Source organism: Sinohyriopsis cumingii, chromosome 2 (genome assembly GCF_028554795.1).
Source record: "Sinohyriopsis cumingii isolate HCF-2022 chromosome 2, ASM2855479v2, whole genome shotgun sequence".
NCBI lineage: Eukaryota > Metazoa > Mollusca > Bivalvia > Unionida > Unionidae > Sinohyriopsis > Sinohyriopsis cumingii.
This window is the reverse complement of record NC_142962.1, coordinates 140,933,089-141,077,267: the sequence shown is the minus strand read 5'-3', so window position 1 is coordinate 141,077,267 and position 144,179 is coordinate 140,933,089. Positions and strand designations below refer to the sequence as shown.

Here is a 144,179-nt window from a genome sequence, read left to right as displayed (position 1 = left end):
ATGATGAATTGGATACCTTACAGATTATATAACATATGGATGATGTGTTGGATGCCTTACAGATTATATAGCATATGAATGATGTGTTGGATACCTTACAGATTATATAACGTATGGATGATGAATTGGATACCTTACAGATTATATAGCATATGAATGATGTGTTGGATACCTTACAGATTATATAGCATATGAATGATGTGTTGGATACCTTACAGATTATATAGCATATGAATGATGTGTTGGATACCTTACAGATTATATAATGTATGGATGATGTGTTGGATGCCTTACAGATTATATAACATATGAATGATGTGTTGGATGCCTTACAGATTATATAATGTATGGATGATGTGTTGGATGCCTTACAGATTATATGACATGGATGATGTGTTGGATGCCTTACAGATTATATAACATATGGATGATGTGTTGGATGCCTTACAGATTATATAACATATGGATGATGTGTTGGATGCCTTACAGATTATATAACGTATGGATGATGAATTGGATACCTTACAGATTATATAACATATGGATGATGTGTTGGATGCCTTACAGATTATTTAACATTAATGATGTGTTGGATACCTTACAGATTATTTAACATGAATGATGTGTTGGATACCTTACAGATTATATAACATGGATGATGTGTTGGATACCTTACAGATTATTTAACATTAATGATGTGTTGGATACCTTACAGATTATATAACATGAATGATGTGTTGGATACCTTACAGATTATTTAACATTAATGATGTGTTGGATACCTTACAGATTATATAACATGAATGATGTGTTGGATGCCTTACAGATTATATAACATGGATGATGTGTTGGATACCTTACAGATTATATAACATGAATGATGTGTTGGATGCCTTACAGATTATATAACATGAATGATGTGTTGGATACCTTACAGATTATATAACATGGATGATGTGTTGGATGCCTTACAGATTATTTAACATTAATGATGTGTTGGATGCCTTACAGATTATTTAACATTAATGATGTGTTGGATACCTTACAGATTATATAACATGAATGATGTGTTGGATACCTTACAGATTATATAACATGAATGATGTGTTGGATACCTTACAGATTGTATAACATGAATGATGTGTTGGATACCTTACAGATTATATGACATGGATGATGTGTTGGATACCTTTGATACAAGCTCAGTCACAAGACCGAATTCACAGCATGTAATTCTTTGACTTATTTTCTAATTGCGAGTTGTTTTATAATCTTTGAACCACTTAAGATATTTCAATGAAGCTTCAGGCAATTATATATCATGTATAGTTTTTGGCTTGCATATTATAGCATCACCGCAGCTTCAAGGTTAAGGTAATGGGAAGAGAAAATTAATTCAGAATCTTTGATTTATATCATTGTCCAGAGTATACCTTATGAACCACTGAAGATAAGTTCACAGAAGTTTAATTTTAATGAAATTTTTATTATGTATTGACTGTGTGTTATATACTGTAGATGTGTCTCCACTCTCAAGGTGAAGGTTCAGCAAAGGAGAAATTAACTGAGTTGTATCCTTATTTAGAGTAAAATTTGAACCAGTGAGGATATTTTATATATAACACTTTTCTATTTTGTAGAAATTTACTTTTCAGTGTTCTGTGTATTCATATTTGTACCCCTATGTCAAGGTCAAGGTCACAAGAAGTAATGAATGTCAGATGCCTGTTTCCTTATCAAGGCTGCCACTTTTAATCTTGAGGTATTTTAATGACACTTATCCAGATCCACACCTTATCATTTTGTAGCCAAGTATCTAGCTCAAAGGTTAAGGTTATTAGTAGTGGGATAGTTATAAGACAGACGGTAGACTGAAATAGTCCTAAAAACAGACATATCATGTACCCGCTGAAATGTTCTGTTTTTTCCCTGTATTCTTGAAGCCATTGAATTAAAATATTGTGTTGTTTTGCCAAAAGCTAAAAAATATAGTAGTTTGATTGATTTTTTTTGTGCAATTGTCTAACCCCAGCAGTTTTTTGGACTTGAACACTGACAACCTTGATTTTTATCAGAGCGATATTTGGTATGTGGCACAAAAAATTTTGAATTTTTTTTCAAGCAAGCCAGATTCTCAGAAGTACTATTTGCCAAAAATGATAAAAGAAACCATGAAGCATTGGATACCGGTACTTCAAAAATGCCCCTGACATGTGGGAATGGCTTTATTAGCACACACTTGAATGAAGATTTACAAACTGTCCCAAACATGTGGAAATGACTCTATTAGCACACCTTTGATAACGCTAAAATATGAAGATTTGCAATGGCCATTAAGAGTCAGAAAAGAACAACAGCTTCATTACAAAGCATTTCCTAATATCATAAAGAGAGCATTGAGATTTGCTTATTTTCTGAAATGTGTTCTATCTTCAGCATTTGCAAGAGACTTCTGTATCAAATTAAAAGGGTGAGCAAACCTCTCCAGGCTTCTTATTCTGGAAAGAATTTACTGACCTGCTAACCCACCTATAAGGCCAGTTTTCTTTAAGAACAATCATCGATCACTATATCAGGTGAATATAATGTACATCCAACCAGTTGACACTTACCTCGAAAGCATCAAGTAATCATGTCCATGTTGCAATGTGTCCACTCATGTGGCCTAGTGGTTAGAGCATCTGCCTTGGATGTTGGAGGTCGCAGGTTTGAACTTATAAAAATGGTACTAGCAGCTGCCTCACTTGACGCTCAGAATTAAGAGGTTTGGGTCAGGACTGGTCAGCCTGGTGTCAGGATAATGTGAATGGGTGGGACATCTATGCAGCATGATGCCCCAGTGCTAGACCACAATAAACTGCCACACTGCAGACATTGTAGTGATATGACTTAATTTTTTTTAAAGCTATGTTAAAAATCCAAACACACACCATATTGCAATGTGGCTGGCTGATATTTTAAAAAATTGTTGAGGCAATGAAGCTACAGCCATTGTGCTAAGACCCAGTGGTTGTGCATGATGTTGAGTAACAATTCAGATGAAGATTTATGAAGTCATTGTGTAAGGTTTGATGATTGGGATGTTCCATACAATACTTGATAATTTACCACAGAATAATTGTATTTTTCCCCACAAAAATCTAAATGCCCAAGATTTCATTGCAGTGGAAGGATGCACAGCAGAGTATATTTAATAGGTATGAACATTCATACCAACCAAGTCTTAATCAAAGACAAGGAACAATTAGGGGAAAATTTATGCCAACTCAGACAAGGAACAGTTAGGGCTCAAGTTTTAAATGGGGAACTGCACAAGGTTTCTCAAATTTTTAATTTTTGTTTTGCTTTTGACATTTATTGTGGGGGTGGTGTAAGCCACATGCGAACAAAAGCGGACAAGGGGGGGGTAGGACAACAGGTATTATCTGCAGACGTCCTTTATGGACAATGCTAAGCAAGAAGTCATTAGTGTCAGATGTTCAAAGTTAAAGTTCACTGTCCAAAAGAAGAAAAGTGGCTTTATTTTGTCAAATTTTTTAAGTTGTCTGTAAATTAAGGCACTATTAAATACAGGGTGAGAGGATATGTTGTTGTTAAGTGTATTTATGTTTGAGTTTATTTATTTCTGAGTTTGATTTTATATTGGTAATCATTGTAATGTTATGGATGAAAAATAGAAAAGTTCTGAATTTGCAGAATTTAAATACTTTAATGTTATTGATAGTTTTAAACACCCAACATTATGCAGAGTGTATTATGATGATGTCCATCTGTCTGTCTGTTACCAGTTGGGTTTCTGCACAATAACTTTAGTTGTCTACCCTCTACAATTACCAAAATTTGTGGATGGTCTACATTTGTGGTAAGTGAGAACCTGATCGATTTCAGGCTCAAAGGCTGAAACAAGAAGACTGTTTCCACACAGCAATTCAAGTTCTTCACCATCTGCAGTCACTAAAGCTTTCTATATATCTTGCACTTGAGGTAATAAAAAAAATAATTAGGTGTTGAAAGGTCAAGGTCACTAAGAAACATGACTTTCACACAATAACTATTTGTATAAAACATAGCCTACTGACTCAAAAAATTGTTTTCTGCTCAGTTTTATCACTTTTACATCACAGACCTGGACCAAACTTCATGGATGTCTTGCATTGTGATAAGAGTTTGGTGGTCAAAAATCAAGGTACAAGTTAGCTTTGAAGAAAATATTTTCTGCAAAAAAATTGAGCAATCCGTATAGAGCTTTATTGAATACATGGTATGCGTTTAATGTGCTCTTGTTTGTATTCTTGTTTATTATGTTTATTTGCTTGATGAAAATAAATAGCTGAATTTATCTTGGCATTGTTTTTAATTTTATTGGTGAGAAATAGATCTTCTAATTTATACATTTGCAGAATTTGCAATATTGATCGTTTTTATAAGCCTGCCATAATACACAACATATTATGATGTCTTTATGTCCATTCATCCATCTATTATCAGTATTTGTCCCCAGAGCGATCTGAGGTGCTCTCCTTTACAGATTGATCACACACGTGTCACCTCTCACAGTTCACGTCTCTGCTCAAACAACATGGGTATGTGAGAAAGCTTGCCGGTAGCTTTCAGAGGGTCAATGGTTCTTCCTACCACCATATAGTGTCCGTCATGCATAGCCTATCATATGCTTAAAAATGGCATTAAACCCCACAAAACCAAACTTTTACCAGTTTGGTATCTGCACAATAATTTTAGTTGTCCACCATCTTCACTTACCAGACTTTATGGAATGGCTTGCACTTGGGGCAAGGAAGAACCATATTGATTTAATGATTAAAAAACCCTCTAAGGTTGAGGTCACTCTGATTGGAACAAGGAGAGCAGTTTCTACACAACTCAAGTTCTTCAGCATCTTCAGTTAGCATCCTTTGTTGATAGCTTACACTTGGGGTGAGAAAGAAGCCAATCAGTTTCAGGGTCAAAGAAGAACACTGATTTCTGCACAAGGGGTTGAATTGCTCATTGTCTGCAATTGCCAAACTTTTGCATGGGCTGTTTGTGAGGTAAGGAAAAACCCAACTAATTTCAGGATCAAAAGGTATTAATTCATGGTAACTGACTGAAAGAAATAAAATAGCAACAGCACATTAACTTCATTTGTCTGAGTTCTGTGGTTATGAAACTTTGTGGATGGTTTGCACTTAGTGTAAGAAATTGATTGTGGAGACAAAAAGTCAAGGTCACCATGACTGAAAAAATACAGAATGGTGTCTACACTGTAACATTAGCTTCATACTTCAACAAAACTTTGTGGATGGCTTGCACTTCGGGTGAATAGGAAGGCTAATGATTTTGGAGTGAAAAAGTCAAAGATCAAGGTCATGACTGAAAAAAGAATAATGGTTTCAACACAACATTAGTTCTACATCACAGTCCTGGCCAAAACATTGTAGATGGCATGCAGTTTGTTAAGAAAGATTGCTACTAATTTTGTGGTCAAAAGGACAATAGTCAAGGTTACTCGGGGGAAAAAAAATATGGTTTATACAGAAAGATTTCAGTTATCTATGCAGACTGTTAAATATGGGTCTGGCATATAATGTGTGATTCACACTCTTATTTTTTCCCCCACTGGCAGTCTGATTCAAATCAGATCTCCGTTGTCCTATGTGAAGATCTGATGACAACCGATTAAGGGTCATGTTTGGTGACCTTTGAATTAGCCAATGAAAATGCAGCTTTCAAAAATCTGAAAGTAAATAAGATCGTTTGGTACACATTCATGCTCTTCAGCCTCAGTTCTCTGTCTCCATGTGTGAAGTTATAAAACTTCATCTGATTCGTTGATAAAATTTGTGATTATGGTAATGACATGGGTACCAGAACATTACCCCTAAGCAGTTGCTGTCGGATCTGTATGTGAAACAAAAAAATCCTGCAGGCTCCCATGGTTGCCTCTGCACTTAATAACCTACTTTTTCTGCTGTGCCTTACTGCCCCAAACCAAACCACTGGTAGCCATGCATCAGCCTTGGGAACATTAAGGACATGCATTGTGAGTTCCTTTAGGGTGCATAGGAACAATTGGGTTACAGACTCTTCATGGATCAGATTGGTTGAAAAAATAAACTTGGAATAAAATCAGATGAACTTTATGTCAAAAACATCCATGTTTATCATTGGATAGTGTGTGTGTGTGTTTCTGCAATAATGGTATAAATCTTAGATATCAGAGAGAACATTTTTTTTTGTCAATGGCTGCATGACCCTTTGTCCTATCTGTTACATTTTTAAAGCTGATATCAAGAATTCAGTTGTGAGCAAATAACCTGTATGCTAAGACAAAGCCTTCATTTGCTAAATAAATTATGATAAATCAGATCATGTTTACTTATATATAAAGCCATAACTATGGGATTGAACCTTGGTCTGCAGATGTGCTAAGAAAGCATGTTGCAGCTGTACCTTATGGTATAGAAGTAATATTTCCTATCCTAAATCTAATATCTTTAACATTTAATAGGTAGAAAATATATAAGTTGCAACATAATAGTATGAATGAAACTTGACATTTATTTAGTTTATCATAAAAGAATTTCAACCGTTGTCCAATACCGAGATACCACACCATTGTTAGCCAACATTTTACCAATGTTGCTAAATGACCTATTTCAACATATTTCTCTCACTGACCCTCTGTTGGGCCAACATTAGCCCAGCTGTGCATTGTTGTTGAACCAGTGTTTCATCAGCATTTCAATTGTATGAGAATCTATTGGGCCATTGTTGGGCCATAGCCATTGTGCAAAATGAAGTCGAGCTAACATCATGTAGCCAAGCTGGGCTAATATAGGAGACAAGTTGTCATCCATTTGACCAACAATGGTCTAATTAAGGGCTAATGGGAAAATGACACAATGTTTGAAAATGTAAAAATATGATACTTTGGGTACAGCAAAAATTAACACATGGCAGCCATTTTGAAGTGTGACTTTTCTCTTTGTACCCATAGTTTTTGTTTGAAAAAAATGACACAAGGGGAAAGGTAACGGTAAAAACTTTTATTAAATTTTGCCATGTACAAATATTTTGATTAGACATGAAACACCAAGGGTACAAGTGGAATAGGTTTGAACATACACTACATGCTGACCAACTCACACCTACTGAACAACATACTGTTTGACTGACCAGCCCCAGTCATCTATTGACCAACACCCACCTACACCTACAAACACCTTTTGACTGAACAATAGTCATGAACTGACCTACACATTCTCGTGGGTTGGTGGTTCTTTCCGGGGTTTTCCCGGGTTCTTCCTCCACCATTAATACTGGCCGCCATGTATAGCCTATCGTGTGCTGAAAAATGGAGTTAAACCCCACAACAACAACAACAACAACACCTACACACACTATCCAGCACTCTGAGTGACCAAAATCATACACAAAGTGACTAGCACCCATGCCTACTAGCCAATACACTGTTTTGACTGAGCAAAATCAACTCTTCTGATCTATGCCTACTAAACAACACACTGCAAGACTGACCAGTACCTACACCTACCAACCAACATCCAAAACTACTGATCACCATGCTGTCGGATGTGAAAGAAGGGGAAATAAAATCACTGTATAAGCATAAAGATACTCATCACATGGAAGGATAGGTGTCATCACATAAAATTCACATAAACATACTTATACTATCACAAACAAGACAAGAGTGGAGCTTTGGTTTAAGTCTTTAGTTGTGAAAGACAAAAAACAAAACATCCAGCATATATGCATAAAAACTCGTGTTTGGCAATGATTGAGTAGCATCTTTGTTTCTGAGAGAACTGGGTAGGCCTGTAAAGCACTTGTGGTTTTAAACCAATAATTGTTAACACACTTTTTCACTTTTCTTCACTGCAAGTGGTTCAGAATCTAAAACTCTTTTGTGACAACCTTGAATCACCACATAAATTCTTTTGACAAAAACATTTGTCTCTGTCCTTTCCTTAATTGTCCACTTGGGTATAGATAGGGGTGCTTGGATGAGCAAAGATAACCACTATGTAAGATGGCAGGAAATCTGACCTGGTCCATATTCCAAGCAGTATTCAGTGGATCCAGACTTGCTAAGTTTTCTTGATTCACTCCAGGGGATATTCAGTATAGTAAGATCAAACCACACTAAAAGGTAATTGCTGACTTAATCAATATTAAAGAAAATTAAGACGGTGTAACAGTTCTTGTTGACAATGACATAACTCCTCAACAGACCACTAATCTAATGAGGATCAATTTTCAACAAATGCTCCAAACAACGTGGATAATATGTATATTAAACAGTTCTCATATTGAAAAGCAGATAACATGCTCAAGCTTTCCAATAACTAAGACAATTCTAATACAAGGAAATAAATATTTATCTTGGACCTATAATGGCTTCCTTGAATCATGTGACATGATAACCAACAACACCAGCATTGTATCAGCATGGTCATCTGCAACTAGACCCAAAACTTCTATGCTAGGATGAGCCAAGCAAACAATACTCCATTTTTTCACACCTTCACTTGCATTGATAGATTCAAGTCAAAGAATGCCTAAATTCTTTCTTACTTACACCTCAACCTGCCCAAGGCTGGGCAGAAGAATTAGACCTGGATAATTATGAGCACAGTGTAGAAGATGAAAATCCCAGTTATCATTTTCAAGAATTTATACTGATAAACATTAAATGACCGTTACTGACTCGCAGGAACACATAGAGGAACTGAAGCAACAATCTGGGGCTATTCAGGAAAGAGGGTCACCTCAACCTCTGATATTGCTACACAAACAGAGAGCCGAGTAATGGCAAGTGTATATATCCAGGCCACTCAAATGCCTGCCAACACGAAATTTTCAGTCAGTACACAGGCCAGTACACATGAAGATGATGGTGACAAAATGGTTCACAGGAGCTGTTTCATCATATCTGCACATCACATGATCCCACTGAAGAATGATTAGGACCCATCTCAACAAAGATAAGACCAAAATCAATGGACATATCAGTAAACCCAAACCAAGCACAGATCATCAAAGAACTTTAATTATTGGGGTTTCTATCGTTAAAGGAATCAGCACAAAATGGCAAAAGAAGACACCTAAGAGGGGCAAAAGTAGTAATGTAACAGATACAGTATTGAAAATTGACCTCGCACATTACAAAACAATAGCAGCTCAGATACGTGGAAATTATGCAGGTGATGGTCATAGCCTGTGTGAAATCAAAGACGATTGCGAAATTCCTCTTTACACACTGCGTTCTCAGTGTACAAGCAACATAATAGTGTCTAGGATACCTCCTCGTATCGATGTATAAGTGAACCAAATAAATTAAATATTTATTGACTATGTGAACAGTTTAATCTGCGCTATATAGACCAGTATCGTTCATTCTTTTTGGGCTTTTAATCCAGTGTGGAATATCTGATTACTTTTACTGTCAAATGATATTTCAAAGCAAATTAGATTAAGGCTTACACTGCATCTCCCTTCCTGAGAAGTTTACATTAAAATGAAACGTGATCTGATGATCACATTTCTAAACAAGCTACATCAGCTTCATTTGTACAAGTTTAGTCTCTCAGGTGGTTTTGACAATCTTCCTGAACGTGTGAAATATCCGTTTTGAATGGTTAGCACTGCTTTGCTTTCATCTGAGTCGGTCAGAGTATCAGTGTTTGAAACATTCACTCTGAGAGGCTCCGATAATGTAGTAGGTATGGGAATTAAATTTCTCCTATAACGCCGTATCTCTCCCTCGTCAGTTACTACCATGTAAGAACGAGGTGTAGATGCCTCAGATTTAATAATTCCTGAAGAAAAATGATCTTTAATCCATCCTTTATTCCTTACCTGAAGTGTTTTCATATTTCGGGCGCGATGTCGACGATCATAATTTCTATTTGAGTTTGCTGTTGATAGTTTTCCAATTTCTTCAGTTTCATTAAATCTGGTCATTTCGGCTCTTAGTTTGTTTGGTGCCGTTGGCAAAGTAGTTTGTAATTTTCTTGCCATAAATAATTCAGCAGGGCTGTATCCATTTGGTAATGGTGTTGCGCGATATGTCAAAAGAGCTATGTAAGGATAGTTTGCTTTTTTTAAGCATTCTTTTAATTGTTTGAACAGCTCTTTCGGCGAGACCATTGCACTGTGGATATTTTGGACTACTTGTAATATGCCTGAACCCATAATTTGTCGCAAATTCTTTAAGTATTTCGGATGTGTATTGCGGACCCATATCTTAAACTAGTACTTCTAGTATACCATGTCGCGCAAATATTGATTTGAGATGACTGACAATTGCTTTTGAACCTGTGCCTTGCAATTTTGCTATTTCGATCTAACCTGAGAAATAATCAGGCACCAAGAGATATGTTTGACCATTCAGTTCAAACAAGTCTGAAGCGACTCTTTGCCAAGGTCAGCTTGGAAATTCATTTGTTATCATTGGTTCAGCTTGATCTCTTGAGTTTTCGATGCAGTTTTGGCAAGACTTTACCAAGTGTTCTAGCTGAGTACTTAGTCCTTTCCACCAAACTGACGTGTTGGCGCGTTCTCTGCATTTAACTATGCCTTGGTGACCATCGATTCTGGTACGACCAGGTGTGTACCTTTCATTAAAAGACCATTTTGAATTGTAAATTCACTTCTAAATGCCAAGTACGATTGAAGTTTTGCCGTCAATAGCGGATTTCTCTGGCCGCCCCTTTTCACAGAATTGTACAAGTTGTTTGCAAATCGAATCATTTCGATATTCAGACTTTATTTGTTCAAGTCGAGTATTTGATGCAGGCAAATTACTAAGAAATCGACATAGGCGTTAGTTTTAGCCTGAAATTCTCTGTCACTCTCAGAGTGATAAGTTAAACGTGCTCTGGATAGAGCATCATCAGTTAATGGATTTTTGCCAGCAACATGAACTATGCAAAAGTTTAATCTCATCAAACGCATTCTAAAGCGTTGAATTCTAAAGGTTAAAATCTCCCAAGATTTTTGTGCTCATTAGTGGTACTTAATGGCTTATGGTCAGTTTCTTGTTTGAATTGTGACCCAGTTAAATAGCTACTGAAGCGTTCACAAGCCCAAGTGATTGCAAGGACATCTTTTTCTACTTGAGCATAGCGTTGCTCAGTTTCTGACATAGCTCGCGATGCGAACACCACCGGTCTCAGAATGCTACCGTGCTTCTGCCGTAGCACAGCACCTAGTCCAAATGAAGATGCATCTGCAGATACAACTATTCTCTATTTGGATCATAATGTGCTAAAGTTGGTGAAGATATCATTTCTTGCTTGATATCTCTAAAAGCTTGTTCTTGATATGGACCCCAAGTCCACGGGTTTTTACCTTTCAAAAGCCAACGTAATGGTTTTGATTTTTCTGCCAAATTTGGACTAAATTTGCCAAGCTCATTTGCCATAGCGAGAAATCGTCGTATCTCTGTTACGCATTTTGGTGTCTCCATTTCAGTTAAAGCTTTGACTTTTTCCTGGATCAGATCTGCAACCATTTTCGTCAACAACATGCCCAAGAAACCTAATGGATAGTCTCAAAAATTCACACTTTTCAGCGTTCAAAGTGACGCCGACATTTTGAATTGATTTCATGACCATTTCTAGTCTTTCTTCATGCTGTTTCTGAGTTTCCCCAAAAGCAAGAACATCGTCCATGTGACAGCGTGTTCCGCCATGTCGCTCCAGAGTTTCTGACATCCATTTCTGAAAAAATTCAGGCGTGGACCTGATTCCGAATGGAAGGCGATTAAAATGAAACCTACCAAAAGAGTAATGAAAGTTGTAAGGCGGCGTGAATCTTCTGACAGGTTTATCTGCCAAAAGCCTGAGTTTGCATCAAGTTTGGTGAAAAACTTTGCACCTGCTAGTTTTGCAAGGGATTCTTCAACTGATGATAATAGGTGGTTATCTCTTTTAACTGATTCATTCGGTTTAGTTAGATCCACTCAAATTCTTACCGTACCGTTTGGTTTCAGAACGACAACCATTGCCGCGCACCACTCAGTGGATTCATCTGCTTTGAAATAAAACCAATTTTTTCCATTCTATCCAACTTCTTGTCATTTTTGTCCAGAATTATGTTATAAAACTATTTGATTTTCCCTAGACCTTTAAACAAATTTGGAAATTTCTCGCGATGATCCCTACCTAAATTTGTGGATTTATTGTGAATTTTGCTTGCATTTTGTGAGTTTTTATCTGTGGCATTTACTGAGGATATATTTACCTGTTCAATAAGAGAGCCTGAATCGCGAGCCTGCCCAAGAGTGCCTGATTCAGTCCCTTTACAACAAATATGTCTTGTACACTGAACGCATTGTTGGATTCCAGTCCAGATGTAATTTTTCTCAGCTCATTAAGTTCAGAGTTTCCAGGTCCATGCAGTTTTCGATCAGACTTTTATAGTTTTTGGTCTCCGATTTTTTCGTAAATCCCTCTCAGGAATTACAGTCACATCAGCTCCAGTATCAATCCTGAATAAAAGTGAAGTGTTGTTCAATCTCACACGTGTTATCCACAGCTGACCCTTCTTTGTGCTATTAGTCCTTAGAAATCCAGGTTCCGCTCTCGATTCTATTGTGCAAACTGCTGATTTTGACAGACAGCATTGTGCATAGTGTCCTCTTTTCTTACACTTGTGGCATTCTGCTTCTTTTGCTGGACATTGGTCTCGAGAATGATTAACTTTCTTTCCACATCTCGTGCATCCATTTCTGCTGACATTATTCTGTTGAACCATTTGGATTTTATCTTTCTGTTTCCTATATTTCAGTGAAGACGATTTTACTTCATCCATTTCAGTCATTCGTTCTCGACGTGTTCCCTTAATTGATTGTTGCTTTTTCACAGCCTCATTTTGTCGAGCTTGACTAACGGCAGACTCTAGAGTTAGATTCGCACCTAACTGCAATTTTTCCGACAGTTTTGAATCTCGCAGTCCAACTACAAATCGATCTCTGATCATTTCATCCTGTAGTGGCCCGAAATTACAGTTATATGCTAACACATAGATAGCTGTAACAAAACTGTCCACTGTTTCTCCCTCTTCCTGTTTTCTTTGATTAAATTTTGCCTTTTCAAAAATTACATTCGCATGAATCTATCTGTCACGGGCTTCCACTTCGTTTGATCTTCCTCTGTCAGATTGAACAAAGACAAAACGTCATCTTCCTCACTTCCCATGGAATAAATCAAGGTGTTTCTTCCTCTTTTTCACTACGTCCAGACGCTTGACGAAAGCGTTCAAAGCGCTGAAACCACTTTTCCCAAGTTTCAGGTCTCGAAAAGTCAAATTTGGATTTGTAAATTGAAATGAAGCCATTTTCAACTCTGATAATTTCAATCATGCGTTTTTACCGCTGCCACCATGTAATGTTATTTGTTATTGAAGAATAACTGCAGAAGGCATTCTATTCTATTTATTAAATACAAGACATCAATACAACTAGGAAGGGGAGTAAAGACTGCCCTGAGAGTATATTTCCAATGGAACTTAAACCCTAGTGAATGTATAATATAAACTAGCTGTTGGTGTGTATCAGTTCTAATCCAGTGTGGAATATCTGATTACTTTTACTGTCAAGTGATATTTCAAAGCTAGTTAGATTAAGGCTTACACTACAATAAGATACCTAGATTTATGATATTATACATATTTGATATAGGCTGTTCATATATTGCAATGTAATTACTGTACACTTGATAGACTATCAGCTTGTTTATTATCTGGGCCTATCGCTATGTCCATGTACCTGTCTGTCTGTCTGCTCTTTCGCACTACTAAACTAATTGCTTTAACACCTGTAATTTCTACATTTGCTTTTAGATTTGTTTCACTATCTCGCTATATGAATAATTAATAAATATAAGAGGTATCAAATTATTCTAATTGAATGTACTGGCATTTTTTTACAAAATATGTACATACAAAAACAAGTAATGCGCTGATGGTGGTATTGTGATTCATATTTATATTAAATGTATTGTATTTGTATTTTAGGGTAAAAAGAAGACAAAGAAAAGAGATAAAATAAAATATGTTATAGTTTATTTTATAAGACTAGAAAATCACCTCCACATTAAATGAACACTGGACGTATCTTCTGTTCTGTTCTTTGAGCTGAGAAAAGTCCTTTAATACTTACTTTTGACCATTTTTGGTGTGGTTTTTTTGTAAGTTCTGTTACTTGGTGTAATTATATGAATATTTTATATATCCCTTGCGTGTTTTTGTTACCCGTATTTCTGGATTATATATAAATTCCAATGTAAGTTCTTTAATATTTCCTATCTCTTTGGGGTATTTCTAAAGTTTTACGTACTTTGTTATTAAATTTCTGGTTTCATCGTTAAACAATATCCAAACCAGTATATGTATACTTTAGCCCAAGTGGAGCCAGTATTTTGTTCTTTTTATTAGTTTGGAATTGTGAGTTTATTGGAGGGATCCTTTTCTTGTAAGGTCTGGACTATCGCCTTCACATTCCTTGATATATTCCTCTTCTGTAATCATTGTTTGGTCTCTTATTTGAATTCTCCTATGGTGCTTTCTACTTGGATTATTTTTTCCTTGCTCCGTTCTGTGTCTTTTAGTTATTGCTGTGTTATTATTACCCCCTTTCTTTCTCTCCCCTGTTTTACCAGCACTGTTCTCAGCGTCATTTTTGTTGTTGTCTTTTTCGGGAGTCTCCCCCCCCCCCTTTCTTATTTTCTTTATTACTCGTGGGCCAGTACTACGATTAGATATACAGCTGTGCGGAAGAGACGAATCTAGATCGAGAGGCAAATGTACATGAAGCATGTTCTTATCTACGATCTGAAAGTGAGGAGAAATTGTCGAGAAGAACCTTGAAACGGTGTGGTATATGTTTTCCTTTTTGGCTAACAGCCCAAAGGGCCCTTTTCAGGGTCACTCAGAACTCTAGAAAAAAGGGATACTTTAAAAAATTTGCTAGATTGTGTTTGCATGTTTGTGTAGGTATATCTGTCAATGTTCGCAACCCAGCTAAATCTTACAGTTCCCTTACCCCTCTTGTGTGAGATAGCATATTTATGGCTAATGTGTATCTATAAACACCACCTACGTTAGCCTTGCTTTTGTGTTTTAGTATGTGCGTTTTTGATCCAACTTCTTTTACATCATACTCGCCCCATCTTTTATGATAGTATATTTGTGGGCTTGTAAGTATAATGTGTATAAGCACTCCTAACGTTTTCGTTGGACATTATTCAGTACATGCGGCGTGTTGGATAGTAATGTGTGGGTATTGGATACTACTCAAAATGTGGATTTTTTTAAAATACTAATCAAAAAGTGGGTATTGGATAGCACTAAAAGTTTACGTTGGATAGTAATCGAAATGTGTGTGTTCGTAAGCAAATAAACATTAGTGTAGTGTGTAGCAAATAACTAATTTAAGAAGGTTAAATTCACTTTTTAAGCCATAAAGCCGATTGAGACCATACATTCTTAGGTCCATGATGTACATGCGTGGGCCACTATGGCACCACATTCTCTGCGTAATGTTAATTAGCGTAAGGCTCACCCCGATGTCAACAATTACTAATAAGGTATATAGTGCATGCAGTAGTAATTTTATAACATCACGCTAAGTTGAACCGCTCCGGTGGCCTAGTGGTTAGAGCGTCCGCCTCGGATGCGGGATGTCGTGGGTTCTATCCCGGCCGAGTCACACCAAAGACTTACAAAAATGGTAGTAACAGCTGCCTCGCTTGGCGCTCAGCATTAAGAGATTAGTGTTAGGACTGGTCGGTCTGGTGTCAGGATAATGTGACTGGGTGGGACATCATGCTACATATGTGCGGCATGATGCCTCGGTGCTAGACATCACTATAAACTGCCACACTGCAGACATCGTAGCGATATGACTGAAAAATTGTTAAAGCTACATTATTAATCCAAACCACACACACACACACACACACACACACACACACACACACACACACACACGCACGCACACACATACTAAGTTCTCATTCGTGTTATTATGGCTCCCTAATGTAAACCTACAGAAGCCTATATACTTCAATTATCATTTGAATGTATAGTGCCCCATTCTATCGCAGTTTGCTGTTGTCGACGTTGACCCACACTGTCGCCATTGTGTGGTGTTATTTCAAATTTGTTGGTCTGAAGGCTAATGTTACTGAGACGATAAAATTATCTGCGTGGTGTCTAAGATGGTAAGTGATCCAGCATGAACCAACTTATATTATGGTTTCCTAATTTCCGTCATAGGTTTCTAAGTGCATCCAAAAAGTCTAGGCCCTTCGTTATAGTTATTTACTTAACTAATTATTTAAAAGTCTTTTTGCTTTATTGAAATCTTTCACTTTAATTTTCATTAGGTAGCAACTTCAGTTTAAGGAAATGATTTATTAATGTTTTATTTTTTCATCTATCGGTCGTTCCACTTTGATACCTAATACTTTGTTTGCTACAAGAATTGTGGCTATTCGACAGTGAGTTTGACTGTCTCTCATCAGTGCATGAGGATGTTTTTTTTAAATACGGATCTGGGTATTGATTCAGTCTTCTAAAGACCTTCAAATAAGTCAACATTACAGGGGTGTCGGCGTATTGTATCTTAGATTTCTTGAAAATTATCCTAGAAGCACGTCACATCGGTGACCCCTTATTATCGGGCATTACTATTCAGACAGGTAACTGATCTTTGCTTTGTAAATGTCTATTTACCTTATGATCTTTCTAAGCATTTTTGCGTAAGGTGTGGATTTTCTGCGTAGCATTAATTCTACTGTAGACAATTCTGATTCACCTGTTGCTTGTGGAATGCTGATACGCTCAAATCCACTACTTTGGAGAGGAACTAAGCCAATTTTGTGATGAATAATGTTATGTATATCTATATTATGTATATTATTTTCATAATAATAATTTTAAAGGTTATTTTGTTTATGGCAATTTTAATGCTAAAAATCATAAGAACGTAGTTTGTACTATAAGATGAGCCATGAATGGCGCATACGATGTTTCAATCGTAAAATTCAAGGTTAAGTCGTAAACATTAGATTGATCCGAAAAGGACAATCATTCTTGAAATGGAGGTCACATATTTGATTAAAAAAGGGCAACTGACCTATTTCCCAATTAGCTAGAATAAACTATATGATCCTTGTTGGCTGCAAGGAGTATTTCGAAATACTATATAAGTCATTCAAAAGCCCTATGTTCCATTCAAGCTACTGCGTGTTAATTTTCGACATAAAAAGATTTTTAATGCGGAATCATTCGTTCTTAATAGAATTAATGGTCTTGTAAAAGTTATGAGGGGATTGATTCATTAATTTAATATAAGCATTCTTTGGAACTTACAGTCATGTAACATTCACTGTTTGACTAATTGGATATATAATACCCATAATAAATTATTGTGAAACATTTGGATTAATAGCCGTATTGTAATTACCGTAAATTCACTTAAATACATTTAGATTTATGACATAGTTATTCTTCTGTATTGTTGGTACATCAGTACAACACAGTCATCATTCAGAATACCCTTTGAACGTATCTGGATCATTTGAATCTATTGGAATTGAAATAACTTTCAGGATTTTAGGAATTCATTCACCATTCTTAAAGTTATTTTCAATTATTTCACTTTATATTTTCAGAAAATAAATAGATTTTAAAATTATAGTTAACTTGTTGGTTATCGCTCTTTATTGTTTAGTAGTTTAGGACTACAGATTCGTAACAACAACGTTATATCATTTTGGACTTAAAACATACAGGAGACGACATAACACATTTTTCTTTTCTCAGTGACTCACACAGAACTGCGTCTTGTTTGGATCATTGCCTCAGCACAATCTGGTCATTATGTTACTATCAGTGATAGGAGAATAATTCATACTTTAGTAGGGTACGGTCATCGTCTTGCCTTAATGATTATCGATGCTGATTTATTTTCAAGTTTTGATCATGCCCCATGAGCTCTTAAATTTGAAATACAATATCAATTGGATAGACATCACTACCGAAGAAAAACTGACTTATACTCAGACGTCTACATCCTTGTTAAACAAGGTAGAGATCATCCATTGTGTAGCGGTCTGTAATGATCATGGCTGAAGTACTCTAGTGCATACGGAACATATTAATGGATTTTACACAGATATAATAAACATTTGTTCTAACTGTTACACATTTTTGATTTAAGTTGTGTTTGATTTGATTTGATTGCTTGTGGGCTTTTGAAGTCTTTTTATTTTCTTTACATGTCAATATAATGTAATTTTGTTTACTAGGAATTTGATATTTTCCCGAAAATTCATTTAACCTGAGTTTTCTTTAGATGTCTAATAACAGAAACACTTGTTTCTATTTTTGACATAGTTCCTGGCCTTGATTGAGGGTCAAGTAAACAACTTCTTCTCGGAGTAAAATGATTGGTTCGTATCAAGGACATACAGGAGCTATGTGACTTTTACATGTAAACATGATCACGTCATCCTCTATTTCGCAATATGTATCGCAAATAGGCATTTCCGAAATACTTAGTATTAATAGTGATGTTGAGAGAGAGAGAGAGAGAGAGAGAGAGAGAGAGAGATCTGAGAGTCCAGGGTTTTTAAACACTTGATGTCAAGTTGTTTTCTTCTGTTGTGACCAGAAATGAACTTTTGAGTTTTATAGTTATTAGATATTTTTTCTCCAAAGTATTTGGACTCTCAAAGATTAATTTGTTTCTCTTGAAATATTATTGTATCCATGCAGAATTCTTGAACAGGGACATTGAATGAAAATTCTGTTTGGATTTCCAACACCGGAGGATAAATTAATGTGTTTGTACAAGAAACTGTAGACGTCATCACAGTACAGTCTACATGATACGTCATCGCCTTCAATCTTGGATTCTTCGTCGGGACTCAAGCTTGAAATTATTAGAACATTTCAATATTAGGATTGCAAAAACTTTATTCGTGGTTTATTCTTGTATTAACTTTGGATTTAATTTTGGAAACCGTGAGTTCTCATATTTTGTTCATTTTTACAGTATCTTTCCAAGGAAATAAATTATTTGTTATATTTTTAAAAGCTTGTTGTTTTCACTCTTTCTTGTGTTACTGTTTATTCGAGCCTTAACACGTAACACAACTGTGATAAATACTTAACAAGAAAATTAAATCATTGGACAGTTTCAAAATTTGCTCTACAATCAATTTTCCGTCTTCAAATTTCATATACTCTAGTAAACTGGTTCAGCAAACGGTTGTAGTGTGTACGTTAGAAAGTGCAGTATCCAATCATGTCTATTTAACCAATAGGCCAAGGCAGGGAGATATTCTTTCACCTTTGTTAATTAATAGATAAATGGACGATTTAAATCGTAAGCTGGGTCGGTGTCATGTGGGGTACATTTTACTCCAAATGCATTATTTCTGATCAAGTTTCATTTTGCTGATACATCAAGAATAAGTCCAACTATCGCAGTTTTAAAGAAATTATTAAAGTTTGGGTTTATTAATCATTTGAGAAAGATATCATATTGTAATAAATTTGGAGTATGCTCATTTGTTTATAGCTCTCCATTTTTAATGATTTCTTAGATGTTTGTGATAGCTTGTTTGATTATGGGAAGTCGGTCATGTGAAGTAGTCCTCAGACCGAAATAATTAGCCAATTACTAGGAGCAAACGTCTCGTAGTGGAGCGTTAGTGAATTTCCATGATGCCATGGTTTACTTTGGGTGAATTCAAGTCACAGCCGCATGAGTGCCCCTGTTGTTCAATAGTAACTATTAAAATCTAGCTGCATACATTGATTGTGTGACTCTAGGTGCAGTATTTATGACTGGAGACTGGTAAATTACACAGTGGAATAAACGAGAAGGGGCTGTTCCGTCGTCGGCAGGCGTCGTTTATTCTTGCCATGGTGGTAAATGTGATGCAAAGTTACAGGCGAAATGTGGCTTAAAACCATGCTTTGACTGGCCTAAGGTGGCGTAGTAAAAATAGTTCCCTGTATTAGGTAGTTGATGAGTATAGTTTTGCGGCGTGAAATGCTGATGGTACCTTACGGAAAGTAAATGAAGAGAAACCATGCAGTTGTGCGATTGATAGACAAATGGGAAGTTATATAAAGGTCTTTAGAATTAGGAGAAACTTATGACTTCGAGAGGGAATCGCGCCAGGGTTTGACATCGCTCGGTCAAGTAACCCTTTGGATTGTTACAATATATAATGCTACAATCGGAATGCGTGATCTTTCAGTCCACTTCTTTTAAATATTAATTTTAATTGTAACCTATGTATGATTCAAGTCCTACTTCTTCAACAGGATGCAACCTGTGTCGTAAATGGGAACCATTAAATATTACAGCCCAGTTGATCTATGTTTTGATGTTCCACGGGGCTCTGTTCTCGGCCCCGTTCTCTTCATTCCGTAAACTCAGTCTTTCTCAAGTGCTGTAGATCGACATTCGGTGTCTCGCCAGTTGTAAGTTGATGACACTCAAATATACAAATCTAGCAGCCCAAATGAAGTTGAGACTACCATTCAAGGCATAGAGAAGTGCATTTTCAATGTGAAGTATATCATTTAACAAGCTGAATATTATAAAACTGACGCTTCCCCGATACCAAGCAAAGACTTGCTTCGTCACATCTTTTACCGCAAACAATAAGTATCAGCAATACCAACATTAAAGTTAGGTGTCAATCCCGACAGTACGCGTTAGTAGTGAAAGGGGATACCGTAGCCTCAATGGGAATTAACATTACAGACCCCCCCTGGGACACTATATGGAAATTTAACATGGAGAAAAATCGTGGGACCATATAGTCTCAAGGGAATTTAACATGGAGAAAAATTGTGGGACCATATAGCCTCAAGGGAATTTAACATGGAGAAAAAGGGGACTGTATAGCGTCAAAAGGAATTTAAACAGGGTGGGACTGTATAGCGTCAAGGGAAATTGAACATTGGATTTTTTTAAAAAATTTTTTTAAAAAAGGGGTAGGCAATCGAAAGTCATTCTCTTTTCGAGAAATGTGGGTGGCCCTGAAAAGGGCCTTTGGTTTTCTTCTGCTTCTAATTTCTTCTTTTTCTCCACCAACTTCTTATTTTCTCTCCTACACTCTTTCTCTTCTTTTCTTTCTTTTTTTTCTCCTCCTCTTCTTTCTTCTTCTCCTCCTCTTCCTTCTTCCTCTTCTCATTTTCTTTTTCTTTTTCAATTTTTTCATTCCATTCTCTTATCCTTATCCTTTCCTCTTCATCCTCCTTCTCCTCCTTTATTTCTTTCATCACACCACTTATCATGTCCTTTGCTTTTCTCAAGTTATTAATCTCCATCTTTACTCGATGGGGACTATAGGAATAGTGGTCTTCATTTAGTCTCACTAGCATTTGTTCCATCATGCCCAAATTGTCTAGGACGTCTTGCAATGTTTGCATTTTATCCAGGTGGTTTGAAGCCATCTTCTCTGTAGAATGGTTTGAACGACGAATACTGTGGGTTCTTATACGAAAAGCGCGGACGTGATGGAAAACATCCCCCTAAGACATAAAATTGATCTTACCTAGATCATGACCAAACAACGCGCGGACGTGAAGGAAAATATCCCCTACTTTTCTCATTTCATATGATCTACTATCCACATACGTGAACCATCAATAAAGAAACCCCAAATCTACTATTTACACACGAAAATCATTATAACTAAATCCATAATCTACTATCCACACAATCGTACGTGAGCGTTTACAAAACCCTAACTATACTCTCCACATACGCTAAGAAACAATAAACAAACCCATAATCTACTATTCACACAAACGTACGTGAGCGCTTACAAACACAAACACACAAACACATACCCTCACACAAAAAAGAGTCAGTGTTTATATTCACACTACTCTACCTACACACATTGGCAAATTGATGGTTATTTCTTTTCTAGAGTATTGGGTAGCCCTTAAAAGGGCTGTTTGTTTTTGAACTCCAGATGCACCTATCTAATGGTGGCACCTTCCTGGCCTGGCACCACACACGCATCTTCTACTCCAATCTTTCCAGTTGACTCGTTTGACTGGGAGCGCAGAGGGAGGATGATTAGCTTCATCACCCCAATCCTCTGTCTCTGGTATCTTGTAAGCCATCCTCTCTCCTATTTTCTTTTCCTTCTCTTCCCTCTGTCTTCTCTCCTCCTCTTCCTTCTTTATTCTTTCCTCTTCTACTATAGCCTCCGCGGCCAGTTCATTTAACAAGCGCCTGACATATTCCAGATGTATCTGGAGTTCAAGAAGTTTGCTTATTCTGGTATTCATTCTGGTGTTGATCAATCAACAAGGGTAGCTGGACTGACGAGTGACTTTTAATTTATACTAAAAGCGCGGACGTGAAGGAAAACATCCCCAAAACATAAAATTGATCTTACCTAGATCATGACCAAACAACGCGCGGACCTAAAAGAAACACTCACTCACTTTTTTATACTGCCCATTCCTATTCTAAAAGATTTTTCATTAATCACTTCAATATACTATTCACATACGCAAAGCAATCCAATCAAACCCCCAAATCTACTCTCCCCACACCTCTAACAACAAAAAAGACATGATCTTAATCTACTATCCACACCAACGTACGTTAGCACTTACAAACACACAATCTTATACACAAACACATACACTCACACTATGAAAAAAAGAGTCAGTGTTTATATTCACACTACTCTATCTACACACATTGGCAAATTGATGGTTATTTCTTTTCTAGAGTATTGGGTAGCCCTGAAAAGGGCTGTTTTTTGTTTGCTATGGCAATCGTTTAGTTTCTAAGAATGCGTCGTCCTCTGAGGATAGACTTTCTGACGATAGGTCTGCTTCTTCGGAAAGAGAAGAAGAACTCTTTGGTGTCGATACGACAATCGACAAAGCCTCTGTCAGGTTCAGGTTCCTGCTGCTGCTGCTGTTGTTGTTGTTGCTGTTGCTGCTGTCTCTGAAGTCTGTACTTCTCTGTCCATTCTTCTTTCTCCCTGTTCACTTCTTCTCTGAAGAGCTCTTCTATCAGGTCTTCAGTGACTTTTAGCATTCTCACATTCTCTATCTCTTCAGCTTTCGGTATCAGACTGTGTCTGACCCTATGCAAATTCAAGTAGGCTTCGTTTAGCTTAGCTAGTTTGGAGCACATCTTCGCAGAAGGATGAGTCGACAATGGATGGTTAGACTGGAAAACTGCCCCGGTTCTTAAAGTCAAAGCGCGGACGTGAAGGAAAACATCCCTCCACGGTTTTCGAGCCGGAACGTTCAATGAGTGACATGAGAGAGATAGAGAGAAGTCAAAGAGCATGAATCAACATTCTTAAAGCCAAACAAAAGACAAAGACATTTTTTTCAAAACACAACATTTTTTTTATTCAAAATCACTTAACACTAACCAACAACAACTCTAACATTTTTAACAATAATGCAACATTATAACATCAAACATTTTTTTCAAATGACAAACATTTTTTCAATTTACAGTCTACTTTAAACAGGGCTGACAATGTTGTGAATGAAATTGTGATTTCCACTGTTGGAAGTCATTAGGCCATTGATGGACACTACGTTTCCTAGCTTGAGACAAAAGATAAGCATAATGGTCACAAAACCATCGATCTACTTTCACATCGTTTCTAGAAGACGAACGAGGATCAAAATGAGTCACTAAATGTTCTAAGGAATAGCCCAGGCTGCGATGATGCAGAAAATACACACAATATTGTCCACACACCAAGGAATCTGTGCCTTGTAATTTCACATTATTGAATCGGGTGGTCTGAGCATTTCTTCTCATAAAGTCAATGATATCGTCTTCCAAAGGGGGCAATCCATACGAATCAAAATATTCCACACATAATTCTTGAGGAAAGTAAACGGCTACCCAGTGGGTTCCTGGGAGATGACCTTCGTCCGTGTTGATCACATAAGCTAGATGGTTTTGAGGTTTGCGATGAGGGAGTTCATCTTTAGCACAGACGACAGGATTCCAAGAAGCCGTATACGAACTGTGGTTCAAAAGGTAATAAAGTTCCCAGGTATCCATGTTTTTTTCTTCTTCTTCACAGGTAATAATATGTCATCAATTCGATCCTGACTTTTTGCTTGAAAATGTCTGACAAATAACCGTTTCTTCGTTTCGTTTCCTCACTTTGATTCAGGAGAGCTTCGATACGATGGATCTCTTGAGTAGTTAATGGTGGACAAGAATGTTCTCGCAAGTCTTTATACCACTGGTGCAACACGTCTTCGTCCGAGATGAGACTCCAAGCTTCGTCCAGATACTCGTCCAATTTTTCTTCTTGACTCAACGTCAGGCATTTATCGTGTTGAATTTGACTGGGATGATCGTTTTGACATCATAGCAATTTTTCTTGATCAATTCCGTCATTTTTTCGACCATGTGTTTGGCAAAACAGGAGACTAAATGGGCTTCTTGTTCTGGCCATCTTGACTTCATCATGATCACTTCTTCCACAGTCTCCTCACATTTCATCTCTAAAGTTTCTCCTCTAGGTAAAGAGGGATAACAGTCTTCCATGGCTTCTAATAGTCTAGAATGACTTCTCTCAAACTGTTGATTTCTATCGTATTGTCAAATTCTGCATACAGGATGACGTTCACCGTCTCAGTTAGAGCTTCTGCAAACTGAAGTTCCACACGAATCTGACCAGATTTTATAGGGTGGAAATGTCCCTCGTCACTGCCTTGGTCTGGAGTGAAATCGAAAGCCCACAAAGCATAGCCTCCTGCATAATCCTCGTACGTAATACCGTGAGTGGTGTTGGTTCCTAACTGCCCCGTGGCTTCGTACAGGGACAAGTACGACCTCAAGTAATTCTTCTTCTCAAAGTCAGGTTCGAAAGGTCGGGTACACAAGGTTTTGCCATCGCGACTGACTTCAATCTTGGACACTTTGTAATGTTTAAACTCAAAAGGATTTTGATCGTGGACTCCGTTGAAGGCTCTATTCTCTACCATACCAAGGATTAAACGTTTGGGTAACTGCCCTTGGAACAGATGATCTTCGATCATGGATCGCTGTCCAGCAGGAATGGTGAAGGTTTTCACTTCCACGCGTCGTATGGGATACTTGGCAGTCGTTCTGCTCAACGTCTGACTAATGTCGTTTCCCACTTTAGGTAACACTTCCACACGACGTATGTAGAGTCTGGCTTCTTGGATGATGGTTTTGTAATTGTCACTATCAGCCACTAAATGGAAAGTGACGCTGCTACGATTCAGTCTCAGGCGAACATTCACCCCGTTCAGCAAATACTTTTCTTGCAACCACATGTCCAAATGCAAACGATCCATCAGTTCTAAACTCTGGCCATTTTTGATTTTGTCTCTTCGTTCTACAAATCCCTCATTGTAGTCTTTTTTTGTATCAATTTCCAATTTGTCAAACTCGCCTGCATCGTCAGCTTCCCATAACACACAAGCATTGAGATGAGTGTTTTTGGCGTCTATTCCGTACGTCAAGAGATTTTCCAGGTAGGCACGGGAAGGGTAAGTATCCATGCTGCTACTGACTGGTTTGTTATTCAAGTACAAGTCCACTCCGCTAAACAAGGAATGCATGAAATTGTTGACGGGAGCTACTGGCTCGTCATCTATTACACCGCCTGTTTTATCAAGAACTTTGACTTTCAGGTACAAGTAACTGCTGTTCAAATCGATGTAATCTTCGGGCTGACCTTTGATTTCAAACTCGATGGGAGCGGAATCCGTCAAAGAGGAGACAGGGTGAAATTCCACCCATTGGGATTCTTGCATGGTCATCATAGTGGGTGGCATGGCAAACAGATCCAGTTCCGACTTGGAACAGGCGCAAGAGTCTCGGTGCAACATTTTTTTGTGTCTCAATAATCGTAAACGTCTAAGTCTCGAACGGTTTTTCTTTTCTTTGCCTTTCTAGCTTTAGACGTGTGAAGTCTGGTGAAAGGGTGTTTTCTTCGTCGTCTCTTTCTGCCTTGTCCTTGCTGAATGCCTGATTCGGTAGCGTGCAGGGCATTTATAGGTGTTTCTCGTCGGCTCAGAAGTTCTTTGCCGCTTTGCAACAAGACATTTTTGCCTGCCCTCAAGAAGGCTTCTTTGGGGTTTTGTTTGTCTATGATGACATTTTGGAGAAATTCTTTGCCGTGTGTCAATGCCGCATCTTTCAAGCGTGCAATCCGCGTGTCACCATCGGTTTCAAGACTGGGGACACCGAACGAAAGGCTGATTTTAACATATCTCCTAAACCGTGTCCTCGCTGTCGAGCAACCCCTCGGTACACTGGATACATGACTTACGAGTCGTGAGAGAATCGTTTCCGAAAATGGAGTTTCACTGTGACTTTCCCTTTGGTGAATGGAATATTTTGTCCCAGATCTCCTTTTATAGCAATGTTGACCGTGTCCAAATAAGATTTGCTGACGGGCAAATAATGAGGATGTACAAATTCGCGGTGGACGTGATAAGTGTTTCCACCTTCCTCGTCAGCGAGCGTGGTAGAATCCACTTTGAAAGGAATGACACGCAGTAACGGCACGGAGGTGTGTCCCACCACGTTGTACTCCACCACATCGGAGTATACAAACATCAAATTCAGTCCTTGGTTCAGTTCTACTGGGGTACTCGTTGTCGGAAATGACTGGCAATTCGTTTTTCTTCATCATGGCCATCCTCATGTCCATGTCCCCGCCCAACATGTCAAACAATTCAGGACAAAATAAGAAAGACAACATTTTGTGCCCCTCAGGAAATTTCATCAGGAAGCGACGAGCTACTTTGTGGTACTCCAGGGTGACACTTTTTCTGACACTCTCCAAAGCTTTCAGAAACACGATATTAAACCTAGAGCTTATGGTGCTCACCAAATGTTGACCACTAAAATAATAGCCTGGGGGAATGATCAAGCGATAGGTCGTCTTTTGAGTTTCTGGGTTATATATTTTGTGATCATATTTGACATGAGTATTCAAGTACTGTTGCATTTGCTCGTCATGAACTTCCACTGAAAAAAAATTTTGATTGGGAAGGACATTGAGGACTTGAGTCGGGTGAGTGATTTCTACCAAAGCCACTTCCCAATGGGCTTCGTGATCTAATGGGATGGCCTGAGGTAATTTGGCCGTGTAACAGCACAACGTGTTATTGGGAAACACCTCCATGGAACTGTCACTGGGTAAGGTTAAGTAAAATTGGTTAGTGTGACTCATAATTCCAGAATTCTGTGGCTGTCCGAGGGGTTACTGGACGTCAGAGGCGTGTCTCCGCCCAAAATGGGGTTGTTGTTGTTGTTGTTGTTGGAGTGGTGACTGGCACTGGCACTGGACACAAGGTTCCCGTGGTTCCCGTTCGAGGAGAATTTCAGGGAGGGATTAGGAAGCAGGTAACCGATGCAACTGCTCAATAAAATGGTCCACAATTGTTTGTCTCCTTGTTGCAAACTCAAATTGGCAATGGCTGCCCCGATGACACAATACACCACGAAGATTTGGCAGAAAAAGACGATTTTCGTTTTAGGCACACGTTCTCCGCACCACACCCACAAGGGTTGTTTTTGTAAATCTTGCAGAGAAGAACTAGGTGAAGGAGTGGTCGACGTAGCTGCGTCTGTGTGAAAGGGCATGATGGTCACTTCTTTTTATAGTCGATGACTTGCGAAGCGTCGATCCAAGAATCAAAACTGGGTGGATATCCTTTCCAACGTACTTTGACTTCTTTGACAAGTCGTTTGCCCACTTTAAGGGTTCTGCGTTCGAGAATGCTTTCGATGTCGTACACGTCGTCTTCTTTTTTGGTGACACGTAGTAACTCGGGCAAATAAAACGTTCCTTTGAGTACTTCTCCGTTCATGTCTTCCAATTTATAGACGGCAGGATGACGGCCGTGCACTCGTCCAGTGACACGAAACAGTTCGGTCGTCCAGTTAGGTAAGTAACCTTTGTCGAAAGTGCGTTTGGTTTTGCCAATGCGCACCCAATCTCCTACGGCCAACTCTTCACTTTTCTTCGGGACAGCCCTCGTCGGGGACGTACCAAACAGGCGCTCAAACACCAGTACTTCGTTGTCGGGAGTCACTTCTTGCGGGGCACGTCCGATGCTTCGATGGTAAGATTGGTTGTACGCTTGCACCAGGTGCGGTAAGATGTCGATGTACTTCAGAGTGTGGTGATGCGTAAAATATTTCCACATACGTTCTTTCAAAGTGCGTTGAAAACGTTCCACGATGCTGGCTTTGGTTTCGGGATTCTCGGTGGTAAAAAAATGAATGTCACGTTTCTTTAATTCTTTTTGGAAAGCTTGGTTCAGAAATTCGGTGCCTTTGTCCGTTTGCCATCGAAGAGGGTGACGACCGCTTTGTTTCAACACTCGTTTCAGGGCTCGCACTAACTCGCTGCTGAATTTGGAAGTCAAGGGCACGACCCAGGCAAATTTGGAAAAGCCGTCGATGACACAAAACAAATATTTGTAGCCACGATTGTAGCTGGCCAAATGAGAGACATCGGCTAAATCGGCTTGCCATTGATGATCGATGCCTTCCACTCGGGTGCGACTTCTGGCAAACTTGCGTCGAATGGGTTTGTGTAAAGTGTAGGTAGCTTGTTCTTGTAACCATCGTTGCACTTGAGGTAAACGGAGACTTTTCAGTCGAGTTTTGGCAGCACGATACAATTTTTGAACTCCTGCGTAACCTGCAGGATGGGAGGGATCGTAGTAAATGCTGGCTAAGACTTTTTCCATTTTTTGTGTTTGTGTGTTAATAAGGCACCCACTCTTGGAAGATGCTACTCTTTTTCTCTTGGGGTATTTTTTTGGATTGTAATACTTTGCGTGTGCGACCGGCAATAGGTGTCGAGGAGGAGGAGGAGGAGAATGCCTGAACAGGGGATATTTTTTCTTGTTTCACTTCTGTCTTCACCTTCTTTTTCTCTTGTGATGAAGAAGGGGTGGTCATCATCTTTTTAATCCATCCAATTCTGGAGGTAGGTGGTGTTGTTAACTTCCGTACTTTTTCTGGTGGAGTTCGAAACCCTTCCTCTTCTTCTTCTCTTTTATCTGTCTTGGTCACTGGTAGTAGAAGTGGTGGTGGTGGTGGTGGTAGTAATGGTGATGGACTTTTCATCAAGGTCTTAAAATCTTTCAGAGTGGGAAGAGCTGTTTCGTCTAAAGCTTTCTGGTGAAAGAGTTGCAGTCGTTGCAAGAGTTGACCGTACTTTTGCGATTTTTCTGTTTCGGACAAATCTTGACGATCCATCAAGGTTTGCAATTCGTGTTGTAACTGGGACATTTCGCTCAAATGGGGATTGGGAGGTAAATGCGAGGTGCGTTGTTCTTGCCACCGATGGCATTCCATCCATCGTTTGTAAGGCACTAAAGCTAGTTTTCGTCCTTCCATGGATGTCAAGGGTCGATTCTGAGATCTTGGGACTCCAGAGGGCCTTTTTATCTTGCTCCCATCAGTCCTCCCAACATGGTTCCCAAGACTCCTTTCAGTAAGGGGCCTAGCTAGAGGGGTAAAATGCCTCCACGTTGGACCAACATCTTCTTCTTTTGTCGGAGGGGGATTTTCTTTTGAACCATTTGACGCAGAACGTGACGATGTTTGCCTAAGCATTGTTTCTGGTGTTTGGACAAAGGGATCGTGCCTTTCAAGACGTTCAAACAACATTCGCACACGGTATCGATGACCTCTTTGGAGGCTGATTGAATGAGTTTTTTTCGTAGGGGTGGAGAAGCTTTGGACAGGACAGATAACATGTCCCCATGTTTGACTAAACGAGGAGGCAGTCCTTTCCTTTTCTTTCCTTGGGGTTGTTTAGAAGAGGGATGTTTTCTGGAGGGTGACATCTTTGAGTCTTCAACACCAAAAACACTGATACCCGACTTGGTCACACACCTTTTTTATACTGGAACGCGTCGCCACTGATTGTCTTTACGTCGTATCAACTTGAGGACAGGCATGACACGTCGTGCAGGGGTACGTAACGGACTAAATCGAGTCAGTTCTTGCTTGGACAAATCCAGTAAACTTTGTAACATGCCCCATCTTTCTTGAACTTTGATTTTGCGAGAAGGTACTTTGTGAGCAGCAGCCACTGCCACTAAATTGGAGGGTCCTGCCACTGGGGAAGTTCTTCTTGGGGTCATCAACGGAGAAGTTCTTGGTGTGATCAACGTCTCCAAGTACTCTTCAGTTCTTGGTGACATCAACGGAGAAGTGAATGAACCTGAGGCTGCCGGAGACGCGGTCACCGCCTTTGCAGGTCGTGGTTTGCGAGTGTAAGGTTGCGTCCTGGCCGAAGTGCCTCTCTTGCGACTAGTTTTCTTCTGTGGACTTTTCTTTTTCTGGGGACTTTTTCTCTGTTTCTTTTTCTGGGGGCTTCTTTTCTTTTTCCGGGGTGGTGTCTGGTAAGAGGAGGGTCCCGCCACTGGAGAAATTCTCCTTGGGGACCTGGTCTTTTTCTTCTTCTTGGAGCTTCGTTTGACTTTTTTCTTGGGGAGAAGTTTGGGGGCATTAGGATCCCATCTTAAGAGAGAGCGAATGATGACCCCTCCTAGAGTACCGCTCCCTCCAGGTTTCAAAATGATTTGTTTTCTGGTTTGAGTGTCGATGCGGGGATCGGCCAGTTGGACCAAAGCGACCTTGTTTCGATCGAAAAAGCGTTTGGTTTGATGAGGAATCTGAATGATTCCTTAGAGTAATTGACGTGCCGTCACCGTGAACCATCGTAAGACTTCTTTGAGACTAGCTTCTAAGACACGAGCTCGTGTTTGTGGATTTTTTTCTCGACTGATGCCATACAAGGCACGAATCAATTTGACGGGAAGATGCGACTCAAGGGACGTCATGTTGACGTTGTGTGAGACAGACGAAAAGGGTCTGAGGTTTTTATAGATTTTTTTATGTGGAGTGAAATTAAGTCGAGGACGGAGACGTGTACAGGACAGGTCCTCCGTCTTGGCACCAGTGGTGAAACAAGTGGGTACGAAATCGCAAATCCTCGGGGGTCGTAGGTTTCAAATCGACGGGTAAATAGGCGTGTGGAGTTTGAGTGGCATCGTCGTATGCCTGAGTCAGCCAAGGCGTTCCTAACTGTTTGGCTAAGACTTGCACTTGCGATTTATCTCGAGGGCTTTTAAACAAGACCACGTAATGCGCAATGAGACTAATGGTGCGATGGGCTTTACTTTGTTGAAACAAATTTTGGGTGATGTAAACGACACTGGCATTACGGTGATGCCCTTTGCGCGTGAACCACAGTTTAATTTCTTCTTCGTCTTCTCCTAACATGTCGTCGAAAATGACCAAATGGGTTTGACGGGAGTCAGAGACGATGCTGTCGTCTTCTTTAGGAATGCCTTCCACAAACACGATGGAATCGCCTTGACTTTCTCGCAAGAGGCTGTACGCCGATTGCCACTCTTTGTAACACCACACGATCCGCTGAGGTGGTCTATCGATCAAATGATGTTTATGTTCAATCAAACGTTTGACGAATTCGGTTTTGCCTGAACCGCTAGGTCCAGCAATGAGCATGTTAAAGGGATGGCGAAGATACAAAGCCTCCCAACTGGCACGATCTAAGTGTTCGTCGATGACTTTGACAGTGGAGGAAGAGGGAGCAGAGACAGCAGAGGTAGCCATAGTGTCAGAAATGTCACTTGTGACACGAAAACAAACAAGACAAGAGTTTATATACTTTTTTCAGAACACGTTTATTGAATGTTTTAAACATGAATACGAAAGACAAAAATACATAAAAGCCAAAGGCTTAAGTACAAGGATAAAAGGCACATGATAACCATTAACGTGGAATAAACACAAGTGTCTGTACTACATGTTTTGGGTAATGTTCTGACCAGTTCTATAGTAGGGGGTAAGGTCACACAAGTGTCCTCCCGAAAGGGTCTTTCAGGTCTGTCCACGACAGTCCTGTCCTGGGTGACGGGTTCTTCTGGCACCGTCACTAACACAGGTTGAAAAGTAACTTTTTTCCTTGAACAACTCTCGTGCATACTGGGCCACTTCTTGGGTCCAAGCCTCAAAATCCCATTCTTTCCAGTCACGGACATCTGTCCAATGGGGGTGTAAGTCACACGCTACACACACATCGTCATACACGTCTTGGGTAGCTAAAAGTTGACGAATCTTTTTTTCCCGTAGAGGTCGAGAAGTATCCAGATGAAACCGTAAGGCTTTGAGCAAAAGGAGTTTTTCGTGACCATTTAAGGCCATGGGGGTGTGGTAAGTACTGATCGTAAAGAGTCCACAAAGAATCGGCTGGTAAACGAAATCCCAGAAAACAAGTCACTAAGACACACACCACTTGTCGACCCAAATTGAATGGATACAGTTCTTGTAATAATCGATGGTAATGATCCACGGTTTGAATATGGTCATTGAGTTCCTTCCACGGAATCTGTTGGATTACATGTGATAAAAGTCGTGGCATGGCAGCCTGTTTTTATAGTCTCTTTGTTTCGAAAAGAATACACGTACTTTCTAGCCAGAGATCTTCGTTTTCCAGTGGGGAATTTAAATGTTGCATACTGTAACCGAAACGTCAGAGATCGTTAGATGTTTCCTCTTCCACTAAGTAGATTCCACGTAAAATATGTCGGTAATCCTTTACCTTGTCTTCCTCAATGTATTGCTGTAGGTGAATCTCAAAGTAACCAAAATAATCAACACGTGGATCATCGGGGTCATGGAAATATTGAACAAGGTCTGACCACTGTAACAATTTCTGACGAATCAGTTCTCTTATACCATTCAGGTACCAGTGGTAAAGATCTGGTGATGTAACGGATGCAACTGTTCTTTACGTTTGACCTGTATTTTGACCAGCTCTCGGTAAATGCGTTCTCTCAACTCCACAGGTAAAGCACGAATGTTCTCTAGCAAAGTATCCATGAATAGGTCATACTAAATCCTCTTTTGTCTGACACAAGAAATGTACTGTTTGCACAGACATAGTTTTAATTCATTGTCGAATCGAAATCGTTTAGTCACTAATTTACACATTACAATTCGTTCAGAAGTTTCCTCTTTCACTAAGTTGACATTGTGTAAACGATGTCGGTAATTCGTTAACTCTTCCTCTGGAATTCGATGCAGTACGTTTACATTGTAGAAGATAGAATCATCAATAGCAAACCAATCCTTTTTAAAACCAGGGGGTTGTTGATCAATGTCTGTCCAATGGAACACTTTCAACTGAATCAGTCCTTTTATAGCATTCAGGTACCAGTGGTTCAAACACCGGTGACGTAACGGATGCAATTGTTCTTTACGTTTGACTTGTATTTTGACCAGCTCTCGCTAAATGAGTTCTCTCAACTCCACAGGCAAAGCACGAATGTTCTCGTGTAAAGTATCCATGAACAGATTCTGGTAAGTTACTTCAGTGTCTCGGTCCCACTAAGGGTAAGTAATGACAATTCGGTGACCATCGATCATGTTCTACGTAGGCCGAATCTTGCGGTTCCCAGTGGTTTAGTGACACACCGCAACTGAAGCACTTGACTTTATCTCCTTCACCCAAGTAGAACAATCCGGCTCTGGCTAATTCTTCAGGGGTCGGTCCTCCCAGATACTTAAGCCATTTTCCTTTGAACGATTGAAGACGATTTTCAAAGTCGCAGTATTCCGACAAACGCACAGGAAACGAATATTCGTCTTTCACAGGTTCGTTTCGATGAGGGTTGGGTGGCATGGATAGGAGTTTGCTCAGGGCTGTATGACATCCGTAGGGGGGTAAACGTGAAGGTCGACATTCCCTTTTAAAACGAAACCCAGTAAAATGTCCAAGAGGACGAGTGGCATCGCTTTCGCATCCCTCAGGTTTGACACGCACAGCATCACTTTCCATGATAGGGGTAGTGAGAACAAAGTTCTCATGATGCTTTACGGCATCGCTAAGGTCACAACGTACAGCATCGTACCCATCGCAAGGCTCACAATCGCACTCGTCTGCAAACTCCGTTACGCAGTTACAATGATAACCACATGGACAATCGCAGTTTCCTTCCGGACATTTTCCGTCGCAATGCCTGGGTCTTATCCATCCAGTATTAGTCACACTAGAGGAAGATACAACTTTTTTACAATCCCCAAACTGGAACGATGTCTCTTTCAAAGTATTCATCTTGTTCGCTCGGTCTTGGTAGTCACAATGAACTATCGATCTTGCCTAGAGTTCCTTTTTATATACAGACCAATACCGACGTGTCCATACGGTAAAGTGAAATGATTGGGAAGTCTCACTCGCTTCTGGTACACGATTTGATAGATTTTTTTCCAGGAGTCGACTGACGATGTGGTGAGTGGGTAAACGTACAATCTTGTTGGGTTGGTGAGTGGTCACTTTAAAATTTCCATCCTCTCCCGATTGCAAGGCTTCTTTCAATACCCCAAAGTTGACCACTCGACTGGTACGATAATTCAGAGTCAGTCCTTTCACTTTGCACGTCGTGTGCACTTCTCCTTGTTTGTCCCGGTATTCGTAGCCGTAATTTTTGGGACCACCACTGACGAAACTTAGAATCTTGTCGTCGGGATGCTCGTCTGTCCAGGCTCCTAAACGGTCTCCTTCGATGTCAGGGTGCTGTTGACTCGGGTGATGGATGTAAATGCAACTGTCCGTGTCAAAGTACAGGACGCATTCCCCTAACAGTTCTAAAGCTTCGTACAATTTTAAGCGAGCATGGGCTGTCACGTAAGCCGCAATGATGACATTTCCAAAAGGGTCGTCTTGTACAAAGTCCAGATCTTCTTCCTAATTGACCAAGATCAAATCCTCGCGAACGACGACCACGTGTTTCATGTATTTGGTTTTGTCGTGAATCATCTGGAAGTAGCGGGAAGGTTCTGTCAAATATTCCGTCTTGGGTAAACACGGCCGTTGTGCCATTTTACCCCACAAGCAATTTAACATCACTTTGGCAAACGATCGCCTGCCTTCGTTTTCTCGATGTGGTCTAAAGAGATGCCTTCTTGTTCATAGTATTTCTCTTTGAATTTTATTTGGTCTTCGGGAGTGTGACACCAGGAAGGATAGCCGCTGGCTTCTTGCTTCAGTTTCAAAAAGGCATCCACGTAGTCGGCGAAAATGCCTTTCTGACTGGGGTCACCCTTGTGGTATTGTTGTGTCTTGGGAAAGTGGCAAATTTCGTACACTTCTAACAGTTGGTATCCCATGTCCAGAGCTTTGAACAATTCTACGCTGACCCAGGTTCCCGTCAAGGCACGTTCTTCCTGGGTGTGCTGACAAGGTTGGTCTTGGTTGCACGTTTCGGCACAAGTACGGCACAAGGGAAACATCAGTTTGCCTTGACAATGGTGAGGTAAGACGGGATGGTACAAGTCCGTGGGAGGCAAAACTTTACACTTGATCAAGCCTTCGTATTGTCGAATGTTTTTCAGGTCGATGTGTTCCGTTAACAATTGCGGGTGCCCTACAGGAAAGCGACAATATTTGCACACGTAGGGATACAGCGAACACACGTCCAAGTATTTGATTTCTTCTCCTTTCTCTTCGTCGGCTTGGTACAGCAAACAGGTGGCATTGGTCCTTCCTCCGTACAAACTATCCCTCGGGTTCAGCGAGTCCATGAACTGGTAACTTTCCACAAGGTGTTTAAATTCGGGATCGGTTTTCATACGGTGATCGTACTCGTGTTCCCACATTTCCACCACTTGGTATCCTTCCTGTTCTAACTTTAGGCGTCGCTAACAAGTAGTTCGTTGTAAAAACTGATTTTTAGTGCCACGGTCAGGGTAACAGACGGGACATCCGTGAAATAAGCAACCGTTAAACTCGTACATGATCTTGGGGTTTTCTAAGTCCCAGCCATCGACCGAATGCGTTCCGATGGTCTTTTCGCCCCCTCCGTTGCGGGCATGCTGAATCCATTTGTCTTCCTTGTCGCACAAGTAATGTAACCAACGTAGGGCTTTGACCGAGTATTGACGTTTGACAAAGTGGGTCGTTTGAGGACTTATGACAGCCACTGTCTTTTCAGGCATGAATCGTTGTCGATACACTAAGGAACACGCTTTGGCAATGGTGCAAGCTTCCTTCAAAGGATCGACCCCTCCGTGTTCCATGAACAGTTCTCGAAATTTTCCACAGCAACGTCGTAAAATGTCCACGTCGGAACGACAATACTTTAACATTTCTTCCTGAAAGTCGATAGGGTCGAAGGCGTGAGCCTGGTACCAAGCGTAGAAAGCTTCTCGTTGTTCGGTACGCATGTTGTCGGGGTCGTAATAGTGAGCCTCAGGTAAATGGGGTAGAACGGCGTGTTGATTGGCTTCCGTATTGAAAAAGTGTGGAAAGTACCCTTTAGCCATTTCTGTCATTCCAAACGTTTTAGGCATTCGACTCAAAGGCATGGCCAAGTAACTCATCGAATCTTTAAACTGTACTTGTCCCACTTGCATGAAAATGATTTTGGCGCCGTTCAAAGTCACTTTAGGACGCTCGGTGCCTTGTTCCGCATAGTACTTCAAAAGAAACTGTCCATCGTATCCGGAGAAATTGTGAGCCATCACCGTGGCATGACGATGACAATCTCCGTAACGTTCGATGTCCTCTTGGCTCCACGTCTTGTCGATGGGGTCTAAAACCCATTTGGCAAAATCGGCTAGCGTGTTCGGTCCTCGAAAGATTTTTTTCACGCCCTCCGGGAATCTTACTGCAGTGAGGGCAATGACTGAAGATAGGTTCTTGAATGCACTTCTCGCACGCTCGATGAGCCACGCAGAAATTAGGAATGTGAATGCCGGTCTCTTGCATGCATTCGAAATAAGAAAAAGATGAAATTGCCTTTCTTCTTGTGACCGTCCTCTTTCTCTGGTGGAGATTGGTATTTTTGCACGTAGCATTGGTGTTCCAAGTCCACGATGTGGTGACAAATGTGACATTTTTTCTTTCCTGAACATACGTGTGCCTTGACATTATTGGTACGTAGGCCTTGTCCACACTTAGGGCACAATCACAGCAGTTGACAAGCACATTTCTGCTGTGAACCTTGCGTCTTCAAATGTTGTTGGTAACAGGTAGGGCTGACAAACGTGCGCAGACAAGTTGAACAAGGCACTGGTCCTTCGCTCAGACAGGGTGAAGAGGCCAAACATCCTGAGCATTTCAATCCGCAATGTTTGTGTTGCTCTCGATTATTATAACCATGGTCACATTTCTCACAGTAATAACCGTATCCCAGGAATGAAGTGATACTGGTAATGGTATCGAAATGGTCATCGTGATGATAAAGGTGAATGTATTTTCCGTCCTTAAAGTCTTTCCCTCGAGACAACAGAGGCCCACGCATTTCTTGAGGGTACACTTTCAAGATGCATCGTGGAGCTAGGACATCTTGCAATTTTTGCATTTCAGGAATGCCACAAGGTTTGTCTTTGGGCAAGTCGGCTTGTTGCAACAGGAGTTCTGTTTCGTTTCGTTGTTTGGCTCGGTCCGATTGTCGAATAGTTTTCCAGGCTCTTTTCCATTCTGTCGTGTCGTTCTTGTTGGCATAGGTTCGTCCCACCACGATGGCTCGGGCTAAACACATCTGGTCTTGAGGGTTGTGAATTTGGACGAGGCTACGCTTAATGCTGCGAAGCTCGTTCACCAATAACATCTTTTTGCGTCCAGTCCCTTGAGGAGGAGAGACGTGGGTCATGTCCAGTGTGGCTTTTCCATCGGTGATGTCAAACTGGTCATTAGATTGTTGCACGTGTTGAATTTTGTCCATGATTTTGGAAGTGGTCAATTCTGCAGGGGTGCTAAACTCGATCCAAACAGGGGATTTCAAACCGTCGTGTTGTATGGAAAGTCTCAAGCGATCGTCTTCTTTGGGTTGACATTGTCGCTTGAGTGTGGTGAGCAAAGAATCCCACACCCCAGTGATGAACCCTTCTGCTTTCTCTAACGGTACTTCAGCCTTGAAATCTTTAAACCTCACCGTGTATTTGTAAGCCGTGGTTCTAAATTTTCTAGAGGAGCGCTTTTCCGTCTCTCGAATGGAATAGTATTTTTCAGGGTTGACTAGGGGTGGCGAACTTGATTTAGAATGTTTGAATTCTGGTTCACTCATGTCCTCTTCAAAATCACTGGCATGAATTTGTGCCAAGACTTCAGCCCTGGTACGAGGCGATAGGTCACGTTTCTGCCTCTTACTTTCTTCTTCTTCTTTCTTCTCGAATGAATAGGATCGTTTGATCTTGAGTAAAAAACGTCAAATGACGCAAGTTTAAACACCATGGACTAATTTATAGTCATGGCAGACCAGCGTATATAAAAGGGTGTGTGTCTTGTCCTTTCACTATTCATTTCACTCTCTAACCGAGCACAACGATGGAAGAGACTAGCCAAATCGAACGTTTCATCAGAGCTTTGCGAGGGGTCATTAGAAAATTCTCTTCAGACCAGCCCACGGACTACTCTCCTTCCTTTCGAGATAAAAGTCAAGATACTTGCTATATCTGTCAGAAGAAAGGGCATTGGTCTTCAAAGTGTCCAGACCGTCAAAAAAGAAAAAAAGGGGCTAGAAAAGACAAAAGTCAAGATACCTGTTATTATTGTCAAGAAAAAGGACATTGGTCTCCAGATTGCCCAAAAAAGAAACAAGAGGAGTCAGAAGAAAAGAGGGATTCTTCAGAAGAAGAGACGGATTCTTCAGAGGAAGAAAGCAGACAGGTGAAGAAAAAGAAAGAGGAGAAGAAAAGAAGAAGGGAAGAAAGTGAAGAGGAAGAGGAGGAAAAGACTGTGACGGTGAAGAAATTGAAAAAACAGAGACTAAACAAGGAGATAGAAGAAGTCTATGAACTTTTTAAAGTGTTCTGTTGTGAATTGTGAATTGGATTGCAACTATGGATAAAAGAATAAATTAATTATATAAGGTAAGTGTCTTTGAGTTATGATTTTAAAATAAGAAGCTACACTCACGCACTCATATAAACGTACTATAGGGGTGAAATGTTTTTTTTTTTTTTTTTTTTGAGTTATTGGCAATTGAAATTGTATTTCTTTTCGAGAGACGTGGGTGGCCCTGAAAAGGGCCTTTGGTTTTTTTGGTGTAGGGGTGAGTTTCAGCAATCAACTTTAACTGCCTTAAGCCTTTGCCACGGGTAAGGCCTACTTCTGGACTGCGTAATGTTGATGATGATGATGATTTGGTTGAAATCACTACGGGTGGTAAGACAGGCTTAGTCACAGGGTTGACGTGTTTAGCTCGGGAAGGTCATATTCTCTTCGGTCGTGATAAAGAAGTCTGATACATTTGTTTCAGACTTCTTAACTCCGCTAAAATGTCTAACAGTATCGTGACCGTTTGATTTTCACCCTCTTGTTTCTTTGCTGCTACTTCTTCTTCTTCTTGTTTTTTCTTACCTCTTCTTCTTGCTGCTGTTGCTGTTGCTGTAGGAGAAAAGCTTGTTCCGCTTCCTTTTGTCGTTGTATAAATTTCTCCAATTCTTCTTTCTGTCTGTGTCTAAAATTCTCCACTTGCGGTAATGAAGAAGGTGACGAAGGTTCCGGAACAAATTCTTGCGAGGTAAGAAAATCCACAAAATCCCAATTTACCTCTTCTGAAAGCAAGTCCGAGTTCCCTTGGGCGGTCTGCACTGCTGGTTCACCACAATGGATCGTTTTCTGAGTTTCCGTCATGTTGAATCACTGTCGCATAGATTGACTGCACACAGGCGCTAACGAATCTATATAGACCACGTGACGTCACAGACTGCTCTCTTCGGATTGGATGCGGGCTGACTGAATTTTGTCACGCGTGTTCGGATTGGTGAATGAACTCAATCCGTTTCAATCCTTCCTCTACCTATAAATAAGCGCAGTTCACTGCATTGATTCACCTGTTCTCGTCGCCTCAAGATGTGGACTACAGTTGAATCATCCACCCTTGTGTCTTCAATGATGTTTAGGACGGACATGCTCATGTATGTCCGGTCCAAGTGGACTGTTGTTGATAGGACAGATACTAGTCTATGGATGAGAAGAGTTTACATAGAAAGACAAGGATGTCTCAAGAGGGTACTTGTGTATGGACCTGCAGTTAGAAGGAGTTTAAGAAGAAGAAGAAGATGTGACAGATGCCATCTATGTTAATATTAATATTAACATAAACCCAAAGGCCCTTTTCAGGGCCACCCACATTTCTCGAAAAGAGAATGACTTTCGATTGCCTACCCCTTTTTTTAAAAAAATTTAAAAAAAAAAATCCCATGTTCAATTTCCCTTGACGCTATACAGTCCCACCCTGTTTAAATTCCTTTTGACGCTATACAGTCCCCTTTTTCTCGATGTTAAATTCCCTTGAGGCTATGTGGTCCCACAATTTTTCTCCATGTTAAATTCCCTTGAGGCTATATGGTCCCACGATTTTTCTCCATGTTAAATTTCCATTGAGGCTATAGTGTCCCACGATTTTTCTCCATGTTAAATTTCCATTGAGGCTATAGTGTCCGGGGGGGGGGGGGGGTCTGTAATGTTAATTCCCATTGAGGCTACGGTATCCCCTTTCACTACTCGCGTTCATTACAGAAACATGTAATGAACATAAGAATGCTACATTTCTGGAGCGAAGACGCATCAGCTCCGTTCGCAATTTTCTTTCGGCTGATGCCTTCAAACGCCGTGAGTGTTCCTTAGTACTTTCAAGACTGGACTATTGTAATTGACTTCTATCTGATTCGTCTCAATATCTGCTACAGAACCTTTTAAAAAGGTCCAAAACACGGCTGATCGGATCATCCTTAGAGTACGAAGAATTTAGCACACATCCTCCCTTCTCTATAACTATCACTGGCTACCCGTTCGATCCAGAATCAAATAGAAAATCTGTTAAATATGCTACATATACCTATCTGACCTCACACAAGTGTACACCCCATCTTATACCTCTCTTCCGACATTCTCGTTTCTTTCCTCTGTTAAAACAAAATCATGCGGACGACGTTTTTTGCACACCAGGGCCCAACTACGTGGAACAAATTGCCAATAGATCTTAGACAAAAGGACCTTGGTCTCATTCAAGAGTGCTCTTAAAGCTCACCTATGTCGACTACAAGAACAGACTTAAAGGCTTAATGATATTTACTGTGTTACATATATTTGATTTTAATTTATATTTGATTTAATTTGTGTGTGATTTGATTTGATTGTTTGTGGGTTTTGGAGTTTTTTTTATATTTTCTTTACCTGTCAATGTAATGAAATTTTGTTTACTAGGAATCTGATAATTTCCAGAAAATTCAGTTTAACCTGAATTTTTCCTTAGATACCTAATAATAGAAACACTTGTTTCTATTTTTGACATAGTTCCTGGCCTTGATTGAGGGTCAAGGAAACAACTTTTTCTCGGAGTAAAATGCTTGGTTCTTATCAAGGACATACAGGAGCTATGTGATTTTTACGAGTAAACATGATCACGTGATCCTCTATTTCTCAATTAGGCATTTCCGAAATTGCGAAATACTTAGTGATGTTGAGAGAGAGAGAGAGAGAGAGAGAGAGAGAGAGAGAGAGAGAGAGAGAGAGAGAGAGAGATCCGAGTCCGGGCTTTTAAACACATGATGTGTAGTTGTTTTCTTCTGTTGTGACCAGTATTGAATTTTTGAGGTTTTGAGTTATTTGTTAATTTTTCTTCAGATTATTTGGACTCTAAGAGATTAATTCGTTTGTCTGGAAATATTATTGTATTCATACAGAATTCTTGAACAAGGCCATTTCTTGAAAATTTTATTTAGATTTCCAAGACCAAAGGATTAATTATTGTGCTTGCACAAGAAACTGTTGACTTCAACACAGTACAAGTTACAGCATACATCACCGCCCTCCATCATGAATTCTTCGTCTGGACTCGAACTTGGAATCATTAGAACATTTCATTATTATGACTTCAAATTTTTTTCCTCAATTATTCTTGTATTATTTTTGGATTTGATTTTGGAAATTGTAAGTTCTCATATTTTTTCATTTTTACAGTATATTTCCAGGGAAAAAAATTATTTGTTATATTTTTTAAAGCTTGTTGTTTTTACTCTTTCTTGTGTTAATGTTTATTCGAGCCTAAACACGTAACAACTGCCTTAATTAATGTCAGTGTTTTTTTGTTGTGTAATTTCATGGTGTTTGTTTTTGCAATCTTGTCGTTGTATATATTTGTATGTGTTATCTAATACTGTAAAGTGCGTATAGTAGACCTTCTAAAGATGTATTAAGTCCACATTATTATTGAATTACCATCTCTTCCCTCTTTATTTTTCAACGGACTTGCTCTTGCATATTCGGGTCATATTTTAAAATCCAATCAGTCATATGGCGAAGGTATCATAAGACATTACATACTTTGTGCGTTCGAACAAACATGCTTTAACATAAATTAAAAAATTGTTCTTTGAATATCAAACTTAGATTATTAAAATCTTTTGCTGCACGTTGTACTGCGCTCCTGTGTGGACAAGCATTAGTGAATGTATGATAAGAAAACGTTTTAATGGTAGTCTTCATTGTCTTTTAAGCTTTCCAAGATGGAACTGTGCCTTTTACAGGCTGTAAACTATAATGTATTCAATTTTAAGGAAGTAACGAGAAAGTATGCATTTTAATCATTACAAGAATATCTATTAGTATTTTATCTTGAAATCTTTGTGGAACAATGCTAGTCGTTAAAATTTTCGGATGAAAGATAGATTGAACAAATGTATCCTTAAATGTCCCATATACTTTTGTTTATAACAATGCCAGACACATTCTATCGTGGTAGATGTGTCTGTATAGTTATACATAAGACACCTATGATTTTTTATGTTTAGAATACATTGATATTTTATTTTAATTTAGATGTCCGTACATTCGTAGAAACTTAACTGACGTGCATCATTGTACCCCTCCCCCGCCAAAATCAATTATGTGATAACTGTTTATTGAGGTGTAGAACAGTATCATTTCGAAGCTGTTAATTTGCTACTAGATTGTATATCCGACATTACTTAGGTGTATTTTCAGTTTATTTCTCAAAAGTAGCTCACATGCATAGTTATCGCGGCAAAACGTCGGTATTACGTTATTTACCAGTAATAATAGTAGCAATTCAGCCAAAATCCGGGTATAAAGCTCAATCGCAAGGTTGTTTATCCCTAACCGGAAATGTTGTTTGTTTACTATGATGTGAAAAGCACTACATGTATGACCATTGTTATGATATCACTTAAAACTTACAGATGCAATATTTGCCAATGAAAAATCAGTAACTTACAGCAAAAGTAATATGTGAAAAGGACATCTCTATTTATAAGATAATATCGTCAGAGGTAGGTAGACAAAACAGTTTAATTGTGGTCTATACTATAACTATAATGGGATCAACCATTTAATTTTTGGATATGCACTGGTGTTTTCATTCTAGTCGTATGTTGTTTTTTTTTCTTTTATCCCAAGATAGTTATTAATTTCAGATAATGCATTGATTATAACTGGTTCTTTGTTTCTCTTTAAATCGTAGCAAGAATAATTTTTTTCAAGCTATTTTGGACCAGAAATGTTCCGAATAAATCCCACGTTCTCCCCAACCCCTAGCCTCTGAAAATTAAATGGTCTGTCCCACATAATCCAGATTATTCGTTTGTCCCAGTCTTGTGGATTCCCAGGGCCATAGTTTTGAATGCAAGTGCGAATTGTCTGATTGGAAATAAATGTGACTTTCACTGACAATTTGCAAAGATATGAATAAATAAAAAAATGACTAGAAGTTCTTAGAACCTTAGACTTAGTTTTTCTCTCTTGCCAGTGTCAAACTGCTCCGGTGGCGTAGTGGTTACAGCGTCCGCCTCAAATGCGGGAGGTCGTGGGTTTGATCCCTGGCCAAGTCATACCAAAGACTTACAAAAATGGTACGAACAGATGCCTTGCTTGGCGCTCAGCATTAAGAGGTTAGTGTAAGGACTGGTCAGCCTGGTGTCAGGATAATGTGACTGGGTGGGACATCATGCTACATGTATGCGGCATGATGCCCTTGTGCTAGACATCACTATAAACTGCTACATTGCAGACATCGTAGTGATATGACTGAAAAATTGTTAAAGCTATGTTAAAAATCACATGCACACACACACTTACCAGTGTCCACACAAGGTTGATACAGTAATAGTTACTTATCAGGAACTGCATTGTTGTTTTACTGAGTAATGTAAATCACTTAATTAACTGGGTTTAGTGGCACTGTTCTGTTTCGGAACAGTTGGGGCAACAAGGGTTTTTTATTTGGGCATACAGATAGAGGAATGAAAGTCCCAAGGCCATCTGTTTTATATCTCAGAGAAGTTGGGTGCATATTATGCCAAAATGTTCATTAATGGAAACACTGATCTTTTTTCTCCTCTGGTACTAACCTAGAAAAGGCATTCACAATGAAAAACTCATTTAAAAGTCTGTCTTAAATATCTGCCTGAGTGCCAAGATGTATATAAAACACCAGGTGAGTAACTAATGTTGCATTTGTGCTGACTAGCTGATCCCTAAGTACCTATGGCAAGAAAAACATGCCCAGAAAAGCAACCTGACATTATACAATGGCTGTTGCACCATAAAACAGCAATTTAATTTTAAATTTTGGTCACACCCTTATTAAAAAAAATTCAGGTTTTCAGTTGAAGGCACTAACTTACATACTTGAACGTTAAGAGGTTGAAAAAGTTCAGCTTTGACCTGTATGAAACACAGTTAAACAGTTATTTATTATGCAGATAAACAGTTATTTATTAAGCCTGAGTATGAGTTCCATAGTAGAAATTCATAATGTCTGACTTTAGTAATATTACAGTCAGTCAAAAAGTCAGTTCTGTTGGATATGTGTTAGATAAAAAGCTTTTAAAATGATGATTTTTGCCAGATATGTCCAGCCGATGAGCTGAAAAGACTGGTTGCTAAGACACTGTGTTTTGAACAGCCATTTGCTGTAAGTTGCCATAATTATTCTATGCAGTTATTATGCAAAATTATGTTTTCATAATTATTTCTCAGCCTACAGTTCCAGACCTTATGATGGTGCAGGTGTGAAAGCCTTTCTGAGAAAGTTGCAGTCGAATGGCTCTCTTGGACTGTTTTTACATTCATTGCAATCGAATGGTTCTCTTGGACTTTTTCATTCATTATGTTAACTTAGACCTAACATCAGTCCCTCATTGCTCTTTATCCTTCGCTTGCTGGTTTTCTTATTAATCCTTAGTCATTGCCTGTTATTAACTAGTACATGCATGGCATTCCATAAAATTGGAAGTGCCAGTTAAAGACTTTAAATCAATGGGTTGGGTGGGTGTGCTACTCCATTGGGGGTATTGTGAAAAAAAAGGGTCTGCACATGTGTAGTCGTTTGCACTGGCAGATTTTGGCAGGTAAATTACCATGTTGCTGTGGTAGGGAATGTATTTTATTTGAAAATTCTCTTTTCCATTTACATTTTTAAATCTAAAAGAGTTGGATTTATTGCTAAATTATGCATTTTTCATCTGTTCCTTTATTAGAAAATTTTATCCATTACACCATTTATACAACCTCAAAATTATGTTACAGTCATCAGTGACTGCAAGGCAACTATTTTGTATACAGCAGCATAAGCCTTCAAATTTTAAATTGCCAGATATGTTGCTTTTATTGAAATAATGATCTGAACAATTTTGATCACCTTTATCTTTGTTAGTAATTTATAGTGCCAACATAGGGAAATGGTAACATGGCTCAACTTTATCTTTGTTAGTAATTTATAGTGCCAACATAGGAAAATGGCAACATGGCTCAAACTTTATCTTTGTTAGTAATTTATAGTGCCAACATAGGGAAATAGTAACATGGCTCAAACTTTATCTTTGTTAGTAATTTATAGTGCCAACACAGGGAAATAGTAACATGGCTCAAACTTTATCTTGTTAGTAATTTATAGTGCCAACACAGGGAAATAGTAACATGGCTCAAACTTTATCTTGTTAGTAATTTATAGTGCCAACACAGGGAAATAGTAACATGGCTCAAACTTTATCTTTGTTAGTAATTTATAGTGCCAACACAGGGAAATAGTAACATGGCTCAAACTTTATCTTTGTTAGTAATTTATAGTGCCAACACAGGGAAATAGTAACATGGCTCAAACTTTATCTTTGTTAGTAATTTATAGTGCCACCACAGGGAAATAGTAACATGGCTCAAACTTTATCTTTGTTAGTAATTTATAGTGCCATCACAGGGAAATAGTAACATGGCTCAAACTTTATCTTTGTTAGTAATTTATAGTGCCAACATAGGGAAATAGTAACATGGCTCAAGCTTTTTTCAATTAGCTACTTGTCTTGCAGGGCAAATTACTTGGAAAGTTTACTTGTCCTGCTCAGCTCTACTTATTCAACACTGTTCAAAATATTAAATCTGCTTAAATTTCCAAATAATTTTGAATTTTAATTTTGAAATAGAGACTTTCCTTTCTTCATGCATCACTTGGAAATATGAGCAGACAAGAGATTTTTTTTATAGCCTGTTTCATATACCCAGTTTGAAAAACACATCAAAACTTGGTATCTTGTGACAGACACAAGACTGTCTTTAATGTTGGCTGAGATCATATATACATACTTTTGCTGGTAGCATTAAATATTGACTAGAATGAATGCACACACAAATACTTAAGTAGAAAAATTCTTATCGTTTCATTTTGGATGGGCTGTTGTATCATCTCATTGTAAATGCATGATGATTAATGTATGAAGAAAATCACATGTTGTTTTCCATTTACTAAACTCCCAAATTCACTATATTGATGTACTACATAGCCAGTGAAAATGGGTTGTCATTGTTGCTAATGAGTTCCCATTTGCTGGTTCCTGAAGACTTGGACTACACTAGTACAGTGTAGCTGCCATATGCAGTCTTCCCAAATCTTTTCATGAGCTGTCTACATTAAAGAATTGAAATTTCTCAGTTTTCAGAAATCTGCAGATGACAAGGTCAATAGAAATTGCCTAGAAGATGCTACAACTTGCCCTGGGCAGCCAGGCAATAGCACTGCCTTAGAAGATCTTGCAACTTGCCCTGGGCAGCCAGGCAATAGCACTGCCTTAGAAGATCTTGCAACTTGCCCTGGGCAGCCAGGCAGTATATTTTAGAAGAAAATATTTGAAATACTTATGTTACTCAGAATTGCAATGTCTTGTAAGTTGTACACTTGTAGAGAGTTCCTTTTATTTCTTTGGAGATCTTAAAATTTTAACGATTTTGTTAATATATTCACTATACTTGTTTTATGAATTGCCCAGTAAGCTTACTCATGTCCACACAAAGGATTCTATTTTACTACATGGATGCAAATTAAACATTTGTTTTGGGTCAGGTTTTTAAGACCTTATGTTCTTGTTGTATGCCTTTACATATTTTCTACAAATACAGTTTTCTGTTTGTTTGATACTGAAATTGCAGCAGAGTACATTCATTAATTGATGCTTGGATAACTTATGAACCCACTTATTATGTAATAAGCCCTTTGAATCCCATTTTTGTAAAATGTTGGCAATAATGGATGATGACCAAGTTAGACTGCACAATGTTAAAGTCAGTCACATTGAAAGTAAGTATTCACGCATTTTACAACTTTGCAATGTCTAATTAATTTGTGATGTATCATGTTGGAGGGGAATGTAGGAATATCAGTTTCAATGTTACTACTAACACAGGACAGCTTAGTATCATGACTAGTGACTAGGGCACCTATAATGTACCATATGTACTCACTTACAAGTCGAATCAAACTGTAAACAACAAGGATCCTGATATCTGCGATAGCATAATGCACCTGTAGACCAGGGGTTATGTTGTTTGTCCTCCTGATTACTTGTAACAAACCGCACAGAACCAGATCTGCCAGCATATTGTTCTTCAGCAGATCTGGGTCTGTGCAGTTTTCAGTTGGAACATCTTATCATCAAGTGTATATGGTATGGAGATCTAAACGATAACCAACAGCAAAAAAAACAAGCAGTTATAATAACTGGACTTACTCAGCAGCTAAACTGGTTTAAGTTTTACTGTGAACTTAAGGCTTCTTTAACAGGATGAAACAAGCAAAGAAAGGGTCAGTTATCTCCAGATATTTTAAATACGTTACTATAGATGGTATTAGTCAAAGATGCCTGTACTTTTTTATTTCTCTTCAGCGACTCTATTTATTCAGGGTTAAAAATCTCTGTTCTCATTTGCTAATCCTCCTGAAACATCATACCTAACATGGTCACCTTCCATCAGTCACTGTAGATAAAGGTCAGGTTACAGTGAAGAGTCCATTATTATCTGTTATTTTGTGACCCTTGACCCTGACTCCCTCTGCACTTTAGGCCTGCATCTAGGATTCAAAACCTCAATTGACATTTGCTAATGTTCCCAACAATGTTATACCAAATTATAATCATTCTCCCTCAATCAGTGTAAATACAAGGAATACATTGACAGAATGATGGATGGACAGATATGACTTATCACAGTATACCCACAAAAATGAGGATAAATGAAGCTTCCATCATCCCATTTTGATATGATTGAGTTTGTTCTGGCAGGTTTGCATTATGTGCCTTTATATTCTCAGCTGTACTCATTCATCAACTACGTGAGTAAAGTTTAAATTTCCTTTTCATAGCTGTTTGGTACATGATTTATGTACTTGCTAATTGATCATGTATGAATAATGGCAATACATATTTGCTGGAGCAGTCAGAAAAGACCAATTGAACTTTTGTGCAGGAAACATTTGAATACAGCAAAACATGTATTAACACTATAATAATCTGAATGGAGGTTCAGCCTAATTGGTTAATGTGGTGGCTTATACTTGAAGAAATTAAAGTTATATTTGCTTGTAAATTTGAATAAGATGCTATTTATTTGTTTTCCTTTACATATTTTGCTTATCCAGATGTAGTTTTTTGGGATCATCGGACAAATACTTACTGTGTTCATTATTATAAACAACATAGTCTTGGATTCAGTTAATTGCATGTGAACTGACAAAATAGTTCATGCTAACATGCAAGACCATTCATATAGTGATAGTTCAGCTCAGATCGGTTATAGATGTGATTTAATTTATGAACTTTCACTCAAAAAGGATACACCTAAGGTATTAAAGGGAGGTAACTTTTACATTATTGTCATATGAATTTTTTTTAGTATTGCATGTCAACTTTATACATAGTTAATCTATAGAGCTGTGTGATAGCTCGGTTGGTAGAACATTGAACTCATAATTCCAGGGTCATGGGTGAAACACCTGCCCAGGCCAGCCTGGGATGGTATTTTCTTTGGGAAAGGCACTTAGCTTCCATTTCCTCAGCACGACGTGTGTGTATATGTGTTGGGTTTTTAACATAGCTTTAAAAAAAATTAAATCATATCTCCATGATATCTGCAGTGTGGCAGTTTATAGTGATGTCTAGCATGGGGGCATCATGCTGGAGGCATGTAGCATCATGTCCTGCCCAGTCACATTATTCTGACACCAGGTTGACCAGTCTGAAGACTCACCTCTTAATGCTGAACTCCTAGTGAGGCAGCTGTTAGTATCTCTTTTATAAGTCATTTTTATAAGTCTTGGTATTACTCTGCCAGGGTTTGAACCTGTGACCTCCCACATCTGGGGTGGATGTTCTAATCACCAGGCCACTGGAGCAGTCATCAGCCTTTATTGTGCCATTAGCATCAACAAAAGGAAAACACATAATTTATGGACTTCATTTGACTTCACAGGATTCCATATCAATAGAGATTAAAATCCTTTGGATTAATATTTGTTTAAGACAATAGAGATTATAACTTTCATGATTCAGTGATAATTTTCCACAATGGTGAATCCAAAATCAATCTATGACACTAACTTGCGCCCTTGCTTGTGTCATGTTCTATATTTGTTGATCACTTAGCATGTGAGTTATCAAGGTTTCAAGGGAGAGGTGTATATAGATTCAGAATAAAACTTCTGACAGCTGAGATTTTTATTCATGGACTAGAGTTCCTTAATAATAATAATAATAATAATAATTTATTTATACTAGGTAGTTTACTGTGTACAGTGCCTATAATCCCATAAGGACCGCCTTGATGAAAAATTAGCAAAGAAAAAATTATGTATGCAAGACAAAGTTTGAACATGGTTTTTAAGAAAACCCAACATGAAGGAATGTAATTATATGAGAATAAACAAAGCATGGTTGATACAAAAATTCCTTATTTTCTCTTTCTGTGGAGCTCAACTTAAGCACATGCATATACAGTTTATTTGAATTCCTTGGGGTGTTTTTGCTTTAAAAATCATTTGTTAAATTCTTTAATATTTTCTTTGGGTTGACATTGATAAAGTTTGCCATTTTCAGTTAATCTCACTCTGTACGGCATTGAAGTAAATCAGATATTATTTTGAGCATATTTTAATGCATTCCCATTTCTAATTGTTTTGTTTGCTTAAATTTTGAAATAACATTTTAGAATTATGTAAAATAAGAAAAAGAATTGACAATATGTGTGAAAACAGTTTTATTTTAATAAGGAACATAGAAAAATGTAAGGTTATAATAAAAAGTCACAATTGAATATTAAATAAAATGCATTTTATCTTACTAGAATGGCTGCCGAGTTTGAGGAAGGGATCAAATGGCCAGAGAGCAAGCCAGATACCCTTCAAGATCTCTGTGTCTTCTATGCAGTGAACAACATTAGCCGGATCCTGAGATCAACAGGGATTTATATTGAATCTCCACAGCTGAACACACAAAATGACCATAACAATAGTCAGTCTACTGAAACAAGCATAGCCTCACTAGATACATCAGCAGGATCTGGTCACATAACTCTGCCAACAGTGTTGGGTAATAGACTATTACATTACCTTATCAACTATTGCCTGCCAGATTTTTCATACCTTAATATAAACCAAATTGAAGATATTCAGTATTTTTTCTGCAAGAAGTATACTCATGTCAGTCGGATAGAGTTGCTTTGTGGAAACATTCAGAGACGGGTCCCACCCAGTATGATAGAATCCTTAAAGGAGCACCAGTTAGAAGAAATATCCATGCGTTGTGCTCTCTTTGATGATGGAGTGGATGCCTTTAGGCCTATAATTCAGAGTCAGGTGAACTCACTTAAGAAATTGATATTACCAGATGCACCCTGTGATACGCTTAGGCAGATATTTTTCTCTAAGGAGGAAAGCCATTTTGAAAAATCAGTCACAAAGGCAGATAATGTCAGGATGGCTCAGAAGAAGACATTAAACCAAACTGGAATGCCTGCATGCAGACAGGCATTCCAGGATAATTCAGAACCATCCTCAGGCCCAGGGAAACCAAAGTGGGAAATGTTGACCTTTCCTAAATTATCCTCTTTGCACCTTTATGAATATGATTCCTATTTGGATACATCCTGTGTTGGAAATGTACTGCTGCAGCACAAGAAACTCTCATCATTTGGATACAGGACAGTTTCAGTACAAGGTTTGTCACATCCATACATGGAACCTATTCCCATGGAGCTCCTGGAGTCATTTTCCTGCCTGAGGGGATTAACTTCCCTCTGTTTGACACAATGTTCTCTTGAGTCAGATGCTTTTGAACGCATTAGTATTCTTCAGAACTTAAGGTAAAGGTACATTGGAAATATTTCCATTTCCAATTTTAGTTGCTTTACAGCTACATCTTCATTGTAGGAGATGAGATATGCTTAAGTACAATTACAGTAACATACATACATATACATGAATTGGCTAGACTACACACTAAATTGTTTCATGAAACTACTGTATGAGGTTATTAATATAATTAAATACATTTGTACATGAATCTGTGCTTGACAATAATAATTTCACTGGATAATAAGAATTTGAATATTGCTCATCCTTTAAGGCATGTGTTGTATAACTCATTTTACTTTCTATTCAGTTATAAAAAATGGCTAACTTGAAACAGACTATAGTCTGTCTGATAGTATGGTGGTGTGTGACATGGGTCTGAATCTCTGTAAAATCTGGAATAAATTCTGCAAAGAACCAATATATGTCATATAAAACGACATGAAAGAATGCAATTTTATATTTCACAGACCTCTACAGCTGAAGATTGCTTGTGCAAGGTGGATAGCCTCCTGGCAAAACTTTTATTGTGATTATAAAAAGATAATCTTGGGCTATAAGATCCCTGGTTGTAGTAAAATCTACAACCAGAGAACTTGGTTGTGATTGGGTTTCTATTTGCAGGCACTTTGCACTGCTAAAATAAACCACCCTTGGGTAACACTGTATGTGGCAATGGAACCCAAATACATTTTCATTTGTATAATATGCATATAAACATTTTGTTGCACACAATTCTTTGACAGTCTGCAATTACTAAATTTTGTTGATAGTTGGCACTTGGGTGAGGAAGAAGCCTATTAATTTTGGGGGTCAAAGGTTAGGGTGTCTGTGACTGAAAGAAGAAAAGTAGTTTCTGCACAAAAATCTCTGTTGTTGACCACATGCCTTGACCAAAGTTTATGGAGGGCTTGTACTTATGGTTATACCATACAGTTTTGCACTTTGAATAAGAATTGATTTTTGAAAGAAAATATTATCCCAGATTTTCCTCACTGGTTATCTGGTTATTTAATACAGACCTTGTATATCTTAGCTATTGTGAAAATAAATTTCAATTTCAATCATTTAGGTGTGTGATTGATGGATGAAATTTAGGTTATAAAGTATACTGCTTGACCTTACTTAAGATGTGCACCTCTGAAAAGACTGCTTGCTCTTCTTTGTCATTTTCACTTACAGGACTTTAAAGGTAAATTGTTAAAAAAAAGTGAGCCAATACCTTTTCTACCTTCTATATTTTATAATGTATTCATTGCACTTTCAGAAGCTGGTATTGTCTGATGTCCCAAAATAATAAATTTTCCTATTTTAATAACCACTAAATTTAAGTTACTTTGGACAAGTTCAGGCTCATTTTTTGAGCACATATGTGCAGCCAATTTATCATCTGTCTGCTGTAGATAGTGCATAGTTGCCATAATTACCACATGTAAAGAAATTTCAGCTACAGAACAGGGAAGTAGGACAGAGGTATACCAACATTCTTTCCACTGTGTGCATGTTGCAAATGCAAACATCTTTACCCTCTGTCAGAAGCACATAATAACCTTAGAGCATTACCAAAGGTATGGACAAGACTTATTGATTACGTCAAGAAGTCAGACAACAGTGTCCTAGTGGATCAATGAAAATTATTTCAGTGGATTGCTGTTAACTTAGTATATATTATGGTCATCATCAAAACATGACAAGGTTAACCAGGCTTGCAACATGTTATCAAGAGTTATGCCTTAAAATGTACCATCCATAAATAATGATTTTATTGCATTATGCTGTTTTGCAATTTAATATGGGAGGGGGTGACAGGCATGGAGTCAATCACGATTGTGATTGTAATCAATTATAGAGTGAGCCATTATCATAACTGTAATCATTGATTTAAGAAACTCTATAATTGTGATCATAATTGTCCTTCACAGTATAATCACATAGTGTAATCATGATTAGAAATGATTAGAACCTAAAAATTGATAATTATATTCTTAATACAGTGTAACCCCACTATAGCATGCTCCATTATAACATAAATTTGGATATGTTTAACATGACTGGTGCATGGATCCAGACATTTCATGCACATGTATTTTTCTCATACAAGAAAATAAATGTGAAAATAATGTGTAAAAAGTATATTATCATTTTGGGGAAGAGATTGTGTATGAATTCCATTATAAGACAATTATGGTGTGGCTCCTGAAATTTCACATACCTGTATTTTTCTCATACATGACAAAATATATTTTCTTTTTAAAATTATGAAAAATAATGTGTTAAAAGCTTATTCAGGGATTGTGTTGGTTTTCAACATTGTTGCAAATTGTGATTTCTTTTTCTTATTGGTGAAAAAATATAGTCTGGCAACTATTTTTGTTCTGACATTGTTAGCTGCTTAAATTTTTATATTGGGTTTGGAGTGGATAAATTCAGAGGCACCATGTAAGGAAGCTGCAAACTTGATATGAAATGCACTTGTCTATTTATTGTTTTCGTATTGGCAAACCATCTTAACAGTACATTGTTATACCATTATCTGCTTATGTTGAAATCTGGTCTGAGTAAAGTATGCAGTATGCTGTGATACACTCCAATAGTCACCCTACTGGGACTAGCTACAATTGACCAACCTTTGATGGCAGGAACAGTAAACGTACCCAGAAAAAAATAGTTTTGTGTAACTTAAAAAAAAAGCTTTTTACTATTTATGAAACACTGATTGTTCTGTATAGATACTAAGCAAATGAAGTGAATGTTCTACAATTGTTTGATGTTGCAGCCACAAAAAGAAATGTGTATTTGTTGGATCTTCCAAAGCTGTCCTTTAGTGGTGACTTCAATAACACATGCACCATTCATCAAAGAAAGCTGGCAATATCATAGTGAATTGTTTAGTATCAATCAGATATATATAAAAGACTACCATTTTTATATATGTTATTTTGTGTTATCTAATGGGATGTGACTGATACATTAACTTTATAACAGTATGTTTAGAAATACAGTGGTTTACCATAGTGCAAATTTTTTTGTGGTATCCAACTCTATTATCTACCTACTTATCTATCTGCCCTGGTTTATTTATTTATGAGGCTTTCTTTTAACTACATAATATAATCTGTTGTAGACATTTGGATCTGTCATATTGTTCATTAGAGAGTGAGGAAGACAACATGGATGATCACAAGCATCTGGTCAAGTTACTACAGCAACTATCCAAACTTGTTTCGCTTGATATTTCACGTACCAGATTTGGAGGCATCATCCAGAGTTCAAAAACATGCGGGTAAGGTGGAAACATGCTGAAAATCTTAAACCTTACATGACATTTGTAACTCAGTATTTTAGAAATGAATACTGTGCAAAGGTTTTGTAGAAACCAAGTAGGTCTTGCTATTAGTATGGTAGAAATCTAGTAGGTCTTGCTGTTAGTATGGTAGAAATCCAGTAGGTCTTGTTATTACCATGGTTTGTATCAAGCTGGTCTACCACAGAATTCAAGTAGGTCTTGCTACTACTATGGTAGAAATCTAGTAAGTATTGCTATTACTATGGTAGAAATCAAGTAGGTCTTGCATTTACCATGGTTGACAAGAAGGGGTTATGCTGTTACCATAGTAATCAAGTAGGTCTTGCTGTTAGGATGGTAGAAATCGAGTAAGTCTTGCTATTACTGTTGTAGAAATCAAGTAGGTCTTGGTATTACCATGGTTGACATCAAGTTGGTCTTCTTCTTACCATAGAAAGTACTTCTTGCTATTAGTATGGTAGGAATCTAGTAGGTCTTGCTATTACCGTAATTGACATCAAGTTGGTCTACTATAGAAATCAAGTTGGTCTTGCTATTAGTATGATAGAAATCAAGTAGGTCTTGCTATTAGTTTGGTAACAAATCAAGTTGGTCTTTGCTATTAATATAATAGAAATCAAATAGGTCCTGCTATTACTGTTATTGACGTCAAGTTGGTCTACCATAGAAATCAAGTTGGTCTTGCTATTAGTATGATAAAAATCAAGCTGGTCTTGCTATAAGTATGGTAGAAATCAAGTAGGTCTTGCTATTAGTATGGTAGAAATCAAGTAGGTCTTGCTATTTCCATGGTAGAAATCAAGTAGGTTTTGCTTTTACCATGGTTGACATCAAGTAGGTCTTGCTGTTGCCATAGTAATCAAGTAGGTCTTTCTGTTGGTATGGTAGGAATCAAGTAAGTCTTGCTATTACTGTTGTAGAAATCAAGTAGGTCTTGGTATTACCATGGTTGACATCAAGTTGGTCTTCTTGTTACTATAGAAAGTAGGTCTTGCTATTAGTATGGTAGGAATCTAGTAGGTCTTGCTATTAGTTTGGTAACAGATCAAGTTGGTCTTTGCTATTAATATGATAGAAATCAAATAGGTCCTGCTATTACTGTTATTGACATCAAGTTGGTCTACCATAGAAATCAAGTTGGTCTTGCTATTAGTATGATAAAAATCAAGCTGGTCTAGCTATAAATATGGTAGAAATCAAGTAGGTCTTGCTATTAGTATGGTAGAAATCAAGTAGGTCTTGCTATTTCCATGGTAGAAATCAAGTAGGTCTTGCTTTTACCATGGTTGACATCAAGTAGGTCTTGCTGTTACCATACAAATCAAGTAAATCTTTCTGTTGGTATGGTAGGAATCGAGTAAGTCTTGCTATTACTGTTGTAGAAATCAAGTAGGTCTTGCTATTAGTATGGTAGGAATCTAGTAGGTCTTGCTATTAGTTTGGTAACAAATCAAGTTGGTCTTTGCTATTAATATGATAGAAATCAAATAGGTCCTGCTATTACTGTTATTGACATCAAGTTGGTCTACCATAGAAATCAAGTTGGTCTTGCTATTAGTATGATAAAAATCAAGCTGGTCTTTCTATAAATATGGTAGAAATCAAGTAGGTCTTGCTATTAGTATGGTAGAAATCAAGTAGGTCTTGCTATTTCCATGGTTGACATCAAGTAGGTCTTGCTATTTCCATGGTTGACATCAAGTAGGTCTTGCTATTACCATGGTTGACATTAAGTAGGTCTTGCTGTTACCATAAAAATCAAGTAGGTCTTGCTGTTAGTATGGTAGGAATCGAGTAAGTCTTGCTATTACTGTTGTAGAAATCAAGTAGGTCTTGGTATTACCATGGTTGACATCAAGTTGGTCTTCTTGTTACCATAGAAAGTAGGTCTTGCTATTACTGTTGTAGAAATCTAGTAGGCCTTGCTATTAGTATGGTAGGAATCTAGTAGGTCTTGCTATTAATTTGGTAAAAATCAAGTAAGTCTTGCTATTTCTTTGGTAGACGTCAAGTATATCTACCATATAAATCAGTTTGGTCTTGCTATTAGTATGATTAATATCAAGTAGGTCTTGTTATTACCATGGTTGATATCAGGTAGGACTACCATATAAATATAGTAGGTCTAAATATTAGTATGGTAGAAATCTAGTAGGTCTTGCTATTAGTGTGGTAGAAATCAAGTAGGTCTTACTGTTAATGTGGTTGACATCAAGTTGGTCAACCAGAGAAATCTAGTAGGTCTTGCTATTAGTATGGTAGAAATCATGTAGGTCCTCCTATTGATATGATAGAAATCAAGTAGGTCTTGTTATTACTGTGGTTGAAAATTAAATGTCATTTAATTAGTGTTAAATAAAAATATCAAGCAAAGAATATTTACCACTTATGAAAATATTAAACTGCAGTTATATTTAGAACACAAACATTATGTAAACAACTTTTCTCACAAATTTTGATGGATTGGTATGAAACTTGGCATATCTTATACTCACAAGTTGAGTCCAACTGCAAACTGCACTGACCCAGATCTGCTTTTGCATAATGTGCCAGAAGATTTGTGTCTATGCAGTTCGTTAGGAGTAATCAGTAAAACAAACATTAAATAGATCCTGATCTGCAGGTATATTATGAGGCAAAATATCAGGGTCTGTGTTGCTTGCAGTTGGACTTGATTTATAATCATCGTGTACTTAAAAATGAAACCAGAGTTTCTGTTCCATTTACAGTGATGGGGAGCCAGGAGAAATCGCAGTTTTACAAGGTTTTAAAGGAAGGCAATTTGAGTTTCTGGGCCTCTGGCAAGTCTTTCCTGATGTGTGCAGGCTGCAGTATATTCCTGCCAACAAAGTAAGTCGTGGTCCTGCATAACACTTCCTGATGACATTTTACTTGTAGGTCGGAAAGCATTGGTTAGTCAAAATACATGGAATTTTCTTGTAAATTAAGTTTTGCATTGTGGAGCTTTTTGTGTGAGTAGTATCATTGAAAAACAAGATATTAAAAGTTATACGCAGCTTGCAGCTTTAAGTTCTTGTTCTGTTTAACTAAAGAAGACATACAGGCTAAATTTGCTATTTTTTTTATCCATTGCAAAACATTAAGATACAGTAACATACAAAAATTGTACACAAAAATTAATAAATCCATGGTGGAAATTGTTCTCAGAGTTGTGTTTTTAACTTCAGTTGACCATAAATATTAAAGCTTGAAACTGAATTTAGAAACTTAGTTTTGCAATTGAAAACAAAAAATTGAAGCTCAACTCCAGATTAAAAAACTCCAGTGTACAATGGAAAAAGAATACTAAACAAACAGGAGTTTGGTGATCTATGGTTAATGGTCCAGAACCCTCTTAGTGTCAAACATAGGTCCTTGCTTAAAATGTGTTTGCAGGCATTTTGTAATAGAACTGTATTAATGTGTAAGCTTATTTTTATATATGCATTTCTTATCTTGATTTGACACTTATTTTAGGGGCCCTGGGAGGTCGAGAGGTCTAAAGCACGCATCATTATCAGTCACTGCCATCTTAAAAAACTCTGTCCATGTGGGTTTGAGTCTCCTGCTTGGCCAATGTGGGTATGTGAGAAAGATTGCCAGTAGCTTCCTATGAATCAGTGGTTCTTACTGCGGTTTTTAAAGGGTTCTTCCTTCACCTATTATACTGACTGCCATGTATAGCCCATCATCCACTGTGAAATGGTGTTAACACCACCACCACCAACTCTTATTTTATTTTGAAAGAGATCGCAGCTGGTGATCAAGATTTTGTTGGTTCCAACTTTTTCAGATCACAGGGACAGCCGATGAGAAACAGATCATTAATGCACTGTTTGCTTACCAGAACAACATTCCATTACTAAAGGAAGTGCTGGCACATATCATGAACATAGATATGTATGAACCAGAGGATCCCATCACAGTACTGTCAGTAAGAATCTCCTCTCTGTGGATTAGTATCGAACCACTTACCTCCACAATTTTACATAAATATCTTCTAACAAGATCCTTAGCAAGAAAAGAATAGATTATAGAGTCACAAGTATCAAGTTAAACTTCACACACAGCAGAGAGAGAGAGAGACAGAGTGAGTGAGTAAGAGAGAGAGAGAGTGGGATGAGTGACACCAGTGTGACATAATGTCCCGAAATTTTGTAATGTCCCAATTTATCAATTGTTTCCATTGCGGGTAGAGAGAAGGAGTTTATTATATTTGTTATGAGGAATATTTTGCTTATACAGTGTATCAAATGTCGTTGTAAAATGGTGTGATATTTGTAAGTTGTATATGTATGAAATCATAATTAAAATAAATTCAAGTTCCATTTTGCTTGTCCCTGGAACTTTTTTTCATTAATGTAAAATAAAAAGTGTCCAGATGTTGCCATCATGATTAGCCTGGTTTCTTTATATAATTTCCTGAATCCTTTGCTTCATTTTATGCTTTGACATTGCATGACTTTGATATGATGCATTGATATCTTATACTTTTGATTTATCACTGACATGATATTCCAATTTCCAGGGCCTACAGTTGTGTCTCAGAACCCTGCAGAGTCGAAATGAAGAGTCCTTAGTTTTGTACGTAGAAATACTTATAGTGTAGGATTAGGAGAGATCACTATTTGTCTTTTTCTTTCTCTTTCTCTCTTTTTAGAGGACAAATAAATATTAACAGACTGGATTCTGTTTGCTTCACAGTGCTGATTTTTTTGAGTTATTTTATTTAAGACAGTTAAGCCACAAAATAGTGAGAAAGTGATTCTTTTTAAACAGTAGTCTTGGAAATGGTGCTATGTTGTCATTGGCAGTATGATATGAAAATAAAATGTATTTATCTTGAGCATTTTTCTTTTTAGACATTCTTTTCTCCAAGTATTTCGCCATTGTTACAAGCATATATCGCAGACTCAGTGCAGGTAAGAATATCAGATTTTTGATTACTTAACACATGTTCAGTCTTATTGGAGAATTGTTTTAGAAGTAAGTTCATAAATAATAACTTGAAAAGAAGTATCTGTTTCAATAGATAAATATATTTTTAAGTGGTGCAATTTTACGTAATCCCAGAGCATGGTGGCATTAGGGGATTATATTAAAATTGCAACATTCAAAACAGGTACAGTGTACATATTTAATAATAATAATAATAAAGAGGATTTTGTATAGCGCCTAATCTTTAGAAACTCTAAGCGCTTTACAACATTAGACAACACCTAAAACATAAAAAACATAATGATATGATTACAAAAAAACAAACACCATGAAATTAGAAAACTTAAAAAACATGCTGAAAATATTTAAGGTAGGAAACACTATTAGGTCTTTAAGTTTGTTCTTGCAGTCGAAATAAGTGAGTTTTAAGAGCACTCAGAGAACAAATTTTGTGTTAGATTCTCAATCGAATGGATAGCCAGTGTAGGGTACAGAGCAGCGGGGAGGTGTGTTCTGATCATGGTACTCTAAGTATGATCCGAGCAGCTGTGTTTTGAACTTTTTGAAGTTTCTGGAGTAGATATTGAGATGAACCAGACAGAATTGAGATACAATAGTCCAGTCTTGAAAGTACTAATGAACACACAAGTGTTTTAGTGGTATCAGCTGAAAGATATCTGTGAATGGAGTTGATGTGTCTCAGCTCAAGATATGCAGCCTTGCATATGTTCATGACATGTTGGTGCAATGTGAGTGTAATGTCCAGAGTAACACCTAGGTTTCATACTGACTGCTTGAATTTAATGTTGGTGTTGCTGATATTTATTGTGTGAGGTAAAGGATGTGAATGAGAAAGTCTTTGTGTTGTGATCAGAATGGTCTCAGTTTTATTGTCATTCATCTGCAGCTTGTTACATGTCATCCATGATTTCACATCAGGAATGCACCTCTCTACACCTTGAATGGTAGCATCAACTTCAGTTGGGTGGCTAGATTTGTATATTTGGGTGTCATCAGTGTACAATTGGTGAGATACTGGATGATGATCTATGATACTTCAGAGCGGCTGAGTGTACAGAATGAAGATAACAGGTCCAAGAACAGACCCTGTGGACCACCACAACATAGATTAACTGGGCTGGAGTGTATTCCATTTGCAGACACAATTTGTGTCCTGTTGACCAAGTAGGACTTGAACCACAGTAAGGCTGTATCATGAATGCCAAATACATGCTGGAGATGGTGAAGTAATATATCATGGTCTATTGTGTCAAATGCCGCAGACAAATCAAGGAGGGTGAGGACTGTAATCTTTCCACTATCGAAAGCAGAGGGAATGTACTTTTAGAAGAGTAGTTTCAGTAGTGTGGCAAGGGTGATATGCAGATTGTGCATTGCTAAAAAGACTGTTTGAATTCAGATGAGATACAAGTTGGGATAGAACAGCTTTTTTTAAGATTTTTTATATGATTGGGAGATTAGAAACTGGGCGGTAGTTCTTTAAATCATTATGGTCGAGTGCTGGTTTCTTCAGCAGAGGCTTTACAATGGCAGTTTTGAAAAATGATGGGAATTCCCCTGATGAGTTTGAGGTATTAATAACATCAGTTAGTGAAGGCAATATTGGATCTAAGCACTCAAGCAGCAGTGATGTTGGAATTGGATCAAGTTCACATGACTTTGGTGCACTCTTCATCACGATTATACATACTAAATCCATAGAGACAGGTTCAAATGTTGCTAATGGTTGCCACTGAAATTCTGTATCCCAACTGTATGGTGACGACAAGTCAATTTAAATTGTGTTGTCAAGCTTATCTCTAATGGTTTGTACTTTGTCATAGAAGAAATTTGCAAACAGGTCCGGAAGGTCGACTGGAGAGAAGGTAGTTGGAAGTGGTGTAGATTTGTTCCTTGACAATAGCTTGTTAGTAATCTCGAAGAGCTCTTTACAGCTGGAATTTTCCATGATCTTAGTACAGTAGTGGGTTGATTTTGCTGCCTGGACTATGTTTGTGACGTTCTTCTAAGCGGCTTTGTAGATTTGCTTATGAACAGTGAGTCTGGTGGAAAGCCAAAGCCTCTCCGCTTTATGGTGGACTATTTTAGCAGTGTGAAGTTGGTCCCTAACACTGCTATACCATGGAGAACACTTTTGAATTGATACTCTGCGCTTGGTGGCTGGGGCATGTTTGTCGAGCAATGAATGCAGGCAGTTATCGAGTTGTTCTGCTGTAGGAGGTAAGCAAGTTGTTAGGTTTGTTTGGATGTCATGCATTAGTTTGGTTCTATTTATCATATGGAGGTTTCTCCTAGTAGCAAATAAAAGTGGAGGGTTAGGGACTGATACATCAAGATGGCATACAATGCAGAGGTGATCTGATGCAAGTTCGTGGAATACCATGGAGGACCATAGAATATTATCATCAGGTCTGTGAAGAATCCAGTCTAAAATGTGACCATGTTTATGGGTGGGTTGGTTAACTGAATGAGGTTGAAAACATTAATGGAATCAAGGAGTTTTGATGTGTTTGGGTTTTTGGGACAGTAAAATTGAAAGTTAAAATCTCCATGAATAATCAGGTTGCCACCTATCAAATTTCCATACTCCGGGAGATTTGGAAACTGTTCCAAAAAGAGAGATTCATTCAGCTTGTTTTTTCTCCTAGGAGGAGGGCAGTAGAGGCAGAAAAAATGGAGTGACCTTTGTTTCAGTATGAGTGTGGTTTGGACTAGTTCAGACGATGTGTGGTACAAATTGAAAGTTGTGATGTGGTTAAGACGTTTGATCATAGAGTTCTTTGTGATGACAGCAATTCCACCTCCACAGGGTAGGTGTTAAATCAGTGCACTTGGGCTCATCGCCTGATGTTTTTAGCCATGTTTCTGTCAGGAAAAAGACGATATTCTGATCGTTGATAAAATTAACTATTTCTGTGCGCTTTTACGGTGGTCCTACTGATTGGGCATTGAATAATGCAATACGCAGAGATATCTCCTGGATAGTTGACTCAAAGATTGACGATTTAATAGGGATTTGAATTAGATTATCTAAATTAACAGCCGAGTTTTTTAATTGTTGAGCAGGAAAGGGCATAAGGGAGATAACTGGAATTCTTCCTGTTCTACACTGGCCAGCTTTGAAACATTTTTTTTTTGTGCTTCTGTTTACATTTAAGTAATGATGAATATAGTCCCAATTCGTTTAGTCTTGAGCACAGTGTAGTGTGAAGAGCCAAGGAGTGGTTATTTAAAGCAATTAATGAGGGTCCATCATAGCATAAACGGGTTGACTGGCGAGTATCGCTTGATGGTGGTTTGTTCAACAACAAATTACATTGTAGCAATGGAGCAATATAGCTGTGAAAAAGTCTAATTGTTCTTGTTTCCAAAACAAGGAGATGAAGAAACACATATGAACTAAACAGCCACTGCATGATGAACACAATAACGTAGACAAAGACAGACCACAAGCACATATATCATGAAAAACAGCACAAAAAGCGGAACAGCTGCTTAAAGCTGGTTAAGCGAAAGCGGCCATCTTCAAGGCCATCTTGAAACAAATACCACATTTCAAATCATTATGTCAATTGTAAAATGAGAAATACAGATTTTGTTTGTGCACATGAATTTCATTCTGTTGACCTAGCACATTAACGGGCAAGTGTCTCTCTTAACCACACTCTGTTGATGAGATAATCCAGTTATGTAACATTGGTATTACTGTTGGTAACATGTTCCGCCAAAGAGGTATCTGTTATACCATGCCTTGTAAAGGAAGAAGAAATGGGTTCATGTTTTGAATCAAAATTTTGTTTGTTGCAAAGCTTCCATCATTCATGAGATAGATTGGTATTGTGATTGAATGTACAAGGTAGATGTTTGCCAAGGTTTTAGAAGTCTAATGGGAGGGGTGGGGAAGAGCTTTGGGGAGGGGCTGGGGATGGTATTACAGAGTTGTAATAATAGTACTATAAAAAATGAATTACTGACAATAGTTATGTGAATAGATATCTCAATGTTCAGCCATGTAAATACCTTGGCCTGATGTTCAACTTGTAAGTGATTAAAATAATTCCTCCGGAATCATAATGCAGTGGGGGTGTTTCCAAAGGGTCAAAATCTTGTGATTCTTGACCTTATAACTATATGTAAATAAATAAATAAAGATGGTTGAGAGAGTGTGAGTAATTTGTTATTTCTCTCTATTGTAATCATATATTTTTATTACAATTTATATCACATCTGTAAAGTTAGCACTTATACATAGAAAAAATACAGAATTCAGCTGTGTTTGGAAAGTTTTCCAATGTTTCCAAATTAAGACAAAGCATTCTTTCCTAACCACTTTGACTGCAATATATATTTGTACTATGTAGTATTCTTTTAATAAAATTTTAAGACCATCTATGTCTCCTTATCTTGTATGTTTATATGTTGTACTTGGTAATTTTTACAACTTTGTGGTGTTAAATAAGTAATAGGAAAGAGCAAAAACCAACAAGTTTTGTAAAAGTTAACAAATAATTTATTTCCCTAGAATACAAAGTAATTTTTGGTTGAAGTTTCTAAATAATGACTTTATATAATCTGAATGAAACATTAAAAGGCAAGAAAATTTGTATTGATATTGTACTTTGATTTAAAGCTTTCAAATTTACGAAATGTATGGTGTTGCCAGATAGAAAGGGAAAGGATTAATAAATACATTGCTATGGTGGGTTCTGACATAATATCAACCTTATTCCACTGGTAACTGTTGTGAGATGTATAGAACAGTATAGGTTAATTTCACAGATTATCAAGACTTTTTTATGGATAAAGCATTGGATATGAAGGGCACAAGTTTCTTGGTTTAAATTTGTTTACAACCAACAGGAGTTTTATATACTGTATATACTCACTTATAAGACGAGTCGAACTGCAAACTTCACAGACCCAGATCTGCCATCACATACTGTACCAGCAGATCTGGTTTTGTGTATCTTGCTAGATGTAATCAGTAGAACAAACTGCATAGACCCTGATCTGTAAGTGCATTATGCTATAATGGCAGATCAGGATCTTTGTTGTTTGCAGTTTGACTCGACCTGTAAGTGAGTATATACAATACGTACTTTCATTTCATTTTTAGGGAAATCCTAGAGTTGATGTTGATTTTCATCAATAAAAACTTACGCCCACGAGATGAACGGAGGAGGAATAATCAGGAAGATGAAAGAGTTATCACTCCAGACTACAGTGTAAGTTTCATTGTACAATTGAAATGAGCTATGTTTGGTTTCTGAGTATCCTTGCCTATGTTTCCTGAATATCCTGATCACAGCCCATCTTGTAATAAATTGACATAATGCCAACTATCAGCCAGATACTGCTGTTCATTAATCATTGTAGACTGCTAACCAATTGGATTTAGTCCATCTGACATTCATTATGCAATAACATTTCTTCTGCTTGTTTGTCCAGGTTCAAACTGATTGAAATTGGACACCTGGATAGTTTGGCCTATATGATATGTACATATTTGTTTTAACTGTTTCATATTTTGTCCAGGTTCAAACTGATTGAATTTGGACACCTGGATATTTTCGTCTACATGATATGTACAGATTTTTTTAACTGTTTTATATTTTGTCCAGGTTCAAACTGATTGAATGTGGACACATGGATATTTTGGTCTATATGATATAAACATATATGTTTTAACTGTTTTTTTTGGTCCTGGTTCTGCAGACTTTTGATTGGATACTTAACAGGTCTGTTGTAATATGTATGCAAATGATGATATGTTTGGTTTACTACTAAGTCAGCTGAGCATTGTCATTAGGTCAGTTTAATTTTGAACTTATCTTGAAATGGATTGGACAGAGTTATCTTGAAATGGATTGAACACAGTTATCTTGAAATGGATTGGACACAGTTATCTTGAAATGGATTGGACACAGTTATCTTGAAACGGATTGGACACAGTATTCCAGTGCTTCAGATTGTGATGAGGTTTTAAATTTAGGTTGGAATTCCTGAACATTTGCATTTGTTGTCATATAGAACATGTCTGAATTCAGTGGGATGTAGAAGTAGCATGCAAGTTTTTTCTGTAAATTTTGCCCATTCTATTTTATTTTTTATAATGAAAGTGCATTTTTGCTTTTGGTAACACTGAATTTCGTCAATTCATGCAAACTATTTGATTCTTGCTGTAGTTTTTTTGATCTATGTTGTCCACCCTTTGGTTGTTTCTGCTATTCGGTTTATTATGTGGTAAATTACGTACATTATTAACGCTGATTGTTAAGTTATTTTGTTCACAGGCTTAGCTCTCACTCTCAGACAGAATGATTTTTAACTGTACTGGTCAGAGACCAGAAGAGCTTATGGGATGTCCATTGTTCGTCATCTATCCTTTAACTCGAGTTTGCTATCTCTAGTCTGTGTAAATCATTTGGAGCATTGCCATGAAACTTTGTACACTACTCTCATTCTAAGGTCAAGGAGATCCTAGTTCAAAATGGTGCTGCTTGGAAATCCAATATGGCTGCCACAGTGGGTATCTTGAAAATCTTTCTATCACATCTCTTGAATTGATGGTTATGTTGACATATGATTTTAACTGAAAGAATTCTTATGATGCCTAGTTGGTCATATATGAAAATAGTGCTCATCTGACAGTCATCTTCATTGCTACTCCTCTCAAAATGGAAATTGTATTGACATGGTGTTTTCACCTGAAGACTTATTGTGGTGTCAAGTTGGTCCTAAATGAAAATATTGCCAGTGTGACATTTAATATGTTTACCGTGGTGGCCATCTGTAAAATTTTGTTATTTGCTGCTTCTCTTGAATGGATTGTATGGTATTCATTGATCCTAAATGAAAATGTTTCTGATATGATATCAAGTTAGGCTCCAAGATTGGCTATAATGAAAATTATTATTTGTCCTCTTGAATGGATGGTCATATTGTCTGTCAAGAATATTAGAGATGGTTTGATCACTTAGTAGTTAAAACGAAGAAACAGTCTTGTCATGGATTTCCCAGAGTCCTTTTTGGCCAGTAGGGCATCTGACTCTTAAAGTGATTCTTGTTATGATTTTTACCACTATTTTACAATTTCAGAATTAGAATTCTTCAATAGCAATCAAATCAGTATTTTACCACTATTTTCAAATTTCAGACTTAGAATATTCATCATCAACCAAATCAGTATTTTACCACTATTTTAAAATTTCAGAATTAGAATTCTTCAGTAGCAATCAATTCAGTAGTATTGATCAATTGATGGGAGTATGCACCATAGTGGATACCCCTGACTTGATCACAAAGATGTTTGCTCTCAGACTGATATATTTTTGGAATGTTAGACATAAAATAATCATATAAGTGACCAAGACTTGGGAAATCTTTGTCATTTCATTATTAGACATTTCATTAATACAGAATTTAGGGATCTTTCACACAAACCTATCAGTTGTTAGAAATAGATGAATTTAGATGTACTGGGTTATTTTACTTAGAAAATTACTGGAAGGGAGAATTCCATTCTGAACCAGACTTGTCCCTGACCATAAAAAATGAAAGTACCAAACAAAAACCATGGGAATGGTGCTGGTAAATCATCAAGCTGAAACTCGTGTATTCTGACCCACTACATAATATGGTCTGAATTATTGGTCCCTTTTAAAGCTAGATTTGGCTGCGTACAATGCACTGTGACTTTATTATTTTTATGTTTAAAGAAAATGATATTTTTGTAAGTGTGCTAAGTTTGTAAATTTACCTTTGAGGGCGGGAGATCTTAGTGTTCTTACTGATAAATGATTGTTCATTTAGTCATCTACTTTGTGATTTGTAGCAGCCACAAAATTTACAAATATTGGTATCCTTGAAAATTAAATAAATTCAGAATATATCATTTGTTACGATTCAATGGACTTTAGCTAAGTAACAGAAAAGAGCAAAAACCAACAAGTTTAGTGAAATTCAACAGCTAATTTATTTCCCTTGAATACAAAGTGAAAAGTTCCATCACAAGCCCAGAAGTAAAGAGTATTCTGAATAAATTCCAATGATGTTCCAAATAAATTCCAATTTTGAATGTGCTGATATGTCAGTAACCTGGAATGTGTTAATATGTCAGCAGTCTTGATGTGTCAGAGTTATATAATCCAAAATGTCCATGAATGAATCCACAATAATTCCAAAGTAGTGATTTAGTCCTAAATCTTGGAGGACTTTGTAATTCTAATGAATAATTTATAAAATAAATAAAACCCTTGCAACGTAATACAACTAAAAGACTGATTCCTTTAGACAGTTATTAAAATATGGAATGAGTAATTCTGAAATAAACATTATTTATATGAAAAGCTAAGATACAGTAACAAAACCAGGATGAGTAATTTGTCCATCGAATTGTAAATGATTTGTTTCTAGAACATACCTAATTTCTAAGAAGAAACTAGAGCTTGAACTTTGCATCAGTAAACAACCTATTTATAATTTACAGCCAAGACAGAAGAGATGAGTAGTCAGGTAGGCCTCTACCCTAAGCTATTGATAAAGGTTAGCCACACAATATAAATATACGTAACAGATTTTTAATATTGAATTATAAAAATCCAGAAGGGGCCCTGAGTGGCCGAGTGGTCTAAAGCGCTCTCTGTTACGGATCACGTCCATCTCACCTCTGTCTGCGTGGGTTCGAGTCTCATATTCAGCCTTTATGGGTATGTGAGAAAGCTTGCCAGTAGCTTCTTGTGGGTTGGTGGTTCTTCCTGGGGTTTTCCTGGGTTCTTCCTCCACCATTAATACTGGCCGCCATGTATAGCCTATCATGTGCCGAAAAATGGCGTTAAATCCCACAACAACAACAATAAAAATCCAGAAATGAATTGTGCATAATGTATAAATTTTTTATAACTTGGTTGAAAGGGTACATGTGTTAAAATAGGATATTTTTTATGGGTTGTGAGTCAGTTTTATAACAGACTACAGTTGAAGACTTAATGTCATCTAAGTTGGATTGAAAGCACTTACTGAGAAATTAGAATGTTAGTATATTTAAATAATATGTTGAATTTAGTTTTCAGATGTACAGGATTACTTTGATTGTTCATTGTTCAAGTCTGTACAGTTAAGACTAAAGTCTGTACAATTAAGATACTAAATTAAGAAAAATGACAATATCAGAGCCAACCTGTTAAGTTTCTTAAACAGGACAAGACAAGGGAACAGTTGGTCATGTGACCTTTGTCAAATGTACACAGTAGCCGGTATCTCCTAAAGATAGTCCTTAGTCAGAGTGCCCCTTCTCCCTACCCCAGAAATTAAAAAAGTTCTTCAGTCTTTCTTTCCAGTCTGTTGTATTCTTTTCAGGACTTTGAATTCTCTGTCTGAGCTCAGGCTTTTATCAGGTCAGGTATTTACCTGTCAAAACTCAGTTGTGAATCTAAATTTAGTATGGCTGGATGAAATCAGAGCACATATCGAAGCTGTCCAGTTAGATGTGTTATTTTAACTTCATTTGCACAAAGCATCTGTGAATTTTAGAAGCAGGACACCCAATAATATATATACTAGTAAAACCTTAAGCAGCAACTGATTCTGGCCTTTGTCTTCTAATCAGATAGTCTTTAATGTTGGAACAGTCCTCGGAGACAAATAAATAGACCACAAAATTCTGTATCAAAAAGATGTATTGATTTTATATAAATTTTAGGGAACAAATAACCTGACTCAACTTCTTCCCTATTTTTTGTGTGCCTCTCAGTTTAGAACAATTTGCACTCTGCCCGCAGACTTAGCTTAGACATCATGGTTACAAAAGATTAAATTAATGGTATGTATTGCATAGATATCATTTTGTGCTATGATCGTTCATAGTGGCGTTGAAACATATTTTAACTATAATTTATGGTTTTGGGATTTGAACCCCAGCCGAGTCATATCAGAGACTTACAGACATGGTACTAACAGCTGCCTCACTAGGCGCTCAGCATTAAGAGGTTGGTGTTTGACTGGTCACCCTGGTGTCAGGATAATGTGACTGAGTGGGACATGGTGCTACATGTATGTGGCATGATGTCCCAGTGCTAGACATCACCATAAACTGCCACACTGCATAAATCAAGAGTGATATGACTGGAAATTGTTAAAGCTATGTTAAAAATCCAAATCACACAAACACACACACAGACACACACACACACACATTATGGTTTCTGGTTGCATTAAGCGGGTGATCAATCATGCGATTGAATTTCTGTAGTAAAATTGATCCATGCATGATGATTTCAGTTTTAAGTGACATATGGACACTTTTAAAAGTGTTTGCTCAAATCAGGTTTTACCATATATGTTTTCTTTGCAGGTGATGAGCTGTATGCTTGTTACACTGAGTACAGGATATTTTGCTCATACTGCGGTAAGTGAAAACTACAGGTCAGTACAAAATACCAGGTTACATTTGCTTGTTTTTTCAAAATCAAGATTATTGTCTATTTTTCATTATCATTTAAATAAGTGAATGTATGTAGTTACAGTAAACTGATAACTTGGTGAGCAGGATGAGAGGAAAACCATGCATGCTTGTCTTAATTCTGGTAGATAAACAATAGTTATCTCATTTTCTTGTGTGTTGTGTGTGCCCAACATTGACACAGTGTAAATCCAGATCTGCCATCAGGGACCCCGAGTGGCCGAGTGGTCTAAAGCGCTCACCATTACAGATCTCTGCCATCTCACCTCTGTGTGCGTGAGTTCGGGTCTCAGCCTCGGCTAAGATTGGTACATGAAAAAGCCTGCCAGTAGCTTCTCGTGTGTTGGTGGTTCTTCCTGGGGTTTTCCAGGGTTCTTCCTTCACCAATTATACTGGCCGCCATGTATAGCCTATCTTGTGCTGAAAAATGGCATTAACCCTACAAGAACAACAACAACAATCTGCCACCACTTGTTCTGATGATTTGGAGTGAACTTGGTAGAATAAGATCTGCCATTGCTTGTTCTGTTTATGGCTTGCAGTATATCGGGTATACACAGATCTGCCATTGCTTGTTCTGTTTATGGCTTGCAGTATATCGGGTATACACAGATCTGCCACCAAGTCTCTGTAACAGGATAGACCTGAATGGATGCTTGGATCAAATGACAACACAACACAGTGTGATGAAGGATGGATGTTTATGATATGAATTAATAAAAATATATTTATACTTAAAATACAGTGATTCTTTCATGCTCCAAACATGCGTCTTATTCAGGTACTTTATACAATCATTCACAAATAGGAAAACAAAAAATGATTCATATATTCAAATGTATGACGGTAAGATTTGCATAATTTCATGTAATGGAAGTGAGATTCACATAATCTCATGTAATGAAAATAAGATTCAAATAATCTCATGTAATATCATGTAATGAAAGTGAGATTCATATAATCTCATGGAATGTAAATAAGATTAAAATAATCTCATGTAATCAGAATGACTTAGTTGTACTCAATTGAAACAACAATCAATTGAAACAAACATATGACCAGGTCATTTGTACAGATGTATGATTCATAAATATTTGTAAAAATTTGCAAATGTGTCCACTGGCAAACCACACAGTTCTCCTGAATTCTTGGGTTGGCCCACACTTGTATCAGCCGCACACACCCTTCATGGATCCACAATGTACACAAGTTTACAAGTTAGCAGTTTTGTCTTTGTATGGCCTTGATGGTTTCATCATCTTCCATAACCATGTAGACACACCGACGGCCAACCAGACAGCCTGATATACCCACACCAACATATGCACCGACAGCACACAGTTCTCCTAAATTGGGTTGGCACACTTGTATTGGCCACGCCCACCCTTCATGGATCCACCATGCGCGTAGACATATGTACAGACAGGTACAGACAGCCCTATGGCTAGAGAATAAACATGGACAACGTTCACTCCTTGACAAGATCTAAAGACCAGTGTGTCAGTTAGAAAACAAACTTGCCTTAAATCTACAGGAGAGTGAGTATTGGTAAGGGTAAAATACCCATGCATACCGTGCTTTTAATGTCTCTTGCTGCAAGCGATCTACAAGAAGATAAATGCTAGTTCCGTTGCTTACCTAGAAAAACAATTATCCACCCTAGGTAATGTTGAATGCAGGTATGACGAAAATGATCAAATTGTTCTAAGGTCAAACCAAGTTATTCCTTGCCTTATTCTCTGACAATCTCTTTATTGTTTGGAATGATCAGGCTATACCGAGATCTGCCACAACATCTCTTTACTGTTTGGAATGGTCATACTATACACAGATCTGCCACAACATTTCTTTATCATTTGGAATGGTCATACTATACACAGATCTGCCACCACATTTCTTGAAAAGGTCATACTATACACAGATCTGCCACCACATTTCTTGAAAAGGTCATACTATACACAGATCTGCCACCACATTTCTTGAAAAGGTCATACTATACACAGATCTGCCACCACATTTCTTTATCATTTGGAATGGTCATACTATACACAGATCTGCCACAACATTTCTTTATCATTTGGAATGGTCATACTATACCCAGATCTGCTACCACATTTCTTTATCATTTGGAATGGTCATACTATACACAGATCTGCCACAACATCTCTTTACCATTTGGAATGGTCATACTATACACAGATCTGCCACCACATTTCTTGAAAAGGTCATACTGTACACAGATCTGCTACCACATTTCTTTATCATTTGGAATGGTCATACTATACCCAGATCTGCTACCACATTTCTTTATCATTTGGAATGGTCATACTATACCCAGATCTGCTACCACACTTCTTTATCATTTGGAATGGTCATACTATACCCAGATCTGCTACCACACTTCTTTATCATTTGGAATGGTCATACTATACCCAGATCTGCTACCACATCTCTTTACCATTTGGAATGGTCATACTATACACAGATCTGCCACAACATCTCTTTACTGTTTGGAATGGTCATACTATACACAGATCTGCCACCACATTTCTTGAAAAGGTCATACTGTACACAGATCTGCCACCACATTTCTTTATCATTTGGAATGGTCATACTGTACACAGATCTGCCACCACATTTCTTTATCATTTGGAATGGTCATACTATACACAGATCTGCCACCACATTTCTTGAAAAGGTCATACTGTACACAGATCTGCCACCACATCTCTTTGTCATTTGGAATGGTCATACTATACACAGATCTGCCACAACATCTCTTTATCATTTGGAATGGTCATACTATACACAGATCTGCTACCACATATTTAACAAGTTATATGATAAAGCAAGATGTATGCACAAAATGATGCAGCTGCCAGTTCAGGAGAAACAATTCTTTACGAAAGTTACACTACTATTTGTAAAGAAAATGGAAAAAAATTTATATATCTGGGTCATAAGGTATGTTTTCAAGAATGATGAGCAGTAGTTGATGATTGGAATGAAAAGGTAATTGCTATATTCAATTTGAAGTTAGTTGGATTCTACAGGGCATCTTGAAATGTGAGCTCAGTTTTATTCAGTACGGCAGCTTTTTAACATATGTCATTTTATGGGACTGACGGGGTCATCCATTTTTGTTATATGCAGATATACAGTTACTGCTTTGAACGGTATGTGGACACCCTGTGTTCAGTGATAAGCACCTGCTCTGGCATGCAGCCTCCCATCTACATTATGCGTGGAGTGAAGCTACTTCTTGAAGCCTGCAGGGTCAGACAGGACTACAAAAACCTCATTGGAGAGATGGGAATAATAAAGGTGAAATTTTATTTCTGCATCTTAATTGTTCTTGGCCATCTGTTTGTCTGTACATACATATATGTGTGCAGGGCTTTGCAGATTTTATAAAAGTAACTGAACATTTCCTTGGGAGATTTGAGATTGCCCAAATATAGGACAACATAATATCAAAGCTAATTGAAGTAATGATAAAAATTGAGTCAGTTATGGCCTACCCTACCCTATCCCATCTAAAGTTAAAATATTAGGTAACATAGTAATATTTCATTTTGAGGATAATCACATTTTATTTATTGATCCAATAAGGAACTTTTGTTTTCCTTCTATCTTTGTTTACACATCAAAAATATGTTCAAATAATTAATGTTGTCCTAAAAGATATATGTAATTAGTACATGTAGATAATTATGTAGAACACTTTGAATGCTTATATTGTTAAAATTGCAAAGACGGACATGTGCATGAATATAGATTGACAAATAAATGGATAAATTATTACACAGATAAGGGTTTTGGAAATAGCTAGATTTTAGAGTGAGATGTTTAGGTTAAAGCTGTAATCTGAAAAATTAAACAACTATTTTTCTTTGAAACAGATTTATTAGATTTGTAGAAACTGTATTGAGTTTCCTTTTCTGTGCATAGATATGCTGCCAGACTTATCTCTTCATCTATGTCAGCAATAATGAAAGCTAACCTTTTGTAATGCTTCATTGATCCTCACAATTTTGCTGCAACTTATTTTATCAATTTACTAAAGAACAATTATCACCTGGTCACCTTGAAATATATGACATACTTCAAAGTGGTCTTTGACAAGCCAACTTTTGAGAAGGATTTGTGAACACTTATTTTTATCCATTTAATTATTTGCCAGCTAGTAAGTATGTATTGGTCCTGTGATTGTCATATAAAAAATATATGATAAACACCGCTTGAGCGTGTTCGATTTTCTGTAGGGTGATAAAAAGTTTTGAGAAATCCAAGTGACAAATCATTATCAACAAGTTATTTTTATTTCAAAACAAACCTGTTAAAGAAAACTTATGAGTTATATTAACAGTTATCACCTAATCACCTTGAAATCTGTGCATTGCATCAGTATAATCTTTGACAATGTGGAATTTATGGATTGGCAAGCTCAGTATATGTTGGAGCTCATGAAATGCCCTTGGAAAGTCTGCAAATCCTGTATACATACAAATAATTCTTTCATTTTGCTTATTAGTCATCCAATCGCCTACAATTACCACTACAACAATGAAATATCCAGGATATAATTTAGGGTTGTGCAAATTTACATTACAAAACAGATGGCAATAATGCTTTTGGTTTCTATGTCAATATAAAATGTTTCAGCATCAGCATCAAGTTGAAGCCAACTAGTTGCAACATCAAAACTTTGAAGCTTTTGTTCCTGTAGAAATAGTCATGTAAAATTATGTAACCTCAACGCTTTTTGTGTTTTCAATTTGTCTTGTCTGTGTTTTGTATTTGCCTTTGAAAGAGACTCATTTAGAGTCAAAAGCACTTAGGTTAGTTAGAAACTAGTTTTGCACTGTTTGTCATCAATTTATTGCATTTATCTTTATCAATCCCTGACACATGCAATCCCATGCTGGATCCAGTGCACTTGAAAGGACTGTTATTCACCATATGATTTATAGATAGATAGATAGAGAGAGAGAGAGAGAGAGAGAGAGAGAGAGAGAGAGAGAGAATGCATTCATGAAAATTGGTGATGGATGCATCTTAATGACTCATCACAAATATAGGTCACTTTGACCTTTATTTCATGCTTCACTAACTTTACTTAAATTTTGTTAAGTTTATTTCTCAAGCTCTGTTTCATGATATCATCATCAAACTATATGGTTGTATGCAGGGCTGAAACGGTTAATAAATTCCTTAGCCTGTAGTACATTGACCAAACCAATACCATTTAATCGCAGTTAGGTAGGTAGGTTGTTTCAAAGTATGTCAGCACATTACTGAGTACATAGGACCAATTAAAAGTTCTAATTTAAAATTTAAAATGATTAAAAATTCAAATGTAAAGATAAAATATTAAAGAAAAAATATTCTGTTAGAAAAATGGTCAAGATCTCATTAATCTGAATTTATTTGCTATATGATAATGTTTCAGTAGCTAATGGAGACTAGTGAAGGTAGAGGTGAGCTATGTAATCATTTTTTACACTCTAGATTGCGATGTTCAGAACTCTGATTTGCATACCCCTAAGCATGATATAGATTACTAGTAAGATATAAAGAAGCCTATTGGTTTTGGTTCACTGTGGTTTATTGAAGAAAAATTGTTGGAGTATGCATCAGCCTTTTGGGACCCATCTACCAAAACAAATTTTGCCAAACTCAAAGTACTAGAGTGAAGGACAGCATGGTTTACTATTAGTGATTATCAATGAAGTAGCACCATACTCCAATATTTGGGATGGGACTTGTTTCAAGCCTGACAATAACAAGCAAAAGCTGTTATGATGTATTGGATTGCACACCAGCTAGTTGACATTCCAGCATACCTCTACTAGCCATCTTACACTAGAGGACATTATGCAGATTTCTCGTCCCCTACACGAGAGTCAAACCATACAAAGACTACTTCTTTCCATCAGGAATCCGTCTGTGGAACGCCTTACTGGCCACCCTAGTCAATGCCAATTCCATCGATGCTTTCAGAGCAGGGGTTGGCATGGGGATCGCTTAGTTTCAGACCAGGGATGTTTTTAACCTGTTTTTAGCTGCACTTGGACCTCCCACCACATGAACATAGTTAACATCATGTCTGACTATGTTCCAGAGGAACCCAGCACATTATTGGAATAAGAAGGTTTCCATGACAAATTTGAATTCTGCTTCATATTTCTGATTTAACCTTTTTAGGTGGGTTGGCCCATATGATGCAGAAAGATGTGTGGGTTTGGAGTCTTAAACAACCTTCACCAGATGCCATTGCAAAAGTGCAAATTGCTATGTTCTGTCAACTCTGCTGAAAATGTCAATTCATTTTGACCTTAGGGATGAAATCCCCACAATCAGTAGAACTAGAAACTAAAGTAATTGCAACTAGAGCAATGAAAGACCTCTGAAGTTGCATGACCACAATGAAATATTAACATTTGGAATGAATTTAGAATATTGTCTGCTTAAGCATAAACCCACCACCCAAAACATGAGGAGTTAGAAATTCTGGCAAATACAACCGCTGACTCCCAAATGATGTGGATGAGATGATACACCTCCAATCTTTTGTCCCAAAGGACTTCAGATTCAGTCTTCACCTGGACCTTGTTCGGCATAAAATTTCAGAGTTTTAGTTTAAAGTTGAAATACTTGTTTTGAAGTTTGATGGACTATGCATGCCATAATCAATATTCTTTACATGTTTTTCTGCAGTTAATTATAGTTCTTGAAAATTATAGTTCTTGAAAATTTATTTCCTGATGAAATATTTGCATGAATCATGATACAGTAGTCAATGCAGTTATTTGGTCATTTTGTTTTCCCTGTTTAAACGACTGCTCCTGTGGCCTGTTGGTTAGAGCATCTGCCTCAGATGCAGGAGGGTGCGGGTTGGACCCTGGTTGAGTATACCAAAGACTTATAAAAATGGTACTAACAGCTGCCTCAATAGGCACTCAGCATTGAGAGGTTAGTGTTAGGACTGGTTGGTCAGGTGTCAGGATAATGTGACTGGTTGGGACATGATGCTACATGTCTGCGACGTGAAGCCCCAGTGCTTGGCATTGCTATGAACTGCCTTTCTGCAGACATCATAGTGATATGATTGAAAATTTGTTACAGCTATGTAAAAAATCCAAATCACACACACACATGCACACCCCCTGTTTAAACACTTGAAAGTCACAAAACATGTGATAATGGAGATATGAAAGTGTCTCCAATTCTCTCGACTGATTAATTAGAGTCCTGCAGTTTAACGATTTCTATTATTTTAGACCAGTCACTCTGTGTGGCATTGTCACTGCATGCAAGTCCATTAGAGGAACATAATGTTTGGCTTGCCTTTTTGGTTTTATTTGCACCATTTCTGAGCACATGATAAGCTGTTCATGGCAGGGAGTATATTTGGTTGATGAAGAAAATTCCTGGGAAGAACCACCTACCCATGGAAAGCTACTGTTAGAAATCTGAGACCTCTAAATGATGAGTTTTGATTTGAGAGTGAAGGAATAACAGTCAGGATCATTGAAGTCTAATAAATAAAATTAGTTTTTGTACGATTACTTGATTTTGTATTATTCTACTAAACACACTCACCAAAGTTAACAGAAGTGTTACCCTTGATGGTAGTTGGAAGACTGATTGTCTTAGTTTAAATGTGTTTGTCACAGCAACCAAGCAATAAGTGGCATGTGTTTCATGTACCATTTACTATTCTTGCTTATGTCTTGTACATGTAATGAGATAAAAGCTATATCAGTATTGTTAGAGCAAGAATAATGTATGTATTATTGTTTAATGGCACATCCAGATAATAATAGTAGCTACATAGTACATGTTAAAGGTAAAGCTGAAAAATATAAATAAGAGGAATTGCACAAAAACTTCAGCTTAAGGAAGTTGACAAATAGCAATAATATTATATTATTTGAGAGTGCCCCCCCCCCCACGAAAACATACATGTACAGGTGAACTAGTACAGTTTTAATTTGGGGGATTCGGAGGATTTTGTCTTTTTTGAGTTGCAGAAGATCTGTAATATGATGTAAGACAACATACAGTATTTTCTTTTTATTAGTTTAGCTATATGTCTTGCACATTTTAGAATAAAGTTCATTATTTTCAGAGATTGCTGAAGATCATGTCTAAAATGACAGATTGCCTGGATATGGAGGGTGTAATAGATGATGATGTGTTCCGATCTGAGCAAGTGTACTCATTTCTGAAGGTGGCATGGAGCATTTTGTGGAGTCTGACAGGTACACATCAGCTTGCAATACAATTGAGTCATAATATATCGTATGGGCTGATGGTTGGTAAAACAGAATAATAGTTGCAGACTGAAAGGAATAAGCCAGAGTGATGCTGTTTTTGAACTACCGTGTAATCTTGCTTATAAGACAGTTCCAACTACAAACTGTACAGACCCAGATCTGCTGGTGCATAATGTGCTAGTAGATCTGGATCTGTTCATTTTGTAGGGAGTAGTAATTAGTAGAACAAAAAACATAGACTCTGATCTGCAAGTGCATTATGCAATGGCAGATCAGTATCTTTGTTGTTTGACTTATAAGTGAGTATATATGGTAGTGATAAATCTAGAAATACCCCCATAAACAAAACTAAATTTGGGGGGAGTACAGATTTTGGCTTGGAGGGGTTGCAGACTATATCTGCATTTTGACTTGGTGTCCATTCTATTTTACCAAGTTTTTGCATTAACAAACTTTATGGTGTTAATCTAAGTAATAACAAGATGTAGTTACAATGGTCTTTCATGTCGGTTTTGTTTTAAGGTGAGGCAACTCAAATTTAAATGTTTAAACTGATTAGTTGTCTTCCTTGGATATTTTCCCCCCTTTCTGTATAGTAGCAGATGCTTTTGAAATGAAGTCACCATACAAATCCTGCATTATTTCCAGTGTTAATATAAACATTCTAGTGATGTATAAAGGAAAGAAACTGTAGAAAAATGCCATTGAGGTATTTACCATGGTCTGTTTCCAACAGTAACACAAGGCTATGAACAATATTTCAGGAGTTGTGTTCTTTCATCTGATCTTATGTAAGTTAGATTACTTCAGTTCACCAAGCCTCAATATTCTCAGTACCTTGGGTGTACCAGTTTGTTCCAATCTTCCATTCTCAAAATCAAAAGTGTTCCAGACCTCCAGCTTGTTCAATCAAAAGTGTTCCAAACTTACACCCTGTCTAATCAAAAGAGGGTTTAAGGAATCTATTCCCAAGCAAAGATAAATTAAATGTTGTGTATACTTATATTCTGCAACCTATGCACACATGTAAAAACAAGAAATAACAACAACAAAAAGGAAGTAAATAGATGTTGCTACTATTAAAAAGAAAAATAGGAAGTATTAAACGTTTTTTCTTGCTGATGTATATTGCTCATAATAGTATTGATTCCATGTGTCTCAAACATTGGTAGAACATTACTGTATGCCCAGAGTTTGTACCCTGATATACCAGAATTCTATGTGTCTCAAACATTTGTAGAACAATACTGTATGTCCAGAGTTTCTACCCTGATATATGAGGATTCCATGTGTCTCAAACATTTGTAGAACATTACTGTATGTCCAGAGTTTCTACCCTGATATATGAGGATTCCATGTGTCTTAAACATTGGTAGAACATTTCTGTATGCCCAGAGTTTCTACCCTGATATACCAGGATTCTGTGTGTCTTAAACATTGGTAGAATATTACTGTATGCCTAGAGTTTCTACCATGATATACAAGGATTCCGTGTGTCTCAAACATTTGTAGAACATTACTGTATGTCCAGAGTTTACCAGGATTCCATGTGTCTCAAACACTGGTAAAACATTACTGTATGCCCAGAGTTTCTACCCTGATATACGAGGATTCCATGTTTCTCAAACATTTGTAGAACATTACTGTATGCCCAGAGTTTCTACCCTGATATATGAGGATTCCATGTGTCTCAAACATTGGTAGAGCATTTCTGTATGCCAAGAGTTTCTACCCTGATATACCAGGATTCTGTGTGTCTTAAACATTGGTAGAACATTACTGTATGCCCAGAGTTTCTACCCTGATATATGAGGATTCCATGTGTCTCAAACATTGGTAGAACATTTCTGTATGCCCAGAGTTTCTACCCCGATATACCAGGATTCTGTGTGTCTTAAACATTGGTAGAATATTACTGTATGCCTAGAGTTTCTACCCTGATATACAAAGATTCTATGTGTCTCAAACATTTGTAGAACATTACTGTATGCCCAGAGTTTCTACCCTGATATACCAGGATTCCATGTGTCTCAAACACTGGTAAAACATTACTGTATGCCCAGAGTTTCTACCCTGATATACCAGGATTCCATGTGTCTCAAACATTTGTAGAATATTACTGTATGCCCAGAGTTTCTACGCTGATATACCAGGATTCCATGCATCTCAAACATTAGCAGAAAATTACTGTATGCCCAGAGTTTCTACCCTGATATACCAGGAATCCATGTGTTTTAAGCATTGGTAGAACATTACTGTATGCCCAGAGTTTCTACCCTGATATACCAGGAATCCATGTGTCTTACGAATTGGTAGAACATTACTGTATGCCCAGAGTTTCTACCCTGATATACAAGGAATCCACTTGTCTCAAACATTGGTAGAATATTACTGCATGCCCAGAGTTTCTACCCTGATATACCAGGATTTTGTGTGTCTCAAACATTGGTAGAACATTACTGTATGCCTAGAGTTTATATCCTGGTATACCAGGATTCCATGTGTCTCAAACATTGGTAAAACAATACTGTTTGCCCTGAGACTGTACCTTGACATACCAGGATTTGGTGTTTCATCGACATTAAATTCTGTGTGAATGTAGGTATCATTTTTATGGCAGCTAAGCTGGTGTTTTCATGAAAATTAAAATACTGTTTGAAAGTAGGTATCATCAGTATTAAAATTCTGTGCCAAAGTGGGTATCTTGTTTGTTGCAGTCATGGTGGTATTTTCATTGCATGTAAAATGCTGTGCAAAAGTGGGTTTCACTTTTATAGCAGGGGCGATGGAATTTTCGAAAACTTTAAAATTCTGTGTGAAAGTACATATCACTTTCACAACAGTGGTGATTGAGTTTTTGTCAACATAAATTCTGTGCCAAAGTACATATCACTTTTACAGCTGGAAAGGTGTTGTTGTCAACATAAAATTCTATGTTCAGTTTTGTGTTTAAGTTTCTCCTTCAGATACATTCCCCAATTACATTATGCTAGGAATATTAGCCTGCTACCTCGTGAACCCAGCCCTACTAAAAGACGAAGATTGTATTTTCCTGTCTATCTCATATAGACAAAGGGCAAAAACTCTTGCCTATTACCTCACCTTACCACTGAAAGATGTCCCTAGATTTAGCTTTGCTGCTGTACTGATAACATCATACATTTTACCTACAACAATCCAAGTATTTTAGTGTTTGTATTAGACTATCTTGCTTTCATTTGGGATTTATTGTGTGGAACAATCATGCTCCTGCAGGTTATATACATTATTTTAAAATTTGTGTACAACTGTCATTTGGGATTTATTGTGTGGGACAATCATGCTTCTACAGGTTGTATACATTATTTTACAATTTCTGCCAAACTTGAGTGACTTTGTCGCCTTTATGGACTTCATCTTTTTAAGACCACATTACACAACACTGTTGTTGACCTCATGTTGTCATTTATCAGTTGGTGTGACACTGACTATTTTTGCTTGCTCTGTTAGTAACTGAGTTGGTTTTAGTAAGTTACTAACACGCTGCATTGCTAATTTATGTTTTGTTTCCTCTTCTTGTGTCGTTTCAGTAGAAATATCAAATAAATACATTTAATGCATATGTTCAAAGCCTACTATAGAAAGCCTCAAATGCAACACTGTTTACTCCATTAATAATGGGGAATATAAATTATCAAGTTAGTAATATGATGATTTACTAATTTAAGCTTTGTTTTCTTTTTTTGTGTTGTTTCAGCAGAAATGTCAACTAATTGCTATAAGTGCAATTTAGAGCATGGAAGTCTACCGTGACTCTTGTTTTGCATATATCATCTATGACATGCAACATGTGTAATGCGTGGTAAGAGGAGGTCTGGGCTACAGTATTAGCTGGTTAGTAATATGATGAATTGCTAAGATATGCTTTGTTTTTTTCTCTTCTTGTGTTGTTTCAAGCAAAATGTCTACTAAGTGTGTTAAATGCAAGTTCAAAAAGCAATAGTCCATAAGGCATCAAAAGGAAGGAAAGACAGAATAAGTTGAGGAAGATAATCTAAAGTTCGAAACTGGTGATTCTGACTCATTGGGAAAGTGTTTCCCAATTTTAGGCAGCTCATTGGGCATAAGGTCCCTTGCATGTTCAAGCATGGCCTTTGGGCCTGTATATTTGGTTGCATTGGTTTTGTACCAGAACCATTTAATGCAATTCATTATACCACTGCACTGTTACTGGCTGTTCAGCCTTCACTGACCATCCAGTCCTCACCAGTTGTCCAGCCATCACAGGCCATCCAGCCAACAGAGATTTATGGGAGGAAGAATTGAAGAAGTTCAGTGGGAGGCAGCTTAAGAACTGCCCCTTGCCATTATGAATGACAAGATGAGGCCAATCATTGACTTGAGTCACCTCAACCAATTCATTGCACCACTGAAATTCAAGATGGAGATGGCAAGATCAGTCCGCCTCTCTGTCCGAAGGGATGAATATACTGTTAGTCTCAATCTGACCAGCATATTTTAATGTCGTCCCTATTTACCCCATGTCACGGAAATTTCTTCATTTTGTTTTCCTGACACGATTTATAGTTCAGAGTCCTACTCTTTGGCCTCAACATCAGCCATTGTTTTTTTTTATACCAAGGTTAAAGATTGCCTCGTCACTCTGTTCCTGTCAACTTATTTACAATAAAGTTAGTGTACCTGGACAACACCTTTCAGAAGCATATGGTAAGTTCTATTCTACCCAAGGGCAGAAACAATCCTCTCTCGCTTTTTTAATCATCTGTTTTTTTTTTTAGTGAACTGGAAAAAGTCAAACCTCATCCACCCTGGCATTTTGTCTATCGGGGTATGAAGTTTACCTGAATCTGGTATGTCTTCCTCATGTTCGCGTAATCAGGATAATTGAACTTGCCATCTGTTTCCAACAGGACTTGAATTTCAGTGAGAGTTCTTGCAACTCCTTGGATTATTCAGTGTGTTAGCAAACTTGATCCCGCTTGGGTGTCTTTCTGTGCACCCTTTACAGATGATGTTGCTAGCACAATGGCACCCATTTTCAAGTCCCCTGATGATATGATTATTCCTGTGTTGGCTGACCATGGGGATCCTGCTGAAGATGCTCCAAATAATGGTAAATACTGTTGCCAGTATGAATGGTAGGGATGCCCACCTGTTGCTGGACTTCACTATCATCAGCAGAACATGGAAGCCAGGGCAGTGGCCTATACACATCAGCCTTCTAGAAATGAAGGCAGTCCTCAATGCCTTTCACTTCTGGAAAAGTCGAATCTCAGGCAGAATGGGCCTCATTATGTCAGACAACTCTGTGGTGGTGACTTATCTCCTCAGTGGGGCACCAAATCACCTCACCTGTGTGTCCTGATTTAGCAGTTTCCACGTTGGTGTGACAATCTCCATATCAGCATACAAATCAGGCACATTCCCTGCAGACTCAGTGTCTTGGCTTATACTTGTTCAAGGAAAGACCAAGCCTTTCACATGGAAAGGTGTCTCCATCATTCGGTCTTCACTTGGATCTGCACACTTTGGGGGGCGTCTGATGGTCGACAATTTTGGAATCAGTAGTTACCTACCTTCATCTCTCCAGTCCCAGACCCAGAAGAATGGGCCATGGATGCACTGTCAGTCAGTTGAGTGGGGTTAAGGCCATTTGCCTAACCACCAAAGTCCTGATACCAAAAATAATCCAGAAGTTACAGGATTAGAAATGCAAGATGATTCTGATTGCCCCTCTCAGATGGGACAAGTCCTGGATCACCAATCTACTTGAACTTGTGATAGATCTGCACAGGAAGATTCCAGCCAACCCGAATTATCTTCAGCAACCATGGTTACAGGTGCTTCTTCCCTGCATGGACCATCTTCTGTACGCTTGACTCATATCACGACAGCCTTGCAAGACGATTTAAAACTTCAATTGTGGAGAGAAACTTAAGTGCAAGAAGACCCTCCACTCTGAAGACTTATAAGGGAAAGTGGCATGTTTTCTGGGACTGGTTCCAGACCAATAACCTCATCCCTCAATCCCTCAACTGGCCAACATTTTTCTCTGGCTTTTCAAGGAGAAACAGTGGGCCCCAATTACTATAAAAGGCTACAGCTCAATGATAATGGACACATTCTAGCATCTTGGTAGATGTGATACTGAGCATGATCAAGACATGTCGGATCCTTTAGCCAGTTTTATTCTCATCGACCAAAATCACTCTATTTTCATAATGGAATCTGTCCTGGGTTTTAACATGGCTCATTTGAAATAAATTTAAGTCTCTAGCCCACACTTCACTAAAGTTACTATCATACAGTTCATGCTTCCTGATAGCTTTAGCTTCTGCATGCAGGGTAAACAAGTTGCATGCCTTTTCTTTTAACCTGATTGGATGGTTCTCTGGTTCTCTTGGCACAGTGAAATGTTTTAGCCAGAAATAGGTTACTGTCCATCAGTATCAAACAGTCATCATTCACTTGCTATCTTCCATAAACAGGTTGAGAGCAGAGGCCATGCAAGGTTCTGTTGTACACTCAAGCACTACTGAAATGCACAGAGACAAGTGGTGACACATGCAAATGCCTCTTCCATATGGTGAAGATTATAGCTCATGAGATTTGAGCCATTTCTACAAAACTCATGTTTGAACTGAACATTTTGATCTGAGATATAATAGAAGCTGTTGGCTGCATGCAGAGTCAACCATCTCAAGTTTTTATTTCAGAGATTTAACCTTCTCAAGTTTTTATCTCAGAGATTTAGCTTTGTAGAGCCAAAACTTTAACCTGGTTAGGTCTGGTTGTGGCGGCCCAGAGGGCCACCACACCCAATTAAAACAATCAACACAGCCTATCAGATTCACTGGATTCACCAGTGAAATATTGTAGGTTAGAAGGTTTCAGTATTTGTTTTCTTAACCGTATATAAGGGTCACTGGTCATGTGACTCTAGGCTGTGTTGCTAATGTAATTAGGAGAATGAGTTGTTGTTTGCATGGGGAATCCAGCCATCATTCCCTAGAAAGATACCCAAGGTAGAGGTCGATTTTCAGCATTCACTCCTCCTGTTATCTATTTTCCTAACATAATGTTATTGGCTGTGTTGCTTATCTAATTAGGAGAATGGGTTGTTGTTTGCATTGTGAATCCAGTTATCATTTCCCTACTCGAGGTAGAGGTCGGATGCTCAGTATTCACTCCTTCTATTACCTATTCACCTAACATAATATGATTGGGAAACATATTTGAAGGAGAAAGCAAATTTTTCAGTAATTGATGTTTCCCTGAGAACACACCACTCTCTCAATAACTTGCACCCTGATAACTCATGAACCCACTTATAACTCTGGGTCAGGCATGGATCCCAATTTTTAAACCAGAAAATACCCCAAAATTGATCCCTATTTGTTGAATTTGAAGAAAATCTCAATCAAAATTATAAAGGAAACTTTTTAATATTGCTCGTTTTGTCGTCAAAAATGATTGATATAACCTGGAAATTTTAATCAACCTTATGAAATGTCAACTTTTAATAAGAAGTCATATAATTTGTTAGATATTCTTTCCAAACAACATTCTTAGTACACCATAATTAATGATATTCAAGGAAATTTTGATGTCACTTACACCTAGTGGATGCAGTACTTTAATACATAAATACCAATTAAATATTTTTTTATCATGCAAAATTTGTGTTCTGGTTCTATCTTTTAGTTCCTTTTTAGTGTATTCATCATATATGCAGTGCATCATCTTGTAATGAAATGTAAACTGTATCAATCTACCTTAACAGCTTGGCCCTGTGTCTGCGAGTGTTTCTCTGAGAACCTAATTAAGTATGGACCATGTTTTGATATCTGTCTAGCAGCAGCATTTGTTGCATTGTTGCACGGAATTAAAAGATGGCCTCCTTTGTATTATCACATTAATTATGTCTTTTTAATTTAAAAAAATGAGCTGGAATAAAAAAAAGTTAAAAGTCATACAAATCCTACATGCTTAAGAACCTGGGGCCCAAGTGATATGTCAGGTGAATAATTTTAGTTGATCAATTGAACACTGTTAAAAATGTAATGTGCACTTAATCTAAACTACCTTAAATTAACCTACTTAGTCATAACTCCAATCAAAGATAGCAAGGCAACCAAGCTTTGTTTCACAGATATGGTCAATTGTGGGGATAACTAATTTCATAGAATTTCTGAATTTTCTCTTAGAGATATCCTCAAGGTTGATAAGAAGTTTCACTATTACTTGCAATGAAATCATGGCATCAATATTTTACTAATTGAGCAATACAAAAATTGAGCTTAGATGCAGACAATTGTCTCGTGAAATAAATGTCGCATGATTTTGATCAAAAATAATCTTGTTTGGTGGTGTACCAACAGTTAGTCTGGTTCCTTGCTTTGGTGACTCCCTGTTTCGAAACCACTGTTATGCACCACTCTGGGAACCATATTAATCAACAAAACAAAAAGCAAATGTTTTAGCTTATTCATGTTGGTTGTTGAAACCAGTTGGAATAATGTTAACAATCTTTCAGATGTTGGACATTTTGAAAAGAAATATTATTTGTACAGAATAATGAACAACTTAATCAGAAGAAAGCGCTTAATTGACAACATGATTATAAAACAAGAATTCAGTCATTAGACAGCCCAGTCTCTACCCCAAAACCTCAACATTGCGGTTTTCTGGATATCTAGCGGATTGTTTTTGGAAGTCTCATGGTAACTCGCACCCTCACTTATATGTGGTCTCTGTTTCTGGACCCTGTCATGCACGAGTTATCGAGGGAGAGGTGTACTTACCCAATCATATTACTTAAAACTCTCCCAACCACTCTGTCATGTGAGCATCCTTGTTAGGATATCACTCAGCTAACAACTAGTGACACCTGGTAATGGCAATGGAAGGTAATGGGCAAGAGTTATTGTCCTTTTTCTGTATGAGATCGATAGAAAAATATGATTTTCATCTTTTAGTTGTATTGGATTGCTGAGGTAGCAGGCTAATGTTCCTAATGTAAAGTGATTGGGTAAGTATTCTTATAGGAACATAATTTTACTGAATAATTTGCTTTTTGCAAGTCAGATACAGTGGTGGTATATTATAGCACTGTAAAAGTGCAGTCAAGACACTGGGAACCCTTGTAGTGGTATATGATAACATTGTAAGTGAGCCACTCATACCACGATACTTATGTAGAATATCGTAGTATATGGGCACAGGTGAGCTTCTGACACCCATGTATTTACATGGTACATCATACCCTTGTATTTACATTGTGTATCATAGTGCTTTAGGGCTCCAGGTGAGCTACTGGCACACTTGTATTTACAAGGTATATCACAGCACTCTAGGGCCCCAGTCAGGATACTGGCACCCTTGTATTTACAAGGTATATCACAGCACTCTAGGGCCCCAGTCAAGATACTGGCACCCTTGTAATAACAAGGTATATCACAGCACTCTAGGGCCCCAGTCAAGATACTGGCACCCTTGTATTTACAGTACATTGAATTATCCTTTCTATCATCTGCGGATGCTTATTTTGGAGACTAAGCTTGGGCTTTGTTATTGACACTTTGATCATACATTATTTGAAATCTATTACAGGATATGCTGCTAAATTGAATATATGTCTATTAATCAGCATGATTAAGAGTGACTAAAAAATCTCCATTAATTGAATATTGGACTCTCCTTGGCACTAAGAAAGTACCACATCTGACACTTGATCAAAGGGTTGTTGGCTGGGGCAAAATTTGGGTGCTGCCTTCACAAGCTTAAGTATTAAGGTCACATATGTACAGGGAATTGATGACTATAATTGACACTAAGGAGGTATCGGTTCATCCTTATCAAAGGATTGTCAGCAGTGAAAACAAAGTGAGTGCTACCATGAAATGCTAAGAGTTTCGCGATGACAGATATCTTAGGAAATATTAATTGGGAATTATATCTTGCATATGAAAAGGCAAATATAAATCAAATAAAAGCTTTTATTATATCAAACAAACGGTGTTTATACAGCATAACACAAAATATAATGCAAATACAGGTTGTTCAGACTTGCACATAAAATGGAAGCAATATACTCAGTAAACACCTGTGGGTAAACAACATTTATTGATACTTCACCTTGTGGTGAGTAATACTTAATTTAATGTTTTCCAATTTTTAAAATTGAAATAAGTGTAGATACAAGTGTCGTGTAATGCATACTCCAATGATATGAATAATACAGTACATACCATGAAACACTGGGGGCCATTGTAGTTGTATGTCATAGCACTGTAGGAATATGGACAAGACACTGGGAACTCTTGTGGTGGTTTAACATTTCTAGGTGGGAATAGTGGCATGGAAACATAAAAGTAATGGAATTAGAGTGTTATGTATGTACTGCAGACATCTAGAGTTACCAATATTACCTCTAGATTCATCAAATATTTTGTTTGTCATAATGATACAAATGATAATACTATTCATAATAGGTACATGGTACAGTTCCTAATCTAAGCACTTTACATGATCAAGACAGCAAACGAAACTGAATAAGGTGACATTGCATAGACAAAATGGTTATTATAATAATATAAAAACATGCAATGACAAGATTACAAAAACAAACCCCATGAAATTGTAAAATAAAATTATACTAACAATAATTATGGAAGTAAACATTATTAAGTCTTTAAGTCTGTTTTTGTATTAAAAAAATAAGTAAGTTTTAAGAGCACTCTTGAATGAAATCACAGCATTGAATGAGATCTGTGGTTAATTTGTTCCATGTAGCTTGACTTTGGTATGCAACAGAACATTCATTTAAATCGTGGGAACAATGAGAATGCAAGTGTTGGAAGGGTTGTGTAAGTTTCTAAATTGGATATACACATGGGTGAGGTTAGATATTGGATTAGAGCCAGTCAACAAAATGTAGCATAGTTAACAGATTTTGTGTATGATTCTGGGTCAAATGGGTAGCCAATGATGGTTATCGATTGGGGGCAGGTTATCTCAGTTCTTTGTACTCTAAGGATAATCTGAGCAGCCCTGTTTTGAACTTTTTGAATTTCTGTAATAGATACTAAGATGAACCAGACAGAAGTGAGTCACAGTACTTCAGTCTTGAAAGTACTAAGGAACACACAATTGTTTAATAGCATCAGCAGAAAGAAAATTGTGAATGGAGCTGATGATATGCAGCCTTGCCTAGGTTTATTACATGTTGGTGTAATGAGAGCGTATTGTCACAAGTTAACCCAGGTTTCATACAGGCTGGGTAAATTTAATGTTGGTATGCTGATACTTATTTTTTGAGGTAAAGATGTTAATGAGAAAATCTATGCATGGTGTTCAGGATGGCTTCAGTTTTATCATCATTCATATGCAACTTGTTACATGTCATCCATGACTTCACATTGGAAATGCATCTCTCTGCACCTTGGTTCATTGCCTCAGCTTTAGTTGGGCTGCTAGATTTATATATTTGAGTGTCATTAGCATACAGTTGGTGAGAACTAGATGTCAGTCTATGAGATTTGAGAGTGACTAAGTGTATAGAATGAAGAGAACATGTCCATGAACAATCCTTGTGGAACACAAAAATATGGATCAGCTGGGCTGGAATGACCCCTGCTCTTCATGAATCGCATTTTCAGAAAATAAATGTCAGTTTACAAGAGAATATGCACAATATAACATAGAACTGTAGGTAAGAGACTAGGTGAGACAGTGATGCCCATTTACTTACATAGTACATGTATATTTCATAGCACTGTAGGTGAGACAATGGTGCCCTTTTTTCTTACATGGTACATGTATATAATAGCACTGTAGGTGAGACATTGATACCCTTGTACTTACATAGTACATGTATATATCACAGCACTAGGTGAGACAACATTGACACCCTTGTACTTACATAGTACATGTATATCATAGTACTGTAGAGGTACAGGCAAGACATTGGCCCCCTTGTACTTAAATGGTATATGTACATTTGATAGCTCTGTAGGTGTGCAGGTGAGATAATGGTACACTTGTACTTACATAGTAAATGTATATCATAGCACTTTAAGGGAGACACCGGTACTCTCAAATTTGTGTGTTACATCATATCATTGTAACCCCAAAAAAGACTGTGAACCCATCTTATTTAGTATCTTATTATTTCAGATGAGATACCTGAAAATAGTGAAAGATTCTGCTCTTGTGGAGGAGTTTTACTTTTCACAAGAACTGTAGAGGTAAGTCTCTTGTGCTGTAGTTTTTGGCATTTTATATGCCTTGCTGAGTTTGCTTAAATAAGATTCCGATGGAAATATTTAAAGAAAAACATGATTTTAAGAATTTGTAAATGCTCTTTTTACCCTTGCCCTGGTTACTTCTGAGAATATTACTTTTGGGTCTGGAAAAGGGTTGGCTCAGTTATCTTTAGTTTTATTTCTGATACTGCAGTATACAAATGGCACCAATTTCTCATCTGTTCCATTTTTGAATTCTTAACTTGGCTTTAAATTAAGACCTCATCCACTTTGTGTCAAAATTTGTGTTGTAATTTGTGTTTATGCAGTTTTATTGTCTCCAAGTGAATATTCAAGAGTGATCTAACTGGCATTTCTACCACATTTTAAAAATATAATTATTGGAACTTGACCATTGTTTAAAACTAGCCAAAAAATCCTGCAAGGCCAGAGGACCAGTAACTTGAAAATGATAATGGTCCTGTCCATAACCATCTGGTCCTACATTTCATTATACAAGAAGACAAAATATAGTCAATGACTTGTTGATAAATATCAGCTCTTAGTAAGGTCATTTATATGATGAAACATGGAACATAAAAAAAAGCAAAATAAGATATTTATATATGTAACATTTATCTAATTTGATTAAACTCAGCATAACTTAGCCTGTACTTACTGAACAGGACAATCATGTTTGCTGTCCAACTGATCCAGATCCATACGTAACTCATCCAGTCTGAATAAGAAGCATGATCTTCATCCAGTGACTTGTCACTGACAACAGTATCATAACCAGACCCATCCTCCAACAAAGATGTGTTCTGGGTATCCACTATGCAGCTGCTAATGATTGTAGATTTACCATTTTGTTTCAGATCTTTACAATGTCTGCAGTAAAGCAGTTTTAGTGATGTCTAGTACTGGGACATCATGCTGCAGACATGTAGTATGATGTCCCATCCAGTCACCTTATCCTGACACCAGGCTGACTAGTCCTAACACTAACCTCTTAATGCTGACCACCAAGCAAGGCACTTGCAAGTACCATTTTAATAAGTCTTTGGTATGTCTCAGCCAGGGTTTGAACCCATGACCTCCTGCATCTAAGGCAGACATTCTAACCATTTAGGCCACTGGAGTGATCCACTTAATTTCTTACACTTCTTTTACTATAATAAAATAATAAATTTGTAGATAAAATTTACTCAGTATCCTAAAAATCCTAATGGCCAGAGGGATTTAGCACTCATTATTTGCTCCCAGTCCCTTATGAAATTGGTTGGCATCAGACCAATGGGCTGGTGGCAGTTTTACAAGCTGAACTAAACTCATTTACTGTTTTTAGCTCCGATCGCAAGAGTCTTCAAATATTGGGTCTGTTTTGTAATCTCTTTGAAGTCAGCAACACATTCATCAATTGTCTCATGCAAGCAGACATATTTTATACATTTTTATGTTTCAAGAGGCCTTCTTGCAGATTTATTGACCTGCTTCAGCTTTTGTGATGTTAATATTTTTTTTTCAGTGTACCGTGTTGACCTCGGATTTCAGCATGTTTTCCACTTAGCAAAACATTTGTTAAAACTTACATGTGGCACTGGGGAATGCACTGACAAGATTTCTAGAAAATATGTACAGATGCTTGCATTTTAACTATATGTATAAATGTGAAGAAATTTGTTTGCAGTTACAGCATTCCTGTTTCTGTTTGTAGAGTCTTCAGCGGCACCCAGACCTTGACCTTGCAAAAAAGATCACAGGAACTTTGGTAAACTTCCTCATCTCTCTCTCATGACTTGCTCACAGACACAGACACACACACAGAGACACACACACACACATTGGCAGTGACAGCTTGTTGCTGTTATTGACATTACATATCAACACACCATATTCATTATCGTAAGTACCAACACTTCACATTAATTCATAGGAGATTTATTTAGCAGAGAATTTAGTTTTCCTATTCTAAGTTACATGTGTATCATTCAGGTTTTGTTGAATACAATTTTTATAATATTTTTGTTAATGACAGTGGCATTTGTGTAGTTTAGGTGAAGTTAGTGATGAATGTAAATATCTCATACATTTTAATAATGTACACAAGGAATTGGTAGCATAGTGTATTTATTTACACTCATGTTCCTTCATTCCTAAAAGTTACTGCAGTACAAATAACAAGAACACTAAACTCTGATGTCAAACTTATTTTTACAATACTTTTTCTTTGTTTAGCTTCACTAGGATCCTATGATTTTCTGTCTTTTTTGTCTGATTAGAAATGGGAGAAAAGAATCTGTTGTATGTGCTGGACTGACATGGGACTAATTCTTGCCCACATCTTCATACCTTTGAGTGGGATTTCCATATCTAACACCAGGACATATTATGGATTCTGTTATTCTTTGTCTTTCCATTTATCATAATTATTACATTAATTACCCCTTATAATTTGCATTATTCAGCAGAAAGAAGTTATGTTGTACTCACATAATACACTGTACAGGGTATTTTTTATAAATAAACATTGAGCAGATAAAATTAACTCCAGACATTCAGTGACTTTAATCAAGCTTAGTTTTGTTTCTTAACATAACTCTGGTAATTATATTGTAATCCATATGCATCAGAATGTTCTCTTTATATACTGTATTTTGGTACAACCCATTCATTATATTCAAGCATTCTGTCCCAGAAATACCACATACCCATGAAAGCAAAGACACAACATTCCCATTAGAGCAAATACACAACATTCCCATTAGAGCAAATATACAGCATGCCTATGAAATCAAACACACAACAAACACAACATGCCCATGAAAGATAATATGCAGTAAACACAAAATACCCACAAAAGCAAATACACGACATACCCACGAAAGCAAATACACAACATACCCATGAAAGCAAATACACAACATACTCATGAAAGTAAATACACAGCATACCATTGAAAGCAAATACTTAAACCGCCCCAGTGGCCTAATGGTTAGAGCATCCGATTTGGATGCAAGAGGTCATGGGTTCAATCCCCAGCCAGGTTATACCAAAGACTTACAAAAATGGTACTAACAGCTGCCTTGCTTGGTGCTCAGCATTAAGAGGTTAGTGTTAGGACTGGTTGGCCTGGTGTCAGGATAATGTGACTGGGTGGGACATCATGCTACATGTCTGCAGCATGATGCCCTAGTGCTAGACATCACTATAAACTGCCACACTGCAGACATTGTAGCAATATGACTGAAATTTTTTAAAAGCTACATTAAAAAATCCAAATCACACACACACACATGCAAATACCTCACATACTCATGAAAGCAAATATACAACATACTCATGAATGCAAATACACAGCAACACAACATACCCATGAAAGCAAATACATAACATACTCATGAAAGCAAATACACATCATGCCCATGAAAGCAATTACACAACATACTCATGAAAGCAAATACACAACATACTCATGAAAGCAAATACACAACATACTCATGAAAGCAAATACACAACATACTCATGAAAGCAAATACACATCATGCCCATGAAAGCAAATGAACAACATACTCATGAAAGCAAATACACAACATACTCATGAAAGCAAATACACAACATACTCATGAAAGCAAATACACATCATGCCCATGAAAGCAAATACACAACATACTCATGAAAGCAAATACACATCATGCCCATGAAAGCAATGCACAACATACTCATGAAAGCAAATACACAACATTCTCATGAAAGCAAATACACAACATACCCATGAAAGCAAATATACAACATACTCATGAAAGCAAATACACAACATACTCATAAAAGCAAATACACAACATACCCATGAAAGCAAATACACAACATACTCATGAAAGCAAATATACAACATACCCATGAAAGCAAATGCACAGCATACTCATGAAAGCAAATATACAACATACCCATGAAAGCAAATACACAACATACTCATGAAAGCAAATATACAACATACCCATGAAAGCAAATGCACAACATACTCATGAAAGCAAATACACAACATTCTCATGAAAGCAAATACACAACATTCTCATGAAAGCAAATACACAACACACTCATAAAAGCAAATATACAACATACCCATAAAAGCAAATGCACAACATACTCATGAAAGCAAATGCACAGAATACACTTGAAAGAAAATACACAATATACCCATGTAAAGGACCTTTTGTCTGTGCCAGCACACAGTTTACTATTCATATATTTAATGACTTCACTAGATTTCAAAGCTTGTTATATCTGTTGAATATACAGCTCTTCCCCATTATAACACATTACTTGGGAGTCGATAAATGCTGACTGCTTTTTGTACCAAATGACAGGATTGTGAGAATGATTGAATGATTGAATATTATATGAATGCTTCAGCGTGTGTTTGGGAATGGGTGGGGGGTATGGCTAAACAAAATGCCATTCCAGCTTATAGTAATAATGTTAGTTTATGCAAATTAGACAGTTTGGGCAGGCATTTGTTCATTTTGTCCAGTAAAAATGTTTTAGAAAGGAATTAAAGATAAAATACTTAGCTTCATGTTGTTTTCTTTTAACCTGTACTACCATATATTTGACAGCTCATATCATATAAGTAATATTAGAAGAATTATTCAACACAGACTTTAAAATGAATTTACTTGCCAATCCTCATTTTTGTACATTGTCATCAAGATCAGTGTGATTAAAATCTAAGTCACTTGCAAACAAAAAATAATGTGAAATTTCAGTTGTAATTCACATTCTGATATTAAGAGTGTTTTTTTTAAAAAAAATAAGAGCTCAAAATCACATATTCTAAATATGTTTTACAATTAATGAATCTCTATATGTAGTAAACATCTGTGAGTAATGATTGTTGGTTAAACTTCCCATCTTTAGTTTAAAGCACCAGTTACATATGCAGATTAGTGACTGAATGATGTCACACCATGTGCAACATACTTTTAAAAATTTTAAAACACAAAATAATGGAAACAACATACTTACATGCATGTTTGTAATCCATTTGAAATCCAGTAATGTTTGAAATAAGCACATTTTGTTCTTGTTATCCTGCAAAGTCTACAAGGTTTCTTGCATCATCAATGCAAGGTCAGTATCCTGGTTTTCTAGCATCTTTTGCAGCCAAGGTTCCAATATCTTAACCCTATCTACACCTTGGTGGATCGAGCAGATATTTCTGAACTTCAGGTGTGTGAATTTCATTGGATGCGGCAACAACCTACCTCATCCAATCAAAATTAAGTTGTTCAAATTTAAACACTGTTCCTACACGATTGAGACAAGAGGAACACACAGCTTGAATAGACTCATAAATATGCCATTTTCCACTGTAGGTCCATGTTTGTACAAATACTTTTCACTCAAATACACCTCTGATGACTTCTCTCTGCTACATAGTCATACTTTCAATGTTTAACTTACAAAGTATCCTTTTGAAGTCAATTGCCTCCACCATTTTTGGCCAATGTACAATGCATCGCTGTTACATGCTATTGGTTAGTTGGCATTTCATACTAAGGGAGGCAACTCATTAAACCCAATAGATTTTGCTAGGACAAAACACTAAAATGTCTGCTTGATCCGCTAAGGATTATATAGGGTTAACATATCAAAACCTTGACTAGCAAAGATGGGCTATCTAGCCACATCAGTCTTATATTGGTCATGCATTTAGCAGTGGCAAACTCCTTATCAGTGTAGATCCAGTGATGAAAATTGTTGAATGATTTAAAATGTTCTCACAGCACAGCTAAGTCATTACAACCAGATTTTATGCATTGGCAGTCTTAAGTCAATTTCAGTCATCCAATATCTCTTTCAGAGAATAAACTTTTTTTTTCCTGAATGTATCCATTGAGAGATTAACTGTCTAAATTCACTATTTATCCAAATGAATTTAGGTGAACAGGGTTCTGTGTCAATTCACTCCTAAAGGCAGGTAATACTGAATTCATTAATTTCACAACTAATTGATACTTAGCTGTGTTAATGGTCTACTTTGTGGCTGCCAATGAGCATCTATCAGTGATTGGATAATGCACTCTGGGCTTCAATGAATCACTTATGTTGCTAATTTTCCAAGACAGGTACTAAAGAAGAGATTATTTGAGGTCATTGTCCATTGACTCTTCATTGGCAATAGATCACAGAAAGCAGCAGCATGTACATAAGACATGTTGTCACTAATCGATTCTGTGATCTTTCACTGTCAAAATGTCAGTAGACAGTGATGTACAACAAGCTGGTCCTTTGTATGATCAGCAAGGTGTGTTGACACAGATTAAGTTGATGATGTGACTTTAGTGATGAAGGACATTTTGATACAGACTGAACACAATAGTGACTCATTAGAAATCTGGTTATTTTTAGCCTGTTCAGAATATGATATATGATACTGACTGATTACATTAATGGCTAATTAGAACCAAATGCTAACTGTAAAAATGTGCTGGCAATGTCCAAATCATGTACAGTAGTTTTGATGTGACATTTTCATGTGATGAATGTTAATTTTGGCCATGGGGTCCATAATGTTACTTCATCACATCCAGAATCACATTATAGCAAAGTGTATATTATAATGGGGAGAGCTATATTTCTTGTTGATTTGAATGTTATAACTATTGCAATAAAATTGACATTTTCTTAATTACATTATTTCATGAGCAGTAATTATCCACAGTTTAAGTTTATTACCAATGCAGTAAAACACATGAAATTGCACCCTATGTAAGCTGGTTTGCTATCTCTCCAGATTGGCCAAATATTCTGAACCTAATGGGACCATATATTGATCACCTTTCAAACAGACCATAGTTTTGGTTCCAGCAGTATCTGGTTCAAGAACTGTTTCACTTTATTTTTTTTTCTTCCCAACAGAACAATGTGTCTGAGGTACAGAGACTGTGACACTATATTTTTTTTCTTCCCAACAGAACAATGTGTCTGAGGTACAGAGACTGAGGACCCATCTTATGAATGAAGAATTCATCACTGCACTGAGGTCAGTCCTTGTAGTGTAGTCATTGCGTTACAGTCAACTTGGATACAATGGCCACAAAGGGAACCATTTAGAACTAATCTTTTTACACTGTTTGTCCTTTCCTTCTTCAGATATGTTATCTATCATAAAACATTAGGAGTACATCCACTTCCTTGCAAATCCAGCCCTCTCAAGCTTGCTTTATGCAATAAAAGTGATAAAAGACATGTTCTTTCCTAGGTCAAAGTTAGGCAAGAGAAATCTTTCCTTTGAAAGAGGGAATGCTGCCAAATCCATACTTAAATTACTACTTCCACTTACCATATTTGCTGGTATAAGTTGATGCAGAGTATAAGTTGAATGAGCAGATTTGGTAAATTTCCACATTTCATCCATACATAAGTCGATGCGAAGTATAAGATGATTCCAGATCAACGCCTCGGCTTCATCTTTTTCACTTCGTTCTGCACAGCATTGTGAATTTTATCCTATCTTTAACATAGTAACATTTCTGGTCTGGATCATTAAATGTAACTAAAAGTACCTAATTTGTTTCACATGAAGTATTTAAATGAATTATGTACTTTTATCTACATATAATGATGCTAACCTGAACATTTTCTGAGTTATAGTTAGGATCAAATTTGCGATGCTGTGTGGAATTAAATTCTAATAACTTCTGGTTTCATAAGTATTAAAAGTATCACTGTATGCTATTTCAGATTACCAGCGATATGGATATTGCATCATTAATGCTTAAATGCTTTCTCCATATTTTTTTGGGAAGAGATACATAGAGAGATGGAGTCATATGTGTTCCATCATATTTTTCTTCTTGCACCTCATTATCAAAATAAAATATGGCCTGATATATATGAGAAAAAGACTCCAGCTCTTCATGGCTTTTTTGTTGTTTTTTTTACCTTATTGCCCCTGTTTAGCTGAAGATTTTGTCAAAGAGAGAAAACATTAATATTTTAAATAGTAAATGTAAACTATGAAAATACATTCCTTTGCTTTAGCGCAATTACATATGATGTACGTTAATTTATAATACTGACCATCATGTAATTGTTTAAAATCCTTCTCTGTTTTTTCATACATGATCTCTTCCCTAAAATAAAATATTATTTTATACTCTATTTTACATACTTTTGGAGATTTTTTTTTCAAACAAAAAATTGACTGACATAAAATGAAGTGATTTGGATGAAAAATCCATATATAAGTAGATTCAAAGTATAAGACGAAGCTTAGATTTTCTGGGAAAAAGTGTCGTCTTATTGGCCAGCAAATACAATATACTAGAAGCATTTTTTTTAAAGACCTTACAAAACCAATATTAGTCCGTGCCTTTTCTCCATTTGAGTGACATTGAGGAGTTTCTCAAACAGGGAAGGATAATCAGTTTTATTTCTATTTCTCACCCCATCTTCGTTGTGGCAAAATATTTACACTTCATTTTCAGATTTCATTTTTATGATAAGCATGTTGGCCAGTATCACACCTGGATCATAGAGAGTGCCTGGAAATAACTGTCCCAGCATGGACAGATTCCCAGCGTTTTTTCACTGTCCCACATGGGCTATTTTTCCAGGTTATTATTGTACCCTTCACAGGAAACTCTTATCTTCATCATGAAGAGTCACACTTACAAGCATCATCTTCCTTTATTGATGTGATGATATTCAGAAAATACTGAGTCTTCCACACATGGATCTATGAGGTTTTCCAGCTCCTGCAAACAGAACTCTGTTGACTTTTGCCTTCTGAGTTGCCCAAGACCTCTTACCAATTCCTGCATCTGTTAGTCAAGAAAGACCAGCCATTATTCTAGAGACTGCTACAGTTTGATCAAGTTGCTGATCTTCCTTGTTGCTTTGATGAGGCCACTTCAACACCCAAGTCAACAGTACTTTTCTGTTATAACTGTAACTGAACCGGTGACAGAGACTGTAGGCCTGAGACTGTCATACTTACTTTGTTTATGGACCAAAAGCCCTTCATTAACATGGAACGACTGCTTCAAAATGTCGTTGCAATAGAATCCATGTTTGACTTGGTTTCCATGGTTATTTTTTCAGCAATCGCAGAATAGCCTAACATTTTTCATGTAGAATCTTACTGATTTTTATGCTAGGAATCCCTCTTATGGCTTATTTGTAACAGCAGCTCAGCACTCACATACTTAACACCATAGCTGAATCTTCACCTGTTGGAAAGAGATTATTTTTCTCAATGTGCACTCTCTTGGCAGTCATCACATAGCCATGTTTACATCATAACAGACCATGAAAGAGGCATCCTTATGGGCCCAGTGATCCAGGGCCATTCTCACATGTCTTAGGACAAATCTGGTATTATAAAAAAAGACAGCTTTTTTTTCTTGGAGACTAAAGAAACTGGGCTTCCCACATAGGACTTGCAAGTTAGCATTATTTTTTATAGCGAATCTTACATGAGTGCTCATTTCAAATGAAATTTATATTACTATTTATAGTCACTTATAAGTCGATTCTAACCACAAATAACAAAAATCCTGATCTACCATATCATAATGCATTTGCAGATCAGGGTCTGTTTTGTTTGCTCTACTGAATACTCCTATCAAAATGCTCAGAACCAGATCTGCCAGCTCATTGTGTGATGACAGTTCTGGGTCTGTGCAGTTTGCAGTTGGACTAGTCTTATAAATGAGTACATATGGTAGGATTTGGATGAATTCTGCTTTTAAATGTGGAAACAAGAGGCAGATCAAGGGATCACTTTGTCAACACCCAGACTGTGATGTCATCAAATCTAGGTTGCTTGTGCCTTTGCCATTTGTGTCAGCTTGTGTTTAGCTACTCTAGGCTTTACTGTTGTTGGCAGAGCATTTTACCAAATACTTCATCTGTATTTCAGCTTTGAGAAGATGGCTAGACTGGTATATAGGAATGACATGTAGAAAGTGGTTGCTGTATATTCTAAAAGTTATTAAATATTGCTTGAAGTTACTCTTTTTTCATTAATAGTAGCCAGATGTTTTTAAGGATGAAATGAAGGTCTGACATGTTTTCTTTTTCTTGTATTTTAACTTTGGTTTTAATTTACATGACAGAAGTAGATTTATCATATGAGCTCTTGTTTTTCTTCAGAGAATGCATGATAGGTAATTATTTTGATTTAATTTGACCCCTCTTCTTTGTTTCTATTACTCTAGATGGTTCCTCCAGCACAGTGATGCCGAGGAAGGCAAAATAGAAACATCCTACCACTGTGTTTACATACTGGTGTATTTGTTATCAGATGGGTTGGATAACTGGACAGTGGAGAGTATTTCCCCACAAGATGTCCTGGATGAGGTTAGAACAGTCATGGCGTTGTGGGAGGTCAATGTGAAGAGGAATGTCCGATACCGATCCCTGTTACCTGTTCTGGCCCTGCTAGAGTGTCAGTCACTGCCTAAAGAAGAAGCCCAGTATTTGGCAGCCTGGTCCCTGTGCAATCTAACCACTGTAAAGAGTGAGTAAATTAAGTACTACTGGATAGATTTGAATGAAATTTGATATTGTATACCTTTTAATCCCAAACAGAAGCATATTGACCTATTGATTTGAGAGTCAGTAACTTAAAGGTCATGGTTATTATTCCCAAATATAGACTATGGCTTCTAATTTTACTTCACTACATGGATAAATTACAGTAAAACTTAAATAAAATTTGGTTATGCCTTTCAGTACATGGATAAATTACAATAAAACTTAAGTGAAATTTGGTTATGTCTTTCAGTACATGGATAAATTACAATAAAACTTAAGTGAAATTAGGTTATGTCCTTTCAGTTAGCTCATTATAAAAGTTTATTGTTTTGTTGTTGTTAGGTTGAATGTCAAAGTTTTTGTGTCTGAAGATAGATACATCTCTCCCTCGATAACTTGCACACAGCAGGGACCATAACATTGACCACACTATAAGCAAGGGTGCAAGTTACTGAGGGACCTCAAAACAATTAAGGTTGGATGCCATCCCTTCTAATCATCAAGAAAAATGGAGGTGGGGGGTAATGGCTGAATACTCATTTTATAATCATGTTTGGAATAATTATCAATAATGAACTTTTACTAACAAAGTTGTTCACCTTTTTATATAAATTACTTTATTTTCAAGATACCCAACCTATGACAGATCTTTAACAACCACCTCTGAAAGTATGTTAATAATGTTAGTCCAAGATGTTTCAGCAAACATCTGTATGCAGAAACAGTGTGAATTACATTAATGAATGTTATTATTTTTGAGTCAAAACACTACAGATTACTTTTCAAAACCTTGAAACAGTTATTGTATGAAACAACCCTCAGCTTCAAAACTCTTATTTTTTTCATTTTTGTGTTAGTAACTTATTGATGCCATGATTTCATTGCAAGTAATAGTGAAACTTTTTCTCATCTTTGAGGAAATCTCATGGTACCAATTCAGGAATTTGAAGTTCTCTACAAATGCTGGAAATCGCTTCTTCATAATAAACCATGCCTGAGAAACAAAGCATTTTATTCACCAACTACTCATATTGCTTGGTTGCCTTGCTATCTTTCATCACAAGTGTAAATGAGTAGGTTAATTTAAGGTCGTTTAATCATATTACTTAAATGATAATATATATAACTCTGTTTGAATGATCAATTAAAATGAGTTGACCTCAGACATGACTGCTAACTCTTATGCAAGCAGGATTTGCATGTCTTTTCAACTTTTCTCTTATTCCACTTCATTTATTTGATTTGATACAAAAAATTAATAATACAGAGCAAGTCTCCTTGTAATTGAATGTAACAATACAATAAATACTTGTACAAGCTGGAGATCAAAACACAGTCAGCACCTACTCAGGTTTCCACAGAAATGCTTGCTGACATAGCTGTAACAGATTGACATGCTTCACATTTGAATATGTGAGGACAAAATGAATTTATGATGATTAAACAGAAATAATTAAAAGAGAGAACTAAAACATCAATTTCACTTTACAAAACTTATTTAATTGGTATTTATTTATTATAGTGTTGCCACCAGGCATTAGAAACATTTTCATTATCAAAATTTTGTTGAGTATTGTTATCTACAGTGTATTGAGAATGTTGTTTGGAAGAAAATGTAACAAAATATATGAATTCTTATTAAAAGTTGAGAATTTAATGATATAGATTTTAAAAAATTCAGGTATCAACCACCATTTTTGTTGATAAAATGAGGAATATTTTAAAGTTTCATTTACCAATTTTGATTGCGATTTTCTTCATGTTCAACAAATGTGACCAATTTAAAAAAAAAAATTCCTTCTTGAAAAAATGGGATCCATGCCTCACCCCATGTTATAATTGGGTTTGTGAGTTATCAAGGGAGTAGTGTATTTCTTTTGCAATTTATGAATGGGCATAATAGCTCATTGGAAGTGAACTGTAGAAATTGTTTCCCAAACATTGTATTTAGTTAAAGTTTATTTAAAACATATATGCATGATATGCAGCAGGTGAAATTGCTTCCAGCCTGATGCCAGCCAGTTTCACAGTGGACTGAGGTGAAAAATGAGTAGCCAGTTCATCTGGCCATTTGGATTTTTAGGTATATAGAGTAAATTTATCTGCAAATTATAAATTTCTTATGCTATTAAAAGAAATATTAATAACTAATTTTTTTAAAAATGATTGTGAATTGTTCCTTATGATCTTAAGTGATTCTGGGTTATATAAGAAGATAAATAACTCACATTTGTTCTGCATACACTAGATGCTTATAACTCCAGATAAAGACTCTTTGGAATCTATGTGATGTCTGATGACTCACACTACTTATGCTTCCTAACATCAGCATTTGGAGGTATTTTGAAGCCTGGGAGCCACCATAGGCTGAAACCCCGAAGACAGCCAGAGAAAAAAAGAATTATTCAAAATGTAATAAGACACCACCAAATGAAAACAAAAATTTGTTACAGAATTCACTTGGTATATGGAAACAAGATGCATGCTAATACCATGACAATACTGTTATTTTCATTAAGCCAGCATTGTGAATGATATCCAAGATTGTTGCTCAGTGAATTTTCACTTAGGCCTATAATAATGTAGCTACAGTTAACAAATTCTTTCAATACCAAAAAATGTTTTCAACACCATTTGTATCAACATACAGAGCAAAACTACTTGTTCGATATATCCTGAAAAAGAGTGCTCTGTATAATCAACTATTTTGCCCCTGGAGTTGTGGAGAGTTTATTTGTGATAAAGGACAAGGCAGTTATAGGAGCTGATGCTTGTGACAGCTAAACAAACATGGGCTACTGCTTAGGTAAATTATATCACAAACATACAGTAAGTAAAAATATAAATTATTTTAAAGAAAACTAGATGTTGCAGACATTTTAATTATGTAAATTTATCAACACTTAAGACAGAGTTGAAAATTCATTGAGCTACAGACACTGATATCATTCATGATACTGAGCTAAACAACCTATAATTGTTGACAGCTGCATTCTGCAAATGTGGATGTGTCTGTTCCAGTTCCAGCAATTCACTGCTGGAACTCATCTTTCTGCAGACCTAATTTCATGAGCAGCTGTACATTGGATATCGCAGACTCATCTTTGGAGGCTTGGTCTAGTTGTGATGCTGTCGTTGATGGAAGTCAGTGGATCCTGATTCTTATTCAGGCTCTAATTCAGACTGTCCATCACTGTTTACATTATGATACCCAGCTTCCAGAAGAGTTATGTATGGATATGGATCAGCTAGACAGTGAGCATCACTGTAAGGGGTGGTTTGTCACCACCTCTATGCTGCAACCTCTGGTCTCTGTCACTAGCTACATGGTGCACTTACCTGCCTGGCCCTTTAAGCCTCCCCCATTAGACACTGGGGGCACCCCTTTCACTTGGGATATTGGTAATTGAGACTAGGCTGCAAGATCTTTTCTCTGCAGCTCGTTCATTCATCTGATGGAAGAACTCTGTCTCCAGTTGTGCTTGCTGGAGGTGGTTGCCAAAAACAAGTAGGCATGCCTTATCCTTGTCCATGGTACTTGCAGCTGAGCTGCAGGGATGTTGCATTAGACACATCTAAAGTCTTAATGGAGCATAGTAAGAACCTTCTTCCAGCTACTCCTGTTGGAGGCAAAGTTTTTCTATGGAGCACTTACTCCTTACTCCTTTGATGGCATTTCAGACCTGAAGGACCAACAACACTGTTCTCTGGCATCTGCTCTTAGCCTGTTGAAACTGGCCAGGAAGCATTCATCCTGGTCGTTGATAGGGGCATCAGCAAAATTCTCTGAAATGATGCAGGCCTAGTTCAAGAAGCTACCCCAATGCAAACTGTCATTTGCTAGATAGGGTTGCCATAAAGGATCAAGGAAGGAAGTTTTCAGTTTCCTCTCCCATTGGGGGTGGGTGGGGGCAATCCATGTGACTTACTCCCTCTCCTGTGGTTCATTTCTCTTTGGTCAATTCCTGTAGGTACTCGACTATCCTCTTTTCAGAGGTCTGGTTGAACATTATGGACTATGGGTGAAGTACTTCTAGTTTTATCTGGACCGGGAGGTTTTCCCAAATTTCATGCTCTCCTTTTCAGCCAAGCCTCTGCACCCAGAGTCATTACCAGGGTAATGGGAGTAGTTGCCACCTAACTTATAAGGTCACTGTATCCTTGAATAGTTTGATGACTGGTTGATTCACAGTGGCATCTTTAAGTCCCACAGATGAGTTTTGTCTCACTGCTAATCCATAGTGATTTAGCTGGGTCTTTTGCCAAGCCAAGAGAAATCAAAGCTAGTTCCATCTCAGGATTTTGTATACACGGGAATGAATTTCTTCATGAACAGGGAAGTAGAACATGCCCAGTTGGATAGAGTAGACAGAACCGTAGCCTTTTGCGAGGCACAGAGAGTTAAGATTTTGCTGTCAACTGACCTAATATACGACACATTTACCATTGGAGGATGTTTTGAAAGCCACATTTTGATGGTAACACACTACCTTTCCATCTTCAGATTTTGTTCTTTGGCACCAGAGCAAAGGCATATAGTTGTAACACAAAAAGTGGCCCATACATATACCTACTTACAAAAGTAGTGTGCTTATTTCCTCCACAAACCTTCTGGAAGGCCTGTATCTTTGCTACAAGCCTACTGGAATGCCTGTATCTTTGCTACAAACCTACTGGAATGCCTGTATCTTTGCTACAAACCTACTGGAATGCCTGTATCTTTGCTACAAGCCTACTGGAATGCCTGTATCTTTGCTACAAACCTCTGGAAGGCCTGTATCTTTGCTACAAGCCTACTGGAATGTCTGTATCTTTGCTACAAGCCTACTGGAATGCCTGTATCTTTGCTACAAACCTACTGGAATGCCTGTATCTTTGCTACAAACCTACTGGAATGCCTGTATCTTTGCTACAAGCCTACTGGAATGCCTGTATCTTTGCTACAAACCTCTGGAAGGCCTGTATCTTTGCTACAAACCTCTGGAAGGCCTGTATCTTTGCTACAAGCCTACTAGAATGCCTGTATCTTTGCTACAAACCTCTGGAAGGCCTGTATCTTTGCTACAAGCCTACTGGAATGCCTGTATCTTTGCTACAAACCTCTGGAAGACCTGTATCTTTGCTACAAGCCTACTAGAATGCCTGTATCTTTGCTACAAACCTCTGGAAGGCCTGTATCTTTACTACAAGCCTACTGGAAGGCCTGTATGTGCTTTGCTCCACAATCCTACTGGAAGGCCTTTATATGCTTTGCTACAAAACTGAAGGACTGTATGCACTTATTTTCTCCACAAAGCTGCTGGAAAGCTTGTGTGTGATTATTTGTGCTATGGAGATACCAACAGGCCTTGATGTACTGATTTTCATGTATGCTGTTATTTTTCAGATTTGATAGTATGCTTATAAACTTTAGCAATAAATAAAGCAGAGTTGAAATAATGTGTAACATTACTTTTCAGTGCATTTTAGGATCAGATTAACAACAGAACAGTATTAAAATAATATATCTCTGTTGTTTACCAACATTGTTTTTTATATCTGCCCTATCTTTGCAGTGGAACTATACTGTGACATGCTTCGCAGAGAAAATGGAGAAGAAATCATCAGAAGGGTGTGCAGTTCACTTGGTGACAACCAGCAGAAGACAAAAAATTTGCTTGCTGATGTCATAAGAAATATTAGCAATTATTTTACTGTCAAACCTACCTAGACAATGATTAGATTTTTTCCTCTATTATTTGGTGATAGCTTATATACTCACTTATAAGATTAGTCCAACTACATACTGCATAGACCTAGATCTGCCATCACATAAGGTGCTGGCAGATCTGGGTCTGTGCAATTTGTCAGAAATAATCAGTAGAACATACAGCATAGACCCTGATCTGCAGGTGCATTATGCTATGGCAGATCAGGATCTTTGTTGTTTGCAGTTTGACTCAACTTATAAGCATGCATATACAATACTTATTTTTAAAAAAAGAAGATTTCATTTAAATATTCAACTCGGGGAAAATGTTGTCTCGGTCCGATAACAACAATGTACATAGATGCTGAATATTAGGCATTTCTAAAGCTGTGATAAATAAACAAATCATATTTCTCAAAATTTGCAATAAAATAATCGATTTGCAGTTAAGTTTATACAATTTCTGTTGAATTGTTGCAGTTAGTAATCATCACCAAGAGTTTTAAAATAAAAATGTGTGGTCAGTTTTTGTGTGGTGATAATTGCTTTTACTTTGCATTATTGTTTGCACTTCTACTTGTATATATAGAATCAGTAAGATCATATTGACTCAGAGTGTCGTCATTGGGTGTGTTAACAATACATATGGCAACATGCAGATTTTCATTCTTTTGGAAAAAGAACAAATATTTATTGGAAATGCTTCTTATTATACAGTTACCAAAAGGATATAAATCGTAAATTGCAGAAAGTACACGCAAAGTGATGCATTATGTAACTGACTGCTAGATTACAGCTGATATTAGACAAGCTAGAAGTTTAAATATGTTGCCACTTGAAGAACTTTATCGCTCACTCTGCCGAATTTAATGTTGAGATTTCTTAGCAAATTGGGTCATGCACACGGTAAAATATTCTAGTATCTTGATTTGACCAAAACTTGCTGTTTCCAGTAGGAACTGCCTATTTGGCTTCTTTTAACTTGTACTTGTATCTTTAGCAACTTTCTCCTCAAAGGGAATAATTACAAACCCTGAAATAAACAGCTGCTAGTTATATTTCACTAGGTGAACCAGTTTCATGTGCAGCTAGTTTTACATTAATATGATACATATCGATATAGCTAGGCATACTGAATTACTTTGTTGCCAGAATTTACCTAGGACGTATGCTGTTTTGTACCAGCCTGATCCATTTAGTATACCCTGCCCATTTATATGCCATAAATACTCGCCATATGTACCCAAGCTACACTGCTGGCAGAGGCTTGCTCAATGTATTCTTTATATTTCTCTTTGTTCATTGTATCAGTACAAATGTAGCACCAACAAGTTTTTGGATTTTCCATTTGCCTGCAAGATTGTAAAGTTCACTATGAAACTGTACTATTTGAAAACCAGCCAACAAATATTCATACTGGATTACATTGTTTAAGTTATACCATATAACCATACATGTTGGAACAAGATAAAATAAAAGATTTTTTCCAGTGATTGAAGATTTGTTTGGTGATGTTACCTCCTGCTCAGAAGCCTGCCTGCTCTTCAGCAATAATTTTCTCTGCTTGAGGCTTTAGTCTGTTGAGAATTATCTTCAGCATGACTTTGCTTGGGTGGCTGATGAGACTGTTGGTTCTTTGGTTTCGGCATAGTTGTAGATTTCCTTTCTTGTTGAGCATGATGACCAAAGATTGAGCACATGTTGTGGGCCATTCTCCTGTCTGCCATATCTTGTTGCAGATTGTTGTTAGAACAGTGACTAACTCTTCTCCTCCTTCTTGAATGAGGTCTGCTGGTATTTTGTCAATGCCAGCTGACTTTCCTATCTTACTGACCTAACTGCAATTTCTATTTTCTCACAAAGAATGGGGTTGTCATCAGTTTGTTGTGCCTGAGGGCAATTTCTGCTTGATCTCCTTGGGTCTTGTGATTGTACAATTCTGAGCAGTATTATGTCCATTGCTTGAGGATCTCTTGCTCTTCTGTGAGGCATTTTCCTGACTTGATTTGGATGGTGGTCACAGTTTTCACTTGTTTATGGGTTGTGAGATCTTTCACCAGTTGGTACGCCATCTTGCTGTCATTTCTGCTACAAGGCACCAGCAATTCATGCACAACATGGTGTTTAGTGCAAAATACCCAAGAGTGTACTATATCCAGGTGAACATTATACCAGTATTTCACAAAGAAAAATCTCTAATATTAAATACTTTCAAAATATACTTACTAAGATGGGTTACAAAAGTATTCTTAACGCTGAGTATGCTATTGTCCACTACAAACATCAATGCCTGTTTGTATCAGTTATGATAACAAGATGGCAAACAGTATAAGCTACAGTGGTGAATAAACACACCTGATAGAGAGAAATAAACCCATTGTTTCAATTTAGGGTATCAAATACAAAGATTATAGTACAATTCAAATAGCTCATGACACACTCTAAGTCACATTTTGCAGCTACATGTGTCATTTTGGAGAATTTGATTTCACATACCTTTAAATGGCATTGATTCATTTTATTTCATGCCTTGTCCATCAAAATTCAATTGAAGATTATTGTATAAATTCCTCAAAAAATACCTAATGGCAAATTCAGTGATAATGTACTTCAATATTTTAAGGCACAGTCAAGCAGGGTGATCTCATTTAAACTGGTTTTGTTGCACGCTGTGATGTAAGAGGGAATGCGTCTGTTGGGAAGAGGTTGTACTACTACAGACAAACAGATATGACAATGTTGTCATTTATTTCATCATTTATAAACAAAGCTTGGGAAAATACTGGCCGGAAAAAGAAAGGGAACACAAGTCCAATAAATTGGAGGCAATTATGTAACTTCACATGCATCTTATGTATTTTGTCTGAAAATTTTGTTATGACAATTAATGTCCAAAACACTCAAAAGTCGAGACTAAAAAAATTAGTTTTAAAATTTAGATCAGTAAATGCACTTATATGACCCATGTGACTTTTACTATAGTTTTATTTTTAAAAAGCTAGCCAACCACTGAAACCAGCTTTGGATTCCTTTAAGTGTGCAGATTTGGCAAAAAGTGTCAGATTTGGCAAAAAGTGTCAAATTCAAGACTTATTAGTTTTGGGGAAAACAAAGTGAGTGCTGTCATTACATGCCTTTAGCTCTGCACTGGCAGCTAACTGAGGAAATATTGCTTGGGAATTAGATCTGGCTTATGAAAAGGCAAATGTAAATCAAATTAGAACTTTCATTGCATCCAATGCAAGTGTTGAGCAAGACATAAGATATGATACACATACGAGTTGTTCGACTTGCACAATAATTGAAGCAATATACTTGCAAACACCTGAGGGTAACCAACATTCATTGACGAACACTTCACTTCTTGATGAATAATATGTAATTTAATAATTTAAAATTAATAAAATCAAACATAAATGTAGATAATAGTATTGTGTAATGAATACCATAATGAACAAACACAGTGCCTATCAGAGTCTATATGCATTTCTGGACAGGAATAATGGCATCACAATGTAAAAACAATTTAATTTACTGTATTTTGTTTGTATTGCAAACATCTAGAATTCCAATATTGCCTCAAGATTTGAAAAGTTTTGTTCTTTCAAACTTTGCACTTAGGAAGAAATGTGTAAACAATTAGCACAGACCAGTTGTTCATTGTATTAATTTTAATTTAAGTTTGAGTGCATTTTTGGACGTCCCAATTTTCAATTGATTTCATTTTCAAATCCTATAAATGATACCCTTTATTATTCATTGTACCAACTAAGCATCAATATTATGGTTAAAAAGGTATCTCAAAACTTACAACTCAAAATTAAAGATTTGTCCCATAACTTGAGGGCACAAAAGATTACTTTAAAATTAATTGATGGTGAAAAATCATGTATGGTGTCCCAATATACATGGATTTGGTAAATAGGTTACAGCATTCATGTAATGACTGCTGTTGTCAAGGAACACTTAATATTTTATACATTAATTTTTTTATCTATCACATGTAATCATGCTTGTATCACAATAAAATCAATGTTTGCTACAAATAGTTCATTTCTCCTTACATGTAATTCTGTTTGGCTGTTGTCTCCTAAAACATAAACAAAATTAAAAACAATCTCATCTAAGTGCTTTCTTTGTTTAATACAGACTAACCTCAGATCAATAAAAAAACAATCTCATCTAAGTTCTTCCTTTGTTTAATATGGAATAACCTCAGATCAATTAAAAACAATCTCATTTAAGTCCTTTCTTTGTTTACTACAGACTAATCTCAGATCAATTAAAAACAATCTCATCTAAGTTCTTCCTTTGTTTAATATGGAATAACCTCAGATCAATTAAAAACAATCTCATCTAAGTGCTATCTTTGTTTAATATGGACTAACCTCAGATCAATTAAAAACAATCTCATCTAAGTGCTATCTTTGTTTAATATGGACTAACCTCAGATCAATTAAAAACAATCTTATCTAAGTGCTGTCTTTGTTTAATATGGACTAACCTCAGATCAATTAAAAACAATCTCATCTAAGTGCTATCTTTGCTTAATATGGACTAACCTCAGATCAATTAAAAACAATCTCATCTAAGTGCTATCTTTGTTTAATATGGACTAACCTCAGATCAATTAAAAACAATCTTATCTAAGTGCTGTCTTTGTTTAATATGGACTAACCTCAGATGAATTAAAAACAATCTCATCTAAGTGCTTTCTTTGTTTAATGCGGAATAACCTCAGATGAATTAAAAACAATCTCATCTAAGTGCTTTCTTTGTTTAATGTGGACTAACCTCAGATCAATTAAAAACAATCTCATCTAAGTGCTTTCTTTGTTTAATATGGACTAACCTCAGATGAATTACAAACAATCTCATCTAAGTGCTTTCTTTAATATGGAATAACCTCAGATCAATTAAAAACAATCTCATGTAAGTGCTTTCTTTCTTTAATATGGAATAACCTCAGATCAATTAAAAACAATCTCATGTAAGTGCTATCTTTGTTAAATATGGACGAACCTCAGATGAATTAAAAACAATCTCATCTAAGTGCTTTCTTTGTTTAATACGGACTAACCTCAGATGAATTAAAAACAATCTCATCTAAGTGCTTTCTTTGTTTAATGCGGAATAACCTCAGATGAATTAAAAACAATCTCATCTAAGTGCTTTCTTTGTTTAATGCGGAATAACCTCAGATGAATTAAAAACAGTCTCATCTAAGTGCTTTCTTTGTTTAATGCGGAATAACCTCAGATGAATTAAAAACAATTTCATCTAAGTGCTTTCTTTGTTTAATACGGACTAACCTCAGATCAATTAAAAACAATCTCATGTAAGTGCTTTCTTTGTTTAATATGGACTAACCTCAGATCAATTAAAAACAATCTCATCTAAGTGCTTTCTTTAATATGGAATAACCTCAGATCAATTAAAAACAATCTCGTGTAAGTGCTATCTTTGTTAAATATGGACTATCCTCAGATGAATTAAAAACAATCTCATCTAAGTGCTTTCTTTGTTTAATACGGACTAACCTCAGATCAATTAAAAACAATCTCATCTAAGTGCTTTCTTTAATATGGAATAACCTCAGATGAATTAAAAACAATCTCATGTAAGTGCTTTCTTTAATATGGAATAACCTCAGATCAATTAAAAACAATCTCATGTAAGTGCTATCTTTGTTAAATATGGACGAACCTCAGATGAATTAAAAACAATCTCATCTAAGTGCTTTCTTTGTTTAATACGGAATAACCTCAGATGAATTAAAAACAATCTCATTTAAGTGCTATCTTTGTTTAACACGGAATAACCTCATATCAATTAAAAACAATCTCATCTAAGTGCTATCTTTGTTAAATATGGACTATCCTCAGATGAATTAAAAACAATCTCATCTAAGTGCTTTCTTTGTTTAATACGGACTAACCTCAGATGAATTAAAAACAATCTCATGTAAGTGCTTTCTTTAATATGGAATAACCTCAGATGAATTAAAAACAATCTCATGTAAGTGCTTTCTTTAATATGGAATAACCTCAGATCAATTAAAAACAATCTCATTTAAGTGCTATCTTTGTTAAATATGGACGAACCTCAGATGAATTAAAAACAATCTCATCTAAGTTCTTTCTTTGTTTAACACGGAATAACCTCAGATGAATTAAAAACAATCTCAGTTAAGTGCTATCTTTGTTTAATATGGACTAACCTCATATCAATTAAAGCAATCTCATCTAAGTGCTTTCTTTGTTTAATATGGACTAACCTCATATCAATTAAAAACAATCTCATCTAAGTGCTTTCTTTGTTTAATATGGACTAACCTCATATCAATTAAAAACAATCTCATCTAAGTTCTTTCTTTGTTTAATATGGACTAACCTCATATCAATTAAGAACAATCTCATCTAAGTGCTTTCTTTGTTTAATATGGACTAACCTCAGATTGACATCACAGATCTCATTTGTGTATATAGATGAGAAAAAGTCTTTAGCTCTACTTGTCTTGGACTTGAAGAGTTTATGGGATGGTCATTCATCCGTTGTCCCTCTGTCTTAGCACAAGTTTGTTATCACAGCTCCACCAAAACTTCTTGGAAGATTGCCATGAAACTTTACAAACACATCTATCCCATGGTCCGTGCATCATGATTGAAAAATGTACTGCTTGGACATCCAGCATGGTAGCCACAGTGGCAATCTTGAAAAACGTGTTATTACTAATCCACCTGACGGGATGGTCATATCAAAATGGTGTTTTCAGTAAAGGACTTCTGATGATATTAGATGGTCCTAAATTAAAATGGTGCTGATTTGATGTCCAATAGGGTCATCATGGCAGCCATCTTGAAAATCTTGTTAGTTATCACTACTTATGAATGAATGGTCATATGAACATCAGGTTTTCACTAAAAGACTTTTTATGATGTCATACATTCAATTGCTGCTGATACAATGACGATTATAGCCACTATGGCAGCCATCTTGAAAATCTTGTTATCACTACTTGTGAACGAATGGTCATATGAACATCAGGTTTTCACTAAAAGAGTTTTTATGATGTCATACATTCAATTGCTGCTGATAAAATGATGATTATAGCCACTATGGCAGACATCTTGAAAATCTTGTCACTACCTCTGAATGGATGGTTTTATCAGTATACGATTTCACTACAAGGCTACTAAAGATGTTGGTCCTATACGAAAGTGGTGCTGAACTAACTTCACAATGATCATATTGCAAATCTTATTAGCATTACTCCTCCAACACGGATGGCAATATCAACATGGGGTTTTCTCAGAAAGACTTAATATATTGTCTAGTTGCTACTAAAAGAAAATGGTAGAAATATGACATCTAGTACGGCCACCAGGGCAGTCATCTTGAAATCTTGTTATCACAACTCCTGAACAGAAAGTTATATTGACATGGGGTTTTCACCAAAGACTTTTTATGATTTTAAATGAAAATGGTGCCCATCTGACATCTAGTATGGATGTCACACAGTAGCCATCTTAAAAACCCTGTTATTGTGACTACTCATGATTGAATGAACCTATCAGTATGGGGTATTTGCTAAAATACTTCTTATGATCTCTAGTTTATCCTAGATGAAAATGGTACCAGTCTGAAATCCATTATGGCTGCTGCACAGTGGTTATTCTAAAAATGCTGTTATCACTACTTCAGAGTTGATGGTCATATCAACATGATACTTCTTACAATGTATAGTTGGTCCTAAATGAAAATGGTCCCAAAATGAGGTCTAATTTGGCCTAATTTATCTTTACCCTGCTGAATGTACCACCTGTAATCCCTGGCACTTGATAAGTGTCCCCTTGTTGGACTCTGTGGTGGTTGGGTGGACATGGGTGATGAATATACAAAAAAACGTAATGGAAAAAAAATTAGCTTCAAAGAACAAAACATTTGTCCGAACCAGACGGTAAACCTTGCGGGATGGAATCATTTCCACGCTGCATTGTAATACAGTCAAAAGATGCATCACAACCGCTTGCCACACTATTGTTATTTATACTCGAAAATACTATAAAAGTATCACTGCTATTCATAGAATCCGTATCAAACGTGGCAGAAATTTGCAGGACACCAACACCATCATACTTACATTCAACACCAACATCACCCAAAGTAGCAAAAGTTGGAATATGGCAGATCTAGGTCGAGATATATATCCTTAATCTACTTTGATGTTTCAAATGTCAGAAGTAGGGCCACCATGAAGACATATGCTACAGAATCCAGTGAGTGGCCGATGCTGCGACTCTTCCCATTGGGAACCAGAGTGTAAAGCCACTCCACACGGTATAAATTGTGGAAAAGAGCATCACGCCAATTCAAAGAACTATGAAACCTAGAAAAAGGAGAAGGACATTCAAAGTGTGAAATACATCTCAAATATCCCCTATCCAGAGGTAAAAAAAATGGTAAAACCTAGAACGTCCCTAAAAGGCCCAACCTTTTCAACTTTAGTAAAGACCAGTCCGAACTTATCATAGAATACACAGACCCCAAAAATCTACCTGATGCAGCAAAACTTTCAATTATTCCTCAGAAACAAACACAATCTCCACACAGACAACGTACAATGATGCCCCAACACCAAAATCACCAAACAAATAAAAAAAGAATCCGAACTCTAGCAGGCAGAACAAGAAAAAACAAACAACTATAAAGCTGCATAATAAATTTGGCGACTCTGCAGACATGTCTAACCTAATTACTTCACCATCCCTATTTTTAATTTATATTGAAGAACATTTTCGTACACTGGATTGAAGAACACCATCGTACACTGGATTGAAGAACACAGTTGTACACTGGATTGAAAAAACACCATCATAAACTAGATTGAAGAACTCCAACATACACTGAATTTGTCAAGGATTAAAAACTACCTACAATACATGAACATGATCCTGCTTTGCTGTTTCTGCAGGAGATCTTTTTTGAAAAAAATATGTGGAAAACATCACACTTAAAAGTAACTCCTTTTTAACACATACCCTCAAAATGGTAACAGGGCATCGGGAAAAGCTTCCGTTGTGAACAATACGGCTCCTCATAATGCCAATCCTTTAAACATATATTATCAGTCATTGCTGTAAGCGTTGATTGAGTGATTGTATTTGTTTCATTAATCTAACACCAAACACCAATTTATAACCAAATGAACTAGATAATTTCGTTCAAGAGTTGCCTACCCCATTTGTTATACTCAGAGATTTCAATGCCCATAACATTTTATGGGAATCAAAGTACACCAACGACAAGGGCAAACAGGTACAATATTTCATTTCCAGACACGCTTTGTGTCTAAATAACACCGATTCGCCAACATATTAACATTGGGAACGATTGCATATACTTGCATAAATCTGACAGTTTGTTCATCTCTGTTTTTGGATTATGATTGCAAGGTCTCTGATGACCTCTACAGCAGTGACCACTTCCCAATCTCTCTGAAGAATATTAACTCTGCCATTCATCGATGATCACACTGGAATTTAAGGAAGGACGACTGGGCCAAGTTTGAAACACTGTAAAACTAGACTTAACAGAGATATCTTTACAACACCATGATCCTGTTCAACATTTAAATCAGTTTTACTCGAGATTTCAGAAGAATCCATTCCCAAGCCCTCGTCTAACTTTACAAGAGAGAAAAAAATAACCCGTAAGATTGGACTGCGACATTTAGGCCAAAGTGTGGAATTGGATCGTTTTCATGTGTCTGGATCATTAATCTTTGCATCTTTAACATATTTCTCTTCTCTCAAACGTATATCTACTGCAATAAAACATTTGTAAATAATGATGACAAAATATTAAAGAAAAAAATGTGATCCATTGTTACGTTTACTTTTTAATTATATCTGATTTAATTGTTTGTAAGTTTTAAAATCTTTTTTGTTTTAATTTTTTTCTTCATATTTCATTAAATGTCAAAATAATCTAGTTCTGTTTGCTAGGAACTAATACTTTTTTCAGAAAAATAGTTTGACCATGACTGTTTTAGTAAACACAGATGGCTGACCTGGTCTGCGACTTTAATTCAAAATTAGTAGCAGCCACGTAAATAAGTTCTATTTTTATTTTAAAATGCTTGGTTGTTGTCACGGTCATGATGGGACTACGTGATTTAAGATGTAAACAAATTTTATTTCTTAGAGTATAATGATTGGTTTTCGTACATCTCCAAGAAAAAAGAATGAATCCTTTTGAATCCAAATAATTTGAAATCACGCCAAACGACACAACAGACACTTTCCAGTGTAATAGCCCAACTGAGAATATTTCTCTAAAACAAAGGTTATATCGTATTCTAAAACGTAGGTTCGAAAATCCCCAGGTCGTGAAATCGAGAAGAGGGGTCATGTGATCGTGTTTATATCACGTACGCCTAACATGTGCAACGAATATTAGATTAGTGCCCCCTTTCAGAGAAAAAGAAGTAGAAAAATACTTTTACTCGTTTTGAAAAAGTTGCTGAAAATTTGAAATGGCCAAGGAAGCATTGGACTCAATTGTTACAATGAGTACTCACTGGTAAGGCTAATGATATTTACAATTCACTGTCAGTTCAACAAAGTGGTGACTATGATACAGTTAAGGAATGCATCTTAAGGGGTTATGAGTTAGTCCCTGAAGCTTATCGGCAACAATTCAGAAACTATAGAAAAGAAGCTGGACAAACTCATGTCGAATTAGCTAGAGAAAAGGGCAGTTATTTGATAGATGGTGCTTAGCCAAGAAAGTTGAACAAGATTATGAAAGTCTTAAACAACTTATATTACTTGAAGATTTCAAAAACTGTATCCATAGTGACATTAAGTCTTATCTTCACGAGCATCAGATCAAAACCGTGGAAAATGCAGCTCAAGCTGCTGATGAGTGTTCTTTAACTCGTAAATTTCCTATTGTAAATAAATAAGACTTCTACTCAATAGTCTTCTGGTAGAAAAGTATTTCAGCCTAATACAAGCCATTATAAAACTCAAACTGGCACAACTTCTAAAAATCAAGCTTCTGATAAGGTTGATTCAAGATCCTTGTCTCTTCATACGTGTACGTATTGCAAGTTAAAAAGGACGCAATATTTCTGATTGCTACAAATAAAAAAATAGGCACCAGAATCAAGACAGACCTATTCCATATGCTCTTATGTCTAAGAGGTCAGTGTAACGGTCATGTATTGAAAGCAATACATTTGCTGGGACTAATAAACCCCAGTCTGATTTTATTATGGAGAATTATGAACCATTCATATCGAAGGGTTCAATATCACGCTTGGGTTATTCGGACAATCCTATCCCTATTAAAATTTTAAGAAACACATGAGCTTCTCGTTGTCTTTTTTTCCCAGGTACTTTGCCTTTTCTGAGAAGTCTTCTTCTCATGAGAGTGTTCTTATTCAGGGAGTAGAGTGTAGCTTGGTTAATGTTCCTCTCCATTATGTAAATTTGTCATCAGACTCAGTCTCAGGACCCGTGACTGTCGGAATAGTCTGTTTTACCCGTTGTTAGGTTTGCTTGGATGTCATGTATTAGTTTGGTTCTATTTAACATACGGAGGTTTCTCTCAGTAGCAGATAAAGGTGGAGGGTTAGGGACTGATATTTCAAGATGGCATATAATGCATAGGTGATCTGATGGAAGTTCATGGGATCCCAGGGAGGACCGTAGAATGTTATCATCAGGTCTATGAAAAATCCAGTCTAACATGTGACCATGTTTATGGGTGGGTTGGTTAACTGACTGTTTGAGGTTGAAAGCATTAATGGAATCTAGAAGTTTTTATATGTTTGGGTTTCCGGGACAGTCAAAGTGAAAGTTGAAATCTCCAAGAATAATCAGGTTTCCACCTATCGAATTTCCATACTCCAGGAGATTCGGAAACTGCTCCAAAAAGAGAGATTCAGTCAGCTTGTTTTTTTCTACTAGGAGGAGGGCGGTATAGGCAGAAAAAATGGACTCACCTTTGCTCCAGTGTGAGTGTGGTTTGGACTAGTTCAAACGATGTGTGGTCGAAATTGAAAGTTGTGGTGTCGTTAAGACGTTTGATCATAGAGTTCTTTGTGATGACAGCAATTCCACCTCCGCGAGAGTTACGGGGGAACGACTTGATGGAGTAACCAGTGGGTGTTAGATCCGCGCACTTGGGCTCATCGCCTGATGTTTTTAGCCATGTTTCTGTCAGGAAAAAGACGTCGATGTTCTGGTCGTTGATAAAATTAACTATTTCTGTGCGCTTTTCCGGTGGTCCTATGATTGGGCATTGAATAATGCAATACGAAGAGGTATGTCTTGGATTGTTGACACAAATGTTGACGAATTAATAGGGATTTGAATTAGTTATCTAAATTAACGGTCGAATTTTTAAATTGTTGAGCCTCAAAGGGCATAAGGGAGATAACTGGAATTCTTCTTCCTGTTCTACACCGGCCAGCTTCGAAACAACGTTTCTTTTTTCGCTTCTGTTTACATTTAGGTAATAATGAATGTAGTCCCAGTTCGTTTAGTCTAGAGCACAGTGTAGTGTGGAGAGCTAAGGAGTGGTCATTTAAAGCAAGTAATGAGGATCCCATCATAGCATAAACGGGTTGACTGGCGGTTTGTTCAAAATCAAACGAAGTTGTAGCAGTGGAGCAAGACAGCTGCGAAAAAGTCTAATTGTTCTTGTTTCCATAACAAGGAGATGAAAAAACACATACGAACCGAACAGCCAATACATAATGAGCACAATAACGTAAACGAAGATAGGCAACTAGCACAAATATTATGAAAACTGCACAAAAACGGAACAGCTGCTTCAAGCCTGTTAAGCGATAGCGGCCATCTTGTCTTCGATCTGGACTCCATGAGATTTCTATTCTGAGAAATATTACATGTCCTCGATTCCTAATTTTGGTTGATTGCAGATTTTACCTATTGTTCCAGGGTACAAACAGACCACTCTGCTATAACTCCACCTGACCCTTACTTACGCTTCCCAGAGATCATGGTCATTGGAAATTCATTGGAGATTGTTTCGATCTCCAACCATCACCCCATCGTTACTACAATATTCAGCACTTAAAGGAACTTTTTAATACGGTAAATGTGTCTTACATTTTAAATTTCTTGAAGGAAGTCAATATTTAGTATAAAATGTAACGAGTGTGCAACACAGTTTCCGTGGAATATTTGTAACCAACATGTTTACTGTTAATCACCATAATTTCCAGTTGATCGGGGACCCTCAAACTAACAAAATAGTGAAGAAATTTAAGTTTTGGATGATGGTGAGATGTAAACAGATCCAAATGAAAGACTGAATCAACAAAGAAAGCTATATGTAAAACTTTATAATGAAAAACTAATAGTAATATACAAGCTAACAAACGCTTCCTCGTGTATGACAAAACAATTACAGCTTCTGAGAAAAACTCGTGTGAGGGTAAACTGACCGTTTTTTGAGTATTGATTATCATAAAAGATGAAAAATTCAACCACACCTGGTTCGGATGGATTCACAGTCGAATCTCTAAAGTTCTTTTGAACCGATCTGGGTGGATTTCTATATAGACCTGTCTTAATTTTGGATGTAAAATCAAAACTCTGCGCGAACTTTAGTTCCTGAGAATAATCACATGCAATCCAAATGAATATAAGAAAGAAGATTTATAAGTAATTGGAGACCCTTTTCATTGCTTCATTTGGACTAAAATAGAATCATCTTCAATAGCAAATAGACTTAGAAAGGTACTTCTTTCTATAATAAGTGATAATCAGAAAGGTATTATGAAAGACAGATTTCGTCCTTCTCTCATGATTTGATTTTAAAAATGCATTTGACTGTTTTGAATGAGACTTTTGGAACATGTTCTAAAATCTTCTAACTCTGGTGATTTTATTTGTCTGTGGTTCTGAGTATTTTGAAAGTCCAAATGCATTGTCGTCAACGATGGTCATCTTTGTCAATTATTTTATTTAGACAGAGGGTGCAACCAAGGCGGCCCATTTGCGCCATGCTTTTTTATTATAGGAATAGAACTTCTCAACATTGATCTCTGGAATAACAAAAATATTACCAGTGAGGCATCTATATTGGATTTAAGATTGGTCCCGTTTAAATTTATGACAAACAAATAAATGTTGGGATAAGTTTGGTGAAAACGCCATGTCAGTATGTCCATCCATTCAGAAACATTTGTGTTAAGTTTCTCATCTGTTCGTTGTGCCAGTCATACTGGATGTCTGTGTAGCACCATTTTCATATTATAGGACCAAATGGACATCACAAGAATTCATCATAAGAAGTCTTTTCCTGAATTTTACACACACGTTCAGCTCAAGGTCTAATTTATCTTAAAATAAAATGGTGCTGCTCAGATATACAGCATGATTGCTGGTGCAACCATCTTGAAGATCCTATCCTGAAACGTTGGTGATATCAGTATGGGATTTTCACTAAAAGACTTCTTATGATGTATAGTTGAAAATGGTGCCGATCTGACGTCCAATGTGGCCGCCACGGCAGCCATCTTGAAATTATTATTATCGCTACTCTTCCAGAATGGAAAGACATATTGACATAGATTTTTCGCCATAAGACTCCTTATGATATCTAGTTGGTCCTAACGGAAAATAGTCCCGCTAGGACATCAGATATGGCCATCTTATTGCTATTAAACCTAAACGGATGGTCATATTAACATGGAGTTTTTTCCCTTAAAGACCTTTTTTGGTCCTAAATGAAAATGTTGCCGAGCCGACATCCAATGTTGCCACCACTGCAGCGATCTTAAAAGTATTATTATTACTACTTCTTCTAACTGGAAAGTCATATCTACATTCGGTTTTCACAAAAAGACTAGTTATATTATCTCTTGCTCCGGAATGAAAATAATGCCGTTCAAATCCAAAATATGGCAGACACAATGAACATTGAAAATCTTGTGTCTCTTTTTCCAGGGCCTTCCACGAAAATTCGTGTAAATCGTGTCCTGTTTGTCTTACTCGAAAATGGTGCCCAACATGGTTGCCACGTTGGCTAATTTGAAAATCTTATCGCAAATGAATATCAGAGATGGTTTTAACACTAAGCAATTAAAAAGATAGAATGGTCTTATCTTGAATTCCTGGAAATAAATTTTGGACAGTCGGGCATCAGTCCCTTCGATGGATTCTCCTTACATTTTATAATTCAATTGCACTTTCAGAAGTTAGTATTATCTGCTCTGGCCTAATTAATTTCCCCTGTGTTAATAACTGCTAAAAGTCACGTACTTTAAATTAGCTGAAGTTCATTTCTTGATAACATAAGAGTTGCCATTTTGATTAGCTGTATACTTCAGGCAGCAGGTTTTTTTCTCAAATACCACATATGGAGAAATTTTAGCTACAGTGCATGAGATTGGCATGGACGGATGTTAACATTATCTCCATTGTGCTTGTTACAACTTCACCTTATACATGTCCCTCTTTCATAAGTACTTAATAACTGTAGACCGAGCCAATCGGACATCAGCAAAAGTCGTCTGGTGTATACCGGTGTTGGCATGACTTTCCGTTCAGGAGACCGTTATGGTAGACTGGTCCCCTGTCGTAAATCTGGCCAAATTTACGATATATACGAACATTTTGTTGACCTTGACCTTTCCTAAAAATGGCCACGGGCATCACGTGTAAACAAAATGGCTGACGTGCAGATCGTTTCGGAATTTCTGTGAACTGGCATAAAATATTATGTTGATCAAATAAATTTATTGGACAAAATAATAGGTGAGACTGCAAATCTAACGTTGCATAAGTTCGTGTTTTACCTAACTTACTTAGGGAAATGTGTTGAAAGAGACATGCAGTTCTGGAAGAATTGATGTAAAAATGTTATATTTTGTATACTGACAATTTCCTGTTCACAAGTAGAATGTGTTATATTCTTTATTGCAATACACAAAATGTTTACAGTAATTATCATTTACGTTATGCATCCATCACCACCCCTACACAATCCATAAACAATGAACATAGACGTTGATCGTTACGAAGGGACATGCATACAGCAGCAGGGGGGGCGAATCGGACATTTTGTCCAATCGTTATTTTGCTTAATTATTACTTTCTGCGACTCAACGATCTAGTGTCGTCAGCGCCTGGTAAAAAAAAAACGACGACGTCGTTGGGGATCGTCCAATCGTCATTTGGTTTAATTAACACCTTCTGCGCGCCGATCCCCAGCGTCGTCAGCGTCCGGTAAGCACATCGACGACCGCGTCGATGTCATCGCCCCCCCTGCTGCTAAGGAGTTATTTACAATGAAAATTATTTACAACTAACCGAATATTTGGTCAAGTCCGATACGATATCGTGTCCGAGGATCATGTAAATTTATCGTTACAAATCCATGTGGGGTCGACTGAGCATGACTAAAAAAGTTTCGAAAAACATTGAAGTCCATGTCACCGCCGCACCATGTCTGCCAAATATTTCGTAGCGTGTGTGTATCAACGCCGTTGAATACAGCAAGAATATTACAGTTATCTCTGATTACTTTTGGAATCTGAGTATACCGTTGAGTGACATATATCACGTCAGTGTTTTTATGCCTGCCTCTGGAAAATATCCTAGCTGGGTTTTTTTGATTGTCTAACATAACATCATCGTACACGACTAGATTGTTAACGTCGCCATCAATATCATCAATACCTGGTGCATCACTGATATCTGTAATAAACTCAATAACATTTTTTTTAGCGATCGCTGATGCATTCTCGTTGAAATCTTTCAACACCTCGTAGCATCGTTGATCATCTACGCTAGGAGCAACCAAATACAACTTATCCCACTTCATCCATCTCATTATTAAATTGAGTAACAATTGCGTCTTGCCGGATCCAGATGGTCCGATGATAATCATCCGGATCGAGTTTGGTAACGCTGCAACATGCTTAACTGGTTCTCTTGTTTTAGTCGCCGAAAAATCAATTATATTCATATCTCTATACATAAATTATGGATCTATATTGTGTGAAGTGTAGAGTACGTACTGGCACAAATGATATGACAACCGCTACAACAAGAAATAACAGATCGGCCCTTACTGGTAAGTGTGCACAATGCGGTACAAAGAAATTTAGATTTATTTCTATTAAACCCGGGGATGTTTTAAAAAAAAGCGAGGAGGTGATATTGCAGCCAGGTTATCAAAACTCCCCGGAACACCGTGGGCAAAGTATCCAGGAGAAAAGCACCTCCCAGGATATAGCTACTGTGGCCCCGGAACACGATTAGATATCAGACTCGATCATCAAAATCAGCCCAAACCCGGTGAGTATCCAATAAACGCTATCGATAAGGCGTGTCATGCTCATGATGTTGCTTACAAAAGTAGCGATCTGCAACAGCGTCATATCGCGGACGTAAAATTAATTCACGCGTTAAATGCTATTCCTGATAAATCCGTCAAAGAAAAATTGGCCTCATGGTTGGTAAAATCGGCTATGAAAGGTAAATTAATGATGGGCGCTGGTAATTAATAACAACATGGAATCCATCTATTATTCTCCGAGAGGATACTGGAAGGGGAAGGCCGCAATTGGTAAGCTTGCAAGCGCTGCAAAGGTAACAAAGGCCACTGCGGCTAATTGGTTATCCAAACAGGCTATATGGCAAATCTATCTACCACCGCCTAAACAAATCAACTTCTCGCGCTTTGATGTCAGCGTACCTAATGAGGTTCATCAGGCTGATATACTATTTTTGCCGCATGACAACGGTTACAAATACGCGCTAACCGTAGTTGATGTTGCGAGTCGATACAAACAAGCGGAGCCGTTAAAAACAAAGTCAGCAACTGAAGTAGCCGGTGCGTTTGAAAGAATTTATCGAAGAGGTCCTCTGCGCTGGCCAAATCTATTACAAGTTGATCCCGGTAGTGAATTTCGCGGCGCTGTTCTATCAACGCTGAAACATCATAGCGTCGCGGTACGACGAGGTCATACTGCGCTACATCGTGATCAGGCAATTGTTGAACGATTCAATCGGACTCTCGCTGAACGGTTATTTGGATATCAATACGCGAAGGAATTCATCCAAGAAAAACGATCTCGTGAATGGGTCAAAAGGTTGCCAGGCGTAATTGCAGCGTTAAATAACGAGATTACCCGAGCAATCAACATGAAGCCCAGCGACGCGATTAAATACGAGTATATACCCGGAAGATCAAAAATAGATAGCGTTTCCAAGCCGATTCTCGGCGATGTCACTGTTAGATATCTGTATGAACCAGGAGAGCTTGAAGGCGGTAAAAAAAGAGCTACTGATCCTATTTGGAGTGTTACCACGCATAACATATCAACGATAACACGATCAACTGGTAGACCACCGATCTATAGACTGGATTCAACTGCCCCACAGCGGGGGTTTACACGCGAGCAACTACAAGTGATACCTGACGATACTCAATTGCCCCCGCGTGGTCTTAACTAGCGCCGTTGCGTCTATTACACTCAAGACAAGTCAACCTCACATTGTTTTTGACATGACCGAGACTGTTATCGATCCTGTCCACGGTAAATTGGCGAGCGTCTTTATCCGAATAACGCCAGCGCATTACACAATTACAACTCGCGCAGTGATTATTCTGTTGTTGTCGTAACGCAATTATTAATTCGGCATCAATATCAAAACGCCGCTGTTTTTTTTTATCCTGTTGGCGGTAACCCGAGAGTTTTCTATCAATGACGCTTGCATCGATGGTGACTTTGTCGCCGGCTTCGTCACTGGCTTCATCAATAACAATTCTTCGAAGCTGATTTATCCTTCGTACTCGGGACACTGCAAGATAGACTAGATTCGACCATTCGATGCGATTATCAACCATCCAAACAATTGTGTCCGTGATGGTTAGTCCCTGCGAGGAATGTATTGTTGTTGCGTATCCTAGCGTCCACGGGGATTTATTAGCACGTAGCGCGTCCTCGACGACGCTGATATCAACGAGCACGATATCATTCAGCACGAGAATTTGTTTTTCTGTCCGGCCTGGAATTTCAACTTCAATGTTCTGCCGCCGTGTGTCCGCGGGTCTATAACATAACGGCACTGGGTGCGTTGGAAACTTTTCCTTATGCAACGTAAACAACCTCCGCTGAAGTGTGTCTCTGACTATCTTTCTACTCGCTACAATCAAATCGTTTGGTCTCCATGTTTCCCAGAATTCATTTAACGGCGTTTCCGGAATCACCTCGCGGATTATTTCACACTGAATTCTATCCGGCTGTAATCTGATTAATTTTTTAACCCCGCGCAGTTGTTCATCAAGTGCTCGGTAATCAGTATCGGTTTCTTCATAATAGTCCACAAAACCCTTTAACCAATCATGTGGGCCCTCGCCGACAAATGGTGGTGGTTGACCATGATCCCCACACATGATCACCGCTGTATTCGCGAGCAGCAACCAATCAAGAAACATTTGTAAAACATCTAACGAAACAGTACATATCTCATCCCAAATGATAACCCCAGGAATAAATTTTTCACCCATTCGATCAGGAGTCCACTCACCGCCGCTGTATCGAAAAAAGCTGTGATAAGTAACGGCGTCAACATTTCGTTGTTTTATCTCTCGCGCTAGTCTATGGGTCGGTGTAAGCACGATTATACTTGCCCGCGTTCGAAATAATTCAATTGCCCGAGTCGTCTTTCCTGACCCGCCACAGCCGCTTAAATAAACTGTTTTATGTCTACAAATTGGATCAGAACACGGTGGTGCATTAGACCATTCTGACAATTTATCACCGCGTAAGTAGTCGTTCTCAACGGTGACATCCGCTGGCGGGGAATAATCGCGTCGTATTTCATTTTTAATTCTCCATGTACCCCAACTCTCGTCCGGACTAGTAAACTCGGCTACGTTTTCCTTATACGCTACGTCAACATAAAACGAATCAACGGCTACTCTAACCGCGGTATCGGGAAATCTATTTATCATCGAGAATAAATTGATAGCGGCATAACCCAGCATAGACGCCCTCAAATGTGGATACGCCGGGCTGTCTCCATCGCTGTAGGTAACAACTGTACCCAACCTCGTTCCATTGGACAAGAAAGCTGTTTTGCAGTTCACGTATCTATTTTTTGCCACTGCGTCCTTGATTACGAAATCATATTCTGCGTCATCTATAATCAGCCGTGAGCAATATCGTTTGTAGTCGTGGTTTTTTCCACCTTGTGTGAACTTACCAATTATTCTTCTACCGAGATCTTTTGCCTCGCGGTTTCGTTGGTTAAATATCCTCCTGGACCATTCGATGATATATTCCTCGTTGGCATCAATGTTTTTTCTGGACTCGTCAATTATGCTATCTAGACGCTCCGGTTCTGGTAACCAGACTTCAGTCTGTGCCCGGTATGATATAATCGCGTCACTGACAATCAACGAAACTAGCATGCTACAATCAATCATATACCGTAGCAGCGCTATTGGCAGCCACTTCTTTTCAGCCATGTGTCTACCGATCCAAATATAGCAACAGCGATGGAGTCCTGCCGCGAATTCAAATGATACTATGCGAGCGAATCCGGTTAAATCAAAATCAGGCAGTGGTCCATTAATAGCAACACGAGTCATTTCATGACTGGGGTGTCCAAATCGTCTAAAGTACTCAGCGGCGGATCCATACCCGAGAAAACTCGCTGGATAACAGGCAACCATATCAACCGAGATCATAGCGTCGCGGCTGTATTCAGTGTTCCATAGTCCACCGTGATAGTATTCCAAACAACTGGATTGTACATCCGGCAGAAATTCCTTGCGCGTTGGTCTCCACGCATTTTTCCTTGCTGCAACATGAGCTACAACCGATGGAATCGTAAAACAATTTGTTAGCAGTTGTTCATCATGCTCTTCAAATTCCATGGCGGTTTTTTTCATCCTGTTGTGAAATGCTTCAGTGCGATATAATTTGCCGTTTGGTCTTACAAACTGATCAAAGGTATCCGCATCGTTTTCAGCGCTGCGAAGTAACCACACTGATACAGGGTCGTTTTTACACAAGTAGGCAATAGCATCAAATAGTTTCCTCTCCGCGAGAAAACCGTCCTTGGAGAATTGTTCTCCCAGGAATTCTTCGGGTATATACTTTACTGTTCTATCCCGTGGAAATATTGCGATCGCGGGCGTCCATGCGTGTTCGTTATGATCAATAATTTTGATTGGGGCTCCCTTCGATTTATACTTCGATTCGTATAATACTTCACCGGTTATCGTTGTAACGGTTATTGGAAATCTCAACGACGTTTCTAATCTCGCTATGTCGCTGATGGTCGCTCCACGCTCTTTTACGGTTAGTTCCCACTGGTTGATTTTGCTACGTCGTAAATCAGTCAATTTGTTTCCTCGACATGCATTTGTAAAATGCTCTATTATTCGTTCTGCTACACAATTTATCCCCGTTGACTGTTTCATCGGTTTCAGTTTTCCGATATCAGGTTTCTTATTTAACGGGTATATTCCATAAACAACTGCTGTTTCAGGATACGCTCGTTCATAGTATGGTCTGTCAATTCCGGTTAACAACCCCGGCTTGGAGTCGCGGCTGACAGTGACTGTTTTCTTGTCGCTGAGAACTGGTTCAAATTTATCACGTATGATCCAATCACCTGATTCCACCCGGACAATGAATTTTACTCTGAAGAAATACCTTTTACCGTCAAGTTGTGATATTATCGTTGCTGCGCGGTTGTCGTTCATGGTTGCATCAACAACACCATCAATTCGAAATGTTGACCAACTATGAGATGCACCATCACGCTTGAATTCATTAATACAATCGCGTATTTTACTCAACAGGGTTCTATCGTTTATTAACGCTTTTGGTGTGTCCTTGAGGACTCTATCGAGATTGAACTTAATATTTTTCCGGGGCTTAATTGCTGCCAATCTCTCGAACTCATCCATATAATTAAAACAAGTATTTAAATGAAAGAATATAGTATAATGAATAAATGCAAATGGTTGATGATTGGGTCGATAACCCCGTGCAATAAATCATGTAGAGGTGAATTCTGCGGATATCATTTACAAAGCGTTCGTAATGGTTCTCTTGGCCCCCTCCCGTGCTTGGTTTGCCACGTCGGTGTAAGAGGAAAATCGCAGTTGTGTATTAATTGTGGCGGAAAGCGATACAGGGAACTAAAACGCTATTATGACAAGCGAATTAAAAACGCCGTCATTGACCCCACCGCTGACTTCGTCATCAAAACCCCCCAAGACTACGTTGAAAGATTTATAATTAAACCAAATAATAAATTAGACAAATAGTATTATTATATAAATGGACCAAGAATTTCAGCCGCATCCTGTGCTCGTCAATTACGAGGCATCTCGCGACGGCATTGTTAGAAACCGCAAACTGAAGAAGCCGGTTGGTACCGTAAGTAATCAGGGGTATCTGATGTTTGGTGCCGGAAAGAAGAAGTACCATGTTCATAGGGCGGTATTTGAGGTATTCAACGGATTAATCGAAAATGGACTTGTGATTGATCATATTAATAATAATAAGACTGATAATTCTCTTATAAACTTGCAAGCTATCTCGCAAAGTCAGAATGCCAAAAAAGGCCAAACTGGTAAATACCCAAAGAAAGCAAAACCCGTAAAGTCATTTGATACAACAACTCACGAGGAAAAAATATTTCAGTCGATGAATGAAGCCAGTAGATACTTTGACATTTGTATCGCCTCAATACGAAAAGTAGCAGAACGAGTATATCAAACAGCAATCTCAAAAAAGACCGGGCATAGAATTCGATTTTCATATGTAAATATCAGCGAGTGACGAAGTCACCGGCGCCTATGGCGCTGACGAAGTCGCCATGACAATAAATTGTCCATTCCGGAAGAAAACAAAGTATTCAGTATTGTTGAACACCTCGGGATTGATACACGGGGTTTCATTTTTTTTTTATTTAAAAACAAGATGTTCTATAAGAATAATGAATATCGAAGACATCAATAATATATTAGCCGAGATTTCAAAATTAAAAAATCAAGGAATTGAATTATCTGATGGTCTCGACAGTGAAAAAATATTATCCGATTATGAGATTATTAACGAACAATCGAAACGGGGGCGTTTTACCCTGGCTCGCGAGTACTTTTTTATAAAACGATTACAACATACGATCAATGAAAACTTGTACCACAATGACGCAAATGCATTCATTGGACTATTCACTGCCGTTGAAATAATACGAAAAAAACTCGGACGTGTTTATGAACGACGCCGGGAGATTTCTAGTAAGATCAAAAACATTAGAAGGATTATAGACGAAAACTCCGGCGAGAAATTAGAAATTGCTTCGCAATTGCAATAATGGTAGGCGAATCACTTACTACTTGGCTAGCCAGAGAGCGGCTAGCAGCGCTTAAAAAGTTCATACCGTTACGAGACAGGGTCCGAGAACAACTTCAAACGCGGCAGCAACTACAAACCGATTTTACTGTTGGAAGCGAGCAACTCTTTGCCCCGGTAACTAAAGCGACCAAAGATGTTACGGCGGCAACTGTGCCCGTCCTCGATGCGCTTGAAAAGATAGCGGCAGAGACAAAACAAACAAAAAGGTCTTTAGAAACACTCCCTGCGAAAATAGCGGCTGCTACAACACGGAGGCCACCACCACTCGCTATAACGGAACCACAAGAACCTTATGTTACAATGGCCGACGAAGAAGAATTAGGTGCTACTGCGAAAGAACCAGAAGAAGAAATACCAGAAGAAGAAATACCGGAAGAAGAACTAGGCGCCACCGCAAAAGAACCGGAAGAAAAAGAGGAGAATATACCCCGTGTTATACTCAAGAAGAGCACAATAGATCAAATTAGAGGCTTCAGCAGCAGGGAAGAATTAATTAATTTTGCTGCCAACAATTTTGCTAAGAGCATACGAGATAAGAAGCATATCAATAGCGGTTACGAGAAAAATATAAAGTCGTTAAAGGACTGGGCAAGAATAGTGTATTTAGCAAGTAAACATAAAGATACATTACTACATCGTAGTAAATCCGATTACGACGCATTCCACAAGGAAGTTAAGAGTAGAACACCAAAAAAGGGAAAAGGATACTCTGTTGGTAAAGAATCCTACGGCGTTACCTGTCCTGGTAGTGTTCTCAGTGATATATCACGGCTAGAGGTACTAATTGGAGGAAAACGAGCCGGAAATAACTCTCCGGAAATAATCAATGAGGCCGCTGATATTTGCAAGCGGTTATTTGCAGGCGGTATCATGGACATTAATGCATATCGAACGCTCATAGACGAGTTAGTGGATGATTAAAAAAATTATAAAATTATAAAATTATCGTTTTTGTTAATTTTTAACCGTTTTTGGCCATTTTTTGACTGTTTTTGGCCATTTTTTGACTGTTTTTGGCCATTTTTTGAGGGCAAAAACCCAAGGAAATCATTTAGAGAAAATCGATGTTTTTCTGAAAAATCGAGAAAAAAACGACTATAGGCAACAAAAAACGACCAAAAATGACTAAAAATCAAGAAAAAACCAGAAAAAAACCAGATTTTTATCGAGGGCAAAAACCCAAGGAAATTTTGATAAAATTTATTCCGGTTTTTGATTCGGTGGGGGGGGGGGGGTGATCACAATCACTGGTGATCACAATCACTAATTGGAAAACTGGTGTTTTTAATAAAGATGATCATACACTACAACCACGATAAACCAGTACTCGTCTACGTGGTAAACTCGCGATTGCCTGTTTACCGCGCGTACTATGGAGATGGTCTCGGTAGCACCATTGCGGGGTTATTTACAAGAATGGCTCCAAAAGTAGCGCCGTTAGCCAAACAATTAGGAATGAAGGCTATTGATGTTATTCGTGATAAGGGAATTAGTGCTATTGGAGATGTTGCCGGAAAGGCGCTTTCAGCCGCGCGGAACAAACTAATGTCATTGGTAAAATCCAAAGGATTTTCACGGAGAAAAAAACAAAAACCACCGGTGATGCCATCAACGACAGTGATGCCTGCAAATGTCAGTAAAGTAATAAATAACGCCGTGGAAGAAAAACTAGAGTCGTTGGCGACGACTCAGTCGTTGGCGACGACTCCGTCGTTGGCGACTTCACCATCAGCCGATGCGGCAACCAATCATACTCGGATGATTATACAAGATCGGCGGGTCCATCTATAATGTTCGCAAAGGACACCACTAATAACGCTGACCATCTTCAGTACGTTAACGTGCTGGTGGAAAGAGATACCGCAACTGACCCACAGGCTGAAGCAAATAACCCAGACCGCAGAGCAAGACCAGGCGCTAATTTCAATATTATAAAAAGTCTTAACGATAATTACAATATGGGATTCGCAACACGAGTAGGGATGTTGCAAGGACCACGCCGACAGTTTTCATGCGCGATTCCACTCCATCACATATTTGGATTCTGCAGAAATGTTAGAAAAGTCATCTATGGGGCCAAGCACACAATTGCCCTGACGCGAAGGGGTGATGATAACAATGCAATATGGCGTGCTGCTGGCGTCGCTGCCGGTAAAGTCATTTTAACTAAAATGGCATTGTGGATGCCGGTGCTGACTCCATCAGTTACCACGGAAGCACGATTGTTAGCATTTATGGAACAGGGAGGAAAATCGTTGTTGAGTTGGCTAGCGGTAACAACTGATGCTAAAGAGGATAACGTCGCCGATACGTTTACATGGCACTTGGCATCAAAACAGGGTGTTTCAGCCCCGCGTCATATATTCATAGCGCTACAGAATAGGGAACGATTGGGCAGTCAAGAACGCAGCCATATGATATTTGATCAATTAGGAGTCAGGGATGTTTCGCTGAGACTAAACGGACAACAGGAACCATCCGAGGATATACAGCTTAATTACGGCGACAACCATATCGCACGTGTGTATCATCGATTGCTGTCGTATATGGGTCGTGATCAAAACGTCGACACTGGTTTGCAAATATCACAACTTGATTTTAAAAACCTGTATCCGATTTATTATTTTTCGCTGGAACATCTTGATTTAACGAGACAATCCGTCGTTGATATACACTTCCGAGCTCGTATATCCCCGGGTGGTGTTAATTATAGAGCGGTTGCTGTCATTCTCAGCGATAAATCAATGCTGCTAGAAGGTGTTGGTGGACGAATGAGAATCGTTGATGCGCCAGTGGAAAACATGTAATTGAAAGCACAAAACGCGTTTACAATAAAATGTCGTATAGTGTCGTCAGTGTAGAGTTGACTGATGGTCAAGTCAGGAAATTACGATCAAAGTCGGCTAAACAATGCGGGACCACAATAACGCTAAAGCCGTCACAGATGGCGGGTGGTAATCATAAGATATCGTTGACGGCGCGTCAAATAAAACATTTCAATGATGCGATGAAGAATAAAAAGGGTGTTCAAATAGATTTTTCAGCCGCAGCAATTAAAAACATGGAAAAGACCGGTGGGATATTTCCGCTGTTAGCTGCGATTCCGGCATTGATTGCCGCGGCCGCACCAGCAGTGGCTAAGGCGGCGGCGTTAGGAGCCGTTGGTACCGCGGCGGGAATGGCATTAAAGAAGGCAACCGGGAAAGGCTACAAAAAAAAACGACCCGTGGCCGGAAAGGGTCTAAGACTACCGGGAACCCCGTATTCATGGTACTCGGGAAAGGGTCTAAGACTACCGGGAACCGTTTATTAACGCAAGAGTCTATGACTCCAATGTCTAATTTTGATTTAATAGACGCCGCAAACGCGCTAGCGATAAAAAACTTCAGAGGTGTTTTTATGAGGGATCAATTACCGGCGGCACCAAGGAATATTGAAACCGGCATAATTAACCTCGATGGGTCCTCCGGAGCGGGAACTCATTGGGTTGCGTACGCGATTGATCCGCGTGCGATCGTCTATTTTGATTCATACGGGTTAGCCCCGCCGAAAGAGTTCATGCGGTATATCCGGGCGTGTTCAGCCCGGGTTTTTTATTCCACGCTGCCAACACAGCAATTAAGTGACCCACCGATATGTGGCCGCGAGGTATTGAACGTACTCGCGGAGATTTCATCATCGCGGAAACCACCTCATGTGGTTGTAAACGAATACACTAGTGGGAAATTTAGAGACAATTACATTAGATAATAATGATTGATATTTGGGGACGACCGGTTTCGGCGCTGAAAAAGCCCACGGAAACGCCTACCACCGATGACATAAAAAAACTAATCGAGGATGAAATCGCTGATACGTTGAATTTAACAAGTGTTGACCCAGGTGAAATAGTTGTATTTCAAGACCGCCAGGGTAAATTGAAATCCAGTAATGTGTCGCTGGATGACGTTTTAATACGACATCCTAATGTCGCCAATGGCACTATCGCGTTGTATACCGGCGACGGACGACTCAAACCGGGTAAACATATATCGGAGGTGACGAATGAGATAACATCCGTTCGAGACAGGCTTACATCGTTGAATATATCTATGATCGAATTCGACGCGCGGGTGAAAAAATCTGTCACTGATATACAACTCACTACCGCTAGTTTTTTTGGGACCCCGACGGTAACCGAACCAAATCTTGCAACAATAAAGAATACTATTTCGGAGTTTACGACGCTGTCGGGCCAATTTTACACGTTACGAAAAAATGTTAACAGGATCGATGACAACTTTGATAAATTCTTTGGTAAAAAAAATACCAGGCCGGATGAAATCACAATAACTATAAATGATATCATTGCGTATAGACAGGAAATAGAAACAATCAAAACTAATGTTGCAACGAGCAAAGGGAATGTAGACGCGCATGAACGAGAAATAGGAATAATCGGCGCTAATGTTGCAACGATCATAAATAATGTAGACTCGCATGGACGGAAAATAGAAACAATCAAAACTGATGTTACAACGATCATAAATAATATGGACGCGCATACACAGGAAATAGGAACAATCAAAACTGATATTGAAGCGAACAAAAAGGGTGTGGACGCGCATACACAGGAAATAGGAACAATCAAAACCGATATTGAAGCGAACAAAAAAAATGTAGACGCGTATTGGCGGGGAATAGGATTAATCAAAACTGATGTTGCAGCGAACAAAAAAGGTATAGACGTACATACATATGAAATAGGAACAATCAAACTTGATGTTGCAGCGAACAAAAAAAGTATGACCGAGAATACACGGGAAATAGAAACAATCAAAACTAATGTTGCAGCGAACAAGAATAATATAGACGCGCATTGGCGGGAAGTAGGAATAATCAGAACTGATGTTGAAGCGATTAAAGAAAAACTACCGAGAATAACAGAGCAACTCGAAAAAATAAAAACCCCTCATAAGAACACCATCAACACAGTATACACGATTCGGCATGGATCATTCGATTGGACTCCTGCACAGAATACAGTAAATATCACCGCAACTGTTAAGGGCATTTATCGATTGACACTGGTTTCAATGATGCAGTTTAATATATTATCGTCGAGTTCATCCGGGTTTAACAATACAATATCAACAATTATAGACAAGAACGCAACTGAACAGTTTACAATTTATGCCGTTGATAGAAATCTAGCCGGGGCAAACATTACATGGTATGTGGAATTTGTAGCGGATCTAAGTAATTAAAAACACTAGCTCTTTTAAAATAAAAATGACCACCAAGGTAATTGAATCAGAGGTATCACCAACGTCACATCAATATCGATTCGATACCGCAAAAGAATTTTCCGCGAACTTGAAAACGCTTTCCGAACAATACCGTGCAAAAATAAAAAAATACCGTCGTAAAATAACCGCCATCGACGCGGTCGTGTACTCGGTGTCGGGTATAGTAGCTGGCGCCGGTGTTATTTTATCCACGGTAACCACGATAGCCCCGATCGCTGTTCCAATCGCTGTCTCCGCAATGACAACAATTGCTGGAGTCGCCAACGCAATCACTAGGAAGATATCATCGTGTTTTCAGAAAAAACTCGACGAGTACACAGTAAAACATCAAATAGTATCCGACGCGTACTCGAAATTATCCGGGTTGATCTCGTTATCGATTGATAATTTGTTCGTATCCGATGTTGAATTCTCCACGATGGTCCAGTTGTATAGCTCCGCGATGTCAAAAATCGAGGATTTTCAACTGGAAGCCGGAACCACCTGGTTGTTGAAATTAAACACTAAAGACAACGAATAATAATAATGTCGCTGAACCCCGAAGGGTTTCAATTACTTCAGCGGATCGCGGAGAACACCACTCCGGTACAAACAAGTATGATATCGATAACGTCAACGAAACCCGAATTCAGTGTGAACTTCCCATCGCCGGTTCCAGTGAAGGAAATAGCGCTGGCAAAATTGCGAGTATATCACAGTTGGCCTAATATCCGAGCGGACGCATTTAACGGACAACAACCTAATAACTCGCTGGTTTTTGCACGGACAAATAAACCCGATGGGACCCCAGACTGGGAGGAGGTTACAATACCAACTGGGTCATACCAAATAGAACAAATCAATAAAGAATTTCAGCGCAGAATAAAATCGATCACAGGAAAAGAATCAAAAATCGCTATTACGGTTCATGAACCGACGTTATCGTCGACGATTGAAATAAGCACACCGGAGTATATGGTTGATATCTATAACAGTTCAATAAGAACCATACTAGGTTGGCCTAAGAATTCACCTCATGAAAACCCCGCGGACTTGCACACGAATGCGCAATCGTATCATGAGATTAATCCCAGTTATCTAGGTGATTTGTCTATTATGAAAAACACGTACCCATACGGCATATTTGCATTTCAAAACAGGAATACCATGCAATGGCATTTTACGTATGGGGAAACTCCTGAATCGCTCATCGAGTCCACAGTTAGTTTAAATGATATCAATAATTTTTTTATCGAGATTAATTATATTTACCGATCACATCTAGAACAGCTACGGAAAACAAAAGCACGAAAACACGTTGAGGTGTTAAATCAACTTATATCAGACATGGAATATATCAATGAACGAATCACCGGGGTAATATCCGCTAGCAGAACTGATGATAAACAAAAATTCCTAACCCAGTATAATATCGCAGAAGCCAATTTACCCGATTTCAGGCTTCCAGGATACAACGCGCCAGAACTAAGAAAGTTTCTTAATGATTTTCTCAATCCACCAACTTATATCCTCAGACACGATAACGGAGATGGTGGTAGGCATATTGCTCCATACAACGTAAATATCGCATCGGTGATAGCAATCAATCTAGTGTGCGATGTTATCGAAGGGAGTTACCAGGTGGATACCAAGCAATCAAATCAGGCTCAACAGGGGTATATCCTTTATTCATTTTCACCAACAGCCCCTCCGGGATTCTTAATCGTTGAGAGTCCAATTAATCCGGTCTATATGCGATGCCATAATCGGTTTTTAACGAGAAGTAATTTTAGACTTACCGATCAGTCAAATAACCTAATTGATCTACAGGAGGAGGAGTTAGTGATCACTCTGTTTGTAAGATCATGAGGATCTTCATTGTAAATAACCACTTAGCAGCAGGGGGGGCGATGAAATCGACGCGGTCGTCGATGTGCTTACCGGACGCTGACTACGCTGGGGATCGGCGCGCAGAAGGTGTTAATTAAACCAAATGACGATTGGACGATCCCCAACGACGTCGTCGTTTTTTTTTTACCAGGCGCTGACGACACTAGATCGTTGAGTCGCAGAAAGTAATAATTAAGCAAAATAACGATTGGACAAAATGTCCGATTCGCCCCCCCTGCTGCTCATACTGTGCATAATCATGTGGACAAAACTGACCACAGGAAGGAAGAATGGATGCCTTGCACTTGTCTTTCTTGTAACATATTGTGGATTATGTTCAAATTTGCCTTGATAAGTTAATTAACAAATTTATATGGTATTAAAAAAATAGTATTTCCTTTGGAAATTAAGAATAGTATGTCGTAATTAACTTGTCTTTATAGAGATCTGAAACTGTAAGCAGACGTTGAACTTTCTTAATGAGGAGTAGGTAACACCAAACATAGACAAACATATGACACATGAATGTCGTCTATAGTGATAGTGCAGTTGCACTGCTTGTGAAGGGGGGTGGGGAAGGCATTTACAGTGATAAAGCAATATGTTCAAACTTTACACAGTCACAGGGGCATCATAGACCCCTGGTGATGGTACAGATGCGTTTGCTGGGAAGGGGAAGTACATTGCAATGCATCAGTATTCTGTTCAAACCCCGTACAGTCACATGGGAATGAAAAACACTGCAAGTAGAAGTTTTGAAAACAAGTCTTATACAGGTGTTTCCCACACAAAATTAAACATGGTCAGAGGCATATAAACTATCGGCTACTATCAAGTACGTTGGGTATAGAAAACGACTACTTATTTGGGTGGATACACATTTATTTTTGCAAATCAGCTATATGTACAAGCCAAATGGATGCAGAAAAATCTTTATAAAACCAAGATCTTCATTGAACCATACTTTAACTTGGGATGTTTAGAATACATTCATCTGACAGAGCATTCACTGCATATCTGCCTTCCCGATCATGACGATGTCATTCTGTTATGATGGTACTTAATATATTTAAAGGAACAATCTAGCAAGGCGAATTGAAGGGAATGTTTTTATTTCAAGGCGGATTGAATGGAATCTTGTTGTTTCAAGGCGAATTGAAGGGAACGTTGTTATTTCAAGGCGGATTGAATGGAATGTTGTTATTTCAAGGTGGATTGAAGGGACTGTTGTTATTTCAAGGCGGATTGAAGGGATTGTTGCTATTTCAATGCGAATTAAAAGAAATGTTGTTATTTCAAGGCGAATTAAAGGGAATGGTGTTATTTCAAGGCGGATTGAAGGAAATGTTATTTCAAGGCGAATTGAAGGGAATGTTGTTATTTCAAGGCGAATAGAAGGGAATGTTGTTATTTCAAGGCGGATTAAAGGGAATGTTTTTATTTCAAGGCGAATTAAAGGGATTATTGCTATTTCAAATCGAAGTAAAGTGAATGTTGTTATTTCAAGGCGAATTAAAGGGAGTGTTGTTATTTCTGTAGCATACAAACTCTATCATTTTGAAGGTCAAACGGCAACATTTTGTGCCTTGAAGTGAATTAAGAGATATATATTTCGGGTATCACGAAACCAAATTTGATCCAATATTTGATATTTCACGCAAAAGTGGATGTTCATTTGTGTGCAAGATATCATGGAAATTATTTCTGATGACGGATGCTGATTACTTTAAATATTATTATCAAGGGAAGGAATACTAGTCACAGTGAAACCTGTCTGCAAAGGACATGGGACCACTGAAATGTTATATCCTTTTTATACATTTTTTGTTTATATAAAGGTTTAAAAATATTAAATACAAACATGTGACTCAAAAATGTTATTTTCAAGAGCGGGCAGTCTGCAAGGACAAGTTTTATTGTAAGTATGTGAAAGAATTAGCATATGATGCTTACACGTAAGTCTTCCTTCAACAGTCCTCATACCGCTGCTGCACACAAAATCTTGGACCAAGAAGAAAACCAAAAGTAACAAAATTAGTGTTTTTATAACTGTATGCAGGACCAAAAAGTCTAAGTTAAAAGTAATATCAAAAATTGTGACAAACTGTTATAAAAACATGAAATCTAATTAAGTCATTTACGTATGCATATCAACATTTGTGTGCATCAATTACTTTTTCTAAATTGAGCGAAAAACTTCAGGTAAAAAAAGCCAAATCCAATACGTTACTAACTGTCTAAAAATTGGAAAAAAATGTATGTGATGGTCTGAAAACCTAGTCAGGTCATTTATATATTATTACAAAGCAAGGTTACTAAATTGTATTGTCTACCAAAGATGATTGTTAGTTAACCATAACAGCAAGTATTTAAAAAACAAGATAAACAAGTCTCATTCCAAAATTTGGAATAGATACACAAAATTAAAAGATAACGACAGAGTCACCAGAACCTAAAGAGGTCTTAGGACCTACACGACATATTTAAATAGTCACCAGAACCTAATGTGGACCTACATAGTATATTTAAATAGTCACCAGAACCTAATGAGGACCTACACAGTATATCCAAATAGTCACCAGAACCTAATGAGTACCTACACAGTATATCTAAATAGTCAGCAGAACCTAATGAGTACCTACACAAGTAGTAAAGTGGGATACTATATCCTCAATGGGAATTAGCATTACAGACCCCCCTTGGGAACGTATAGCCTCAATGGAAATTTAACATGGAGAAAAATCGTGGGAACATATAGCCTCAAGGGAATTTAACATGGAGAAAAATCGTGGGAACATACAGCCTCAAGGGAATTTAACATGGAGAAAAATCGTGGGACGATATAGCCTCAAGAGGAATTGAACATGGGAATAGGGACTGTATAGCGTCAAAGGAATTTAAACAGGGTGGGACTGTATAGCGTCAAGGGAAATTGAACATGGGATTTTTTTTTAAATTTTTTAAAAAAAAAAGGGGTAGGCAATTGAAAGACATTCTCTTTTCGAGAAATGTGGGTGGCCCTGAAAAGGGCCTTTGGGTTTATGTTAACGTTAATATTAACATAGATGGCATCTGTCACATCTTCTTAAACTCCTTCTAACTGCAGGTCCATACACAAGTACTCTCTTGAGACATCCTTGTCTTTCTATGTAAACTCTTCTCATCCATAGACTAGTATCTGTCCTATCAACAACAGTCCACTTGGACCGGACATACATGAGCATGTCCGTCCTAAACATCATTGAAGACACAAGGGTGGATGATTCGACTGTGGTCCACATCGTGAGGCGACGAGAACAGGTGAATCAATGCAGTGAACTGCGCTTATTTATAGGTAGAGGAAGGATTGAAACGGATTGAGTTCATTCACCAATCCGAACACGCGTTACAAAATTCAGTTAGCCCGCATCCAATCCGAAGAGAGCAGTTTGTCACGTCACGTGGTCTATATAGATTCGCTAGCGCCTGTGTGCAGTCAATCTATGCGACAGTGATTCAACATGACGGAAACTCAGAAAACGATCCATTGGGGTGCACCAGCAGGTGAGACCGCCCAAGGGAACCCGGACTTACTTTCAGAAGAGGTAAATTGGGATTTTGTGGATTTTCTTACTTCGCAAGAATTTGTTTCGGAACCTTCGTTACCTTCTTCATTACCGCAAGTGGAGAATTTTAGACAGAGACAGAAAGAAGAATTGGAGAAATTTATACAACGACAAAAGGAAGCGGAACAAGCTTTTCTCCTACAGCAACAGCAGCAAGAAGAAGAGGTAAGGAAAAAACAACAACAAGAAGAAGTAGCAGCAAAGAAACAAGAGGGTGAAAATCAAACGGTCACGGTACTGTTGGACATTTTAGCGGAGTTAAGAAGTCTGAAACAAATGTATCAGACTTCTTTATTACGACCGAAGAGAATACGACCTTCCCGAGCTAAACACGTCAACCCTGTGACAAAGCCTACCGTACCACCCTTAGTGATTTCAACCCAATCATCATCATCATCATCAACATTACGCAGTCCAGAAGTAGGCCTTGGCCGTGGCAAAGGCTTAAGACAGTTAAAGTTGATTGCTTAAACTCACCCCTAAACCAAAAAAAGGCCCTTTTCAGGGTCACCCACATTTCTCGAAAAGAGATACAATTTCATTTGCCAATAACTCAAAAAAAACCATTATGCCCCTATAGTACGTGTCTGTGTATGAGTGCGTGAGTGTACGTTCTTATCTTAAAATCAAAACTCAAAGACACTTACCTTATATAATTAATTTATTCTTTTATCCATTGTTACAATCCAATTCACAATTCACAACAGAACACTTTAAAAAGTTCATTAACTTCTTCTGTCTCCTTGTTTACTCTCTCTGTTTTTTCAATTTCTTCACCGTCTTTTCCTCTTCTTCCTCCTCACTTTCCTCCCTTCTTCTTTTCTTCTCCTGTTTCTTTTTCTTTGCCTCTTGTAAATAGAATTGTCTTCTTTCTTCCTCTTCTTCCTCTGAAGAATCCCTCTCTTCCTCTGAAGAATCCCTCTCTTCTTCTGAAGAATCCCTCTTTTTTCTGACTCCTCTTGTTTCTTTTTTGGGCAATCTGGAGACCAATGTCCTTTTTCTTTACAATAATAACAGGTATCTTGACTTCTGTCTTTTTTAGCCCCTTTTTTTCTTTTTGGACGGTCTGGACACTCTGAAGACCAATGCCCTTTCTTCTGACAGATATAGCAAGTATTTTAACTTTTATCTCGAAAGGAAGGAGAGTAGTCCGTCGGCTGGTCTGAAGAGAATTTTCTAATGACCCCTCGCAAAGCTCTGATGAAACGTTCGATTTGGCTAGTCTCTTCCATCGTTGTGCTCGGTTAGAGAGTGAAATGAATAGTGAAAGGACAAGACACACACCCTTTTATATACGCTGGTCTGCCATGACTATAAATTAGTCCATGGTGTTTAAACTTGAGTCATTTGACGTTTTTCACTCAGGATGAAACGATCCTATTCATTCGAGAAGAAAAAAGAAGAAGAAAGTAAGAGGCAGAAACGTGATCTATCGCCTCGTACCAGAGCTGAAGTCTTGGCACAAATTCATGCCAGTGATTTTGAAGAGGACATGAGTGAACCAGAATCCGATCCCTCTAAACCAAGTTCACCACCCTTAGTCAACCCAGAAAAATACTATTCCATTCGAGAGAAGGAAAAGCGCTCCTCTAGAAAATTTAGAACCACGGCTTACAAATACACGGTGAAGTTTAAAGATTTCAAGGCTGAAGTACCCTTAGAGAAAGCAGAAGGGTTCATCACTGGGATGTGGGATTCTTTGCTCACCGCACTCAAGCGACAATGTCAACCCAAAGAAGACGATCGCTTGAGACTTTCCATACAACACGACGGTTTGAAATCCCCTGTTTGGATCGAGTTTAGCACCCCTGCAGAATTGACCGCTTCCAAAGTCATGGACAAGATTCAACACGTGCAACAATCCAATGACCAGTTTGACATCACCGATGGAAAAGCCACACTGGACATGACCCACGTCTCTCCTCCTCAAGGGACCGGACGCAAAAAGATGTTATTGGTGAACGAACTTCGCAGCATTAAGCGTAGCCTCGTCCAAATTCACAACCATCAAGACCAGATGTGTTTAGCTCGAGCCATCGTGGTGGGACGAACCTATGCCAACAAGAACGACACGACAGAATGGAAAAGAGCCTGGAAAACTATTTGACAATCGGACCGAGCCAAACAACGAAACGAAGCAGAACTCCTGATGCAACAAGCTGACCTATCCAAAGACACACCCTGTGGCATTCCTGAGATGCAAAAATTGAAAGATGCCCTAGCTCCACGATACACCTTGAAAGTGCACCCTCAAGAAGTGCGCGGACCTCTGTTGTTTCGAGGCCAAGACTTTAAGGACGGAAAATACATTCATGTCTATTATCACGATGACCATTTCGATACCATTACCAGTATCACTGGATTCCTGGGATACGGTTATTACTGTGAGAAATGTGACCATGGTTATAATAATCGAGAGCAACACAAACATTGCGGATTGAAATGCTCAGGATGTTTGGCCTCTCCACCCTGTCTGAGTGAAGGACCAGTGCCTTGTTCAACTTGTCTGCGCACGTTTGTCAGCCCTACCTGTTACCAACAACATCTGAAGACGCAAGGTTCACAGCAGAAATGTGCTTGTCAACTCCTGAGATTGTGCCCTACCTGTGGACAAGGCATACTTACCAATAATGCCAAGGCACACGTATGTCGAGGAAAGAAAAAATATCACATTTGTCACCACATCGTGGACTTGGAGCACCAATCCTACGTGCAAAAATACCAAACCCCACCAGAGAAAGAGGACGGTCACAAGA

At 37.7% G+C, this 144,179-nt stretch overlaps 1 protein-coding gene and 1 long non-coding RNA gene across 3 annotated transcripts; one reads left to right on the top strand and one right to left on the bottom strand.

The window, feature by feature from the left end:
- Positions 1-17: 17 nt before the first annotated feature.
- Positions 18-1,534, bottom strand: LOC149805955 (uncharacterized). The gene is made up of 3 exons (XR_016419830.1): positions 1,190-1,534; positions 635-671; positions 18-94 (listed from the first exon to the last, which is right to left on the bottom strand). It is a non-coding gene; the product is annotated as an uncharacterized LOC149805955 (long non-coding RNA).
- Positions 1,535-43,236: 41,702 nt separating this feature from the next.
- Positions 43,237-111,405, top strand: LOC149805954 (protein zer-1 homolog). 2 transcript variants are annotated; one of them, XM_089950739.1, is made up of 16 exons: positions 43,237-43,399; positions 50,733-51,749; positions 54,863-55,021; positions 57,775-57,895; positions 58,839-58,979; positions 59,574-59,629; positions 59,908-59,967; positions 65,121-65,229; positions 70,356-70,409; positions 73,617-73,787; positions 78,598-78,730; positions 90,923-90,993; positions 92,708-92,761; positions 97,968-98,035; positions 101,217-101,518; positions 107,091-111,405. In XM_089950739.1, the coding sequence occupies exons 2-16, from the start codon at positions 50,734-50,736 to the stop codon at positions 107,243-107,245; spliced, it is 2,670 nt and encodes an 889-aa protein (XP_089806865.1). In that variant the 5' UTR covers positions 43,237-43,399; position 50,733; the 3' UTR covers positions 107,246-111,405. The 2 variants fall into 2 exon arrangements, with proteins under 2 accessions (XP_089806865.1, XP_089806866.1); XM_089950740.1 differs by lacking the exons at positions 101,217-101,518; positions 107,091-111,405 and having other exon boundaries at positions 97,912-97,996.
- The last annotated feature ends 32,774 nt before the right edge of the window (positions 111,406-144,179 follow it).

Coding starts and splice junctions, on each gene's coding strand:
- LOC149805954 (XM_089950739.1), top strand. CDS start 50,734: ATGGCTGCCGAGTTTGAGGAAGGGATCAAATGGCCAGAGAGCAAGCCA. Junction 57,896..58,838: donor AGTATATTCCTGCCAACAAA/GTAAGTCGTGGT, acceptor CAACTTTTTCAG/ATCACAGGGACAGCCGATGA. Junction 58,980..59,573: donor ATCCCATCACAGTACTGTCA/GTAAGAATCTCC, acceptor TCCAATTTCCAG/GGCCTACAGTTGTGTCTCAG.